General features: G+C 51.8%; 9 protein-coding genes across 33 annotated transcripts; 4 read left to right on the top strand and 5 right to left on the bottom strand.

Annotated features, from left to right (window-relative positions):
* Positions 1-8,691: 8,691 nt before the first annotated feature.
* LOC141932071 (transmembrane protein 209-like) lies at positions 8,692-18,182 on the top strand. 5 transcript variants are annotated; one of them, XM_074845058.1, is made up of 11 exons: positions 8,692-9,002; positions 9,154-9,309; positions 9,738-9,893; positions 11,972-12,111; positions 12,227-12,285; positions 13,039-13,170; positions 14,150-14,387; positions 14,740-14,944; positions 15,076-15,190; positions 15,282-15,379; positions 17,498-18,182. In XM_074845058.1, the coding sequence occupies exons 4-8, from the start codon at positions 11,975-11,977 to the stop codon at positions 14,813-14,815; spliced, it is 642 nt and encodes a 213-aa protein (XP_074701159.1). In that variant the 5' UTR covers positions 8,692-9,002; positions 9,154-9,309; positions 9,738-9,893; positions 11,972-11,974; the 3' UTR covers positions 14,816-14,944; positions 15,076-15,190; positions 15,282-15,379; positions 17,498-18,182. The 5 variants fall into 5 exon arrangements, with proteins under 5 accessions (XP_074701159.1, XP_074701158.1, XP_074701155.1 ...); XM_074845057.1 differs by having other exon boundaries at positions 15,282-18,182; XM_074845054.1 differs by having other exon boundaries at positions 15,076-18,182.
* Positions 18,183-21,885: 3,703 nt separating this feature from the next.
* On the bottom strand, positions 21,886-29,072 carry LOC141932306 (uncharacterized). Its single transcript, XM_074845705.1, has 12 exons — positions 29,015-29,072; positions 28,683-28,823; positions 27,951-28,088; positions 27,374-27,671; positions 27,025-27,185; positions 26,500-26,588; positions 25,772-26,263; positions 24,922-25,074; positions 23,836-24,012; positions 23,251-23,483; positions 22,505-22,611; positions 21,886-22,045 (listed from the first exon to the last, which is right to left on the bottom strand). The coding sequence occupies exons 1-12, from the start codon at positions 29,070-29,072 to the stop codon at positions 21,909-21,911; spliced, it is 2,184 nt and encodes a 727-aa protein (XP_074701806.1). The 3' UTR covers positions 21,886-21,908.
* On the bottom strand, positions 27,053-32,927 carry LOC141932329 (peptidyl-prolyl cis-trans isomerase H-like). 3 transcript variants are annotated; one of them, XM_074845743.1, is made up of 7 exons: positions 32,657-32,927; positions 32,061-32,125; positions 31,408-31,431; positions 30,858-30,902; positions 30,393-30,435; positions 29,717-29,805; positions 27,053-27,185 (listed from the first exon to the last, which is right to left on the bottom strand). In XM_074845743.1, exons 1-6 carry the CDS (start codon positions 32,888-32,890, stop codon positions 29,794-29,796), a joined length of 423 nt encoding a protein of 140 aa, XP_074701844.1. In that variant the 5' UTR covers positions 32,891-32,927; the 3' UTR covers positions 27,053-27,185; positions 29,717-29,793. The 3 variants fall into 3 exon arrangements, with proteins under 3 accessions (XP_074701844.1, XP_074701843.1, XP_074701841.1); XM_074845742.1 differs by having other exon boundaries at positions 29,717-29,808; XM_074845740.1 differs by lacking the exons at positions 27,053-27,185; positions 29,717-29,805 and having other exon boundaries at positions 29,907-30,435.
* A 6,439-nt stretch (positions 32,928-39,366) lies between these two features.
* Positions 39,367-47,095, top strand: LOC141932328 (transmembrane protein 209-like). 4 transcript variants are annotated; one of them, XM_074845738.1, is made up of 9 exons: positions 39,367-40,068; positions 40,907-41,046; positions 41,162-41,220; positions 41,974-42,105; positions 43,085-43,322; positions 43,675-43,879; positions 44,011-44,125; positions 44,217-44,314; positions 46,433-47,095. In XM_074845738.1, the coding sequence occupies exons 1-6, from the start codon at positions 39,877-39,879 to the stop codon at positions 43,748-43,750; spliced, it is 837 nt and encodes a 278-aa protein (XP_074701839.1). In that variant the 5' UTR covers positions 39,367-39,876; the 3' UTR covers positions 43,751-43,879; positions 44,011-44,125; positions 44,217-44,314; positions 46,433-47,095. The 4 variants fall into 4 exon arrangements, with proteins under 4 accessions (XP_074701839.1, XP_074701838.1, XP_074701837.1 ...); XM_074845737.1 differs by lacking the exon at positions 46,433-47,095 and having other exon boundaries at positions 44,217-45,535; XM_074845736.1 differs by lacking the exon at positions 46,433-47,095 and having other exon boundaries at positions 44,011-45,535.
* Positions 47,096-50,705: 3,610 nt separating this feature from the next.
* On the bottom strand, positions 50,706-57,892 carry LOC141932307 (uncharacterized). Its single transcript, XM_074845706.1, has 12 exons — positions 57,835-57,892; positions 57,503-57,643; positions 56,771-56,908; positions 56,194-56,491; positions 55,845-56,005; positions 55,320-55,408; positions 54,592-55,083; positions 53,742-53,894; positions 52,656-52,832; positions 52,071-52,303; positions 51,325-51,431; positions 50,706-50,865 (listed from the first exon to the last, which is right to left on the bottom strand). Exons 1-12 carry the CDS (start codon positions 57,890-57,892, stop codon positions 50,729-50,731), a joined length of 2,184 nt encoding a protein of 727 aa, XP_074701807.1. The 3' UTR covers positions 50,706-50,728.
* On the bottom strand, positions 55,873-62,055 carry LOC141931983 (peptidyl-prolyl cis-trans isomerase H-like). 3 transcript variants are annotated; one of them, XM_074844862.1, is made up of 7 exons: positions 61,477-62,055; positions 60,881-60,945; positions 60,228-60,251; positions 59,678-59,722; positions 59,213-59,255; positions 58,537-58,625; positions 55,873-56,005 (listed from the first exon to the last, which is right to left on the bottom strand). In XM_074844862.1, exons 1-6 carry the CDS (start codon positions 61,708-61,710, stop codon positions 58,614-58,616), a joined length of 423 nt encoding a protein of 140 aa, XP_074700963.1. In that variant the 5' UTR covers positions 61,711-62,055; the 3' UTR covers positions 55,873-56,005; positions 58,537-58,613. The 3 variants fall into 3 exon arrangements, with proteins under 3 accessions (XP_074700963.1, XP_074700962.1, XP_074700961.1); XM_074844861.1 differs by having other exon boundaries at positions 58,537-58,628; XM_074844860.1 differs by lacking the exons at positions 55,873-56,005; positions 58,537-58,625 and having other exon boundaries at positions 58,784-59,255; positions 61,477-62,051.
* Positions 62,056-83,984: 21,929 nt separating this feature from the next.
* LOC141932107 (ankyrin repeat domain-containing protein 62-like) lies at positions 83,985-91,888 on the top strand. Of its 2 annotated transcripts, XM_074845161.1 has the most exons (9): positions 83,985-84,057; positions 86,589-86,749; positions 87,186-87,274; positions 87,511-88,002; positions 88,700-88,852; positions 89,762-89,938; positions 90,291-90,523; positions 91,163-91,269; positions 91,729-91,888. In XM_074845161.1, exons 4-9 carry the CDS (start codon positions 87,679-87,681, stop codon positions 91,863-91,865), a joined length of 1,131 nt encoding a protein of 376 aa, XP_074701262.1. In that variant the 5' UTR covers positions 83,985-84,057; positions 86,589-86,749; positions 87,186-87,274; positions 87,511-87,678; the 3' UTR covers positions 91,866-91,888. The 2 variants fall into 2 exon arrangements, with proteins under 2 accessions (XP_074701262.1, XP_074701260.1); XM_074845159.1 differs by lacking the exon at positions 83,985-84,057 and having other exon boundaries at positions 85,465-86,749.
* A 3,687-nt stretch (positions 91,889-95,575) lies between these two features.
* Positions 95,576-105,069, bottom strand: LOC141932073 (transmembrane protein 209-like). 5 transcript variants are annotated; one of them, XM_074845064.1, is made up of 11 exons: positions 104,758-105,069; positions 104,451-104,606; positions 103,867-104,022; positions 101,648-101,787; positions 101,474-101,532; positions 100,588-100,719; positions 99,371-99,608; positions 98,814-99,018; positions 98,568-98,682; positions 98,379-98,476; positions 95,576-96,260 (listed from the first exon to the last, which is right to left on the bottom strand). In XM_074845064.1, the coding sequence occupies exons 4-8, from the start codon at positions 101,782-101,784 to the stop codon at positions 98,943-98,945; spliced, it is 642 nt and encodes a 213-aa protein (XP_074701165.1). In that variant the 5' UTR covers positions 101,785-101,787; positions 103,867-104,022; positions 104,451-104,606; positions 104,758-105,069; the 3' UTR covers positions 95,576-96,260; positions 98,379-98,476; positions 98,568-98,682; positions 98,814-98,942. The 5 variants fall into 5 exon arrangements, with proteins under 5 accessions (XP_074701165.1, XP_074701164.1, XP_074701163.1 ...); XM_074845063.1 differs by having other exon boundaries at positions 95,576-98,476; XM_074845062.1 differs by having other exon boundaries at positions 95,576-98,682.
* A 729-nt stretch (positions 105,070-105,798) lies between these two features.
* Positions 105,799-120,283, top strand: LOC141932270 (centrosome-associated protein CEP250-like). Of its 9 annotated transcripts, XM_074845562.1 has the most exons (17): positions 105,799-105,927; positions 107,115-107,194; positions 108,425-108,652; positions 108,759-108,899; positions 109,232-109,328; positions 109,768-109,866; positions 110,874-111,023; positions 111,124-111,228; positions 111,327-111,502; positions 113,070-113,214; positions 113,499-113,645; positions 113,819-114,049; positions 116,230-116,422; positions 118,492-118,608; positions 118,679-118,742; positions 119,789-119,907; positions 120,156-120,283. In XM_074845562.1, exons 1-13 carry the CDS (start codon positions 105,868-105,870, stop codon positions 116,356-116,358), a joined length of 1,788 nt encoding a protein of 595 aa, XP_074701663.1. In that variant the 5' UTR covers positions 105,799-105,867; the 3' UTR covers positions 116,359-116,422; positions 118,492-118,608; positions 118,679-118,742; positions 119,789-119,907; positions 120,156-120,283. The 9 variants fall into 9 exon arrangements, with proteins under 9 accessions (XP_074701663.1, XP_074701671.1, XP_074701672.1 ...); XM_074845570.1 differs by lacking the exons at positions 119,789-119,907; positions 120,156-120,283 and adding an exon at positions 107,465-108,289 and having other exon boundaries at positions 105,841-105,927; positions 107,066-107,194; positions 118,492-118,742; XM_074845571.1 differs by lacking the exons at positions 119,789-119,907; positions 120,156-120,283 and adding an exon at positions 107,465-107,765 and having other exon boundaries at positions 105,841-105,927; positions 107,066-107,194; positions 118,492-118,742.
* Positions 120,284-131,934: the final 11,651 nt, after the last annotated feature.

A 131,934-nucleotide genomic window follows, 5' to 3' on the forward strand; every position in this document is an offset into this window, starting at 1 on the left:
TTGGCTTCGACAGAAGAAGGAACATTTCCATATTCAGGCAGTCTGAAGGCAAGAAGTCTGAAAAGCAGCAGCAGCTACAGACGAACACTTGCCAAGATCTTTGGCAACTGCTCACCTGCGACACAAGTTTGTTCAGTCGCACTTTATCCAGTGCAAGAGCTTCACTGACACTGCTCATCTTTGCTGCTGCAACGTGTAGATCAGCTACTTCAGCACTCGGCTTATTCTGAGCCCCTCTCAACTCTGCCACTGACTGCTCTCCCTGAAGAGACAAAAGAACAACATGAAAGCAGAGACAAGAAAATCCCTGACTTTAAGCAGCGACTCCAGATCCCCTTTGGTGTCTCTGACACACCCCCAGCCCAGCGCTCCCAATAACCACGTGGGGACTGACTGCACCAAGGAGCCTGTGTGGTCTGATCACCCTTTTCCAAGAAGGAGAACAACCCTGTCACTGTCTTCTGCTGACAGAAACGGCACCTGTGCTGGTCTTGCTATCACAACTCCCTCTCCCACGGGTGCTGCCTAGGAATAAGGTGACCACACCTTCTCCAGGGCCATGGTAAGCTCACGTTTCTCTTGCTTCAGCAGATCCCTCTGAAGGTGCGATTCCTCCAGTGTCTCTCTTGCAACTACCAGCTCACTCTCTAATAAAGAATGTTTTTCTTCAAGTGCAGCTAAGTCCTTCAGCCTATGAGAAGGGGAAAGACAAACAAGTTTTTAATGTAAAAACAGTTTCATTTCCAAAACCAAGATTACACACTATTTCCGAGATATGGCAGTTTGAACGATTTGCAACAGCTTTCTATTTACCCCTAAAGAATGCTGTAATTTCCTGCCTAGCCCTGCATCAGTCTTTGTCATTGACCCAGGTGAAACATTCATCATTGAGAAAGTAAAACAAGCTTCCAGAAATCACAGGTTTCCAAAAAGTTCAGGTGCTCTCAACAGCTTCCTGCCTGTTAGCTCGCTCTCTCCTTTTGATACATTAGATCAGACTTTCCAAAGATCTTCTTTGCATAAGACAGACTTTTAAAGTCCAGATTAACATTCTCTCCATTATTCTTGCCTGTGGTAACAAAACAATGAAAGAGCCTGCAATCTATGTGGGGAGATCTGTATGAATTTCCAATCCAATAACCATAAGATCACAGGATGATTCAGGCTGGCAGGGACCCCAGGAGGCCTCTAGCCCAATCTTCAGCTCAAAGCACCTGGGGTCAGCTATGGGATCAGTCCAGGTTGCTCAAGGCTCGATGCACCTGGGGCTTCCAAATTCCCAGGGATAGAATCTGCACAATCTTTCGAGCAACCTGTTCTGCTGCAGGATTGCCCTCATGGTTCCATTTTTTGTTCTCCTTAAATCCAGCCTGAACCTCTCTTGTTTCACCTTAGGCCTGTCATCAACTACTCTGGTCAGCTTTGGAATGATTTTTTTCAAGGGCCATAAAGATAAAGTACAAACAGGCAGCTCTGCTGTGTGTCAGCAGGGAGCCAGACCTGCCCATGGGCTCCCTTCACCAGTCTGTGCTACACATGCTGAGCAGACAAAATCCATTCTTTTACGGGGGCCTCCCACCATCTGGCAGCACCCACCCCTGCCCAGAGGAAGCTTTAATGCTCACAGGAGCTCCTGGTCACAACGCGCTCTCTCCATCCTCTGCTGCTGCTCCACCCTCTCCCCCAGGCTGCATCTTCCCTCAGCTGCAGCTCAGTGTTACTCTGACACAGACACGAGGCTTCTTGCTCTGTCTCTTCAAGCTGTTGCTGTAGCTCTGCCCTGGTTTTCTCGAGGTTTGCACAGTCACTGCAGAGACAAGGCTCAGTCAGAAGAATGAACAGGCCTGAAGAGTCACGGATCCCATTTCAGTCACTCCAGGCTGGCGCTGTGGGCAGCACGGTAAGGAAGAACTTGCCCTTCCCCTCACAAGGTCACTGGAGAGGGACAGAGGAAGGCAGGCAGGCTTTTGCCTTCATTCACTGAGAAGCCGTGGCTAAGAAAGGGCCCCCAGAGAACAGAATTCAGAGAAGCAGCATGTCGAGAGGGAGGTGTCTTGTATTCCAACGTCGCTCTGAGTCTCCAAGACAGCCTTAGGATTCACAGTAGAGCAGGAAAAGCAGTGACAGGAGGATGCTGAAGTGCCAAACAGGGGCATACATGGGGAGGGCAGGCGAGTTCTTTGCCCGTAACACCTCTGAACTGCCAGAACTGGAAGCAGATTGCCTCCAGACCGCAGGAGGAGGAGGGAACACTCACCTTCTGAGTGCTTCTACCAGAGACTGCAGGTGCTGCTGGTGGCTGCTGGCTGTCTGGCATTCCTGCTCCAGTTGCTCGAGGCTTTGCTGCAGCTTCCGGCACTTCTCTTCCTGCTGCCTGTGCTGGTGCAGCAGGAAACTGATAGAGTCCTGCCTGGCAGAGAGCTCTTTTAGGGCCTGCAAGGAATGGGCAGGGAAAAGCACAAACAAGCAATAAGGAGCAGGGAAGATGGCTCCTGATAGCTGTGAGAGAAGCAAGCAGCGAGACAGCTCACCTGAAGGCAAAAGTTGTGATGAGGGGTGGAGATCAAAGAGAGAAAAGCAGCAGAACACAGAGCTGGTGAGACTGGTGAGGTGATATAGTACCAAGAGTGGGATGGCTAGAAAGAAACTGGCTAAGTGAAGGGAAAGGTTTCAAGATAAGCAAGGCATCAGCAGCTGAGCCTGTGGCCAGTGGTGAAGACAAGGAGAAATTCTCACCTGTGTTGCTCCTCTCCTCCTTGCCAGTGCTTCCTGAACCAACACAAAGGCACGCTCTGCATCAACGGAGCTCAGACAAGAGAGGACGTTGATAGACTCTGCCTGCTGGGAGCTGTCAGTGACCACGCTGGCACATTCATCTAACACCACCTGAAAGCCCACATCAAGCTGTTACTCTCTGCTCATTCTACTGGATTTTCTTTGTCTATTTCTCCTTTTCCCCCCACTTCACCCTAGAGTCATTAAAAACTCAATTCTCTCATTTCTTCAGTCAACAAAGAAGTTTTGTCCCTGCGGTCACAAGTGCTCCAGGGGTTTCTGAATACAGCTACTACAAACAAGAAGAAACAAGTGTGAAGTGGCTGGAGGCTGCCTGAACGCTCAGTTTCTTGAAGCTCTTGTGAATGATTTTAGTCTCCTTCAGCTTCATAGAGCCACGGAGACGAGGAGCACCAGGTCAACACTGGAAATAGCAATGAAAGGAAATATTAATGCTACCCAGGGAAGAAGGAAGCTGATGAATACTGGAAAACAGCAATGAAAAAGCTAATGTTTATAATTATTCTGAGCAGTAGCACAAGAGGATAAAAATGACTACATAAGGGGAAAGAACTGACTTTGAGAGAAGCTGTGTAAAACATCTGATGATTATATCCCCCTCCCTACAATGAGGTTTAGGACTAAGCTAAAGTTAGCCCTAAACAGTTAGATCAGTTGCAATTCTGGGGAGATAATAATGGTCAGTGAATGTAGAGTGAAGGAGCAGAGTTGGCAAGTGCATTGATTCAGTCAGTGACCTTTTATAAAAATCTAAAGAACAACAGAGTTGTCCTCTGTCTCAAGGAGGTGGGAGAAGCCTCCAGGCAACACTAGAACACAAACGTCAAGTAGCCAACTCAGAAAGCATAGTCAAATAGAGACCTCACGGGAAAGGCAAAGGTATGGAAACTTCTAGTGACTTAGCTCAAGTGTCACAGGACAGGCAACTCAGCAGTTATAGCAGGTTTTATGTCAGAAAAGTGGTATAATAATTAAACAGCCAGTAGCAGTTAACACAGACAATATAAAACATCTATCTATTCCCTGGGCCAGTTGTTTGCCTTCCTCAAGTACTTTTAAATCAAATTACAGGGATGTGGTCCCAACTCCGTACTCACCTCTGTTATATCTTTTATCAGCTTTTGGACGGAAAGATTCTCTTCTTTGACACTTTTAGTCAATGAAGCTTCATATTCTTTCTCTAACAGACTTGCTTCCTGAGAATAGAATAAGCAAAGGGTGGGCAGGGAAGAGCTGCTCCCCTCTGCACATTCCCAGCCTCAGCAGCATTGTCGTGCTGATAAGCCTCAGCCCTAGTGATTCCAGTGTATCCCTTCCCACATCTATTGAATTCCTTCTTTGCTAAAACTAACAAGAGAAAGACCAACAGCTGGTTTTCACAGGCTGCTATGAAGCTTCAATTCCAAGGAACTTTGATCCCTAGAGATTTAGTCACAGGCAGAATAGCACTGGTGCAACCCCCGGAACTGTCTGCAGCTCCCTCGCCACGGCCTGCCCCTGGGCTGACTCACACGTGCCTGATGCTCCCACACAGTCAGCGTCCTCACTGCTCTTTCTCTTGAGGAAACCACACCCCTTTGTGCTAAAGCTGGAGAACAACCATTGGGCCATCTCCCAAATAAAGGTAAAACATACTAGAATCTCCACAGGGTTGTTAAGTGTTTTCACAGTCTTCTCCTTCTCCTCGTTCTGCTTCTGAGACTATACGAGCAAGGCTGAGAGCTCCATCACCCTGGGAAGAGAAGGTCCACGTGCCATTCCAAAAGCATCGCGCACCGTCACCCGCTGAAGAGCTACGCAGCTCCCAGAAGCACAGCAGAGAAAGTTCAGCCCAGAAAATACAGCAAAGGCAGCATTCATCTCTACAGGTTAATATGCCTGATGTTGCAAAATGGCCCTTCCTGCCCCAAAGGACTTCTGCACTCAGTCTGGTAAGGAACTGTCAGTACAGAGGGGCTTAGGATGGCCCTGGGCAAATCCCTCCCAACTCCTCTGCACAGCCCTGGGGGTACCAAGGGCTGTACAAGAGACACAGCTCTCTTCATGCTGGTCTCAGCTTCTCACCAAGAATCAGGTAACAGCAAAAACACTGTAATACACTGTGATCTCTTTTCCAGTCTTGTCTTACAAAAGCTTCTGTCGGTCAGACGTGTTTTTCCATCCGTGCTGTTGAAGGCCATAGCTTGGCTAGGGACAGAAACAAGGCTGTGAAGAACGGGTGGGTTTGAAACGTGAACACAGCCCGTCTATGAATCCAAGAAGCAGCCACAAAAGGTAATGTTGGTAAAAGCAAAGTTTAAAACACATTTACCTGTCCTGAAGCTCCTTCTTCTCCAGGTCCCCCTTGACTTGTAAGTGCATCACTTCCCAAGTCTTCTGGCTTGTTTCCTGTCCCGCTTGCTGCTGTGCCTGACCCTTTAGGACAGGTCTGCCCAGACTGACGGGCTCCCAGAGCTGCACGCCAGAGTTCAGGCGGGAGCAGTTTACAAGTACAGAGCCAGAAAGCCTCATCTGCTCTGCCTTCAGCCCGGACAAATCTCTGCAGAGGGATCAAGAAAGAGATCATACTCACACCACCATCTTTATCAGCTGACTCACTTCTGAAGCACGTTCATGGTGCAGCAGTAAAAGCTGGCAGGAAAGATGACATCTTTGCTGGGGACAAATCATTCACCTGACACTTTGGGATCGGGACACATCTTGATAGTTGAGCAATGGGTCCAATTGGCGGTTTGAGGAGTGAGGCTATTTTCTCCTCAGAGATAAGAAGAAACGTATGGAACAGCCAAAAGGCTTCAAGAATTAACTAGTAGGTCAGGGCACACCCTGCACATTGAGGGAAGCTTACAGCCAGGTAAGGTAAATGGCTGACAGTAACTCACAGTTTGAAACTGCATGACAGGAGAAACCTCCTGGGGTGAGTCCCAGTTCAGCTCTAGTGGGACTGAAAGGAGAAATCCCCCGTGCTCAGCGGTGCCCTGGCTGCTCCCTGACAGAACGGGGAAGGAAACCCAGAGAAACTCTGCAGCAGAGATCACGATGGGCAGAGGCAGCGCTGGCTGTGAAGGCGATGGCGAGGGCTGGCAGCTGGGCTGGCACTGGACAGTAACTGGGCTGCCTGCTGACAGAAGGGCAGCAGGATGCGAGCTCAAAGCTTTATACAAAAAGCTATTTAGTGACTGTTTCCTCAGTAGGTACCATTAAAGCATCTTGGCAGGACCCTGCCCTGCAGGTCCAAACAGGGCTTCTCTCTCCTGGCCAGCTTTGCCTTGAAGAAACCTGCAGTAACGACATCCCCAGAGCTCTCGGGGCCTGAGAAGATTCACTCTGCCAAGGGCAGCTCTGAGTAGCCCCCGAGATCCAGAGCAGAGGGAAGAACAGTCCCAGGGTGCAGGGCTGAGGCAGACGGGGGCTTCTCTTCAGGGCAGCTCCTCTTCACCCAACAGACTGTCACCCTCCTCCTGCAGGTCAAAGCTCCGGGAAGGAGCAGGACAAAGAGCTGATGAGAAGTACAAAAGCAACAGCTGCACTCTGCTGTGGGTCTGTCAGATTGGGTCTGGGGCAGCGTGGGCTCTTCAGAGGGTCCCCACCTCAGCCCTTCCACCCCAGACACCAGCAGCACACAAACCCCGTGGGTCACCAGCACAAGGCCAAGCTTCCCACGCCTCCAGACTTTTACCCTCTGCCCCAGGCTCTGCTTTCCCCGAGGGAAAAAAGAGCAGAGCTGCGAATGACTCCGGAGCAGCGCAGGAAGTGGAGCCTTTCTTACCTCCAGTTCTCCTGTGACCTCGCCCAGGAAATCTGAATTCTGTTGGTGAGCAGCTGCTGGTTCGATGCGTCACTGAAGAGCTGATGGGAAGGAGAACGCTTGTCACTCTAAGCAGGGGGCACTGGGTGTCTGTAACACACGGAAACTGTTCCCACACCCCAACAAAAAAACGCCAAACCTCTGCAACTCCCTGCAGCGACTGCCCCTCCCACGCAGCCCAAGAGCTGCCCCAGCCCATCTCCTGCTCTGTGCCTGCAGCAGCCTCCGTGTCCCTGGGCTGCACAGGGCTCTCAGGGGTGGTGACCCCAAGAGCTGGGTTCTCCCTTCACTGCACTGGTGCCACCTGCATTTCTGTAGGTCCTACCCAAACCCCTCTGTGTGCCCCAACCCCACACAGTTCTGTAGGTCCTACCAAAACTCCCCTATATTCCCCGTATAACTCCCCTTCTTCTCCCCCTCCCAGGCGGCCTCCCCACCCCCCACAGCCACCATGGGGTAAACAGAGCCTGCTGTGGGTCTGAACCCGCTGCTGTGGGTTCCGTTCCCCCCCTCGCCCCCGCCGTGGGTGTGGAGGGGGAGGAGCGGCTGGAGGATTTGGGGCTGGGGGCCTACACCCCCGTGGGGCTGGTGCAAAACTTCCTCCAGTTCCTGCACCTCCACGTGGGGCTGCCCTGGTGGGGGCCATGGCCGTCAGTAAGCAGGGGGGGAGGGTTCTCTGTGGGACTGAGGGGGGATCTATGGGGTCGGGGGGTGTCTCTATGGTTTGGGGGGTCTCTGTGGGTCCGTGAAACGCCCCTGTGGGGGTTTGTGTGGTGGGGATTTGTGGGGGCTGCCTGGGGGCAGGTGTGGGGGGGCTCCCTGGGGGCTGCCCCTGACCCCCCCGTCGCCCCCCAGGGACGCTGGGCCCCGCCTGGCCCCGCTGCCGCTGCTGGTGCGTGGACAGCGCGCAAGGCCGCCCGCCTGCCCGCACCCCCCCGCCTCCAGCGGCTCCGCCAGCGCCCGGCCAAGGCCCGCGGGGGCAGCGACCAGCTGCGGGGGGGCTGAATCCGCGCGACCCGCAGTCGGGGCACTCGCCGGGACGTCCCGGCCCCCGGTGTCCCCCGGGAAGGACGGGGAAGGGAAAGGCGAGGAGGGGGAAGGGGAAGAGAGGAGGGAGGACCCCAACCACCCCCAGAGCCGCCGGGCTCACACCCCCCGGGCGGGGTGAGGCCCCGACGCGGGCGTGACGCCACCCCCGAGGTCCCCCCCACCCGCCTTCCCGCCTCACCTGAACCCGCAGGGCCCGGAGGAGCGGCGGGAGCCGAGGGGCCGCCGCCGCCGCCATCATGGTGGCCCTGAGGGAAGCGGGGAGAAGGGGCGGGGCTGAGGGGAGGCGGCTCCGCGCAGGCACGAAGGGGCGGGGCTGGCGACACCGCAGCCTCCATGGCGAGTGTGGGCATTGCCAGGGCGGGAGGGGGTGCGGGTCGACGCTGCGGCCGCCATGTCGGGTGAGGGCAGCCCGTTCGGGGGCGGGGCCGGCGCGGCGTGACGGCCGCGGAGCGGGAAGCTCTTTCCTCCCCTCAGCCGCCGCCATTTTGGAGGCGGTGCCGGTCGGGGCGGGCGCTGCCGCCGCTGCCTCCTCCTCTCCTCCCTCCTCTCCCCTCTCTTGTCCCCGCTGGCCCCTGAGGTAGGGAGGGGCTCCCCGCTGGGCGTCCCCTCCCCGCGGCACCCACCGCGCTAGGGACGGGGGTCCCCGAGTTCTCCCTGGTACTCCCGGACCCTCATGCACCCCCGTTCCCCCTCCCACCCCGTGGACCCGCCTGACAGGGCACTTGGTAGCGGGGGACGGGACCCCCCTGACAGTATGGGGAGAGGGACCCCCCCGCCCACTGGGATCCCCCCCCAGGGGGGTTTGGGGGGCAGGACTCCTCGGGGACCCCAGGTGAGGGGTGCGCCCCATTACTGCCACCGCTGCCCCGTTAACTCGTTATTTTCTCTATCACCCCCCCTCCAAATTTCCCTTTTTCTCCCCGTTTCTCACCCCCTCAGGTGATGGCAGAAGAGGTCGAGCCCAGTGCCCTCGTCCCGGCGGAGGGGGCTCCCCCCACACCCCGGGGGGGTACCCCCCCATCCCGGAGGCCTCTGAGGGCCCCCCCCCCGAGATCCTGAGGGCTCCCCCCACACCGCGGGGTCCTCCCAGGGGTGCCCGCCCATCGTGGACCGCTCCGAGGGGGCACCCCGCGACCCAGGGGGGTCCCCCCCGAACCCCGGGGGGCAGCGAGGGGCCCCCCCGCCCGATCCCGGGGCGTTGCGTGCGGCACTGGAGGCGGCTCTGACCCGGGACCCCCAGGGAGGTGACGCCGGCCGAGCTGAGCCCGATTTTGGGGGTCCCCTGGCCCCCCAAGACAAGTGTCAGCACCTGGACGGGGCCCTGCTGCTGCATAACAACCTCTGCCTGGTACGCGGGGGGGAGGGGGGGCACCAAAATGCGGGGGGGCACCCAAAATAGAGGGGAAGGGGGTATGGGGGGTGGTGGGAGGGGGAGTGGGGGGATGTGGGGGTGCGGTGGGCGTTTGGGGGCTCCTCCTGACCCTCCCTGTCCCCCTCAGGTGCCGGGGGGCAGCCGCAGGGTTTGGGGGGCTGCGGACGGCGCTCAGCACCCTGGAGAAGTACGGCCGGAACCTGCTGCAGCCTGGCCCCCCCGGCACTGCCGCGCCATCCGCTTCGGGAACCCCGTCTGCCACGGCACCGTCGACGCCGTGCAGGTACCCCAAAACCCGCACTGGCACCCCAAAACCTCAAGGACCCCAATCCCCCCGTATCACCCCAATATCCCCCATAGAACCCCAATATCACCCCAATATCTCCCGCAAGCACCCCAATATTTTGCTATAGGACCCAAATATCTCCTGTATCACGCCAGTATCCCCCACAGAACCCCAATATCCCTCTCTGGCATCCCAGTATTTTGCTATAGGACCCCAATCCCCCCGTATCACACCAATATCCCCTATAGCACCCCAGTATTCCCCCATACAACCGCCGTACTCCCAGTATCCCTCATATCACCCCAGTATCCCATTACAGCACCCCAATATTCTGCTGTAGGACCCCAATTCCCCACAGGACACCCCAATTCCCCCCCCTCCCCGTAGCCCAAATCCCCCCCAGTGACGGTGCGCCTCCCCCGCAGGGGGGCCGGGGGGTGCTGTGGCTGTTGGGGTACACGGAGGAGACAGGGAAGGGGCTGAGCTTCCCCCCCGGGGTGGGGAGTCCCCAAATCCCCCGTGTGGCCACCGTCACCGCCGACGTCCTGCTGCTGTGCGCCGAGCTGAACCTGTTGCTGGCCGTGAGTGCTGGGGGGCACTGGGAAGGTTGTTAGGACCGACTGGGGGGGCACTGGGACATACTGGGGGGCAGTGGGACATACTAGAATATATTGGGGAGCATTAGTAAGGTCACTGGTACATAGTGTGGGGCATTGAGAGGGTTACTGGGACGTACTGCAGGACACTGGAACATACTGGGATATATTGGGGAGTGCTAAGAGGGTCACTGGGACATACTGGGGGCATTGGGAGGGTTACTGGGATGTATTGTAGGACACTAGGACATACTGGGATATATTAGGGAGCGCTAAGAGGATCATTGGGACATACTGGGGGGCACTGGGACATACTGGGATATATTGGGGAGCAGTAGGAAGGTCACTGGTACATAGTGGGGGGGCACAGAGAGGGTTACTGGGATGTATTGCAGGGCACTGGGATGTACTGGGATATATTGGTGAGCGCTAGGAGAGTCACTGGCACATACTGGGGGGCACTGGGGGGATCGCTGAGATGTACTGGGGGGCACTGGGACATACTGGGGCACACGGGGGATTACTGGGACCGCGCCGCCCGCCGCTCCCCCCCACGCCTCCCCCGGGCGCTGCCGGGGGACCGCCGGGACCCTCCTGTGCCGCCGGGCACGGAGCCGGCGGGGACGCCGCTGGGTCCTAAAGGCTCCCGCCTGCCTTCCGCGGGCGGCAAAGCTGCTGCTGGAGGAAAGCGGGGGCGGGGGGGGGGGGCGGCCGGTGTCATAGTGAACCTGGTGGCGGGCGAGGGGTTAAGGGGGGCGGCCGGGCTGCCGGAGGACGCCAACCCGCGCCCGGGGTGGGGGGGCCGCCGCCGCCTCTGGGGGATGTGGGGGCACCAGTGTGTGACAGGGGTCGGGATGGGGGGAGGTGTGGGGTCTCTTCTGTGTGAGGGGGGTGTGAGCTGTGGGGCTGCCGGTGTGTAACGGTGAGGTCTGGTTGAGGGGAACCATGAGGCAGCTCCTCTGACAGTGGGGGGCCGTGGGGGGAGCTGTGGAGACCCCCCGGGGTGGTGTGGGGGGTGGCGGCTGGGGGCAGCTGTGGAGGCTGCCTGCGTGTGACAGTGGGGTCTGTGCAGGGGGAACTCCGAGGGTCCCTGTGCGTGGCAGGGGAAGCTGTGGCAGTTGTTTGTGTGTGACAGGGCTGGGGGGAGGGTGCCGTGGGGAGCTGGGGCTGTGTGTGGCAGAGGGGATGGCGTGGGGGAAGCTGGGGGATCTGGGGCAAGGGGAGGTGTGGGGGACCTCCCTGTGTGGCCCTGGGGTCAGCGCCTGCTGGGGTGTCAGGGTGAGGCCTCCCCTCATGCCTGTGCCTTAGCAGAAGAGGGCAGGGGACATGGCAGGACATAGTTCAGTCTGGAGGTGAACACCCCACACCCAGCCCCCCTCAGCGAGTAGAAAAGAATCCAATGTCCCTTTGATTTCAGTGTCCTAACAGTGCAGCTTCTGCTTCTGCAGGAGGACGTGGTTCAGGGAGAGAGGTTGGGAGTGTGAGGATGGGGGTGAGGATCTCAGCTCGGGGTCGCTACATTTGTCAGTGTGGGAAGGGAAGTCTTGGGGCTGAAAGTGTATGAAACCCTGTCAAAAAAACTACCAGGCAATGTGCTCTTGTAGAATTCTCCCAGTAATCCTGATGTTCACTATTTCACCGTTGAATCGCTGTACCAGTAAGAAGGCAGTAATGTATACGTGAAGTATTTGTCCCAGAAAGCAAATTATTTATGTTCCCATCTAGTGACGAATGATGTGACAAGTTTTTAAGTGAGTGGCAGGAAGGAAGAGTAGCATATTTTGGTGACGGGACTAGAAGAAAACGTCAGGTGATGAGGTGACAGTGCTGACAGTAGAGTTCATTGAAGAAATATTACCTATTTTTCCTGGTAAAAAGAATCTGTTTGTTTGGTTTTTTTTTTTTTTAATAAATATGCTAAACATGAATCTGCCTAAAGGAAAAGTCCATTTACATAGTCTGTTTTAGACTACTGCTTTTTTTTCTTTACTCATGTGCTGACTGAGGGTCTTACTGTGCAAAAGTCGTCAAATTCTGTCATTTCTCTGTGTTTGTGGTTACAGATCATGGCAGCAGAACAGAGTCCAGCAACTTCCGTCATCGACAGGGCCGTCAAGATGAGGAAGGAGATTGAAGCCCGGAAAGTGGTCTTGGCCTGGGGGCTCCTTAATGTGTCTCTCGCAGGCATGATCTATACTGAAATGTGCGTTAATTGTTACATCTGAGTCAAACAAGCAAAGCCTCCTCCTTTGTATCTCCCTGAATCTTTCCTGGGACTGAGTGGTTGCAAAATGAGAACTTCTTTTTTTTCTTTTCAGGTCTGGAAAACTCATAAGCTCCTATTACAACATCACATACTGGCCACTCTGGTATATTGGTGAGTTGCTGCAGCATTTAAATTAGTTTTCAGGGTTCTTTTCTTTTATTCACTTGTTCAGTTTTATTGCTGGAGAGGTGGTCCTTAAACCAGCTTTTTTTTTTTTAATTGGGTTTTTTTGTTAGTTTTAAATTTAAACCAAAACTTTGGTTTGCTTTCTGCTATCTCCCTTGAAACTTGGAATTTCTTCCGTTTTAGTGACAGGTAAGGAGTGTTAACAGCTTTCTTAGGTAGGAAGAACTTATTTGGTGCATTAAATCTGTTTAATGTGTGGAGTAAGGCTTTGGGGAACACGGCAGATTTTACTGCTGTGTCGTACCGTGGGCGTGGATGGCATTTCACAAGAATTCGAGTTTGTTTGGGAGGAGCAGACTCTAAGCCAGCTGTATCAAATATGATTAGAGGATGAAGCAAGAGGAGGAGAAAAATCATGAGATGAGTGACAGATGATTTGACAGAAGACGGTTTTTGAGAAAGACTGTGAAACTTAATTGTAGTCGATTTGGAAAATGACTGTCTGTCTTTAAATATTCAATTGTAGCAGTATAAATTGATCTCAATATAGAAAGGAAAATTATCTCCAATGGTTCTTACATAAAAAGGTGAAGAAATCTTAGGTATTGCCCAAATTGGTACTTATTGACAGCACTAACAATGACCTGTTTTTAATAGGCATATGCCCATGTTTGCAAACAATCCACTTTTGTTATTCCCATGCTCAAGCTGCAGTAAAAACTTCTCTGTTTCTTCTAGAACGTGCACTTGCATCTCTGTTCAGCCTGAATGCCTTATTTGATTTCTGGGTGGACTTCAAATACACGGTGGCACCGACCAGCTTGGTCGTGAGTCCTCGCCAGCAGACCCTGCTGGGGTTGCAGAATGCAGGTGGGTGCAATAAATATCTCCGGCAATCTTTTTTAATTCTTTTTTTTTTGTTTCAAGATGGTGTCTCTCTCAGCGGTGGGATTCTTTAGTGGAGTGAGTTCTGAATGGCCTCATCTGACAGGAGCGGTGAACTGAATTACCCGCAGCCTATTAAAACTCACAACGTCAAGTGATAATTTGATGAGTGTTTGTGGGGAGAACTGGAGGGGAAACAAACACACAGACGGTGAAAAAGGGCAGGATGAGAGCGGCTGCTGAAGGACAGAGAGAGACTTGAACACTGTGAGGTGTGACAAGGAATCTGTGACTTATCCATGGAACTAGGAGCAAGGCAGAGAGCGCAGGTTTATATTTTGTTTTGATGTCCTACTGCTGTCACGCTGGGTAACGAGAACCAAATGAGAGGGACAGACAGACCTTCGTGTGAAGACGGAAAATGAGCCTAGAGAGTGGACGCTCAGAAAGCTTTTGAAGATCAAAGCAAAGTTCTGAAAAGAGCCTGACAAGGTAAATAGACCAAAAGCAAAATGCTAGCACGGTAGTATTGCACTCTGCTAGTCTGCCCCCAGGAAATGGGCAGCAGATGGTTGTAATGCTGCAACAACAAGGTTCAAGCATCTCCTGTGTTTATTTGCAGAGATAAATTAAGACATTCAATGCCTAAAGATGCCCAGAGTAGGCAGGTGGAGGAGCTGATGGAATAGAGAACCCCCCTGGGTTACGCAAGGTGCCTGGTAACACTGAACTGAAATCTGAAGCTGCAGGATTCGTGCTGAGCTGTGGTCCTGTGTCTCAGTCTTCTCTTTTTTTCTGTCAGTGGCTTGACTGCTGAGTTCTGTAGGGACACTAGTTTTTCTAGCGTCCCTTCTAGCATCTTCTTTAAATTGCCTTAAGATAGCGTTGTGTCTGCGTTTAAAGGGGGGAGGAGAGTTTGGGGCTGCTGCATCCACAATGCTGATTCTGTTTTTCCTCCTTGCAGCGGTACAAACAACTCCAGCGCGTGAGCTGGCGGCAAAGAAAGCCCCGTCTTGGGCACCTTCTCCTCCGATCCAGGGCCAGAGTGTGCTGAGTTCCAGCCCGTCCCGCTGCCCTAGCGCCAGTCCAAAGTTTACTACCGGTTGTACCCCAGGGTACAGCCCTCAACGACGGGCTCTGTCAAGCACCAGCGCTGCTTACGGCAGTGCTGGAACCTATTCCCCAGGCAGCAGCTCAGTCGGGTAAGGACCAGGCCAGCTCCCGAGGGGACAGTTGGGGTCTTTGTTTGGTGCCCTGTGCTGCTGAAGGGGAGCAGCAGCCAGCGGAGAGTTGTCTGTGTGTGTCTTTGCTCCTTTGGCAAAGCAGATCTCAGTTTGTCGTATCGGGATTTGTCCTTTTTCCCTCATTGGGTTGGAGCAGCTGGTTTGTTTTGGAACAAAGCAAAAACAAGAAATCAAACTGTAAGCGCAAAGGAGACCAAAAGAAACCAACCCAAACCCCAAACAAGAGTCTTTTATATTCATGTCGTGTACAAATCAAGGTGGAATTCTGTCTTCTTTATATGATACAAGCGTTTTTTTTAATTTGCCCAAGGTTTCCAGCTGCAGCTCCTCTCCTAGCGGGTCACTGTCCCCCACTAGCGTTGGGCCAGTGGAAAGCAGCAGCTTAAGGTCTCGTTACCGCTCTTCCCCCGGTCTGTGTAATTCTCCTACGGGCGAAGAAGATTATATGACAGACCTCAAGGCACTGCACACCTTCCTTCGGAACGAAGAACAGAAGCAGCAGAGAGTTCAACTAGGTAAAGAAACCAAACTGATTCGATCGGAAAGGCTTGGTCGGGAGAAGGGGTTGGGTTTATCAGAGACTGGCTTTTATGGGTGAGACAAGTCGCAAAGGATTCCAAGTGAGATTTGTTTTAATTTTTTCCAGATCCTCGTGCACGTGTTCTGCACTTACCTCGACTCCAGGCTGCCGCCTCACCCCAGATATCCCGAGGGCAAAACCTTCACTTCCCAACACTTCATTCAGACACCGGATAAACCAGGTACCGGCGCTCACATTGAGCTGCCCTTGGCCTCTGGGATCACGTCAGCACCCTTGAAATCCCCGACACCTTTGGAACTTTTCATGTGCAGACACTTCGAATGAAAACGGATTTTGCATCTACCAGAGCAGCATCAATCCGCCCCACTACGAGCTGATCTACCAGCGCCACGTCTACAACCTGCCCAAGGTACGGTGGTGGTAGCGGTGTCCTCCGGCTGTCAGGAAATCTGATTTGGGTCTGATTTGTTGTTTTGGTTTTTTTTTTTTTTTTTCAATTCTAGCCACATTTATTGACTGTTGACACTCAGGCTGGCTCAGTGCAGGCAGTAAACCTTAGCTTGGCCTTTGACCATGATGTTGTACTTAGTCTGCTCCTAGACAGTACTTTTAGTATCTGTTTAAGATCCATACGTACCTAGGCAGTAGCTTCCTCTTTATTTTCTAACAATTTATTTTAAAATACCACATCAGGTAATCCTCGATGTGTGTTGTCACCCGGGGCTTGTCCCTAAGAATCCTGGGGAGAAGCTTCTGTCCTGGTTTAGGCCCAGAGGGTAACTAAGCCCCACGCAGCCCTTCACTCGCTCCTTCCCCCTCAGCGCTGGGAAGGAACAAAATTTAAACAAAAAGTCTCAGGAATTGAGATGAGGACAGGGAGGGGTTTCCTCACCCATTAAAACAGGCAAAACCCAGACTCGTTAGGGGAAGGAAAGCAAGAACATCGCTTTGATTCAAACACTCACAAAACCAACACTTAACAGGCAGACTGGGACAGAGAGAAGCGTTAAAAAACACCTCCCCTCACCCCTCCCTTCTTCCCGGGCTCAGTTTTGTTTGAGGGTCCTGCTTTTATACAGTTTAACAAACAAATCATATTAAAATAAAAAAAAAAAGGGGCGTGGAAACATCTGGTAGATCGGCTTCACTCGGGCACATCCCGGGTCTGGCCAGGATCCGGGGCGCATCCGAGGAGTTCCTGTCTTGTAGGAAACAGCTGCCTTAGGGTCCAAAAATAGAGATTCTTTATCTAGTTTTCAGAGGGAATCTGGTCGTATTTCATGCGGATAGGGTGCTGGTCGGGAGGTTCACTCAGAAGTCAACTCTGGTGCGAGGCCTGTGGGTCAGGCTCTGGTGGTTTAGGCTTTGGTTCGAGGCCTGTGGGTCAGGCTTTGGTCTGAGGCCTTTTTACGTTCCCCAAACAATCACCAAAACCCCAAAAAACCCCAACATCCAAAAATCCCCAAAACCGCCAAAAGATCCTGAAACACCCCCCCTCCAAAAAAACCAAAACTCAAAAACCAAAATAAGCCCAAAACCCCCAAAACGCTAAAACCCCAAAAACCAAAAGAAAACCAAACCCTCCAAAAAATCCTAAAAACTCCAAAAACCCCCAAACCCCCCCAAAACCCCCCCAAACCACCCAAAACCCCCCAAACCCACCAAAACCCCCCAAAAACCAAACCACCAAAACCTCAAAAATACAAAAAGCCCAAAACCCCAAGAACACCAAAGCCCAAAACCCACCAAAACCCCAAAACCCCCAAACCCCACCACACGCACAGCCCCAGCGCAGCTTCCGCCCTCAAACTGGCAAAATTCTCCAGTGAATTTTAATTTTCGACCGATCCTGCTCTGCTTTCCAAAACCTGCAGCACGTCAAGTGTTTAGAGATGGTAACCCAGCCAAAACCCACGTTTGGTCTTTTTTCTGGTATTTCTCTCTCTGCAAAAAGCCAAGGATGAGGCAAAAACGCCGCCAGCCCCCCCGTGAGGCCATTTTGCGGTGGCTTTCCCAACGGCCGCTTCCTCCGCCTGAAAATCCCGTTTTTTGCCGAGGTTGGAGGATTTTTTGCAGGTTTTTTTGCAGGTGTTTGGGAGGGTTTTTGCGGGCTTTTTGCATTTTTTGCAGGTTTTTGCAGTTTTTTGGCAGGGGGTTTTGCGGATTTTTTTGCGGTTTTTTTTTTCTTTTGTTTTTGCGGGTTTTTTTCGCGGGTTTTTTCGCCTTTTTTTGCGTTTTTTTGCGGTTCTTTTTGTGGTTCTTTTTGCGGTTTAGGGGGTTGGGGGGGTTGGGAGTTTTTGGAGGGTTTGGGGGTGTTTGGGGGGTTTTGGGGTTTTGGGGTGTTTTGATTTTGGGGGGATTTGGGGGTTTTTTTGATTTTTTTGGTGTTTCTGAGTTTTTTGGGTGTTTTTTGGTGTTTTGGAGGCATTTTTGCGTTTTTTTGGGTTTGGAGGTTTGGGGATTTTGAGATTTTTGGGGTTTTTTGGGGTTTTATTTTATTTTGGTTTTTATTTTTTTTATTTTTCAGGGGTCTTTAAATTTTTTAAATTTTTTGTTCAAAAGAAGCCCACCATCCACCTCTGGCAGCCTTGCGAGCTCTGCCCTGGCCCGTGCCTCCAGCACAACCACAGCTCTGCCCTTCCTTTACCTTTCCAGTGATTTTTTTCACTGTTTTTTTGGCTCATAACCTCTGATTTTGGGAGCCTCACGGACTGACACGCAGCTGCAGCACCTCGGCAGGAGCCCGGGCTCCATAAACCCGCAGGCTTTTTGGGGCAAAAAACCCACTGGAGTTTGTTTCAAAGAAGAATTGTTCAATATTTGCCCAAAAAATATTTTTCTATTTTATGTATGGGAGAGGAGAATCTCTTGTAAATTCTGGCAAATGAAGGCTTTAGAATTGTATGGTTTAAAAAAAAAAAATATTAAGGGAAGTAAAAATCCATAAGCCCCCCCCTCCCCTATGCTGAGGGTCTCTGAGTCGTAAACTGCCAAAAACCCCCCATTTGTACATAAAAGCTGTGAGAACTCCAGCGGGGGCGGGGAACCCCACGTGTTTTGGGATGAGAAAATATATTTTTTGTACTGTATTTTATCTCTGTGGGGCCGGGGGAGCTGCTGGTTCTTGGTGTGAACCGGCCGTTACTGGTGATTCTTGTCTCCCCCGGCAGCCGCAGGGCTATTCCTGTATTAAAGGAGTTTGTTTTAGCAAACGCTCGTTTGGGTTTTTCTTGGGGTTCAGCACCCCTAAATCCGTCACCGTACCGAGGGGGGACTTAGAAGAACCGGGTTTAGCTGGGCTTGACCCCCCGCCTCCTGCCTTCGCCCCCACCCCAGCCCCGTTACTCACCTGCGAAAGGCTCTTGATGGGCAGAAATTCTCTTTTTTTGGCCCTAAATCTGGGTGTTTCTCTAGAAGCAGCCCCGGGGCCCAGGTCCCTGCGCACCCCCATAACTCTGCACCCCGATAATACCCTGCGCCTGGTCCCCAGGCACCCCCGTAAACCACACACCCCGCGTACCTCAATGTACGGGGTACCCCAATACACTGTGTACCCCAATATACTGTGTATCCCTCTCCCTGTGTACCCCAATATAATGGGTACCCCAATATACCGTGTACCCAACTCCCTGGGTACCCCAGTATACAATATACCCTGCTCCCTGGGTACCCCAACACACTGTGTACCCCAATATACTGTGTATCCCTCTCCCTGTGTACCCCAATATACCATGTACCTCACTCCCAGGGTACCCCAATACACTGGGTACCCCAATATACCACGCACTCTGCTCACTGGGTACCCCAACACACTGTGTACCCCAATATACCGTCTACCCCGCTCCCTGAATGCCCCAATACACCGTGTACCCCAATACACTGTGTACCCCAATATACCGCGTATCCCACTCCATGGATACCCCAATACACTCTGTACCCCAATATACTGTGCACCCCACTCCCTGGGCACCCCAATAGACCGTGCACCCCAGTCCCTGTACCCCAATACACCCCGCTCGTTGTGTACCCCCATACACTACACACTCCACTCCCCGTGTACCCCAATATACCATGTACCCCAACATATTGTGCACCCCACTCCCTGTGCACCCCAATACACTCTGCACCCCAGTCCCTGTGTACCTCAACACACCATGTACCCCCATACATTGTGCACCCCAGTCCCTCTATACCCCAACACACCGTTCACCCCAGTCTGTGTACCCCAATACAATGTGCACCCCACTCCCCGTGTACCCCAACATACTGTGCACCCGAGTCCCCGTGTACCCCAATACATTGTGCACCCCCATACACTGTGCACCCCAGGCCCTCTGCACCCCAACACACCGTTCACTCCAGTCCCTGTACCCCAATACACCGTGCACCCCACTCCCTGTGAACCCCAACACACCCCACTCCCCGTGTACCCCAACATACTGTGCACCCCACTCCCCGTGCGCTACGGTGCACTGTGCACCCGGGTAAACCCTGCACCCCGCTCCCTGTGCACCCCAGATGCTTCTACACCCCAGCCCCGCACACCCCAATACACCACGCACCCCAGTTCCCATGCACCCCGATACACCGCACCCCCCGCTTCCCGCGTGACGCAGCCCTGCGCACCCCGATTCCCGTGCATCCCCGACCCTGTGCACCCCCACACAGCGTGCACCTCGGTTCCCCTGCACCCCGATATACCACGCCCGCTGTCCAAGCGCAGCCCACATCCTTGCGCACCCCGATACACCGCGGCCCCCCCCGCCCGGATCCCCGCGCACCCCCGTCCCTGTGTACCCGGTTCCCGTACACCCCAGCCCCCCTCACCCCGATACACCGCGCACCCCGTTATTAGGTGCACCCCAGGCCCCAGCGGAGGCGGGTCAGCTCCAGCCCCTCCCGGTGGGAAGGGGGGGCAGTTTTGGGGGGTCGCGCCCCGCGCATGCCCCGCACCTCCCGGGAACGGACCCAGGGACCGACGGACGCACAGACCCCGCCATGGCCAGCGAGGGGGAGTCCAGCCTCCCCCGCCGCCGCTGCTGCACGCAGGATGCACCCGGTGAGGTGGGGGGACACACCTGGGGGGTTCCCCCGTTCCTGACAATTATACCGGGCATTGAGGGGGTCCTCCCCATCCTGAGTACCAGCGGCGTTCCACCTCCTGAGCATCACATTGGGCACTGGGGGGATTCCCCTCCCCTTCCTCATCCTGGGGGCTGGTGGGTTCCCCCCTCCTGAGCACCACCCGGGGGGCTCTGTGTGTCCCCTGTGGGGTTTGGGGACCAGGGTGACATCCCAGCACAGCAGCCCCTGGGTGTCCTGTGGTGCTGAGCCCGGGCAGGATATGGCCCCAGTGTGACTCCAGCCCCCACCCCCACCCCCCCCGCAGATGCCCCCGAGGCCACCGAGCCCCAGGGTGACAGCGATGGCCCCCGCCGGGGCTCCCTCTGTGACCGGCACTGCGCCGCCATCAACAACGTGCAGGGTGACCTGGGTGACCTGGGCTGTCACCTGCACCGTCCCCGTGTCCCCCCAGGGAAGGTCAACCGTGGGCTGTGCTGGGCACGGGGTGCTGGGGGGAAGGGTCCTACACCCTCGTCACCCTCTGTCTCGCCTGCAGCTGTGTCCCCCCTGTCCTGCTGCCTGCAGCACCCTGACGGCCGAAAACGCCGTGGAGGCCAACAAGCTCTCCAACAACTATAATGTGGGTGGCTGTGGCATGGGTGGGGGCACCCACAGGTGCTCCTGGATGGCTGTAATACGTTTTCTTTTTCTTCCCGCCACCCTCTAAAAAAAAAATATTTTAAAAATCTCTGCAGTTTGGCTTCAAGAAATGGAAGAGCCACGTGACAGCGCGGCCCGGGGAGGACCGATCAGAGATCGTCAAGGAGCTCTACTCTGACCTCAATGTCATCCAGGGCTCCGGAGGTGGCTGGCCTTGGGGACAACCCTGTGCGGTGACGGCATGGATTTGGGCCGTTGCAGGTGACAAGGGTCCCATCCGGTGCTTCCCCTCCCCCAGGGTCCACGGTGACGTGTGGGAATGTCCTCTACCTGCTGCTCTTCGGCTGGTGGCTCTCGCTCCTCTATGTCCTCGTGGCTGCCGTGGTGTTTGTCACCGTTGTGGGGGCTCCTTATGGTGAGTCCTGCATTTGGCACCCCCACGAAGGGCTGGCTGAGCCCAAAACGATTGCTCTGATGGGTGCTGGGGTCTCCCGGGTCTCTGCAGGGTGGCCCTGGAGGGGACATGTGTGTCCCCAACAGAGCTGATGCTCGTGTCCCCGCAGGGCGGCTCTGCTGGGACCTGGCCGGGTATTTCCTCTGGCCCTTTGGCAAAGCGATCCAGAAAGTGGAGGGAACGGCACGCTCCGAATCGGGACCCCACTGGGGGATAAATTGAGGTGTCCCATGCCGCACCCTGACACCCCCCCACATCTCCTCCAGGTCCCCAAATCCCGCCGGGTGCTGGGTGCATGCGAGGCCGGCGCGGGGGAGAGCTCAGCCCTGCTCGGTGGCCCCGTGCCACGCCGCTGGCGCCCATGGTGCTGGGCGGACGCCGGACACTGGGTGAGCCCATCTTGGACACGGTGACACCCTTTTCCCAGGCGTTGGCACCCCGGGAGCCCCCCATTATGGTGGGGATGGCACCCATGGGTGCCTCCGCTCCCCTGGGGCGGGTGTTTTGGGGTGGGCAAACCCTAAAGGTGACTATCCGTTCGCAGCAGCGTGCCGGTGCCATGGCGGGGCTGTGCCTGGGCTACCCGGCGCTGGCACTGGCCCACGGGCTGGTGTGTGTACTACCCTCTCCTGGTTTTTCAAGTAGGTAGTGACGACATTACTAGGAGAAGTCCTAAAGCAATGAAGAGAGATTTCAGGTCCTCTCCAGAACGGGGTAGACAAAGAATTTTCACCAACTTTCCTGAGTGTTTTCTACCACTTTAATAACTCTCCTTCAACATGTCGCTATCGGGCGGTGCTGCCCCAGAAGGGATATCCCAGGCTTCGCCGACATTTGGCGGAAGAGCAGATGTCGGGGGACAATCCCCACCAGATCTGGTTTGACGTTCACTGGTGGCTGGGAGAGAAAAAGCAAGATCCAATGTTAGTTCTACAGCAGGGCGAGCCCACAAAGTCAATGGACAACTATCAACTGCGACAGGACGCTGTGAAGGTCTGGAGAGATTTAAGGCCACCAGAGGAAACCAGAAAGAATGAAAGGGACACACGCAACAGAAGAAATAAGATTTTCCATGTCTGACCATCAGGCAACTAGCTTTCTAAAGCCCGCAAAAGAATCTCCAGAGGAACCATTGTTATGAAATTCTTCTCTGGAGAGCCCGCTCCCTGTTTTGGGTTTCCACCTAACAAGACCTGCTTCATGCTCTGCGGGATAAGCAAGCAACTTCTCTCTCCTGGTTCCACGTGACCAGGAATTACATGGAAAAGGCTTCCGCTCTTTCAGTATCCCAGGCAAAACCCAACCGTAATCCCTAACCCACCTGAGCACTGAAGAATCACATCTGGAGCCGCTTACCTGAGCCCGATGGGTTTACGCTCGGTCCCCTGGTCTTGCTCACACTCCGCTTTCTGACTGCAGTGTCGCCGTTGCTCCTCCTGGCTTCTGCTAGCCTCTCATTAGCCCTGTGAGAAATGCAGGAGCGTGCAAGAACGGCTGTTGCTCATAGTGGCACCAAGTGGTTCCCCAGGTGTGACACTGCACTGTTGGGCTGAGGAACACAGGCTTCCGAGCCACCCACACGTGCTGCTGCTCGGGCTTCCAAGCAGTCTGTGTTAGGTCTTTGTCAGAGCTTTCCCAGAAGGTAGTAAGGACTCCGGGCTCTTTCCCTCCTCCCACGGTAAACACACACTGAAGGTGCACCGTTATAACGGACAGCAAATAGATTATTTTTGCCTCACAGGCTCCTCTTCTGTCCCCTCTGCCTTTTCCCATGTGTCTCTCCTCAGCTGGAGGGTAACACCAGAAGGGAAAGGGAGCTCCTCTTTTGCACCGCACGTGCAGGGAGAGGAGGTGGCTACAGAAAACTGTTGAAAGAAAACTAACTAGAACACCCTCCAGACAGGCCTGGTCAGCTTGGTTACTTCAGGGTCCGTCAAGAGCAACAAAACCAGGCCTCTGCCATGGGAGAGCCCACGGCGGGCTCTGGAGAAGTGCGCACATCATGCTGACCAGATCCAAGAAAGGGACGTGGGTTGGGAAAGCCGCGATGAAAAGGGTCCTATTGTGTTACGTGGGGAAAAAAAGAAAACGTTGGGACTTACTTATTTAATTTGTTTCTGAGAACTCTTGCAATGTCCTCCATCACCAAGAAACGCTTGTCGGAGCTCTTTAATTCTGCCTGTGCGCAGGCCAGGAGCAGGGCGGTCGACTCCTGCTTGTCCTTTGCTCTCTCCAGCTCGAGAGCCTGAGCTCTAATGATCTGCTCCAGCTCGTTCCTCCAAGAGGCGACAGCGGTGTTGATCTCTTCTACTCTGGCTTCAGCGGCTGCCTGTACCTACAAGAGAAGATGCAACTTCAAGAAACAGGAAGACAAAGACAATGCCCACCCCTCTCAACAAACCTGCTCTTTCCGCCACTTTTACAGAAAAGCTCTTAAACAGCCTAAACGCTGCCTGGACGAGGAGCAGCAAAACGGCTGCGTGTTTTTCACGCGCACTGGTCCCACGACACACGACACACAGACTCTGGCGCAGCCTTTTGCAGCTCCCCGGCTTCCCTACGGGAAAGCCAAACCCACAGCACTAACAAAGAGAACCACGTGCCCAAGACAAAACACCTAAAAGTCGTGACCGCAACCACAGATGGACGCAACGCCGACGACAGATACAAATGGAACATGAACTGACCTCCAAGAGTAGACTCAGATATTGCTTCTCTTCCGGCGCTGTTGTGGTGTGACCCGCGCCAGGAGTCGCCAAGCGAGCTGACAGACTTGTCACCATCTGTCCCATCTCCTTATTTAGAGCTTCGAGCTGCAGAGATATTTGGGACTGCAGCTCCAGCTGTGCGGAGAGTTCGCACGCCTGTATGTGGGGAAAAACAATCTGCCTTGAGCAGAGGGGTCTCAAATCTCGGTGAAACTCCATCCAACGGATGCATCGAGATCATGGCTGTCAGTGCCCTGAGTTTGTATTTCAACCCAGGGAAAAGGCGCTTGGATTTCTGAAAGTAAGTGTGCCTTTCAAGCCCTTGCCAACAAGACTGCTCCAGCTTCCACCCATCCCTCCTTTCCAGAAAGGCTCCGTGGCAAAGGCGCTCCACTCCTCCTGCAGCATCATAGCACGTCCGTGCCTCTGGAGATGCTCTTTTGCATTTCACCGCGGTCGCTGCCTTTCATTTTGCTTCCACCACGGTGCCCCGTTCCTTCTCCCACGCACACCCCTGTGCTAATGGCTGGGGAGGACAGTGCGGGGGGAGGGACAAGAGCTTCAAGGCCTTACTTAGAGGCAGGGCGAAGCCTGGCTTATGAGACAACGGCAAACCAAGGTCACTTTCCTTGCCCCCAACCACCACTGCCAGGGAACTAGACACCATCTTTGTGCAGAGATCGACAGAGGGGAAACCTTGCAGGGAAAACAACCAAGGCCAGAGACATTCGGGGGCACGTGGCTTGTGGTTTCATCTCACGGCCACAACTTTTGGACAGTGTGGGAACAGAAGCGAGACTCGGAAGAGCACAGCTGCTTTGTTCTTCCCCACCCGGATGCTGCCCCCAAGCCACTGCTTTGCCCCTCAGCCTCGAAACAAGCCCCCTGAAGAGGCGGATCAGCTTTGCAAGGCGAGAGGGCAGGAGGAAGGAGCTAAAAGCACCCTCTAGTCTGACGCTCGTGACGTGCGCAGACAAATCTCTCCTGTATTTGTTCCCAGAATATTGTCTGCTGAAGGAAAAGAACAGCTTCAAAGACACGAACATGTTGACAGCCTTTGCATACCTTGGCCTTAGCCTTGTCCAGGTCCTCCTGCAAGCGGGAGTTCTCTGCCTTCAGGCGATTGCACTGGTGCGTCGAAGCGTTCAGTGCAGTTTCTGCTGTGTGCTGCTTTCTGACAGCATCAGCGAGCTCTCCTTGCAGCCGTGCCTCTGTTCTCTAGGGAAACAACGGCACAGGAGTACAAATTAAAAGAAGCCCAAGTCCGTATGTTGACTTTCAGTTACTAGTTCACAGGCCGAGATCACTTTTCTAAGTGCATCGCAAAGCAAAGCCATCGCATCCACGGGCAGAAGAGGGCATCTGCACAGCTGATGGTCTCCAGCCCCCCCTGGCTAGTGAAGACAACTACAGAAATGTCATCTCCTGGGGAAGATTTCTGTCTCCCAGCACATTCTCCTCGGAAGATGCCGACACTGTGCCTTTGTGGGGTTTGGCTTGTTCCTTAAGTTAATGCTAAAATCTAACGGGATGCCAACGCGGGAGCTGTCGTTGGACTGCAGCCCTTTCTCCAGCGACCCGAGCCAAGGCTTCCTAGAGCCAGCTCTGTGTATCATCCTTCCCGCCATTGTTCTGCTCCACAAACGAAACCCAACGCGGGCCTCAGCGTTTCTACGTACGTGTGTGTCTATAAACATCTCAAGGCTTGTCAGAACCTTCCGCGATTCCAACAAACCCAGCGCAAAACAGAACCAAGCTGAGCGAAGGACTCCCGCACACGGACCGTACACCTGCTGACTTTTAGAAGCGCCAGACAGCCTTGGGAACTGCTCTCCTTTAAGTCAGTCTTGGTCAGCGCTCACCTCACCTCTTTTTCTACCTTGTCGGCCTCGCACGTAGAGGCACCACCACTCACCATTTGTTCCAGGCAGTTGTTGTTCTGCACGTCTCCCAGCTGCTGACGCAGCAAAAAGTTTTCACTTTGGAGCTGGGCCAGTTGTTGCTGCAGCTCTTCTGCCTTCTTGGTGGCATCTGCTCTCTTCTGATCTTTAAGAAGGCATACACCACACCAGTCCAGTGTCTGCCTCTTGGCCTTCTGTAATTCTCTTTCCGTCCAGTCTAAAGCCGATGTCTTTTCCAAGAGGGCACTTTTCAGTTGCTCCACTTCCTTTTCCAGCCCATCAGCTTTTCTTTCGGCTTTGCTCAGCTGCTGAGACAAGCTCTTGTTTCCTTCTCGCATCTCAGCGATGTTCTCATGGAGCTTTTCTTGCACTCGAAGGCATTGGTGACCTTCTCTCTGAAACACCTGCCCATCGACCCTTTCAGATGGCTCATGTCTCCCAGGGCTCAGGTGGGAAGGGGATGAATCTGACCCCACCGTCGGTATTTGGGCTCTGACATCTTCTGCCTGTTCAAAGTTGAAGAACACAAATGCACAGCACTTAGGAAATCAGCTCAAACCAGGAGGTAGCAGCAGCATTTCATACAACCAGGCGAGGACTGCCAGCAGCTTGACAGCAGATTATCAAAGAGTTTTCAATAACTCTGCCTTAGACATTTTTCATGGAAAAGTCTTGCTTTGCATTAGCATGGAACGTAATCCTAAAAGGAGGACTCGAATTGAAAATCTTTGGTTTGGCATACCTCCTGCCCAAAGCTCTTGCTCTCCTTGACGCCTTCTTCCTCTGATGGCGACGTACGGACGGCCGACTCCAAGTTGGCGGCAGGCTCATCTACATTAAAAACACATGTTTTTGAAACCAGAGTGAGCTAACGCAGCTCCTTGATGCCTACAGTGCTTTCCCAATCATCGTGCTTGCAGAGACAATCCTAGCACAGCCACACACCCCAAACCCAGGGGGACTTGTCAAAATGCAGATTCCAGACACGTCTCTTCTCCTGCGGGGGAATTCGTCTCCTCTAGCGCACACGCCTTTTCCGTGTGCCAGGGGGATGACGGGATGGCTCAAGGTGATCAGAAACGAGCCCCGAAGGAATGAGCGTCTCAGGAATTCTGCTTTCCAGGGACAAGGCCTGGCAGTGCATTTTTTCCTGGATCATCAGCCACACCACATCATCCTTTCCAAACGGCCCGTCTCCACGGCAAGCCGCCAGAAGGGCAGGCGACAGGCCTTCTCCCCATCCCTCCTCCACACCGGAGAGTCCTACCTGCTCTCCGCAGGGCGGGTGCACGCTGCCTCGCTGCAGCAGCTGCTGCCCCACGGGGAGCGCTGGATGCTGACACCCCTTTGCCTTGGCCTGGAGCAGCTTGTCCCTTGTTTTCCCGCTTGCTGGGGTCCACAGGCCGCGCGCTGCCACTGCGCCTGCGCCTGGAGAGACAAAGAGCAGAGCCAGTCGTAGGCACAGCTCACGGCAAGGAGAAGGGCCTGTTGTTGCCCGCCCTTTCCGTAGTGACCTCCCTCGAGGACGAACACCCACAGGCACAAAGCTAAGCCCCAGGGGAGGAAAAGAGCCCCGGAGCTTCCCAGGCAGCGCCCGCCTGCCTGCGCCCCGTTACCTGTCGGCCTTGTCCCGGCAGTGGGTGTCGCGCTCCTCCACCAGCGGCCGCGCTGGGGCCAAGTTGCCGGTGGTGGCTGCACGGTGCAGCTCGTCCCGGCCCTCCGGCTGGAGCTCATGGCCACCGCTGCTCCTGCAGGACTCGGGACCCTCCCCTGCCCCCCTGCTCCTGGCCCTCCTGCACAGCCACCGCCAGATCCTCTTCATGGCCCGGCGGGGATGGGCACTGAACCGCCTCCCCTTGCCTCTCCCTGGGGAGCGCTGCCAGGCAGGACTTAGTGGGCACTGCCGGGTGCCGGCTGCCAACAGAGGAGCCAACCCCAAGGAGTGGCAGGGCACGGGCAGCTGCCTGCGGGCTGAGCCACCACCAGCAGCGATGGCAGCACCGGCACCACCAGCACCAGCTCCACCAGTGCCACCAGCACCAGCCCACTGGCACAGCACTGGCAGCACCACCAGGTACTGTGTGTGCAGGGCCTGGGACAGAACCCCTTGTACTGGGGGCCGTGCGCTGACATCATAAATGGCTCATTGGGGGCTGGGAGGGGCCTGGGTGCTCAGAACCTCTCTGTGGGTACACAGGCCACGTTGCCAAGGGAACAGCCCCTGGGGCATTGTGTCCAGGGGCACAGGGTTGCCCAAGGCCACCTCTCCAAGGCTCCCACCTCCCTGCACACTCTGTGGACCCCTCTCCTCCTCTTGCCTGCAAGGCTTGCCTGCGTGGGAGACAGACGGGCTGGGCAGAGCAGGCTCTTGCCAGCAGGGCTCCCAGCAGAGAGAACAGTGTGTGGATGTGTGTTTGCACACGTGTCGGTGTGTCTTCCTTCTAACAGGCTGGAGGCACTCAGAGCAAATCCAGCACAGGGATTGGCTGACGTGGCTGTGGCCTATGGTCATCCCTGCTCTGGAAGGATGAGGAGTGATGCATAGGTGTCTCAGAAATCCTGGCTCTCTGCCCCATATAATAAAATATATTGATTTATATTACTGTATATATGGTTTGTTATCTAAATATATTTATATTATTACATGTATAATATTGACTTTTATACATGAATATTATTACATGTACAATATCAACTAGTCTATATAATTATTATATCTTTTTATACATATAAGATATCTATTTGCACTGTTACATGTGCTGGATTTTGTGATTTCTTGCTCAAAGTTCTCCTTATGGCTAGCTAAAACTAGTCCCCTCCTTTTATTTAACTTATGAGAGAGTTTTTATATTGTGTTCAAGTATTTGAATATATGTCTATCTGAGATTCTGCTAGGGAAACCAAGTAATTTGCACTGGGAGTTACAGTCCCTGTGCTGCAGGTTGCTGTTTTCCTGTCCAAGTTGGGTGGCTGTGGTGGTCCAAGACATGACATGGTCCCCTTCCCATGCGGGGGCCAGAAGAGCACTGGAGGAGCTCTGGGGTGGTGGGTCCCAGAGGACCTGCTCTGCAATCCACACAAGCCACCACACACTCGTCTGAGTAATAATGTATGTGCTCCTGGCAGAAAATTAGTTGGCGTTTCTGATGTAATAGTAACGTCGTCTGCTAGAGGTGGCTGGTCATTTGAAAAATCCAGTTCTGTTGAAAACATAAATTTTCCTTCAAAACGTAGTTTTGACTGGTCCTACACCCTACTAAGGGCGAATTCCATTTTTGGGACCAAGGGCAGCACAACTGCTATACCTAATTGCATCCTATTTAAGGCTGAGCCTCTCTAGGGTGGGATAGATTTCCTCCCTTGGAGGAATGGAATTGCCTCATCAAACAGACTTGTTCTGTGAAATCCTTTGGTGCTGGAGAAGCACAGGGAGGAACTGTGCTATGAACTATACCTGGGTTTCTATGCCCGATGTCCTGGAAGGGTCTGAAACTAAGAAATTGTCAGGCAAAGGAAATAAAAATATTATAAGCCACTTCGTATTGCCTCATTCACTGCAGAGTCAACATGGCCATCAGTCTAAGCTAGAACATCACTAGGACTTGACTGCAAGGGGAGAAGGGCTTGAACCATGAAGATCCTCCTAGCAGGGAAACCCCAAACCAGAGCTCTGAGATATTCACGTCACTGCGGATCTGCACGAGCAATCAGGCTTGCAAAAAAGGTCAACGTATCAGTGAGAGTCTCAGGCAAGTCCTGCAGCTACAGGCGGTGGGCTGAAACCCCCGCCCCATGAAGGTGGAATGAAGACAGTATGAAATAACACCAGTGGGGCTGTGCACTCACTTCTGCATGAGACCAGGGTAAGAAATAACCCTGGCCTGTTTTTAAGAGGAATTTCTCCCCTCACCCACATGAATCGCAGTGAGAGCTACACACTACGTAAGTCCAACAGTTACCTCTACTTAAAGACCATGTCATGACATCTGTCCTCCGTTGTGGCCACAACAGCTTATCAAAACTCCCTTCCAGTGTTTCATTGAAGAATCTGCTACAAGGGCAGGAGAATAAGAAGCCACCTGTGTTCAGAGGCTAATGCTTGCCACCCCTTCTTCCACCCAACCACACCAGTGCTGCTGCAGAATACAATACGGTTTGTCATTTCTTTAATCTTAACAAAAGGATGAGTACAGCTTTTCATTAAAGTATTGTCATCAGCAAATGAGGCAGAGCAGGCTCTCGCCAGCAGGGCGCCCTGCAAGCACAAGAGGTGGGGACTGGACACCCCCATGTCCCTTTTTGTGCTTCCTGGGTTCTCAGCCTGAGTTTTGGGACACCCTGGACCCCTTGGTGTGCCTCTCTCTGCATCCCTGGACCCCTGGCTGTCGCTTTAAGGGCACCCCAAGTCCCCGGGCTCCATTTTGGGAAGAAGAAGCTATGCTCACCCAAGATTTGGTTTCAAGTACGTTATAGTCTGTGGCAGTAAGACAGCAGCTATGCTAGGAGGAATCCTGCAGTGACTACTGAGGACCTCAAAAGAGAGCCAACAGATCCCACAGAGCAGCATGGACCCTTGGAAACAGCTGCTTAATGTACCACGTAGGAAAAGCACAAAAGGAATAGACCAGTACTTACGTTTACAAAGTCACCTCCTTGGATCATGAAATCCTTTATTACCCTAAAGAAGTAGAACAATACTCAGTTCTCAGTAGACAAATGTCTCCAGAAGCTTAGCATGGGGCAAACAGGAGTTCTGCCTCGCTGCACAACGAGAGTTATCAGCGTCTGTGAATGCTACAGTCTAAAATCTACAACAAAGCTTAACTACTCGTTGCTATTGGGTAATTTGGGACCCATTGCTGCTCGAGCAGGGATAGTGATTAGAGGACAGATGCCAGAACGTGGTCTCTGACCTGACACACCAGGCACGGGGGATCCCTCCCAGGGACCCCAGACCCCCAAATGCCCCAGATCTACAGAAGGACAGTATCAGCCAAGACCTACAGATGCCTCCCAGACCAATAATGCCTGAGGCAGCTCTCCAAACCACATCTAGCTCAAACTGCTACTTCAGTGCCTAAACAAAAGCAGAGGAATTACCTGGGCAAAGTGCTTCCTTTATAACCTATAGGGACACCATCCTTCCTGCAAGGAAACGAAAAGGAAAATCATTGCAACTTACTGCACATCCCAACACAAAACCCTCCCAGGAATTCAGAGTCACAAAGGCTTGTCCTACACGTTACTACTGCCTTGATACACCACCCAGTGCTGCAGCCTGGCTCCCCGCTGGTGCTACCAGAGGCAAAGGCAAACCTCGAGTGGGCTCTGCCCGCTAAATGACACGGTTCCCTACAACACCCAAACCAGCACCTTTAGGGGATCCCACTGCCATCTGCAGCACGAGCAGGCGGGATTTGCAGACAGGGCTTTTCAGAGCACCCTGAGCACGAACAAAGTCATGCCCAAAGGGAACGTCTGCCACCCCTGCGACGCACCGAGCTCAGCACAACTTCATCACAGCGGTTTTCTGCAACTCTTTCATGTTGTACTGGCAGAGTAAGAAACACTTCCAAGTGAGCCTTCTTCCTGCTCACCCAGCCCTGTTTCTCTGAGCAGGCTACTTTAAAGGACCCCGTAACCCGCTTACCTGAATTCACCCGTACAAAACTGCCTGCAAGACAAAAAAGAGAGCAGAGCGTGAGGCACATCTGCCCCCGGAGGACACAGAGGGCTGCATTCAGCCAACATGCACTGACTGGTGCGCAGGAGTGCCCTTGCTGCACCGGGGATGACCCCAGTGCCACGGAACCGGCAGGAACTCCTCCCCACTGCCATTTTAAAACAGACTGCTCTGCTGCCTGCAGTTGAGGAGCGCAGATATTTAACAGCGAGGCTGTAAGGGGCAGTGAACGTGGAGCAGACCCCGTGTTTCACAGAGAACAGGGTACATCCATCTCTGCCGTGGCAGCGGGACGCCCGAGCGGTGCATCCTTCAGTCAGCGCCAAGAGACCTGCGTGGCCCTGCCGTTAAGGTGCGGCCTTTTCCAAGGGCACCGAGCGCACGAGAAGCTCCGCAGAGGGAGCAGAGCGGGACCGCAGCCCTTCCCCTTCCAGCCAGGTGCCCTTCCCCAGGGGATCGGGGTGCTCACGGCCGCATCTCTCTGGGAACGCAGAGAGGAGCAAAGCAGTGCGGCGGCTCTGGGGGGCACTGGCCACTCTGCCACCTGAGCCATTCCTGCGCCCAAAAGTCTTCACAGCCCCCACCCGGGCTGAGCTGCACAAACGTCGCCTGCTCCTCACCTGAAGTTCTCTGCTGGCTTGGGTACAACGTCGGCGAACAGCTCGATCTTCATGCGGCCGACCTCCTGGGGAGACGGGGCCGCATGAGCCCCCTGGGCCCCTCACACAAACACACACACACACACCCCCCAGCCTCCCCCCGCCGCGCCCGGGGAACCCCCACAAACTCAACCTCCCGCCGCACCCCCCACCCCCGAAAGCCCCCTCCCGCCGCACCCCTGCCCCCCTGCCCTGCAGCCCTGCTGCCAGCCCTTCCCCCCGCGCCCCTGCAGCCCCACAGCCCCCGACTGCCCCGCACCTCCCTCCCGCTGCTCCCCTCCGAGCGCTTTCGGTCGCCCCCCGCCAACCCCACGACCAGCACTCGACCCCCCCCGCACCCCCCCACGTCGCTCCTACACCCCCAGGGAACCCCGGCACGTCCCCCCGCCCTGCACCCCGCCACCCCCCTCCCGGAGCCCCCCCGCGAGCCCCCCCGCTCCGGGCCCCCCCGGCTGCCCCCCGGCCCCTGCGAGCCCCGCACCCCCGCCCCCCCCAGCTCACCCCCGCAGCCCCTCCCGCTGCCGCCCCCGGCCCCGCCGCGCAGCGCCCGAGCCCACCTGCCCGCCGATGGTGACATCGAAGAAGACCACGGGGTTGGTGGGGTTGGACGCCAGCACCGCCATGGCACGCGCCGCTCCCGGAAGCGGAAGTGCCGCCGGAAGCGGCGGCGGCTCCGGCCCCGGAAGTGCCGGCGGGGCCGGGCGGGGCTGAGGCCTCCCCTGGGCGCGGAGCCCGGCGCTGCCGCGGAGGGCGGGCGGCGGCAGCGGGCAGCGCGGCCCCTCGGCCGGCATCGCAGGGGGCTGGGGGCCCAGCAGCGCGTTCCCTGCGGGCCCAGGCGGCCCCGGAGCCGGCCCTGCGGCCGTTCCTGCCCCGAGGCGCCGGAGGCCGCCGGGAGGGTGTCGGGAGACGTGGCGGAGGGCTTGGAGCAGCGGGGTCCGCGGGCTGGGCCGGGCTGTCCTTCAGCCCTCGCGGGCAGCTCGAAGCTTCCCAGAAGCAAAGCCCTTCTTGGCAGGGCCCCCTCCGTCCCTTGGTGCCCGCCCCGCCGGGGAGAGCCCTGCCTGCGCCCGCCGGGACGGGTCCTGCCGCGGGGACTTGCCCGGGACGCTCGGCAGGGCCGGGCCTCAGCAGGGCCTGGTTCTCCAGCCCCGTGCTGGGCTGGGGCGGCCGCGGGGCGGTGCACAGAGGGCAGAGAGGGGTGTCCAGTGCCCAGCGGGAGATGGCCGTGGGCTCTGGCAAGCGGCACCTGAGGAGGAGGTGTTGGCGTGCATCAGGGGGATGAGACAAGGAGACGAACGGGCAGAGTCCAACAGAACTGCTCAGCAGGAATTCTTGGATGAGCAGCGCTGGGGCGCCCTGGGGATTCTCCGCCATAGGGGCTCCCAGGAATTAGCGAGGGACAGCAGTTTACATACATGCAAAAAAGCCGCTTTTTGCCACGGAAGTAGTCCTCATGTACACCCACAAATGTTCGCACGTGCTTATTTGTATCTTCCCTGGCCAGGCGCAGAGTCACTTTGAAAACTGAGCCCACCTAATGAGAGGAGGAAAACAGGAGCTGGTGCTGATCAGAAAACGCGCAGCTGCTCTACTGTATCTTTCTTCTACAGGTTTCTCCACGTACTTGACAAATTTTAAGATCAACAGTAAGAAACGCTAAGGGGCAGGTAATTGTTGTTAACCATTTGCCCTGAAAGGCAAAAATTACTTAAGGCACTTGGCTGATGATCAGAGGGTACAAATCAGAAGCCTTAAATACCCAGCCCGTGCAAAGCAGCTCTTCCAGCTGGTTATTCCTGACATGTCAGCGACACGTTTGACCGCACCCGTGTCTCTATTTATTTGCTCATTTTCTGCAACCTCAGCCTGCCAAACCGTGCATCTGTTTGGGCTGCTGTCAATCACACGTCAGTCTTTATTTTACTTGGCTCCAATCAAAGCTGGTGTTTTGACGAAAGGTGGGGGGGAGAGCACCTGTCAAAGCACTGAAGGCGAGAGAGAAAGGCAGAGACCTAAGAGGTGGGGGAGAAATGGGTTATTTATTATCCATGAAAATGATGCAATAGTGTGCGGGGATGCAAAGAGCAGAGAATTGCAGCGAGAGCGGCGCTGTACTTTTGGGGTGACTTGCTTGTGCCGTTTTAGGAGGTGCAGAAGAGGTGGGGGGGGCTGAGCTTCAGACTGCAGCAGTGCAAGGAGGTCTAAGCAGAAGGTCAAGGAATAACAATGTAGAAAGGCCAAGGAAAATCCCCCATCTCATTCCCCTTGACAAGCCACTGCTTCGCAGGTGTGGGAGACTGAAATGTCCTATGAGTGTGTCAAAGCTTGCTTGTGTCTGTGCAAACCTCCAAGAGAAGCTGCTGCGGCCTGTGAATCGGTCTGGGGGATGTCGCCCACAGAAGCTGGGGTTTACTGAAGGCTGCACCCCCCTATTCTTGCGGTTGCATTGTCCGGACTCTTTAGACAAGCCTCAAAGGGGCAGAGGTGTGCTGAGCTGGCCCCATCCTGTAGCCCTTTGTGGCTCTATTGTGTAGGCCAGACCCCGTGCCTGCATGGCTAATGAACTGACAAGAGGCAAACGTTCCTGCCCTGAAGCCAGGTGCAACAAAACCTGTGGGACCAGAGAAAAAAAAACTAAAGGTGAGCAGATGTGCTAATCAGTGGATACGATGGACTTAAAAAGGCAGCAGAAAATTTTCTCAGTGTGCATCTACCATCGAAGCCAGATCCGTGTGCGCCCACCACCGAAGAACTGACGACTGAGGACCAACGGGACGTCGCTGGATCCATGGGGGTGACTATTCTTGCAGCCCTATCCCGCATCCTTGCTTTATTTCTGCCTTTTCCTTCCATCCTGTCCTATCGTACCCCTGTTCACTTCTTTAATAATAAAAACCTGGTTTGGGTATACGGCATTTGGCCTCGTTTGTGTCTTAATCTCGCTCTTGGGCTCGTATGGAAACCTCCCCCGACATTGGATCGGGACAGCAGGTTGAATTCAGGGGACGTGAGGATGGTTGTGCTCCCGTGCCCAGAGCTGCTGTGCACTGGTCCCCTCTGGCTGGTGCAGTGAATAAAAAAGCTAAAATGAAAATTCACTTCAAATGGAAAATCAAAACAGTTTCACTCTGTGTTTTTTTTCAGATAAAGTGTGATTGAAGTCAACGTGTTCTGAGCAACATCTCACTCATCATGAAATGGCATCTTCTGACAGGACATTTTGCATAAAATGAGCACTCAGTCTGGGATTCCTGTATAAAGATATTAAATGTGAATATCTGGTGGATCTGAACGTAGAGAGGAGACACAAATTATAGCTAGCGTGGACCAATGATTATTCTTCTTTCCTATGTTAAAACAAAATAACTTATAATCACCCAGAGTAGCCGGAGTCTTCTGCTCAGTATCTTCCTGAACACAACAGATACAGTTAGAAAGCTGTAGCTGTCTCTTGAAAATAGGGGCAATGAACCGAAACAGTTGAACAAAAATAGGGGCCAGTACAAGCTAGGAGACTACACATTTTTTGCTTCAATGGCCAAATGGAAAAAAAAATACGTTTTAAGTTAACCTGAATTGAAAATTTTTCAATTTTTCCAGTGAAGCAAAAAGTTGAAAAAATTAATAGCATATTGCTTTTCCTTTTAAGCTTTTTTAATTTTCTGTTCCATTTCTTTTTCAATGACTTTTAGGGGAAGTTTCAGAGCCTATTTGATCAACCTACAGTCTTGTAGTGGAAAAAACAAGTTTTGCCCCAAAGTATTTTGTCCATTGCCAAGTGGTATGAGGAAAATTAAGTTAGACCTTCCAGAGGTGTGAATTGCATGAGCTGTGTTCAGAAAATAGTGTTGATTCATTTCAACTGAGAATCAGCCTCCCTATCCTTGAGGGGACCATGTTATTTTCTGCTCTGACACTCTCTGGCGATCGATCACCAGCGCTGCTCTTCCCAGGGTGTCCTTGCAGACAATTAGTTTGAGGCCAAGACTCTTCATTCTGGTTATTGGAGTTCCCAATGAGGTGGCTGTTTTGGGAAACAACTCACAATGGAAATAAACCCGACCAGATGCCAGACCAGACACCAGGGAATTCTTTAACACTCCTTTGTTTGTTGTTGGTTTTTGGGTTTTTGTTTTGTTTTGTTTTGTTTTTTTCCTGCAAAAGAAGCAGATTTAGTTACACCAAAATGTTTGGTGAGTCCATATTTATGTTACTGAATCTCCCACTTTAAAATATTCTGAAGCGTTTAGAAAGCATAGCTTTGATGTCCGCAGAGCTTTGCTTCTTCAAGTTTCCTCTCAGAAATTGTTTCACATTTACCTAATCTGTCATCAGCGGACTAGGAAGCAAACCAAAACATTGCTTTTCTAGATCACCATAAACCACATTTAATTCAGAATTTCGAGTGCACCAAACATGCAAAACTTTTGATCAAACCTTTAAGTAGATTATGAATCAGCTCTTTCTGAAGTTATGGAATACCTGACCAGCCAAAAGCAAACCCTGTTTTCCACCCAGCTCTGGCCATGGGAACCAGCAGGGTGAATAGAATTTTGTTTGCTCACTCTAATCCCGGTGCCTAAATCTGCCTGCAGCCCAAACCCAGCTGCCAGGGGGAGAGGGCAAGAAGCCCTGGGGAGTTAATGTCCTCCAAATCTGCCTTCAAAGCCTTGCAGTTTTCCACCACTACCACACTGTTATCCCTTAGCGTAGGCTAGATTTTCTTGCTATCCAAAGAAGCACTCGAGCTTTCTGCAAATCCTGCCTGGCTTTGGTCTTCAGCGGCTCCAGCTCTCTGTGAGGGCCAGGATGGCTTCATGGGCCCCGGGAGATGGTGTGTCCTTCACGGCCCTTGACGGGGCTGAGGCACGAGGAGCTGCAGCTCAGCAGGGATATTTCGCAGTGGAGCCCCGTGACGCAGAGGCACGCGGCGGCGTGACTTCACGGCAGCCCTTGCTCCTGTAATAGGCAGTTCTGTGGCTGCAGGCATGCCCAGATGCCACTAGAAGGATGACCAGTGCTGATTTTCACATAAAAATGTGTTTCCCCAGCAGACTTACTGAATGGCATTTGCCCAAATCCTCCCCCTCCCCCTGATCTCTTCTCCACCCCGACCTGCTCCACTCCCCCAGAGCAACACATGGTTTCCTAGCAGATGACTCTCTAACGATGACAATTCACCTGGCACACAACTTATGGCTGAGTTTTATATTAAATGTTCTGTGTGGCCCGGAACATAATAGACTTTGTGAGGCTGACTCTGCAGGCTGACTTTGTTGTGAAAAAAAACCAACAACCAACCCAAAGTCACCACCTTGAATTGCATGTGATGTGAGTGCTTTCTTTTCAGTACATCAAGCTGTTATCTTTCCAAACTCCTTCTCTGCACCCTCCCTTCTTAAATGCTCCAGGCTGTCATCTTTTTGAATATGATATTCCTTCGGGTACATAATTATCAGGAAGTTGCATACAGAATTTAAAGAGAGACCTTCTGATTCTGTGCCTCGATGGGCTAGTGACATTTCCAAGGGAAACTTAGCTGAACACCAGGGTAAAGCTCCCGCTGTTCTTTGACAAGTTTAATAAGATCTTTATTGTTTGTAAAATAGCCTGACCTTAGCTTTACCCTCACCACCAAGGGGAAGGGGAAGAGATAGCTGGATTATAACGACTCCATGAAATAAAAGTTATACTGTAAGGGAACCTGTGGGATAGAGAAGCCAAGGACTTGGGTGGTGGCTTCCTCCAATGCACTAGGGAGTAGGGCAGGTTAGGAGTTTGGGTCTGGCCTGGCAGATGGTTCTGGGTTCCTCTGCCAGGCTGGGAATCATCTGCCCTAATTTAGGTGTCCAAAAATAAAGGATAAACTCTTAGCTAGTCACTCCAACCTTTCTTTACACTGAGTGGAGAGGAACTGAGACCTTCAAGGATTCATTCACCTCCCCTAATATTAGTCAAAACGCTTTCCAGAGTACCTGGGACTGTGATGAAATGATGATAAATACCATGTATAGTTGTAATCCAGTGTTTCCTCAGGAAGGTGGGCTCAAGCTAGTTTGAGAAATGAGGTCCAGCACTCCTTAGAGATGAAGGCCCAGGTTTCCTTTGGGATGAGAGATAGGCTTTCTTAATAACCAGAGTCTGGATGAGGACTGGAGTCCAAAGACAGGGACATGAGACCAAATAGTCAAGGCAAGGAAGTCCAGACTTGCTTGAAAACTGGACCAACTAAAACTTGAGTCACTTGGCTGATACGTAATCAGGAACTGGGATTGAAGTGAGAAACCTTAACGAAATAGATGCAGGCCTCTCAGCAGGGTGGGCTCTCAGCAGGATGGGCTCTTGAGATAAGGGAGGAGCTGCAACTACTGAGTCCCAAGATAAGGAAGGGGAATTCAAAGAATGCTAAATTGACATGCTGAAGAGACCTAATTGGGTGAAAAGTCATAAGAGGAAGAAGAGGAATCTTCAATCTTCATCCTGAAGACCCCTGCCCAAGACCATCAGGAGACATTGCGCAGGCGCAACGGGGAGGGACTTGGGGCGGGATTTGTGATAATGATTTCTCAAAACTAATTGTAATATCTCTCCCTATTCTCGGGATTATCATGAATATGTAAACACTTACACTATAGAAAGGAGCTGCTTTTCGCTCCAAAATGTACACGTTTGTGGAGGAGCGATCCCCCGTGCACCCAGCGCTGAATAAACATACCTTCTTTATAACCTTACTGGTTGTAAAGTCGTGACTCCGCACGTCAGGATCCAGCTTATCTTGAAACTTATTCCAGAATTGCAACTTGAGCTCTGAAGCCTAATGTGTCTGGGAGTCCAAAGGACTTCGGAGTTTTTTAGGTTTTTGAGTAGTTCACCCGATTTCAGGCTTTACAGCCCAGTTTTGCACTTAATGCTCTCCTGAGGTGGCTTCTTCAGACACAGCTGACTTTTGGAAGGATTTTAACTTGCTGCTTTGCAGACTGTTTTTGTTTTGGTTTTGGAGAGGTTTCCTCTTTATAGTATTTAGCATTTAAATGGAAAATGGAAGGGGGAGAAAAAGCAGCATTTTGGATTCTCACAAACCAGATGCCTGAAACAAATCATTGCTTCATGGCCAGCTATTAGTGAGCAGGGCTGGATACAGAGACAGTGCAAAACTTCTAAGTCCCTTTGCTGCTCAGAACATGTTTCTGAGGAGCTTTGCAGCTTTTGTTGAGACCCACAGGGATGGGATAAAGTAGCAACAAGGAAGTCGTTGCCCAGCAGGAATCCCGAGAGCAGCAGGAGGCAGAGAAATGAAGAGGAACGGAAGATGTAGGCTCACAGCTCCACCAGAACAGGCAGTTTTGACCGAGGTACTTGCAGAGAAGCAGAGAGGTGCCAGTCACCAGCATTTGCCATATCAGCTAAAGAGATATATGTCAAAACCGAAGGGGTGGGTGAGTCGCATCTGCCTTGGGACCTGCTCTGTATCTGCTGCCATCAGATGTGTTCTTTAATGACAGGGATAGCAGAGTAGAGATTAGGTTTGTGGAGACTGTGATATAGGTATATTAAGAAAGTTAAGCATAACTGTAAAATAGTTAGCTATAGTAAACTTAAATTGTACTTCAAACTAAAATTCCTTTAAGCTGTAAAAGCAAGGCATCTCTGAGCTGTAAAAGCAAGGCATTTCTGAAATGTAAAACAAGGACAAAGGACTGGGGCCTCTGACACCTGGAGATGGAGGACATCTGCACCCCCCCCTGCAGACGAGGGGCACCTGTGATTTGCAACCCAAAGGATGACTCCCCATTCAAGGATATGCATCACACATCAAACCGAGAGCCAAGGAAGATGGCACCGATCAAGGATGCGCATCATATCACGTTTCGATAAGATGGAGGAAAGCATGACAATGTTGATACATTTATGGCCTACGGAAGAGACTGTTGATACAGAAATTCCAGGACTAATTACACATCATTATGAATATGTATGTTTGTATTGTAAGACCTTGTGAATATGTGTGAGATACCTGCATTTAGGTCGGGGTTTCACTGGCTTAAGGTGTGCATGCTTGGTGGAGAGATGCCCCACGCACCCAGCGCTGAAATAAAGAATGCCTGCTTTCTAACACTCTGACTTCTGAGTTTTAGAGAGTTCTTCTCCGACCGACTTTTACGGTATCACTAACAGTGCAGCTTCTGCTTCTGCAGGAGGACGTGGTTCAGGGAGAGAGGTTGGGAGTGTGAGGATGGGGGTGAGGATCTCAGCTCGGGGTCGCTACATTTGTCAGTGTGGGAAGGGAAGTCTTGGGGCTGAAAGTGTATGAAACCCTGTCAAAAAAACTACCAGGCAATGTGCTCTTGTAGAATTCTCCCAGTAATCCTGATGTTCACTATTTCACCGTTGAATCGCTGTACCAGTAAGAAGGCAGTAATGTATACGTGAAGTATTTGTCCCAGAAAGCAAATTATTTATGTTCCCATCTAGTGACGAATGATGTGACAAGTTTTTAAGTGAGTGGCAGGAAGGAAGAGTAGCATATTTTGGTGACGGGACTAGAAGAAAACGTCAGGTGATGAGGTGACAGTGCTGACAGTAGAGTTCATTGAAGAAATATTACCTATTTTTCCTGGTAAAAAGAATCTGTTTGTTTGTTTTTTTTTTTTTTTAATAAATATGCTAAACATGAATCTGCCTAAAGGAAAAGTCCATTTACATAGTCTGTTTTAGACTACTGCTTTTTTTTCTTTACTCATGTGCTGACTGAGGGTCTTACTGTGCAAAAGTCGTCAAATTCTGTCATTTCTCTGTGTTTGTGGTTACAGATCATGGCAGCAGAACAGAGTCCAGCAACTTCCGTCATCGACAGGGCCGTCAAGATGAGGAAGGAGATTGAAGCCCGGAAAGTGGTCTTGGCCTGGGGGCTCCTTAATGTGTCTCTCGAAGGCATGATCTATACTGAAATGTGCGTTAATTGTTACATCTGAGTCAAACAAGCAAAGCCTCCTCCTTTGTATCTCCCTGAATCTTTCCTGGGACTGAGTGGTTGCAAAATGAGAACTTCTTTTTTTTCTTTTCAGGTCTGGAAAACTCATAAGCTCCTATTACAACATCACATACTGGCCACTCTGGTATATTGGTGAGTTGCTGCAGCATTTAAATTAGTTTTCAGGGTTCTTTTCTTTTATTCACTTGTTCAGTTTTATTGCTGGAGAGGTGGTCCTTAAACCAGCTTTTTTTTTTTTAATTGGGTTTTTTTGTTAGTTTTAAATTTAAACCAAAACTTTGGTTTGCTTTCTGCTATCTCCCTTGAAACTTGGAATTTCTTCCGTTTTAGTGACAGGTAAGGAGTGTTAACAGCTTTCTTAGGTAGGAAGAACTTATTTGGTGCATTAAATCTGTTTAATGTGTGGAGTAAGGCTTTGGGGAACACGGCAGATTTTACTGCTGTGTCGTACCGTGGGCGTGGATGGCATTTCACAAGAATTCGAGTTTGTTTGGGAGGAGCAGACTCTAAGCCAGCTGTATCAAATATGATTAGAGGATGAAGCAAGAGGAGGAGAAAAATCATGAGATGAGTGACAGATGATTTGACAGAAGACGGTTTTTGAGAAAGACTGTGAAACTTAATTGTAGTCGATTTGGAAAATGACTGTCTGTCTTTAAATATTCAATTGTAGCAGTATAAATTGATCTCAATATAGAAAGGAAAATTATCTCCAATGGTTCTTACATAAAAAGGTGAAGAAATCTTAGGTATTGCCCAAATTGGTACTTATTGACAGCACTAACAATGACCTGTTTTTAATAGGCATATGCCCATGTTTGCAAACAATCCACTTTTGTTATTCCCATGCTCAAGCTGCAGTAAAAACTTCTCTGTTTCTTCTAGAACGTGCACTTGCATCTCTGTTCAGCCTGAATGCCTTATTTGATTTCTGGGTGGACTTCAAATACACGGTGGCACCGACCAGCTTGGTCGTGAGTCCTCGCCAGCAGACCCTGCTGGGGTTGCAGAATGCAGGTGGGTGCAATAAATATCTCCGGCAATCTTTTTTAATTCTTTTTTTTTTGTTTCAAGATGGTGTCTCTCTCAGCGGTGGGATTCTTTAGTGGAGTGAGTTCTGAATGGCCTCATCTGACAGGAGCGGTGAACTGAATTACCCGCAGCCTATTAAAACTCACAACGTCAAGTGATAATTTGATGAGTGTTTGTGGGGAGAACTGGAGGGGAAACAAACACACAGACGGTGAAAAAGGGCAGGATGAGAGCGGCTGCTGAAGGACAGAGAGAGACTTGAACACTGTGAGGTGTGACAAGGAATCTGTGACTTATCCATGGAACTAGGAGCAAGGCAGAGAGCGCAGGTTTATATTTTGTTTTGATGTCCTACTGCTGTCACGCTGGGTAACGAGAACCAAATGAGAGGGACAGACAGACCTTCGTGTGAAGACGGAAAATGAGCCTAGAGAGTGGACGCTCAGAAAGCTTTTGAAGATCAAAGCAAAGTTCTGAAAAGAGCCTGACAAGGTAAATAGACCAAAAGCAAAATGCTAGCACGGTAGTATTGCACTCTGCTAGTCTGCCCCCAGGAAATGGGCAGCAGATGGTTGTAATGCTGCAACAACAAGGTTCAAGCATCTCCTGTGTTTATTTGCAGAGATAAATTAAGACATTCAATGCCTAAAGATGCCCAGAGTAGGCAGGTGGAGGAGCTGATGGAATAGAGAACCCCCCTGGGTTACGCAAGGTGCCTGGTAACACTGAACTGAAATCTGAAGCTGCAGGATTCGTGCTGAGCTGTGGTCCTGTGTCTCAGTCTTCTCTTTTTTTCTGTCAGTGGCTTGACTGCTGAGTTCTGTAGGGACACTAGTTTTTCTAGCGTCCCTTCTAGCATCTTCTTTAAATTGCCTTAAGATAGCGTTGTGTCTGCGTTTAAAGGGGGGAGGAGAGTTTGGGGCTGCTGCATCCACAATGCTGATTCTGTTTTTCCTCCTTGCAGCGGTACAAACAACTCCAGCGCGTGAGCTGGCGGCAAAGAAAGCCCCGTCTTGGGCACCTTCTCCTCCGATCCAGGGCCAGAGTGTGCTGAGTTCCAGCCCGTCCCGCTGCCCTAGCGCCAGTCCAAAGTTTACTACCGGTTGTACCCCAGGGTACAGCCCTCAACGACGGGCTCTGTCAAGCACCAGCGCTGCTTACGGCAGTGCTGGAACCTATTCCCCAGGCAGCAGCTCAGTCGGGTAAGGACCAGGCCAGCTCCCGAGGGGACAGTTGGGGTCTTTGTTTGGTGCCCTGTGCTGCTGAAGGGGAGCAGCAGCCAGCGGAGAGTTGTCTGTGTGTGTCTTTGCTCCTTTGGCAAAGCAGATCTCAGTTTGTCGTATCGGGATTTGTCCTTTTTCCCTCATTGGGTTGGAGCAGCTGGTTTGTTTTGGAACAAAGCAAAAACAAGAAATCAAACTGTAAGCGCAAAGGAGACCAAAAGAAACCAACCCAAACCCCAAACAAGAGTCTTTTATATTCATGTCGTGTACAAATCAAGGTGGAATTCTGTCTTCTTTATATGATACAAGCGTTTTTTTTAATTTGCCCAAGGTTTCCAGCTGCAGCTCCTCTCCTAGCGGGTCACTGTCCCCCACTAGCGTTGGGCCAGTGGAAAGCAGCAGCTTAAGGTCTCGTTACCGCTCTTCCCCCGGTCTGTGTAATTCTCCTACGGGCGAAGAAGATTATATGACAGACCTCAAGGCACTGCACACCTTCCTTCGGAACGAAGAACAGAAGCAGCAGAGAGTTCAACTAGGTAAAGAAACCAAACTGATTCGATCGGAAAGGCTTGGTCGGGAGAAGGGGTTGGGTTTATCAGAGACTGGCTTTTATGGGTGAGACAAGTCGCAAAGGATTCCAAGTGAGATTTGTTTTAATTTTTTCCAGATCCTCGTGCACGTGTTCTGCACTTACCTCGACTCCAGGCTGCCGCCTCACCCCAGATATCCCGAGGGCAAAACCTTCACTTCCCAACACTTCATTCAGACACCGGATAAACCAGGTACCGGCGCTCACATTGAGCTGCCCTTGGCCTCTGGGATCACGTCAGCACCCTTGAAATCCCCGACACCTTTGGAACTTTTCATGTGCAGACACTTCGAATGAAAACGGATTTTGCATCTACCAGAGCAGCATCAATCCGCCCCACTACGAGCTGATCTACCAGCGCCACGTCTACAACCTGCCCAAGGTACGGTGGTGGTAGCGGTGTCCTCCGGCTGTCAGGAAATCTGATTTGGGTCTGATTTGTTGTTTTGGTTTTTTTTTTTTTTTTTCAATTCTAGCCACATTTATTGACTGTTGACACTCAGGCTGGCTCAGTGCAGGCAGTAAACCTTAGCTTGGCCTTTGACCATGATGTTGTACTTAGTCTGCTCCTAGACAGTACTTTTAGTATCTGTTTAAGATCCATACGTACCTAGGCAGTAGCTTCCTCTTTATTTTCTAACAATTTATTTTAAAATACCACATCAGGTAATCCTCGATGTGTGTTGTCACCCGGGGCTTGTCCCTAAGAATCCTGGGGAGAAGCTTCTGTCCTGGTTTAGGCCCAGAGGGTAACTAAGCCCCACGCAGCCCTTCACTCGCTCCTTCCCCCTCAGCGCTGGGAAGGAACAAAATTTAAACAAAAAGTCTCAGGAATTGAGATGAGGACAGGGAGGGGTTTCCTCACCCATTAAAACAGGCAAAACCCAGACTCGTTAGGGGAAGGAAAGCAAGAACATCGCTTTGATTCAAACACTCACAAAACCAACACTTAACAGGCAGACTGGGACAGAGAGAAGCGTTAAAAAACACCTCCCCTCACCCCTCCCTTCTTCCCGGGCTCAGTTTTGTTTGAGGGTCCTGCTTTTATACAGTTTAACAAACAAATCATATTAAAATAAAAAAAAAAAGGGGCGTGGAAACATCTGGTAGATCGGCTTCACTCGGGCACATCCCGGGTCTGGCCAGGATCCGGGGCGCATCCGAGGAGTTCCTGTCTTGTAGGAAACAGCTGCCTTAGGGTCCAAAAATAGAGATTCTTTATCTAGTTTTCAGAGGGAATCTGGTCGTATTTCATGCGGATAGGGTGCTGGTCGGGAGGTTCACTCAAAAGTCAACTCTGGTGCGAGGCCTGTGGGTCAGGCTCTGGTGGTTTAGGCTTTGGTTCGAGGCCTGTGGGTCAGGCTTTGGTCTGAGGCCTTTTTACGTTCCCCAAACAATCACCAAAACCCCAAAAAACCCCAACATCCAAAAATCCCCAAAACCGCCAAAAGATCCTGAAACACCCCCCCTCCAAAAAAACCAAAACTCAAAAACCAAAATAAGCCCAAAACCCCCAAAACGCTAAAACCCCAAAAACCAAAAGAAAACCAAACCCTCCAAAAAATCCTAAAAACTCCAAAAACCCCCAAACCCCCCCAAAACCCCCCCAAACCACCCAAAACCCCCCAAACCCACCAAAACCCCCCAAAAACCAAACCACCAAAACCTCAAAAATACAAAAAGCCCAAAACCCCAAGAACACCAAAGCCCAAAACCCACCAAAACCCCAAAACCCCCAAACCCCACCACACGCACAGCCCCAGCGCAGCTTCCGCCCTCAAACTGGCAAAATTCTCCAGTGAATTTTAATTTTCGACCGATCCTGCTCTGCTTTCCAAAACCTGCAGCACGTCAAGTGTTTAGAGATGGTAACCCAGCCAAAACCCACGTTTGGTCTTTTTTCTGGTATTTCTCTCTCTGCAAAAAGCCAAGGATGAGGCAAAAACGCCGCCAGCCCCCCCGTGAGGCCATTTTGCGGTGGCTTTCCCAACGGCCGCTTCCTCCGCCTGAAAATCCCGTTTTTTGCCGAGGTTGGAGGATTTTTTGCAGGTTTTTTTGCAGGTGTTTGGGAGGGTTTTTGCGGGCTTTTTGCATTTTTTGCAGGTTTTTGCAGTTTTTTGGCAGGGGGTTTTGCGGATTTTTTTGCGGTTTTTTTTTTCTTTTGTTTTTGCGGGTTTTTTTCGCGGGTTTTTTCGCCTTTTTTTGCGTTTTTTTGCGGTTCTTTTTGTGGTTCTTTTTGCGGTTTAGGGGGTTGGGGGGGTTGGGAGTTTTTGGAGGGTTTGGGGGTGTTTGGGGGGTTTTGGGGTTTTGGGGTGTTTTGATTTTGGGGGGATTTGGGGGTTTTTTTGATTTTTTTGGTGTTTCTGAGTTTTTTGGGTGTTTTTTGGTGTTTTGGAGGCATTTTTGCGTTTTTTTGGGTTTGGAGGTTTGGGGATTTTGAGATTTTGGGGGTTTTTTGGGGTTTTATTTTATTTTGGTTTTTATTTTTTTTATTTTTCAGGGGTCTTTAAATTTTTTAAATTTTTTGTTCAAAAGAAGCCCACCATCCACCTCTGGCAGCCTTGCGAGCTCTGCCCTGGCCCGTGCCTCCAGCACAACCACAGCTCTGCCCTTCCTTTACCTTTCCAGTGATTTTTTTCACTGTTTTTTTGGCTCATAACCTCTGATTTTGGGAGCCTCACGGACTGACACGCAGCTGCAGCACCTCGGCAGGAGCCCGGGCTCCATAAACCCGCAGGCTTTTTGGGGCAAAAAACCCACTGGAGTTTGTTTCAAAGAAGAATTGTTCAATATTTGCCCAAAAAATATTTTTCTATTTTATGTATGGGAGAGGAGAATCTCTTGTAAATTCTGGCAAATGAAGGCTTTAGAATTGTATGGTTTAAAAAAAAAAAATATTAAGGGAAGTAAAAATCCATAAGCCCCCCCCTCCCCTATGCTGAGGGTCTCTGAGTCGTAAACTGCCAAAAACCCCCCATTTGTACATAAAAGCTGTGAGAACTCCAGCGGGGGCGGGGAACCCCACGTGTTTTGGGATGAGAAAATATATTTTTTGTACTGTATTTTATCTCTATGGGGCCGGGGGAGCTGCTGGTTCTTGGTGTGAACCGGCCGTTACTGGTGATTCTTGTCTCCCCCGGCAGCCGCAGGGCTATTCCTGTATTAAAGGAGTTTGTTTTAGCAAACGCTCGTTTGGGTTTTTCTTGGGGTTCAGCACCCCTAAATCCGTCACTGTACCGAGGGGGGACTTGGAAGAACCGGGTTTAGCTGGGCTTGACCCCCCGCCTCCTGCCTTCGCCCCCACCCCAGCCCCGTTACTTGCCTGCGAAAGGCTCTTGATGGGCAGAAATTCTCTTTTTTTGGCCCTAAATCTGGGTGTTTCTCTAGAAGCAGCCCCGGGGCCCAGGTCCCTGCGCACCCCCATAACTCTGCACCCCGATAATACCCTGCGCCTGGTCCCCAGGCACCCCCGTAAACCACACACCCCGCGTACCTCAATGTACGGGGTACCCCAATACACTGTGTACCCCAATATACTGTGTATCCCTCTCCCTGTGTACCCCAATATAATGGGTACCCCAATATACCGTGTACCTCACTCCCAGGGTACCCCAATACACTGGGTACCCCAATATACCATGCACTCTGCTCACTGGGTACCCCAACACACTGTGTACCCCAATATACCGTCTACCCCGCTCCCTGAATGCCCCAATACACCGTGTACCCCAATACACTGTGTACCCCAATATACCGCGTATCCCACTCCATGGATACCCCAATACACTCTGTACCCCAATATACTGTGCACCCCACTCCCTGGGCACCCCAATAGACCGTGCACCCCAGTCCCTGTACCCCAATACACCCCGCTCGTTGTGTACCCCCATACACTACACACTCCACTCCCCGTGTACCCCAATATACCATGTACCCCAACATATTGTGCACCCCACTCCCTGTGCACCCCAATACACTCTGCACCCCAGTCCCTGTGTACCTCAACACACCATGTACCCCCATACATTGTGCACCCCAGTCCCTCTATACCCCAACACACCGTTCACCCCAGTCTGTGTACCCCAATACAATGTGCACCCCACTCCCCGTGTACCCCAACATACTGTGCACCCGAGTCCCCGTGTACCCCAATACATTGTGCACCCCCATACACTGTGCACCCCAGGCCCTCTGCACCCCAACACACCGTTCACTCCAGTCCCTGTACCCCAATACACCGTGCACCCCACTCCCTGTGAACCCCAACACACCCCACTCCCCGTGTACCCCAACATACTGTGCACCCCACTCCCCGTGCGCTACGGTGCACTGTGCACCCGGGTAAACCCTGCACCCCGCTCCCTGTGCACCCCAGATGCTTCTACACCCCAGCCCCGCACACCCCAATACACCACGCACCCCAGTTCCCATGCACCCCGATACACCGCACCCCCCGCTTCCCGCGTGACGCAGCCCTGCGCACCCCGATTCCCGTGCATCCCCGACCCTGTGCACCCCCACACAGCGTGCACCTCGGTTCCCCTGCACCCCGATATACCACGCCCGCTGTCCAAGCGCAGCCCACATCCTTGCGCACCCCGATACACCGCGGCCCCCCCCGCCCGGATCCCCGCGCACCCCCGTCCCTGTGTACCCGGTTCCCGTACACCCCAGCCCCCCTCACCCCGATACACCGCGCACCCCGTTATTAGGTGCACCCCAGGCCCCAGCGGAGGCGGGTCAGCTCCAGCCCCTCCCGGTGGGAAGGGGGGGCGGTTTTGGGGGGTCGCGCCCCGCGCATGCCCCGCACCTCCCGGGAACGGACCCAGGGACCAACGGACGCACAGACCCCGCCATGGCCAGCGAGGGGGAGTCCAGCCTCCCCCGCCGCCGCTGCTGCACGCAGGATGCACCCGGTGAGGTGGGGGGACACACCTGGGGGGTTCCCCCGTTCCTGACAATTATACCGGGCATTGAGGGGGTCCTCCCCATCCTGAGTACCAGCGGCGTTCCACCTCCTGAGCATCACATTGGGCACTGGGGGGATTCCCCTCCCCTTCCTCATCCTGGGGGCTGGTGGGTTCCCCCCTCCTGAGCACCACCCGGGGGGCTCTGTGTGTCCCCTGTGGGGTTTGGGGACCAGGGTGACATCCCAGCACAGCAGCCCCTGGGTGTCCTGTGGTGCTGAGCCCGGGCAGGATATGGCCCCAGTGTGACTCCAGCCCCCACCCCCACCCCCCCCCGCAGATGCCCCCGAGGCCACCGAGCCCCAGGGTGACAGCGATGGCCCCCGCCGGGGCTCCCTCTGTGACCGGCACTGCGCCGCCATCAACAACGTGCAGGGTGACCTGGGTGACCTGGGCTGTCACCTGCACCGTCCCCGTGTCCCCCCAGGGAAGGTCAACCGTGGGCTGTGCTGGGCACGGGGTGCTGGGGGGAAGGGTCCTACACCCTCGTCACCCTCTGTCTCGCCTGCAGCTGTGTCCCCCCTGTCCTGCTGCCTGCAGCACCCTGACGGCCGAAAACGCCGTGGAGGCCAACAAGCTCTCCAACAACTATAATGTGGGTGGCTGTGGCATGGGTGGGGGCACCCACAGGTGCTCCTGGATGGCTGTAATACGTTTTCTTTTTCTTCCCGCCACCCTCTAAAAAAAAAATATTTTAAAAATCTCTGCAGTTTGGCTTCAAGAAATGGAAGAGCCACGTGACAGCGCGGCCCGGGGAGGACCGATCAGAGATCGTCAAGGAGCTCTACTCTGACCTCAATGTCATCCAGGGCTCCGGAGGTGGCTGGCCTTGGGGACAACCCTGTGCGGTGACGGCATGGATTTGGGCCGTTGCAGGTGACAAGGGTCCCATCCGGTGCTTCCCCTCCCCCAGGGTCCACGGTGACGTGTGGGAATGTCCTCTACCTGCTGCTCTTCGGCTGGTGGCTCTCGCTCCTCTATGTCCTCGTGGCTGCCGTGGTGTTTGTCACCGTTGTGGGGGCTCCTTATGGTGAGTCCTGCATTTGGCACCCCCACGAAGGGCTGGCTGAGCCCAAAACGATTGCTCTGATGGGTGCTGGGGTCTCCCGGGTCTCTGCAGGGTGGCCCTGGAGGGGACATGTGTGTCCCCAACAGAGCTGATGCTCGTGTCCCCGCAGGGCGGCTCTGCTGGGACCTGGCCGGGTATTTCCTCTGGCCCTTCGGCAAAGCGATCCAGGAAGTGGAGGGAACGGCACGCTCCGAATCGGGACCCCACTGGGGGATAAATTGAGGTGTCCCATGCCGCACCCTGACACCCCCCCACATCTCCTCCAGGTCCCCAAATCCCGCCGGGTGCTGGGTGCATGCGAGGCCGGCGCGGGGGAGAGCTCAGCCCTGCTCGGTGGCCCCGTGCCACGCCGCTGGCGCCCATGGTGCTGGGCGGACGCCGGACACTGGGTGAGCCCATCTTGGACACGGTGACACCCTTTTCCCAGGCGTTGGCACCCCGGGAGCCCCCCATTATGGTGGGGATGGCACCCATGGGTGCCTCCGCTCCCCTGGGGCGGGTGTTTTGGGGTGGGCAAACCCTAAAGGTGACTATCCGTTCGCAGCAGCGTGCCGGTGCCATGGCGGGGCTGTGCCTGGGCTACCCGGCGCTGGCACTGGCCCACGGGCTGGTGTGTGTACTACCCTCTCCTGGTTTTTCAAGTAGGTAGTGACGACATTACTAGGAGAAGTCCTAAAGCAATGAAGAGAGATTTCAGGTCCTCTCCAGAACGGGGTAGACAAAGAATTTTCACCAACTTTCCTGAGTGTTTTCTACCACTTTAATAACTCTCCTTCAACATGTCGCTATCGGGCGGTGCTGCCCCAGAAGGGATATCCCAGGCTTCGCCGACATTTGGCGGAAGAGCAGATGTCGGGGGACAATCCCCACCAGATCTGGTTTGACGTTCACTGGTGGCTGGGAGAGAAAAAGCAAGATCCAATGTTAGTTCTACAGCAGGGCGAGCCCACAAAGTCAATGGACAACTATCAACTGCGACAGGACGCTGTGAAGGTCTGGAGAGATTTAAGGCCACCAGAGGAAACCAGAAAGAATGAAAGGGACACACGCAACAGAAGAAATAAGATTTTCCATGTCTGACCATCAGGCAACTAGCTTTCTAAAGCCCGCAAAAGAATCTCCAGAGGAACCATTGTTATGAAATTCTTCTCTGGAGAGCCCGCTCCCTGTTTTGGGTTTCCACCTAACAAGACCTGCTTCATGCTCTGCGGGATAAGCAAGCAACTTCTCTCTCCTGGTTCCACGTGACCAGGAATTACATGGAAAAGGCTTCCGCTCTTTCAGTATCCCAGGCAAAACCCAACCGTAATCCCTAACCCACCTGAGCACTGAAGAATCACATCTGGAGCCGCTTACCTGAGCCCGATGGGTTTACGCTCGGTCCCCTGGTCTTGCTCACACTCCGCTTTCTGACTGCAGTGTCGCCGTTGCTCCTCCTGGCTTCTGCTAGCCTCTCATTAGCCCTGTGAGAAATGCAGGAGCGTGCAAGAATGGCTGTTGCTCATAGTGGCACCAAGTGGTTCCCCAGGTGTGACACTGCACTGTTGGGCTGAGGAACACAGGCTTCCGAGCCACCCACACGTGCTGCTGCTCGGGCTTCCAAGCAGTCTGTGTTAGGTCTTTGTCAGAGCTTTCCCAGAAGGTAGTAAGGACTCCGGGCTCTTTCCCTCCTCCCACGGTAAACACACACTGAAGGTGCACCGTTATAACGGACAGCAAATAGATTATTTTTGCCTCACAGGCTCCTCTTCTGTCCCCTCTGCCTTTTCCCATGTGTCTCTCCTCAGCTGGAGGGTAACACCAGAAGGGAAAGGGAGCTCCTCTTTTGCACCGCACGTGCAGGGAGAGGAGGTGGCTACAGAAAACTGTTGAAAGAAAACTAACTAGAACACCCTCCAGACAGGCCTGGTCAGCTTGGTTACTTCAGGGTCCGTCAAGAGCAACAAAACCAGGCCTCTGCCATGGGAGAGCCCACGGCGGGCTCTGGAGAAGTGCGCACATCATGCTGACCAGATCCAAGAAAGGGACGTGGGTTGGGAAAGCCGCGATGAAAAGGGTCCTATTGTGTTACGTGGGGAAAAAAAGAAAACGTTGGGACTTACTTATTTAATTTGTTTCTGAGAACTCTTGCAATGTCCTCCATCACCAAGAAACGCTTGTCGGAGCTCTTTAATTCTGCCTGTGCGCAGGCCAGGAGCAGGGCGGTCGACTCCTGCTTGTCCTTTGCTCTCTCCAGCTCGAGAGCCTGAGCTCTAATGATCTGCTCCAGCTCGTTCCTCCAAGAGGCGACAGCGGTGTTGATCTCTTCTACTCTGGCTTCAGCGGCTGCCTGTACCTACAAGAGAAGATGCAACTTCAAGAAACAGGAAGACAAAGACAATGCCCACCCCTCTCAACAAACCTGCTCTTTCCGCCACTTTTACAGAAAAGCTCTTAAACAGCCTAAACGCTGCCTGGACGAGGAGCAGCAAAACGGCTGCGTGTTTTTCACACGCACTGGTCCCACGACACACGACACACAGACTCTGGCGCAGCCTTTTGCAGCTCCCCGGCTTCCCTACGGGAAAGCCAAACCCACAGCACTAACAAAGAGAACCACGTGCCCAAGACAAAACACCTAAAAGTCGTGACCGCAACCACAGATGGACGCAACGCCGACCACAGATACAAATGGAACATGAACTGACCTCCAAGAGTAGACTCAGATATTGCTTCTCTTCCGGCGCTGTTGTGGTGTGACCCGCGCCAGGAGTCGCCAAGCGAGCTGACAGACTTGTCACCATCTGTCCCATCTCCTTATTTAGAGCTTCGAGCTTCAGAGATATTTGGGACTGCAGCTCCAGCTGTGCGGAGAGTTCGCACGCCTGTATGTGGGGAAAAACAATCTGCCTTGAGCAGAGGGGTCTCAAATCTCGGTGAAACTCCATCCAACGGATGCATCGAGATCATGGCTGTCAGTGCCCTGAGTTTGTATTTCAACCCAGGGAAAAGGCGCTTGGATTTCTGAAAGTAAGTGTGCCTTTCAAGCCCTTGCCAACAAGACTGCTCCAGCTTCCACCCATCCCTCCTTTCCAGAAAGGCTCCGTGGCAAAGGCGCTCCACTCCTCCTGCAGCATCATAGCACGTCCGTGCCTCTGGAGATGCTCTTTTGCATTTCACCGCGGTCGCTGCCTTTCATTTTGCTTCCACCACGGTGCCCCGTTCCTTCTCCCACGCACACCCCTGTGCTAATGGCTGGGGAGGACAGTGCGGGGGGAGGGACAAGAGCTTCAAGGCCTTACTTAGAGGCAGGGCGAAGCCTGGCTTATGAGACAACGGCAAACCAAGGTCACTTTCCTTGCCCCCAACCACCACTGCCAGGGAACTAGACACCATCTTTGTGCAGAGATCGACAGAGGGGAAACCTTGCAGGGAAAACAACCAAGGCCAGAGACATTCGGGGGCACGTGGCTTGTGGTTTCATCTCACGGCCACAACTTTTGGACAGTGTGGGAACAGAAGCGAGACTCGGAAGAGCACAGCTGCTTTGTTCTTCCCCACCCGGATGCTGCCCCCAAGCCACTGCTTTGCCCCTCAGCCTCGAAACAAGCCCCCTGAAGAGGCGGATCAGCTTTGCAAGGCGAGAGGGCAGGAGGAAGGAGCTAAAAGCACCCTCTAGTCTGACGCTCGTGACGTGCGCAGACAAATCTCTCCTGTATTTGTTCCCAGAATATTGTCTGCTGAAGGAAAAGAACAGCTTCAAAGACACGAACATGTTGACAGCCTTTGCATACCTTGGCCTTAGCCTTGTCCAGGTCCTCCTGCAAGCGGGAGTTCTCTGCCTTCAGGCGATTGCACTGGTGCGTCGAAGCGTTCAGTGCAGTTTCTGCTGTGTGCTGCTTTCTGACAGCATCAGCGAGCTCTCCTTGCAGCCGTGCCTCTGTTCTCTAGGGAAACAACGGCACAGGAGTACAAATTAAAAGAAGCCCAAGTCCGTATGTTGACTTTCAGTTACTAGTTCACAGGCCGAGATCACTTTTCTAAGTGCATCGCAAAGCAAAGCCATCGCATCCACGGGCAGAAGAGGGCATCTGCACAGCTGATGGTCTCCAGCCCCCCCTGGCTAGTGAAGACAACTACAGAAATGTCATCTCCTGGGGAAGATTTCTGTCTCCCAGCACATTCTCCTCGGAAGATGCCGACACTGTGCCTTTGTGGGGTTTGGCTTGTTCCTTAAGTTAATGCTAAAATCTAACGGGATGCCAACGCGGGAGCTGTCGTTGGACTGCAGCCCTTTCTCCAGCGACCCGAGCCAAGGCTTCCTAGAGCCAGCTCTGTGTATCATCCTTCCCGCCATTGTTCTGCTCCACAAACGAAACCCAACGCGGGCCTCAGCGTTTCTACGTACGTGTGTGTCTATAAACATCTCAAGGCTTGTCAGAACCTTCCGCGATTCCAACAAACCCAGCGCAAAACAGAACCAAGCTGAGCGAAGGACTCCCGCGCACGGACCGTACACCTGCTGACTTTTAGAAGCGCCAGACAGCCTTGGGAACTGCTCTCCTTTAAGTCAGTCTTGGTCAGCGCTCACCTCACCTCTTTTTCTACCTTGTCGGCCTCGCACGTAGAGGCACCACCACTCACCATTTGTTCCAGGCAGTTGTTGTTCTGCACGTCTCCCAGCTGCTGACGCAGCAAAAAGTTTTCACTTTGGAGCTGGGCCAGTTGTTGCTGCAGCTCTTCTGCCTTCTTGGTGGCATCTGCTCTCTTCTGATCTTTAAGAAGGCATACACCACACCAGTCCAGTGTCTGCCTCTTGGCCTTCTGTAATTCTCTTTCCGTCCAGTCTAAAGCCGATGTCTTTTCCAAGAGGGCACTTTTCAGTTGCTCCACTTCCTTTTCCAGCCCATCAGCTTTTCTTTCGGCTTTGCTCAGCTGCTGAGACAAGCTCTTGTTTCCTTCTCGCATCTCAGCGATGTTCTCATGGAGCTTTTCTTGCACTCGAAGGCATTGGTGACCTTCTCTCTGAAACACCTGCCCATCGACCCTTTCAGATGGCTCATGTCTCCCAGGGCTCAGGTGGGAAGGGGATGAATCTGACCCCACCGTCGGTATTTGGGCTCTGACATCTTCTGCCTGTTCAAAGTTGAAGAACACAAATGCACAGCACTTAGGAAATCAGCTCAAACCAGGAGGTAGCAGCAGCATTTCATACAACCAGGCGAGGACTGCCAGCAGCTTGACAGCAGATTATCAAAGAGTTTTCAATAACTCTGCCTTAGACATTTTTCATGGAAAAGTCTTGCTTTGCATTAGCATGGAACGTAATCCTAAAAGGAGGACTCGAATTGAAAATCTTTGGTTTGGCATACCTCCTGCCCAAAGCTCTTGCTCTCCTTGACGCCTTCTTCCTCTGATGGCGACGTACGGACGGCCGACTCCAAGTTGGCGGCAGGCTCATCTACATTAAAAACACATGTTTTTGAAACCAGAGTGAGCTAACGCAGCTCCTTGATGCCTACAGTGCTTTCCCAATCATCGTGCTTGCAGAGACAATCCTAGCACAGCCACACACCCCAAACCCAGGGGGACTTGTCAAAATGCAGATTCCAGACACGTCTCTTCTCCTGCGGGGGAATTCGTCTCCTCTAGCGCACACGCCTTTTCCGTGTGCCAGGGGGATGACGGGATGGCTCAAGGTGATCAGAAACGAGCCCCGAAGGAATGAGCGTCTCGGGAATTCTGCTTTCCAGGGACAAGGCCTGGCAGTGCATTTTTTCCTGGATCATCAGCCACACCACATCATCCTTTCCAAACGGCCCGTCTCCACGGCAAGCCGCCAGAAGGGCAGGCGACAGGCCTTCTCCCCATCCCTCCTCCACACCGGAGAGTCCTACCTGCTCTCCGCAGGGCGGGTGCACGCTGCCTCGCTGCAGCAGCTGCTGCCCCACGGGGAGCGCTGGATGCTGACACCCCTTTGCCTTGGCCTGGAGCAGCTTGTCCCTTGTTTTCCCGCTTGCTGGGGTCCACAGGCCGCGCGCTGCCACTGCGCCTGCGCCTGGAGAGACAAAGAGCAGAGCCAGTCGTAGGCACAGCTCACGGCAAGGAGAAGGGCCTGTTGTTGCCCGCCCTTTCCGTAGTGACCTCCCTCGAGGACGAACACCCACAGGCACAAAGCTAAGCCCCAGGGGAGGAAAAGAGCCCCGGAGCTTCCCAGGCAGCGCCCGCCTGCCTGCGCCCCGTTACCTGTCGGCCTTGTCCCGGCAGTGGGTGTCGCGCTCCTCCACCAGCGGCCGCGCTGGGGCCAAGTTGCCGGTGGTGGCTGCACGGTGCAGCTCGTCCCGGCCCTCCGGCTGGAGCTCATGGCCACCGCTGCTCCTGCAGGACTCGGGACCCTCCCCTGCCCCCCTGCTCCTGGCCCTCCTGCACAGCCACCGCCAGATCCTCTTCATGGCCCGGCGGGGATGGGCACTGAACCGCCTCCCCTTGCCTCTCCCTGGGGAGCGCTGCCAGGCAGGACTTAGTGGGCACTGCCGGGTGCCGGCTGCCAACAGAGGAGCCAACCCCAAGGAGTGGCAGGGCACGGGCAGCTGCCTGCGGGCTGAGCCACCACCAGCAGCGATGGCAGCACCGGCACCACCAGCACCAGCTCCACCAGTGCCACCAGCACCAGCCCACTGGCACAGCACTGGCAGCACCACCAGGTACTGTGTGTGCAGGGCCTGGGACAGAACCCCTTGTACTGGGGGCCGTGCGCTGACATCATAAATGGCTCATTGGGGGCTGGGAGGGGCCTGGGTGCTCAGAACCTCTCTGTGGGTACACAGGCCACGTTGCCAAGGGAACAGCCCCTGGGGCATTGTGTCCAGGGGCACAGGGTTGCCCAAGGCCACCTCTCCAAGGCTCCCACCTCCCTGCACACTCTGTGGACCCCTCTCCTCCTCTTGCCTGCAAGGCTTGCCTGCGTGGGAGACAGACGGGCTGGGCAGAGCAGGCTCTTGCCAGCAGGGCTCCCAGCAGAGAGAACAGTGTGTGGATGTGTGTTTGCACACGTGTCGGTGTGTCTTCCTTCTAACAGGCTGGAGGCACTCAGAGCAAATCCAGCACAGGGATTGGCTGACGTGGCTGTGGCCTATGGTCATCCCTGCTCTGGAAGGATGAGGAGTGATGCATAGGTGTCTCAGAAATCCTGGCTCTCTGCCCCATATAATAAAATATATTGATTTATATTACTGTATATATGGTTTGTTATCTAAATATATTTATATTATTACATGTATAATATTGACTTTTATACATGAATATTATTACATGTACAATATCAACTAGTCTATATAATTATTATATCTTTTTATACATATAAGATATCTATTTGCACTGTTACATGTGCTGGATTTTGTGATTTCTTGCTCAAAGTTCTCCTTATGGCTAGCTAAAACTAGTCCCCTCCTTTTATTTAACTTATGAGAGAGTTTTTATATTGTGTTCAAGTATTTGAATATATGTCTATCTGAGATTCTGCTAGGGAAACCAAGTAATTTGCACTGGGAGTTACAGTCCCTGTGCTGCAGGTTGCTGTTTTCCTGTCCAAGTTGGGTGGCTGTGGTGGTCCAAGACATGACATGGTCCCCTTCCCATGCGGGGGCCAGAAGAGCACTGGAGGAGCTCTGGGGTGGTGGGTCCCAGAGGACCTGCTCTGCAATCCACACAAGCCACCACACACTCGTCTGAGTAATAATGTATGTGCTCCTGGCAGAAAATTAGTTGGCGTTTCTGATGTAATAGTAACGTCGTCTGCTAGAGGTGGCTGGTCATTTGAAAAATCCAGTTCTGTTGAAAACATAAATTTTCCTTCAAAACGTAGTTTTGACTGGTCCTACACCCTACTAAGGGCGAATTCCATTTTTGGGACCAAGGGCAGCACAACTGCTATACCTAATTGCATCCTATTTAAGGCTGAGCCTCTCTAGGGTGGGATAGATTTCCTCCCTTGGAGGAATGGAATTGCCTCATCAAACAGACTTGTTCTGTGAAATCCTTTGGTGCTGGAGAAGCACAGGGAGGAACTGTGCTATGAACTATACCTGGGTTTCTATGCCCGATGTCCTGGAAGGGTCTGAAACTAAGAAATTGTCAGGCAAAGGAAATAAAAATATTATAAGCCACTTCGTATTGCCTCATTCACTGCAGAGTCAACATGGCCATCAGTCTAAGCTAGAACATCACTAGGACTTGACTGCAAGGGGAGAAGGGCTTGAACCATGAAGATCCTCCTAGCAGGGAAACCCCAAACCAGAGCTCTGAGATATTCACGTCACTGCGGATCTGCACGAGCAATCAGGCTTGCAAAAAAGGTCAACGTATCAGTGAGAGTCTCAGGCAAGTCCTGCAGCTACAGGCGGTGGGCTGAAACCCCCGCCCCATGAAGGTGGAATGAAGACAGTATGAAATAACACCAGTGGGGCTGTGCACTCACTTCTGCATGAGACCAGGGTAAGAAATAACCCTGGCCTGTTTTTAAGAGGAATTTCTCCCCTCACCCACATGAATCGCAGTGAGAGCTACACACTACGTAAGTCCAACAGTTACCTCTACTTAAAGACCATGTCATGACATCTGTCCTCCGTTGTGGCCACAACAGCTTATCAAAACTCCCTTCCAGTGTTTCATTGAAGAATCTGCTACAAGGGCAGGAGAATAAGAAGCCACCTGTGTTCAGAGGCTAATGCTTGCCACCCCTTCTTCCACCCGACCACACCAGTGCTGCTGCAGAATACAATACGGTTTGTCATTTCTTTAATCTTAACAAAAGGATGAGTACAGCTTTTCATTAAAGTATTGTCATCAGCAAATGAGGCAGAGCAGGCTCTCGCCAGCAGGGCGCCCTGCAAGCACAAGAGGTGGGGACTGGACACCCCCATGTCCCTTTTTGTGCTTCCTGGGTTCTCAGCCTGAGTTTTGGGACACCCTGGACCCCTTGGTGTGCCTCTCTCTGCATCCCTGGACCCCTGGCTGTCGCTTTAAGGGCACCCCAAGTCCCCGGGCTCCATTTTGGGAAGAAGAAGCTATGCTCACCCAAGATTTGGTTTCAAGTACGTTATAGTCTGTGGCAGTAAGACAGCAGCTATGCTAGGAGGAATCCTGCAGTGACTACTGAGGACCTCAAAAGAGAGCCAACAGATCCCACAGAGCAGCATGGACCCTTGGAAACAGCTGCTTAATGTACCACGTAGGAAAAGCACAAAAGGAATAGACCAGTACTTACGTTTACAAAGTCACCTCCTTGGATCATGAAATCCTTTATTACCCTAAAGAAGTAGAACAATACTCAGTTCTCAGTAGACAAATGTCTCCAGAAGCTTAGCATGGGGCAAACAGGAGTTCTGCCTCGCTGCACAACGAGAGTTATCAGCGTCTGTGAATGCTACAGTCTAAAATCTACAACAAAGCTTAACTACTCGTTGCTATTGGGTAATTTGGGACCCATTGCTGCTCGAGCAGGGATAGTGATTAGAGGACAGATGCCAGAACGTGGTCTCTGACCTGACACACCAGGCACGGGGGATCCCTCCCAGGGACCCCAGACCCCCAAATGCCCCAGATCTACAGAAGGACAGTATCAGCCAAGACCTACAGATGCCTCCCAGACCAATAATGCCTGAGGCAGCTCTCCAAACCACATCTAGCTCAAACTGCTACTTCAGTGCCTAAACAAAAGCAGAGGAATTACCTGGGCAAAGTGCTTCCTTTATAACCTATAGGGACACCATCCTTCCTGCAAGGAAACGAAAAGGAAAATCATTGCAACTTACTGCACATCCCAACACAAAACCCTCCCAGGAATTCAGAGTCACAAAGGCTTGTCCTACACGTTACTACTGCCTTGATACACCACCCAGTGCTGCAGCCTGGCTCCCCGCTGGTGCTACCAGAGGCAAAGGCAAACCTCGAGTGGGCTCTGCCCGCTAAATGACACGGTTCCCTACAACACCCAAACCAGCACCTTTAGGGGATCCCACTGCCATCTGCAGCACGAGCAGGCGGGATTTGCAGACAGGGCTTTTCAGAGCACCCTGAGCACGAACAAAGTCATGCCCAAAGGGAACGTCTGCCACCCCTGCGACGCACCGAGCTCAGCACAACTTCATCACAGCGGTTTTCTGCAACTCTTTCATGTTGTACTGGCAGAGTAAGAAACACTTCCAAGTGAGCCTTCTTCCTGCTCACCCAGCCCTGTTTCTCTGAGCAGGCTACTTTAAAGGACCCCGTAACCCGCTTACCTGAATTCACCCGTACAAAACTGCCTGCAAGACAAAAAAGAGAGCAGAGCGTGAGGCACATCTGCCCCCGGAGGACACAGAGGGCTGCATTCAGCCAACATGCACTGACTGGTGCGCAGGAGTGCCCTTGCTGCACCGGGGATGACCCCAGTGCCACGGAACCGGCAGGAACTCCTCCCCACTGCCATTTTAAAACAGACTGCTCTGCTGCCTGCAGTTGAGGAGCGCAGATATTTAACAGCGAGGCTGTAAGGGGCAGTGAACGTGGAGCAGACCCCGTGTTTCACAGAGAACAGGGTACATCCATCTCTGCCGTGGCAGCGGGACGCCCGAGCGGTGCATCCTTCAGTCAGCGCCAAGAGACCTGCGTGGCCCTGCCGTTAAGGTGCGGCCTTTTCCAAGGGCACCGAGCGCACGAGAAGCTCCGCAGAGGGAGCAGAGCGGGACCGCAGCCCTTCCCCTTCCAGCCAGGTGCCCTTCCCCAGGGGATCGGGGTGCTCACGGCCGCATCTCTCTGGGAACGCAGAGAGGAGCAAAGCAGTGCGGCGGCTCTGGGGGGCACTGGCCACTCTGCCACCTGAGCCATTCCTGCGCCCAAAAGTCTTCACAGCCCCCACCCGGGCTGAGCTGCACAAACGTCGCCTGCTCCTCACCTGAAGTTCTCTGCTGGCTTGGGTACAACGTCGGCGAACAGCTCGATCTTCATGCGGCCGACCTCCTGGGGAGACGGGGCCGCATGAGCCCCCTGGGCCCCTCACACAAACACACACACACACACCCCCCAGCCTCCCCCCGCCGCGCCCGGGGAACCCCCACAAACTCAACCTCCCGCCGCACCCCCCACCCCCGAAAGCCCCCTCCCGCCGCACCCCTGCCCCCCTGCCCTGCAGCCCTGCTGCCAGCCCTTCCCCCCGCGCCCCTGCAGCCCCACAGCCCCCGACTGCCCCGCACCTCCCTCCCGCTGCTCCCCTCCGAGCGCTTTCGGTCGCCCCCCGCCAACCCCACGACCAGCACTCGACCCCCCCCGCACCCCCCCACGTCGCTCCTACACCCCCAGGGAACCCCGGCACGTCCCCCCGCCCTGCACCCCGCCACCCCCCTCCCGGAGCCCCCCCGCGAGCCCCCCCGCTCCGGGCCCCCCCGGCTGCCCCCCGGCCCCTGCGAGCCCCGCACCCCCGCCCCCCCCAGCTCACCCCCGCAGCCCCTCCCGCTGCCGCCCCCGGCCCCGCCGCGCAGCGCCCGAGCCCACCTGCCCGCCGATGGTGACATCGAAGAAGACCACGGGGTTGGTGGGGTTGGACGCCAGCACCGCCATGGCACGCGCCGCTCCCGGAAGCGGAAGTGCCGCCGGAAGCGGCGGCGGCTCCGGCCCCGGAAGTGCCGGCGGGGCCGGGCGGGGCTGAGGCCTCCCCTGGGCGCGGAGCCCGGCGCTGCCGCGGAGGGCGGGCGGCGGCAGCGGGCAGCGCGGCCCCTCGGCCGGCATCGCAGGGGGCTGGGGGCCCAGCAGCGCGTTCCCTGCGGGCCCAGGCGGCCCCGGAGCCGGCCCTGCGGCCGTTCCTGCCCCGAGGCGCCGGAGGCCGCCGGGAGGGTGTCGGGAGACGTGGCGGAGGGCTTGGAGCAGCGGGGTCCGCGGGCTGGGCCGGGCTGTCCTTCAGCCCTCGCGGGCAGCTCGAAGCTTCCCAGAAGCAAAGCCCTTCTTGGCAGGGCCCCCTCCGTCCCTTGGTGCCCGCCCCGCCGGGGAGAGCCCTGCCTGCGCCCGCCGGGACGGGTCCTGCCGCGGGGACTTGCCCGGGACGCTCGGCAGGGCCGGGCCTCAGCAGGGCCTGGTTCTCCAGCCCCGTGCTGGGCTGGGGCGGCCGCGGGGCGGTGCACAGAGGGCAGAGAGGGGTGTCCAGTGCCCAGCGGGAGATGGCCGTGGGCTCTGGCAAGCGGCACCTGAGGAGGAGGTGTTGGCGTGCATCAGGGGGATGAGACAAGGAGACGAACGGGCAGAGTCCAACAGAACTGCTCAGCAGGAATTCTTGGATGAGCAGCGCTGGGGCGCCCTGGGGATTCTCCGCCATAGGGGCTCCCAGGAATTAGCGAGGGACAGCAGTTTACATACATGCAAAAAAGCCGCTTTTTGCCACGGAAGTAGTCCTCATGTACACCCACAAATGTTCGCACGTGCTTATTTGTATCTTCCCTGGCCAGGCGCAGAGTCACTTTGAAAACTGAGCCCACCTAATGAGAGGAGGAAAACAGGAGCTGGTGCTGATCAGAAAACGCGCAGCTGCTCTACTGTATCTTTCTTCTACAGGTTTCTCCACGTACTTGACAAATTTTAAGATCAACAGTAAGAAACGCTAAGGGGCAGGTAATTGTTGTTAACCATTTGCCCTGAAAGGCAAAAATTACTTAAGGCACTTGGCTGATGATCAGAGGGTACAAATCAGAAGCCTTAAATACCCAGCCCGTGCAAAGCAGCTCTTCCAGCTGGTTATTCCTGACATGTCAGCGACACGTTTGACCGCACCCGTGTCTCTATTTATTTGCTCATTTTCTGCAACCTCAGCCTGCCAAACCGTGCATCTGTTTGGGCTGCTGTCAATCACACGTCAGTCTTTATTTTACTTGGCTCCAATCAAAGCTGGTGTTTTGACGAAAGGTGGGGGGGAGAGCACCTGTCAAAGCACTGAAGGCGAGAGAGAAAGGCAGAGACCTAAGAGGTGGGGGAGAAATGGGTTATTTATTATCCATGAAAATGATGCAATAGTGTGCGGGGATGCAAAGAGCAGAGAATTGCAGCGAGAGCGGCGCTGTACTTTTGGGGTGACTTGCTTGTGCCGTTTTAGGAGGTGCAGAAGAGGTGGGGGGGGCTGAGCTTCAGACTGCAGCAGTGCAAGGAGGTCTAAGCAGAAGGTCAAGGAATAACAATGTAGAAAGGCCAAGGAAAATCCCCCATCTCATTCCCCTTGACAAGCCACTGCTTCGCAGGTGTGGGAGACTGAAATGTCCTATGAGTGTGTCAAAGCTTGCTTGTGTCTGTGCAAACCTCCAAGAGAAGCTGCTGCGGCCTGTGAATCGGTCTGGGGGATGTCGCCCACAGAAGCTGGGGTTTACTGAAGGCTGCACCCCCCTATTCTTGCGGTTGCATTGTCCGGACTCTTTAGACAAGCCTCAAAGGGGCAGAGGTGTGCTGAGCTGGCCCCATCCTGTAGCCCTTTGTGGCTCTATTGTGTAGGCCAGACCCCGTGCCTGCATGGCTAATGAACTGACAAGAGGCAAACGTTCCTGCCCTGAAGCCAGGTGCAACAAAACCTGTGGGACCAGAGAAAAAAAAACTAAAGGTGAGCAGATGTGCTAATCAGTGGATACGATGGACTTAAAAAGGCAGCAGAAAATTTTCTCAGTGTGCATCTACCATCGAAGCCAGATCCGTGTGCGCCCACCACCGAAGAACTGACGACTGAGGACCAACGGGACGTCGCTGGATCCATGGGGGTGACTATTCTTGCAGCCCTATCCCGCATCCTTGCTTTATTTCTGCCTTTTCCTTCCATCCTGTCCTATCGTACCCCTGTTCACTTCTTTAATAATAAAAACCTGGTTTGGGTATACGGCATTTGGCCTCGTTTGTGTCTTAATCTCGCTCTTGGGCTCGTATGGAAACCTCCCCCGACATTGGATCGGGACAGCAGGTTGAATTCAGGGGACGTGAGGATGGTTGTGCTCCCGTGCCCAGAGCTGCTGTGCACTGGTCCCCTCTGGCTGGTGCAGTGAATAAAAAAGCTAAAATGAAAATTCACTTCAAATGGAAAATCAAAACAGTTTCACTCTGTGTTTTTTTTCAGATAAAGTGTGATTGAAGTCAACGTGTTCTGAGCAACATCTCACTCATCATGAAATGGCATCTTCTGACAGGACATTTTGCATAAAATGAGCACTCAGTCTGGGATTCCTGTATAAAGATATTAAATGTGAATATCTGGTGGATCTGAACGTAGAGAGGAGACACAAATTATAGCTAGCGTGGACCAATGATTATTCTTCTTTCCTATGTTAAAACAAAATAACTTATAATCACCCAGAGTAGCCGGAGTCTTCTGCTCAGTATCTTCCTGAACACAACAGATACAGTTAGAAAGCTGTAGCTGTCTCTTGAAAATAGGGGCAATGAACCGAAACAGTTGAACAAAAATAGGGGCCAGTACAAGCTAGGAGACTACACATTTTTTGCTTCAATGGCCAAATGGAAAAAAAAATACGTTTTAAGTTAACCTGAATTGAAAATTTTTCAATTTTTCCAGTGAAGCAAAAAGTTGAAAAAATTAATAGCATATTGCTTTTCCTTTTAAGCTTTTTTAATTTTCTGTTCCATTTCTTTTTCAATGACTTTTAGGGGAAGTTTCAGAGCCTATTTGATCAACCTACAGTCTTGTAGTGGAAAAAACAAGTTTTGCCCCAAAGTATTTTGTCCATTGCCAAGTGGTATGAGGAAAATTAAGTTAGACCTTCCAGAGGTGTGAATTGCATGAGCTGTGTTCAGAAAATAGTGTTGATTCATTTCAACTGAGAATCAGCCTCCCTATCCTTGAGGGGACCATGTTATTTTCTGCTCTGACACTCTCTGGCGATCGATCACCAGCGCTGCTCTTCCCAGGGTGTCCTTGCAGACAATTAGTTTGAGGCCAAGACTCTTCATTCTGGTTATTGGAGTTCCCAATGAGGTGGCTGTTTTGGGAAACAACTCACAATGGAAATAAACCCGACCAGATGCCAGACCAGACACCGGGGAATTCTTTAACACTCCTTTGTTTGTTGTTGGTTTTTGGGTTTTTGTTTTGTTTTGTTTTGTTTTTTTCCTGCAAAAGAAGCAGATTTAGTTACACCAAAATGTTTGGTGAGTCCATATTTATGTTACTGAATCTCCCACTTTAAAATATTCTGAAGCGTTTAGAAAGCATAGCTTTGATGTCCGCAGAGCTTTGCTTCTTCAAGTTTCCTCTCAGAAATTGTTTCACATTTACCTAATCTGTCATCAGCGGACTAGGAAGCAAACCAAAACATTGCTTTTCTAGATCACCATAAACCACATTTAATTCAGAATTTCGAGTGCACCAAACATGCAAAACTTTTGATCAAACCTTTAAGTAGATTATGAATCAGCTCTTTCTGAAGTTATGGAATACCTGACCAGCCAAAAGCAAACCCTGTTTTCCACCCAGCTCTGGCCATGGGAACCAGCAGGGTGAATAGAATTTTGTTTGCTCACTCTAATCCCGGTGCCTAAATCTGCCTGCAGCCCAAACCCAGCTGCCAGGGGGAGAGGGCAAGAAGCCCTGGGGAGTTAATGTCCTCCAAATCTGCCTTCAAAGCCTTGCAGTTTTCCACCACTACCACACTGTTATCCCTTAGCGTAGGCTAGATTTTCTTGCTATCCAAAGAAGCACTCGAGCTTTCTGCAAATCCTGCCTGGCTTTGGTCTTCAGCGGCTCCAGCTCTCTGTGAGGGCCAGGATGGCTTCATGGGCCCCGGGAGATGGTGTGTCCTTCACGGCCCTTGACGGGGCTGAGGCACGAGGAGCTGCAGCTCAGCAGGGATATTTCGCAGTGGAGCCCCGTGACGCAGAGGCACGCGGCGGCGTGACTTCACGGCAGCCCTTGCTCCTGTAATAGGCAGTTCTGTGGCTGCAGGCATGCCCAGATGCCACTAGAAGGATGACCAGTGCTGATTTTCACATAAAAATGTGTTTCCCCAGCAGACTTACTGAATGGCATTTGCCCAAATCCTCCCCCTCCCCCTGATCTCTTCTCCACCCCGACCTGCTCCACTCCCCCAGAGCAACACATGGTTTCCTAGCAGATGACTCTCTAACGATGACAATTCACCTGGCACACAACTTATGGCTGAGTTTTATATTAAATGTTCTGTGTGGCCCGGAACATAATAGACTTTGTGAGGCTGACTCTGCAGGCTGACTTTGTTGTGAAAAAAAACCAACAACCAACCCAAAGTCACCACCTTGAATTGCATGTGATGTGAGTGCTTTCTTTTCAGTACATCAAGCTGTTATCTTTCCAAACTCCTTCTCTGCACCCTCCCTTCTTAAATGCTCCAGGCTGTCATCTTTTTGAATATGATATTCCTTCGGGTACATAATTATCAGGAAGTTGCATACAGAATTTAAAGAGAGACCTTCTGATTCTGTGCCTCGATGGGCTAGTGACATTTCCAAGGGAAACTTAGCTGAACACCAGGGTAAAGCTCCCGCTGTTCTTTGACAAGTTTAATAAGATCTTTATTGTTTGTAAAATAGCCTGACCTTAGCTTTACCCTCACCACCAAGGGGAAGGGGAAGAGATAGCTGGATTATAACGACTCCATGAAATAAAAGTTATACTGTAAGGGAACCTGTGGGATAGAGAAGCCAAGGACTTGGGTGGTGGCTTCCTCCAATGCACTAGGGAGTAGGGCAGGTTAGGAGTTTGGGTCTGGCCTGGCAGATGGTTCTGGGTTCCTCTGCCAGGCTGGGAATCATCTGCCCTAATTTAGGTGTCCAAAAATAAAGGATAAACTCTTAGCTAGTCACTCCAACCTTTCTTTACACTGAGTGGAGAGGAACTGAGACCTTCAAGGATTCATTCACCTCCCCTAATATTAGTCAAAACGCTTTCCAGAGTACCTGGGACTGTGATGAAATGATGATAAATACCATGTATAGTTGTAATCCAGTGTTTCCTCAGGAAGGTGGGCTCAAGCTAGTTTGAGAAATGAGGTCCAGCACTCCTTAGAGATGAAGGCCCAGGTTTCCTTTGGGATGAGAGATAGGCTTTCTTAATAACCAGAGTCTGGATGAGGACTGGAGTCCAAAGACAGGGACATGAGACCAAATAGTCAAGGCAAGGAAGTCCAGACTTGCTTGAAAACTGGACCAACTAAAACTTGAGTCACTTGGCTGATACGTAATCAGGAACTGGGATTGAAGTGAGAAACCTTAACGAAATAGATGCAGGCCTCTCAGCAGGGTGGGCTCTCAGCAGGATGGGCTCTTGAGATAAGGGAGGAGCTGCAACTACTGAGTCCCAAGATAAGGAAGGGGAATTCAAAGAATGCTAAATTGACATGCTGAAGAGACCTAATTGGGTGAAAAGTCATAAGAGGAAGAAGAGGAATCTTCAATCTTCATCCTGAAGACCCCTGCCCAAGACCATCAGGAGACATTGCGCAGGCGCAACGGGGAGGGACTTGGGGCGGGATTTGTGATAATGATTTCTCAAAACTAATTGTAATATCTCTCCCTATTCTCGGGATTATCATGAATATGTAAACACTTACACTATAGAAAGGAGCTGCTTTTCGCTCCAAAATGTACACGTTTGTGGAGGAGCGATCCCCCGTGCACCCAGCGCTGAATAAACATACCTTCTTTATAACCTTACTGGTTGTAAAGTCGTGACTCCGCACGTCAGGATCCAGCTTATCTTGAAACTTATTCCAGAATTGCAACTTGAGCTCTGAAGCCTAATGTGTCTGGGAGTCCAAAGGACTTCGGAGTTTTTTAGGTTTTTGAGTAGTTCACCCGATTTCAGGCTTTACAGCCCAGTTTTGCACTTAATGCTCTCCTGAGGTGGCTTCTTCAGACACAGCTGACTTTTGGAAGGATTTTAACTTGCTGCTTTGCAGACTGTTTTTGTTTTGGTTTTGGAGAGGTTTCCTCTTTATAGTATTTAGCATTTAAATGGAAAATGGAAGGGGGAGAAAAAGCAGCATTTTGGATTCTCACAAACCAGATGCCTGAAACAAATCATTGCTTCATGGCCAGCTATTAGTGAGCAGGGCTGGATACAGAGACAGTGCAAAACTTCTAAGTCCCTTTGCTGCTCAGAACATGTTTCTGAGGAGCTTTGCAGCTTTTGTTGAGACCCACAGGGATGGGATAAAGTAGCAACAAGGAAGTCGTTGCCCAGCAGGAATCCCGAGAGCAGCAGGAGGCAGAGAAATGAAGAGGAACGGAAGATGTAGGCTCACAGCTCCACCAGAACAGGCAGTTTTGACCGAGGTACTTGCAGAGAAGCAGAGAGGTGCCAGTCACCAGCATTTGCCATATCAGCTAAAGAGATATATGTCAAAACCGAAGGGGTGGGTGAGTCGCATCTGCCTTGGGACCTGCTCTGTATCTGCTGCCATCAGATGTGTTCTTTAATGACAGGGATAGCAGAGTAGAGATTAGGTTTATGGAGACTGTGCACTATATAATGATGGGAAGAGATCCAGATATTCTGGAGAACATAGTCTGTGTGCAACGCCAACATTACGAACTGGAGAATCAAGCTGAAAAGCCTAGGATGTGATTGAATAAGGACAAGCATCAAGCCTGCACCTAGGAAGGGTAATCTGTTACTGTGGGATGGAGAACAGCTGGCCTGGCAGATGTTGCACAGGCTGAAGGTCAGAATCAGAGAGCTACAGCAAACAGCAGCGTCAGGGTCAGTGCTTTTGTGAGAATAGGGAGGCAGGCTGGAAACCGCATGAATGAGCTATTTGACCAGTTCTTCAGAAAACACCACCTATGCCCGGAACAAGCAGGCGGGAACATCAGAGGCCAACCCACATTACAGCCAGGGCCACCAGAAGCTTATTGGCAAGTCTCCAATCTTCATGGGAGAGATGCAGTTCCTAGCAGCTCTCCTAAGGAGCTGTGGAAGATGCAGTTTCATTGTATCAGCACATTTAAAAATGTCAGTGCCAATTGGAATAAAATGCTACAGTGCTGTAACAGGCACAGTAGTTGTATAATAATAACAGTAATATTATTATGGAGTTAAGTGCCTACATTAAGACACTGCACTCACAGGTCACAGCTGCTTGAGAAGCTTGTTTCTGCTGGTTGAGTGCCTTTCTTTGAGACGTTAATGCGGATGTGCTGTGCATGGCCCTCAGGGAGGTGTGGACAGTGCTCTGGAAGTGTTAAGTATCATTCTGTTTGTTTTCTGCCACCATCCAGCCCAAGGAATTTGTCTTCTCTAGCCTAACCTTTCCTTCCCTGCCTCCACCAGCTTTTCAGGGAGTCTATTTTTCAGCCTCTGTGAACATAATCCCTGCCCCAGAGAGATGGTTCCCCATAGCTCTGGGAAAAGTAGCTTGTCTGTTCTGCATCATTGTCCACAGTCCTCTGAAATTCACTGGAATAGCATGTCTGTGGCTAAAATGCATCCCCCTTTCTCCCTCTATGTACCCACTTCCAGGAAAGGAGCAGCAGATGTCCCACAGGCAGCGCTTTCTAGTCACAGCCCAGCTCAGTCCGTGGGCGGTGAGAGGTAGAAAAGAAAAACCGTTAGACTTTGTTTGTAAAGCTGGTTGGGGTCATCTCATTTATGGAAAATGCTTGGGGAGATGGACACAAACAGTATTTCTGTTTTGACATTCCCAATCGCTCCCAGGTGTTTTGGCAAAGCAATAGAGGTAGAGCTAAAGAAACAAAGGCAGCAAAATCTAAACCGAAAAAAGTGACTAGCAGAAGGTGCAAAGAGATCGTAGCAGTTCTCCCATGTCCTGCTGTGGGAGAAACAGGACAACCACCGTCCATCCTGCAGTCTCTACCTGTCAGACCAGCTCTTCTCTCTTCCACAGTTGTAGGTGGAACAAGAAAGGAAGGGGTTGGATGTTGGAGGAGCAGCAGCAGAGGCACCTTAGCACTGCCAGTGTTTGGCATTGAAGCGGAGGCATTTGCTGGGTTTAGGGGGGTGGCCTCTATTCAGTACACAACACTTTCTCACCCAGCAAACTCACAATTTATTTGAGAGGATGCCTAGGGAACAAAAAATATTCTTTGGTGTGGATATAATGCTAACAGGGCAGACAGCTTTGAAGGGAACGTACAGGAGAAACGCGTGTGAAACGCTTAACACAGGGTTAAGCTGCAAACCCACACACTTCACCAGACAGATAGAAAAAGCACACGGGCTTTGTAGTGAAAAGGGAGATGGAGCATCCTGCTGACCCATGATGGAAAGACCATATCAACTGTTAACAAGGGGGCTGACTTCTCTGCTATTAGCCGGCACTTAAGGGCAGGATGCATCTATTCTGCATCCCTTCTCCAGGTCATCGACCTGCTGTTACATGCAAATGTGCCGAGGAAGAGGTCAGCAAAGGAGTAAGTACCAAAGGGCTGCAAGAGAAGGGAGGAGCAATCCAGCTGAATGTCAGGAGCCAAAATGAACCTCAAGTTTTCCAGGCAGAAGAGCTGGCAGCCTGAGAAATGATTCTTAGTTACACCTACAAGAACTGGTGCCAGACACGCAGATGATGGGATGGCTGGGCACAAAGGAGTGAAATATCGACCGGTGGATTCTTCAAAGACGGGAATAGCAGAGGCGCATCAATCCAAGTCACCAAGGGCAGGAGAGTTATTGTCTTGCACACACTCTCGCTCACACACATACAGAGACTTGCAGTTGCTTTGCCAGTTTGGCTCTAGTCTTCCACTGACTCATAATCCAGCTACTCAATCATTTCTAAGTGAAGGGCTGTCAATGCATCCCACCAGCTTGATCAAAGAAATGCTTCAGTTCCAGATAATCCCACCAAACCTTTCTGTTCATGCAATGCTAAGATCAGGCTGGCTGTGCTCCCTCTGTAGGCAGTGGAGCAAGAGATGAGTTTCCCCAGGGGCCAACTGATCCTTTCCTAACAAAAGCGCTTCGGACAGTGTGCTGAGCTGCCCTTGGCATGTCTGGATTTCCCTAGAGAGCCTAGCTGGCCAGCTGAGATGTGGACTTGAGTTGCAGCAGTTGATATTGCTCTCCAAGTGATGGCAGCGGTCCTCATTCAAGAAAATCTCTTTTTCCTGCTCTTTGCCTTTCAAAGTAGCTGCAGGAAAGAGAAATGTTGCTTTGGGGCTACTGCAGTGGCTGTCTCAGAAACCACGGATTCTCTTGGTAGAGCTTCCACTGTCTTCTTTTCCTCTGTGTCTCTAGACCCTGCCATAACACAGCATGATGGATGTTCCCTTTTTGCCACCCTTCTTTTGTTTCCTCCATTTGGATGACATTAATGTAAGGCTTCCTCAACGTAACTGCAAAGTTAGAGGCTCTTTTCTAACATTTTGGATGTCACAGCTTTGCTTTGCTAGGATCTGTGATTTTCACAGAAGGTAGCTGTACACTGTCCAAGCACAACAGTCTCTAGTTACCTGCACCACCATCACTGCTCCAGGCTGGGTGTCCTTCTGGGCAAGAAGTCCCACTGTGCAGCAATTTTCCCGTGTTCTAAACACAAGTGTTATTCTAGTGGGATCAGCATACACATATCCTGAAGGGATGTTATCCTCATAAAACAGCTTTTTGATATAAAGTCATGGGAGCAGAATGCCCAAAGTCACCTGGCCAATGTGGAGAACTCCACTGACACCAGCCAAATCCACAAGCCACCTTATTTCATTGATCTACAACACTTTCACTGCCAGAGACCTGCAAACGCTACCAAAATGGCAAGATCTGAGCTAAGAAAGACCCAAAGTGCTACTGTCCACCTGACGCCTCCATTGCCTTCTGCTCAGTGAAGGTATTCTGTACTTATTCAAGCCTACAGAAGCAACAATCGTCCCTAACCTCATGTCCTCGGACAAAATCTCCATCAGCTCAGCAGTTCAGCAAGGTCGCCACATTCCACTGCCTGGGGAACACGCTGCCGTTTAAGACTTGCTGAGCAAGCCCTATAAAAATTAACACATTTCTGATGGGGAGACAGTAGGGGATGATTAATGAACACAGGCAGGGAAAGGGGGGAGGGGGGAATCAGGGGAATAGATTTGCTAAATTGACAGCATATAAAATGTTTGTTCCTGCCTGAAACAGCAAGATTGGCAAACCCTATCACGGGCCAGTAACTTGGGTTCAGTGAGAAGGCCACGGACCCGTAAATTGTACATCATCTATATTCAGATGTACAGGCTTGTAGCCTCTCTGGTGCAGTGAGCCCGGTAATGAAAGACTTTAGAGCTGCCGGAGATACAAGATCGAGTGCCCTGGTTGTTGTAGCTCTGATAAGATTTTAGATGAGAATTTATTTTGTTAATGACATTTTCAGTGCGTAGCTCTCCTGCTCATTCAAGGGTTACCGTGTATGCTTTCTGCAGAAGTGAGAACTTCGAGGGATGTTCAGGAGAGACTTTTATCCCATGAGCAAAACCAGAATAACTGAACAAAGCAAGGGAGTATTTGTTATCAAATCATTTGGCCCAAAGAAAGATACAGCATCATGCAAAGCTTGCCCAAAACATTTCTAGTGCTTTCTTTATCACATTATTTTTTTGCTCAGAAAAAAGGAATCTGCTGAGGCACATATTTTTCCCTCTGCTGTATATTGCTCAAGTGGCTGAAAACTTTCTATCAAATCTTTTTCTCCCCATTTTAGGAACAGACATCTCTTTGGCGGTGAGTGTGTGCAGACCTGTGTTGTCGTTAAGCAGGGGAGCTCAGCTGCTAATTTGTTACTGCAGAGTGTTTCACAATCATGAGGAAAACCTTGTCAACACAAGTCCTCACCACTGCTCACATCCCTTCCCCTTCCTCCCTCCATCGGAGGAGGTCCTTGTGTGATGAAGCACAGCCTGGGCCGTGCTGGTGATGGTCCTGGCCATGATGAAGGCTGTGTGCTGCCTCCTCCCATCCCCATGCTGCATGTTAGTGCTGCTGTCTAATGTGTTTCTGTGTGTTCTCCACGGTTCAGAGGCCTGATAATGGTGCTGCTTGCTCACTCCTGAAAGCAGAACCGATTCCCCCAGGGATGAAAAATTCAGAAAGTAAAACCCACCAGGTATTCAAATGTCTTCCACCAAGCAGATCCTTTCTTGACTCCTGGAGGATGGGAATCACTGTCATTTCCCCTGGTCCCATCTCTCGAAGACACCTACCCTCACCTACTGATCATGGGTTGGGCAGACATTCACATCCACAGGAAGACACCTCTGGGAGGTCGACACTCAGGGGCTGGAGGACTACCCCCTTGCATCTCTTCTTGGCAATGGCTTTCCTCATTCATTAGGTCTGACATCTGCTATTGATAGCAATTATGATAATTAATGAAACATTTCACTGGCTGTGGCTGGTGTTCTGTCAGCAGTTTCCCACTGAAGTCTGGTTGATGGTATTAGTGGTAGCACAGAGGAGTTATTTAGGAAGCTGTACTGGATTAGGGGAGCAGTGGCATCAACAGATCTCATTGCCATTTGTGTTAGGACCTGCTGTGAAAATGCAGATGGGGAGGAGAAGGAACCTGTAGAGACATGATGGATGGGGAAGCTGCACTAAAGGGATGAGCTCTAAGGAAACAGTTTAAGGTCTTCCCCCTCCCTGTTCTACCTGTTTATGAAGTGTCTTACAAAAATTTCACAGCCTTAAGTCCTAGGATTTTCAAACAAGGCCAAGTTCTGGATTTTGATTTGTCTCATCATTGGGCACCTGGATTGCTCAGGCACCAAACTTTCCCTAAGGTGTCTGCCTACATCTTGCCTGCACAGAAGCACCCTGGTGACCTAGCCTTGCAAAATCAAGATGCCCAGCTCTTCCTGCAGAGCGATAGACACTGGATGTGCACAGGAGGCATTCAAGGCTGTCCTATTTTAGGAGGTGTCTAATCATTAGGCTAAGGACAGAGAATTGCATTCCTGCAGCAGAGTATACTTTGAAGTCCCTGGGGTGCTTTTGAGAATGCTACACACCATTCCCTGCAGGTCTGTCAAATCTCCCAACCCGTTTTTCTGCAGAGGAGCTTCCAGAGGAGACACTGCCCCTTGCCAGCACCACAGTTATTTGTTCCAGGAGCTCAGCCAGGCCCTGAGCTGTCCTACTGCTCTTTATATGACAAACACAAAGGGCTGGTTTTATGGTCCTTGCAGAGGAGTAACGCACAGTGCAGGACTCCCCTGCATCTCTGAAGAGCTCCCTTGTAAGGAAAGGTTTCAGAAGTGTGCACCGTTCATCTGGACTCCTCCTGGTTAATCTCACTCTCCTATGAAGACAGCCTGCTAAACTGGGTTTGGGGATGTACCTGCCTCTCTGCACTGGGACAGCAGCCCAGAGTGACCACCTCAGATGGAGACATTTGTGCTGTTGACAATGGGGGTGAAACAAACCCCACGCCTGATGAGGGGTTGTCCTGTGGGACCTGGGTGCAGAGCACTGGGAGCAGTAAGGCACTGCAAGGCTGTGCATGAGCACTGGGAGGACGAGGTTCATTTATTATTGCTCAGATTATCTGTACAGACTTAGGTTTGGTGCTTTGGTTCCTCTAAAGATGCTCATCAGTTTGCTACTGTATATAAATGAAGAGATTAGGAAGGGGGTCCCCAGACATCGAGGGGTTATGAAGCTCCTTCCATGTCCAGTCAAGGCACTTGTGGGGTTCTCAGTTACAGTCTCCTTCTCACCATATGAATGTTTGACATTTCATAAGCTGCTTTCTCCTGACAGGCTAAGAGAGATAATTCTGAGTCATTTCCCATGAGAAGTGAGGGAGAGTAGGGAGTCACAGGGGCTTCTGGTTTTTATGGAAATATCTTGGAACATGCTAAAAAAAAAATTGTCTAAAATTTCAAGTTTGTAACTTCCTTTAAAACTCTCCTGTCCTCAAGACTTTGCTGAAGAAATGTAGCCCAAAATCATGGGACTTTGCAAAGCTTTGCTTAGCCTCTGTCCGTCAATGCACAGGCATACAGCCATGGTGTATAAATAAGCACAAACATCTACATCCTCCAGACACCTGGAAATTCTTCAGAGGTCTTCTCTTAACTGTTCCCTTCTTATGACATATTTCTTTGATTTCTGCATCATTTGTCCAAATAGAGATGATCCTTTTGATCCTTGAACAAGTAATTCTGCTCTACACTACACTACATGCTCCGTTTTTCAGAAGGAAAGAGAAATATTAGACCAGGACCGCTACCCATTGAGGTTAGTACCTTGTGCCGCTGTCGTGGTTTAACCCCAGCCAGCAACTAAGCCCCACACAGCCGCTTGCTCACTCCCCTCCAGTGGGATGGGAGAGAGAACGGGAAGAGTGAAAGTGAGAAAACTCATGGGTTTATATAAAGACAGTTTAATAGGTAAAGCAAAAGCCACGTGCAAGCAAAGCAAAAGAGGGAATTTGATCATTACTTCCCATTGCAGGCAGGTGCTCAGCCATCTCCAGGACAGCCGGGCTCCATCACACGTAACAGTGACTTGGGAAGACAAACGCCATCGTTCCGAACATCTCCCCCTTCTTTCTTCGTCCCCCAGCTTTATGTGCTGAGCATGAGGCCATGTGGGCTGGGACATCCCTGGGGTCAGTCAGGGTCAGCTGTCCCGGCTGTGTCCCCTCCCGACTCCTTGTGCACCCCCAGCCCCTCGCTGGTGGGGTGGGGTGAGAGGCAGGAAAGGCCTTGGCTCTGTGTAAGCCCTGCTAAGGGATAACGAAAACATCCCTGTGCTATCAACACCGTTCTCAGCACACATCCAAAACTCAGCCCCATACTAGCTACGATGGAGATTAACGCTATCCCAGCCAAAAAGAGCACAGTGCACAGCCAGAATCCCCAGAAACTCCAGATGAAGACATTCAGGAAAACAAATCTACGTTATATGCCAAATACACGAGTTAAACAGTTTTAAACTCTTTTAAACTCTTCTGTATCAACCCTTTTATTCCGAGCTGAAGTGGAATAAATCGCTGCAGCACACTCCAGTTCCAGAGGTTTTCTCTTCCCAGTGAAATTGCAGCAAACAGCATGAATTTCTAGGACACTAGCTGCTCTGTAGGGACTCTCCACAGTAAGGCCAAATTTTGTGCTTTCACAGTAGAGTAAGCAGCAGAAAGTTACTCTAAAACACATCAGAAATAGCCACATGGAAAAGAAATGTATTACTTGTTCACCCCTTCCCATTCTCTGCATATCAGCCAGCCCAAGGACAAGCGAGCTAAATTTGGGCTGCTCTGCTCCTAAATATGAGTGTTTACACAATGATTTAATGCAGTTCAGCTAATCCACTTGAAATCCCCAACCTTAATTAGTTGCAATTATTAAATAGTGGATTAAATTTCTCAGCACCCCCTGTGGAGATGAACCTTACATGAAAAATCTTTCAGCTGCATCATGTTTGTTCTGCAAATGGCAAACATGAATTTGGGGAGGGAATTGACCAAAAGAAGTCACAGAATCATAGACCGGTTTGGGGACCTTAAAGATCTTCCAGTCCCAATGCACCAGCCATGGGCAGGGACACCTTCCACTAGCCCAGGTTGCTCAAAGTCCTCCCAAACCTACTTCAGATGTTGGTAAGTAGCGCATAGTTCGAGGTCCAGACGGCTTCTCAGGCTGGCTCCTACAATTTGTTCATATTCTGCTCACTGGGACTGATCCTTTTTTATTACACATTAGTAGTTATTACCTGCCCCACACTCCTTGAACGGGGTTTCCTACTGCTGGTGACAACACACTGACTTTTTCATTCTCCGTATATGCATCTTCGGATTTAATAAGACCTCACATCTCACTCCTGGTTACGATGTGTCATTAGCTGTAATTAGAAGTTAAAAATTAATCAGTATTTTTCTCAGAAATGTAGATGTGAACAATATAGTTATAATTTCATTCTCATTTTTCCTTTTTATACCACTCAAGGCTTAAGCATTTGAATTAAAAAAATTACTTTTTGCTTCACTTCTCATTTAGTCCAATACTCTACTGGTAAAGAGAAAGGAAAAATAGAGAAAGGAAATAAAAACTTCAAAAAATCTTTGTTTTATTTCAATGCAAATCCCGTTCAATCTAAATCTGTTTTTTTTTTGTTTGTACTGAAACTGAAACTAACCCAGATGCTTTTAGGAAATATTGAAACACATGGATTACTACAAATAGTTTTTCTTCTAAAAATGCATATACTGTTTGTAATTCCATTTTTCACTGGTTAATCTTTCAAATCAAAGAAACTTGCCAGCTCCAGAGAGGCACGTGCACGGTAGTTACATATTCATTTATCGTTTCATGCTGTTCGAGCATGTGCTAAATACTTTATAGAACAAATAAAAGATAGGCAGAAATGTTTGCCCCAGAGAAAACAGGAAAAACCCAGGGATTTAAACCAGAATTCCATTCTGTCCCTGTTACAAAGTATTTCCAAACCAAGGCTCCTATCAGTGTGCACACGTTGAATATGAGGCAATTCCCATCAAAGAGAATAAGATCAAATTGCAACACTGGGGCCCATGTACTTGACAGTTATTAGTTCTTAGTCTGAAACATAAAGTATTTTCTATCCTTGCTAATACTGATAAAGTTGGTAATAGATTTGCTTAAATATTCTTCACTGAAAAAAAAATAAATATGGAGGTTGACTGGAGTGACTTCCTAAATCAAGTAGAACTAATTGAATTGTTTTGCCTGGGAAATGTGAAAGCATTTTTGAAAAAATAAAAACAAAAAATGATTTGTTTGTTTTGAATGAATTAAATGTTCCAGGAATTAATTTATTTTCAATTTCATTAAAAAAAAAAAAAAAAAAGACGAAAAAAACGAAAAGAAGATGAAGCAAGGCTGTCTTCTTGTGTTCTTCCGTAGTCTTTGAGGATCATTGCTGGAGAGTGTTGCTGGTACGGTCACAGCAGGGCTGAAGATGCTCCATTGTGGTTGCACTTCAGGTTGGTGATTGCATAAGAGAGCAGCTTTCTTCTCGCCCACACAAGGATACAGCATCTGTCATTACGGTTTTTTAAATATATATTATTCTTCCACACTCGTCCTTTTTGTTTCAGTTTCTGCATGAAAAAATGTAAACCATTTGAAAATGTTGTTAAGGGAGGAAAAGAAATCAATGTATATGACCTTCACTTGGCAGCCTTCAAAAGTGGTAAAAAGCATCAGAACCGGGAGGCCTTTGGTGTGTTTAGCTGTGATTTGTAGCTGAGCTCCTCAACTCAACTACTCCATGAGTTTCATGCATAATGCAGCAGCAGTTTTGACTGAAGTCAAACAATCTGCTGACAGAATGTAGTGTCAGGCATCTGGGGAGATGTCTAATTAATTATTATAATTGACATCCACACCAGATGTCTGATATATGACGGTCTCTTTGTTGATAAAAGGTTTTGGTAATTCTGTTTGAACAGCATTTTCAGAACAATATGTTTTCCATTTAGGTCACAAGGAAAAAAGTATGATTTATTTTTTTCAGGAAATTGAATTCTGTCGGATAGCAGCATTCTGTCGTCTTGCCTTCCAACTTCTAACCAGCCTTGAAAACGCATGGGATGAGGGATGCAATGGAAACGCATTCATCACCACAGTGTTGACCACTGATCACAAGCACTTAGCTGGGAAGTGCAGGATCTGCCATCATCCTTTATTCGCTACAGTCACAAAGAAGAGTAGCTGACCTGACATCTGTAAAAAAATAATAATAATAAAAAAGTGAAAACCTCAATCGAAGAGCCACTCTCAAATGGAAAGCTGGTATGTTAGGTTATCAAAGAAGGTCAACAGCTCTTGAGTTCTTTCAAGTCATTATAATACTTCCAGAGCACCTCATATTGAGAAGGGACAAAGCACACTGTAACCTGAACCTTTTGGCCCCAAATTCAAACCAACTTTCAGCCCAGAAACTTTTAGTAGTAAGAAATAGCTTGCCTAGCTTTCTGCCTTGGTAACCCACATTCTTCTGCATATCTTTAATTTTCTTTTTGGCTTGGACCTGCTGAGAAAAGGTCTTCTTATGGCAAGGACACTCTGGATAGAAGCAGAAAGTACAAATCCCTCAGAAAATCCAGTTTTATGAGCTTTCCAGAGTATTTGATGGATCTCAGAAGCTCCATTTCAGAAAATTAGCACCTTGCCTTAGGACATGGTTATGCCAACCAGATCTCTGAACTGTTTGAGGTTCATCCACTGCTAATTAACATACTTCAGTAACAGAAACTTATCTTTTGCACATGATTTCTTCTACCATACCAGACAATCGGTGATGCTCAGATGTTCCTCATGCTTCATGAGTTGGTAGGACCACCTCCAGCCATCCCCAGAAGCTGTCTTGGGCTCAGACAAGAGGTGACCTTAAAGAAAGCAGAGAGAGCCCCTACTTCTTCCCATCACTTTAAACTGCTTCGTTTTCTTACAGCCTTATAATAGGTCTATGTGATTGGGGGGGGGGGGGGGGGGGGAGTTAAAAAAGTTCTGCCTGTGCTTATTCCAGGTGTGAGTCAGCTCTGATGCAGAAGTTGCAGGTTCTCAGGCTAACATGGACCTGCACTTGGGCCAATAAGCACTACTCAGTTTTTAATCCATACTAACTAAAGTTTGGTGATCTGGTTGCCTACTTCAATGTAAAGCTTCTTTAAAAAATAAGGCTGTTCACACCCGCACCGATTATTGCTTGCCCAATTCTGGGCACACCAATTATTGACAAAATTTTTGAATCCATCTGGTGGATTTGACCTAAGCTTGGTGTGAGAGCAAGGCATAGTCCGATGAGTGCTTGCAATACATTTGGAGCCATTTAAGAAGTTACCTGCTCTCAGCTCCAAATTGCAGCTGCCTAAGCTGGGACATTGTCTCTGACTCATCCCTTTGGTGCAAAGTATGACAGATTGACTTAAATTGCCTGTTAAAGTTCCCTGTCTAGAAGTAACCAAATATGCTGCAGATATTTCAAGGTATTTTGATGCTCAAAGAAGCAGATGGGCTCTAGTCATCATCTCAAAGTCTGCAAGTGCTAATCTGCATCCTAGAGTCCCAATTTCCTTTCCAGATGTGGCTGGCAGATGCAGGGGTATGCAGGCATCTGACCTCACATAGACAACTAAACAAGAAACGATTTAGTCAGAATTCAGGCACTTGGTATGGGGCTTCATTTTACCTTATTTCAATCATCTGGAATTTAAATGTCTTTTCTTAGCGATTTGTGGAGGGTCCCTTTACAGCTACTGAAGAGAGATTTATAGTTATTACGCTGTACAGTTATATATGTTGTCCCCTATTCTGCATAAGAGTTAAGTGCCTTGATATTTTTGCATGTCTGTCCCTAAGGGTTTGCGTCTCTTCTGGAAATAGCACACAGGCATCTATGTTATCTAGACTTGTGTATGTATTTTCTGAGGGGGCCACACTAGACCAAAGCTTAACATGAGAACAAAGCCCTAACATCAAACCAAAGCAAGAATTCATATTCTCCCCCCCAGCATGAAGATGCTGAATTTCGAGTTGAAACAGCACCGTTATGCTGAGTTACTGGCATTGCCTTTGTTGTTTTACGGATACCCTTACTTCCTTAACAGAATAAAGGAAGGTGAAGTGCTTGCATGGAGATGTATTCACTTCTGTTCTGTTAGTAGTGACTTGAAACCTTTCACTCCTGTGATGTTAATGTCACTTTTAATATTGCAAATTTGCTAAGATGCCAAGCAAACAGCATTTAAATAATGTCTTTACAGGACCAGTGTGTGCATGAGTTTTTGGGCGAGGATGGCTGTGGCTTTTTTACCAGCATCCTTGCAAAGCATGTAGTCTGCAGCCTCTTGCTTTAATTTCTGATATAAATGTAAATGGTAATTTTAACATTTAGATACTAACTTGATTTCATCTGATTTTGGCAAGACACGTGCCATGTATTCTACAATTTAAAAATCAGGTTTGAAAATGTCAGCTTTCATGATCAGGCGGGCTGTGTCATTTACAGCACACTGAAGGCATGCAGCAGATAAGGCAAAGCGGGGCTAAGGAGGCATTTAGAGATTATTTGCATCAGAGAAGGCTGCTGAGAGGGTGTCCCGATCCAATGTCGGGGGAGGTTTCCATACGAGCCCAAGAGCGAGATTAAGACACAAACGAGGCCAAATGCCGTATACCCAAAACAGGTTTTTATTATTAAAGAAGTGAACAGGGGTACGATAGGACAGGATGGAAGGAAAAGGCAGAAATAAAGCAAGGATGCGGGATAGGGCTGCAAGAATAGTCACCCCCATGGATCCAGCGACGTCCCGTTGGTCCTCAGTCGTCAGTTCTTCGGTGGTGGGCGCACACGGATCTGGCTTCGATGGTAGATGCACACTGAGAAAATTTTCTGCTGCCTTTTTAAGTCCATCGTATCCACTGATTAGCACATCTGCTCACCTTTAGTTTTTTTTTTCTCTGGTCCCACAGGTTTTGTTGCACCTGGCTTCAGGGCAGGAACGTTTGCCTCTTGTCAGTTCATTAGCCATGCAGGCACGGGGTCTGGCCTACACAATAGAGCCACAAAGGGCTACAGGATGGGGCCAGCTCAGCACACCTCTGCCCCTTTGAGGCTTGTCTAAAGAGTCCGGACAATGCAACCGCAAGAATAGGGGGGTGCAGCCTTCAGTAAACCCCAGCTTCTGTGGGCGACATCCCCCAGACCGATTCACAGGCCGCAGCAGCTTCTCTTGGAGGTTTGCACAGACACAAGCAAGCTTTGACACACTCATAGGACATTTCAGTCTCTCACAGAGGGAACGGCTAAACTATAGGGAAACTAACTGCTTTAATATGAATATCTAAATTAAATGCTGTTAAACGGCTTCCGACACCACAACTGAACTGCACCTTGGCTGGGTCCCGGGCAGCAGGGATGATGGAGAGCCGGTAGCAGCAGCAGGTCAGTGAAGCAAACCAAATTGGAGAGAAAGGGTTCACTCTGGAGAGGCTGAGAGAAAACAGCAATCATGGCAGTTAGCAAAATCATAAATAAGGCCTCCAATTTTTGTGAGAGAAATGGTCACAGCTGAGCAAATGCCTAGCAATGGGCTGTCTGGTGTGAATGATGGGTAGAGAGAAGAACAAGGCTAGAGGAGGTTTCATGAGCAAAGTAAATACATAAAAGCAACCACTTGGCAGGAGAGCTGCGATGAGTGGGATATTTGGAGGCGGTTCTAGGAACACATGCCCCTTGGCAGGGAAAGGCTTTCTCTGCTTGTAACAAGCCCATGGAATTACACAGATTCAGGGAGGATAAAACCTTCTGGGTCAACTTTTGTAAGTGATTTTGGCCAAAAAATAGGAATAAATTTTAAAAAACAGAGCTTTTACCCTGACATTTTCAAACTGGAACATTTTGACTGCTTAAAAAACCAGTGTTTTCATTTCAAAATGGACTTAGATGTTTGAAGAGTAAAAATAATCGCACAATTTAATCTGAAATGAAGAGGGTTTTTTGCACCAGGCAAATGCTGACAGTCAGCTTTAACGTTTGTGAAGCTTGGAGAGTGGCTGAGGGCTGGAGGAGGTGCTGATTCATACACAGGAAATGGCTATTTATAATAAGACCGAGAATTAACTGGTTTTGCCCCCTGAAATTTTGCCACAGAATATTGTGGGTTTCGAAGGCAAGTGGGCAGATGAATGGGGAATGAATCCATGAAGGGCTATTAAGTACAAAAACATCAGTAGGCAACTGCAAGCTGGAAATGCTTGGGGAAATAACAAAGTACTCACCCTGTTCTTATACACGTCTCTTGGTGTCCGCATTAACCGCTTTGCAGATAGAAACCTGGGTTACCTATACCTTTGGTCCTACCCATAATGGCTGCTCTTGTGTGTCATAAACTAAACCCAAAAATGCTCTTGTTTTATTCTTTTATTTCCAAGCCCAAATTGAGTCATGAACTGAGTCATTTCTGCTGCAATTCCAGCTCCTGCCACGATCAGACTTAGTTCCCACAGACCTCGCTCCTTAGCCTCACTGCTCCTTCAAAGTTTCATCTCTTACAGTAAAATTTATACAAGTAATTGAGTTTTTCTTCCTCTCACACCACTGCTGCTATGATGAGTTATGGGCCATTGCTGGTAGGTGCAGGTGCCACCCGTGACAGACCCATGGCTCAGCAGCCTTTGGGGAGCAGCACCACACTACAGCTACTGGTGGAGGTGAAATCTTCAAACAAGGGGCTCATATTTCAGAACTGCTGATTTTTGATCCAGCCAGGCTAATTTCCAAGTCCCACTGTTAACTTTTTCCCCAAACTCTCCCTAATCTGTCATCTTCATCTTGTAATGAAATGGTGAATTCATTAGTTCGGCAGCCGAATAAGGCACGCAGGAGAACAAATACATTTCAGAGGAAATTAAATATATTTTCTAGGGTTATTGACAAGATACACAAAAACCTCTTTTACAACAAGATAAACTTGCTGTTTGACCTAAAACATCATGCTCTGATCTGCAGATAGTTCCCCTAGCCCTTTCGCTTAAACTCTCTTTTTTCACTCACAATGTACGACGTTCTTTCAGCAAATACTGTCTTTTACCTAAAAGATCAAAGGACCCCACTTTGAAAAATCTGGAATAAATCATCCTCTCATGCAGTGACAGGCAGGCTGAAGAGCTACTCCCCAGAGCCCTGGAGTTGCACTGAGCCTCCCTGTGATCAAACCAGAGCGCCGTGGCTCTGCCTGCTCTGCCTGCACCTCCTCTGCCTGCACTTCACCTCCCAGCACATTGCTCTGCTCATCGGGGCATGCAAATAGATAAACCGCCAGCTGAGATTCAGCATGTTGTCTAAAATTGTTATCTCTCTGTCCTCCTAGTCCCCAGGACCTCATTTGCTGATGACAATACTTTAATGAAAAGCTGTACTCATCCTTTTGTTAAGATTAAAGAAATGACAAACCGTATTGTATTCTGCAGCAGCACTGGTGTGGTCGGGTGGAAGAAGGGGTGGCAAGCATTAGCCTCTGAACACAGGTGGCTTCTTATTCTCCTGCCCTTGTAGCAGATTCTTCAATGAAACACTGGAAGGGAGTTTTGATAAGCTGTTGTGGCCACAACGGAGGACAGATGTCATGACATGGTCTTTAAGTAGAGGTAACTGTTGGACTTACGTAGTGTGTAGCTCTCACTGCGATTCATGTGGGTGAGGGGAGAAATTCCTCTTAAAAACAGGCCAGGGTTATTTCTTACCCTGGTCTCATGCAGAAGTGAGTGCACAGCCCCACTGGTGTTATTTCATACTGTCTTCATTCCACCTTCATGGGGCGGGGGTTTCAGCCCACCGCCTGTAGCTGCAGGACTTGCCTGAGACTCTCACTGATACGTTGACCTTTTTTGCAAGCCTGATTGCTCGTGCAGATCCGCAGTGACGTGAATATCTCAGAGCTCTGGTTTGGGGTTTCCCTGCTAGGAGGATCTTCATGGTTCAAGCCCTTCTCCCCTTGCAGTCAAGTCCTAGTGATGTTCTAGCTTAGACTGATGGCCATGTTGACTCTGCAGTGAATGAGGCAATACGAAGTGGCTTATAATATTTTTATTTCCTTTGCCTGACAATTTCTTAGTTTCAGACCCTTCCAGGACATCGGGCATAGAAACCCAGGTATAGTTCATAGCACAGTTCCTCCCTGTGCTTCTCCAGCACCAAAGGATTTCACAGAACAAGTCTGTTTGATGAGGCAATTCCATTCCTCCAAGGGAGGAAATCTATCCCACCCTAGAGAGGCTCAGCCTTAAATAGGATGCAATTAGGTATAGCAGTTGTGCTGCCCTTGGTCCCAAAAATGGAATTCGCCCTTAGTAGGGTGTAGGACCAGTCAAAACTACGTTTTGAAGGAAAATTTATGTTTTCAACAGAACTGGATTTTTCAAATGACCAGCCACCTCTAGCAGACGACGTTACTATTACATCAGAAACGCCAACTAATTTTCTGCCAGGAGCACATACATTATTACTCAGACGAGTGTGTGGTGGCTTGTGTGGATTGCAGAGCAGGTCCTCTGGGACCCACCACCCCAGAGCTCCTCCAGTGCTCTTCTGGCCCCCGCATGGGAAGGGGACCATGTCATGTCTTGGACCACCACAGCCACCCAACTTGGACAGGAAAACAGCAACCTGCAGCACAGGGACTGTAACTCCCAGTGCAAATTACTTGGTTTCCCTAGCAGAATCTCAGATAGACATATATTCAAATACTTGAACACAATATAAAAACTCTCTCATAAGTTAAATAAAAGGAGGGGACTAGTTTTAGCTAGCCATAAGGAGAACTTTGAGCAAGAAATCACAAAATCCAGCACATGTAACAGTGCAAATAGATATCTTATATGTATAAAAAGATATAATAATTATATAGACTAGTTGATATTGTACATGTAATAATATTCATGTATAAAAGTCAATATTATACATGTAATAATATAAATATATTTAGATAACAAACCATATATACAGTAATATAAATCAATATATTTTATTATATGGGGCAGAGAGCCAGGATTTCTGAGACACCTATGCATCACTCCTCATCCTTCCAGAGCAGGGATGACCATAGGCCACAGCCACGTCAGCCAATCCCTGTGCTGGATTTGCTCTGAGTGCCTCCAGCCTGTTAGAAGGAAGACACACCGACACGTGTGCAAACACACATCCACACACTGTTCTCTCTGCTGGGAGCCCTGCTGGCAAGAGCCTGCTCTGCCCAGCCCGTCTGTCTCCCACGCAGGCAAGCCTTGCAGGCAAGAGGAGGAGAGGGGTCCACAGAGTGTGCAGGGAGGTGGGAGCCTTGGAGAGGTGGCCTTGGGCAACCCTGTGCCCCTGGACACAATGCCCCAGGGGCTGTTCCCTTGGCAACGTGGCCTGTGTACCCACAGAGAGGTTCTGAGCACCCAGGCCCCTCCCAGCCCCCAATGAGCCATTTATGATGTCAGCGCACGGCCCCCAGTACAAGGGGTTCTGTCCCAGGCCCTGCACACACAGTACCTGGTGGTGCTGCCAGTGCTGTGCCAGTGGGCTGGTGCTGGTGGCACTGGTGGAGCTGGTGCTGGTGGTGCCGGTGCTGCCATCGCTGCTGGTGGTGGCTCAGCCCGCAGGCAGCTGCCCGTGCCCTGCCACTCCTTGGGGTTGGCTCCTCTGTTGGCAGCCGGCACCCGGCAGTGCCCACTAAGTCCTGCCTGGCAGCGCTCCCCAGGGAGAGGCAAGGGGAGGCGGTTCAGTGCCCATCCCCGCCGGGCCATGAAGAGGATCTGGCGGTGGCTGTGCAGGAGGGCCAGGAGCAGGGGGGCAGGGGAGGGTCCCGAGTCCTGCAGGAGCAGCGGTGGCCATGAGCTCCAGCCGGAGGGCCGGGACGAGCTGCACCGTGCAGCCACCACCGGCAACTTGGCCCCAGCGCGGCCGCTGGTGGAGGAGCGCGACACCCACTGCCGGGACAAGGCCGACAGGTAACGGGGCGCAGGCAGGCGGGCGCTGCCTGGGAAGCTCCGGGGCTCTTTTCCTCCCCTGGGGCTTAGCTTTGTGCCTGTGGGTGTTCGTCCTCGAGGGAGGTCACTACGGAAAGGGCGGGCAACAACAGGCCCTTCTCCTTGCCGTGAGCTGTGCCTACGACTGGCTCTGCTCTTTGTCTCTCCAGGCGCAGGCGCAGTGGCAGCGCGCGGCCTGTGGACCCCAGCAAGCGGGAAAACAAGGGACAAGCTGCTCCAGGCCAAGGCAAAGGGGTGTCAGCATCCAGCGCTCCCCGTGGGGCAGCAGCTGCTGCAGCGAGGCAGCGTGCACCCGCCCTGCGGAGAGCAGGTAGGACTCTCCGGTGTGGAGGAGGGATGGGGAGAAGGCCTGTCGCCTGCCCTTCTGGCGGCTTGCCGTGGAGACGGGCCGTTTGGAAAGGATGATGTGGTGTGGCTGATGATCCAGGAAAAAATGCACTGCCAGGCCTTGTCCCTGGAAAGCAGAATTCCCGAGACGCTCATTCCTTCGGGGCTCGTTTCTGATCACCTTGAGCCATCCCGTCATCCCCCTGGCACACGGAAAAGGCGTGTGCGCTAGAGGAGACGAATTCCCCCGCAGGAGAAGAGACGTGTCTGGAATCTGCATTTTGACAAGTCCCCCTGGGTTTGGGGTGTGTGGCTGTGCTAGGATTGTCTCTGCAAGCACGATGATTGGGAAAGCACTGTAGGCATCAAGGAGCTGCGTTAGCTCACTCTGGTTTCAAAAACATGTGTTTTTAATGTAGATGAGCCTGCCGCCAACTTGGAGTCGGCCGTCCGTACGTCGCCATCAGAGGAAGAAGGCGTCAAGGAGAGCAAGAGCTTTGGGCAGGAGGTATGCCAAACCAAAGATTTTCAATTCGAGTCCTCCTTTTAGGATTACGTTCCATGCTAATGCAAAGCAAGACTTTTCCATGAAAAATGTCTAAGGCAGAGTTATTGAAAACTCTTTGATAATCTGCTGTCAAGCTGCTGGCAGTCCTCGCCTGGTTGTATGAAATGCTGCTGCTACCTCCTGGTTTGAGCTGATTTCCTAAGTGCTGTGCATTTGTGTTCTTCAACTTTGAACAGGCAGAAGATGTCAGAGCCCAAATACCGACGGTGGGGTCAGATTCATCCCCTTCCCACCTGAGCCCTGGGAGACATGAGCCATCTGAAAGGGTCGATGGGCAGGTGTTTCAGAGAGAAGGTCACCAATGCCTTCGAGTGCAAGAAAAGCTCCATGAGAACATCGCTGAGATGCGAGAAGGAAACAAGAGCTTGTCTCAGCAGCTGAGCAAAGCCGAAAGAAAAGCTGATGGGCTGGAAAAGGAAGTGGAGCAACTGAAAAGTGCCCTCTTGGAAAAGACATCGGCTTTAGACTGGACGGAAAGAGAATTACAGAAGGCCAAGAGGCAGACACTGGACTGGTGTGGTGTATGCCTTCTTAAAGATCAGAAGAGAGCAGATGCCACCAAGAAGGCAGAAGAGCTGCAGCAACAACTGGCCCAGCTCCAAAGTGAAAACTTTTTGCTGCGTCAGCAGCTGGGAGACGTGCAGAACAACAACTGCCTGGAACAAATGGTGAGTGGTGGTGCCTCTACGTGCGAGGCCGACAAGGTAGAAAAAGAGGTGAGGTGAGCGCTGACCAAGACTGACTTAAAGGAGAGCAGTTCCCAAGGCTGTCTGGCGCTTCTAAAAGTCAGCAGGTGTACGGTCCGTGCGCGGGAGTCCTTCGCTCAGCTTGGTTCTGTTTTGCGCTGGGTTTGTTGGAATCGCGGAAGGTTCTGACAAGCCTTGAGATGTTTATAGACACACACGTACGTAGAAACGCTGAGGCCCGCGTTGGGTTTCGTTTGTGGAGCAGAACAATGGCGGGAAGGATGATACACAGAGCTGGCTCTAGGAAGCCTTGGCTCGGGTCGCTGGAGAAAGGGCTGCAGTCCAACGACAGCTCCCGCGTTGGCATCCCGTTAGATTTTAGCATTAACTTAAGGAACAAGCCAAACCCCACAAAGGCACAGTGTCGGCATCTTCCGAGGAGAATGTGCTGGGAGACAGAAATCTTCCCCAGGAGATGACATTTCTGTAGTTGTCTTCACTAGCCAGGGGGGGCTGGAGACCATCAGCTGTGCAGATGCCCTCTTCTGCCCGTGGATGCGATGGCTTTGCTTTGCGATGCACTTAGAAAAGTGATCTCGGCCTGTGAACTAGTAACTGAAAGTCAACATACGGACTTGGGCTTCTTTTAATTTGTACTCCTGTGCCGTTGTTTCCCTAGAGAACAGAGGCACGGCTGCAAGGAGAGCTCGCTGATGCTGTCAGAAAGCAGCACACAGCAGAAACTGCACTGAACGCTTCGACGCACCAGTGCAATCGCCTGAAGGCAGAGAACTCCCGCTTGCAGGAGGACCTGGACAAGGCTAAGGCCAAGGTATGCAAAGGCTGTCAACATGTTCGTGTCTTTGAAGCTGTTCTTTTCCTTCAGCAGACAATATTCTGGGAACAAATACAGGAGAGATTTGTCTGCGCACGTCACGAGCGTCAGACTAGAGGGTGCTTTTAGCTCCTTCCTCCTGCCCTCTCGCCTTGCAAAGCTGATCCGCCTCTTCAGGGGGCTTGTTTCGAGGCTGAGGGGCAAAGCAGTGGCTTGGGGGCAGCATCCGGGTGGGGAAGAACAAAGCAGCTGTGCTCTTCCGAGTCTCGCTTCTGTTCCCACACTGTCCAAAAGTTGTGGCCGTGAGATGAAACCACAAGCCACGTGCCCCCGAATGTCTCTGGCCTTGGTTGTTTTCCCTGCAAGGTTTCCCCTCTGTCGATCTCTGCACAAAGATGGTGTCTAGTTCCCTGGCAGTGGTGGTTGGGGGCAAGGAAAGTGACCTTGGTTTGCCGTTGTCTCATAAGCCAGGCTTCGCCCTGCCTCTAAGTAAGGCCTTGAAGCTCTTGTCCCTCCCCCCGCACTGTCCTCCCCAGCCATTAGCACAGGGGTGTGCGTGGGAGAAGGAACGGGGCACCGTGGTGGAAGCAAAATGAAAGGCAGCGACCGCGGTGAAATGCAAAAGAGCATCTCCAGAGGCACGGACGTGCTATGATGCTGCAGGAGGAGTGGAGCGCCTTTGCCACGGAGCCTTTCTGGAAAGGAGGGATGGGTGGAAGCTGGAGCAGTCTTGTTGGCAAGGGCTTGAAAGGCACACTTACTTTCAGAAATCCAAGCGCCTTTTCCCTGGGTTGAAATACAAACTCAGGGCACTGACAGCCATGATCTCGATGCATCCGTTGGATGGAGTTTCACCGAGATTTGAGACCCCTCTGCTCAAGGCAGATTGTTTTTCCCCACATACAGGCGTGCGAACTCTCCGCACAGCTGGAGCTGCAGTCCCAAATATCTCTGAAGCTCGAAGCTCTAAATAAGGAGATGGGACAGATGGTGACAAGTCTGTCAGCTCGCTTGGCGACTCCTGGCGCGGGTCACACCACAACAGCGCCGGAAGAGAAGCAATATCTGAGTCTACTCTTGGAGGTCAGTTCATGTTCCATTTGTATCTGTGGTCGGCGTTGCGTCCATCTGTGGTTGCGGTCACGACTTTTAGGTGTTTTGTCTTGGGCACGTGGTTCTCTTTGTTAGTGCTGTGGGTTTGGCTTTCCCGTAGGGAAGCCGGGGAGCTGCAAAAGGCTGCGCCAGAGTCTGTGTGTCGTGTGTCGTGGGACCAGTGCGTGTGAAAAACACGCAGCCGTTTTGCTGCTCCTCGTCCAGGCAGCGTTTAGGCTGTTTAAGAGCTTTTCTGTAAAAGTGGCGGAAAGAGCAGGTTTGTTGAGAGGGGTGGGCATTGTCTTTGTCTTCCTGTTTCTTGAAGTTGCATCTTCTCTTGTAGGTACAGGCAGCCGCTGAAGCCAGAGTAGAAGAGATCAACACCGCTGTCGCCTCTTGGAGGAACGAGCTGGAGCAGATCATTAGAGCTCAGGCTCTCGAGCTGGAGAGAGCAAAGGACAAGCAGGAGTCGACCGCCCTGCTCCTGGCCTGCGCACAGGCAGAATTAAAGAGCTCCGACAAGCGTTTCTTGGTGATGGAGGACATTGCAAGAGTTCTCAGAAACAAATTAAATAAGTAAGTCCCAACGTTTTCTTTTTTTCCCCACGTAACACAATAGGACCCTTTTCATCGCGGCTTTCCCAACCCACGTCCCTTTCTTGGATCTGGTCAGCATGATGTGCGCACTTCTCCAGAGCCCGCCGTGGGCTCTCCCATGGCAGAGGCCTGGTTTTGTTGCTCTTGACGGACCCTGAAGTAACCAAGCTGACCAGGCCTGTCTGGAGGGTGTTCTAGTTAGTTTTCTTTCAACAGTTTTCTGTAGCCACCTCCTCTCCCTGCACGTGCGGTGCAAAAGAGGAGCTCCCTTTCCCTTCTGGTGTTACCCTCCAGCTGAGGAGAGACACATGGGAAAAGGCAGAGGGGACAGAAGAGGAGCCTGTGAGGCAAAAATAATCTATTTGCTGTCCGTTATAACGGTGCACCTTCAGTGTGTGTTTACCGTGGGAGGAGGGAAAGAGCCCGGAGTCCTTACTACCTTCTGGGAAAGCTCTGACAAAGACCTAACACAGACTGCTTGGAAGCCCGAGCAGCAGCACGTGTGGGTGGCTCGGAAGCCTGTGTTCCTCAGCCCAACAGTGCAGTGTCACACCTGGGGAACCACTTGGTGCCACTATGAGCAACAGCCGTTCTTGCACGCTCCTGCATTTCTCACAGGGCTAATGAGAGGCTAGCAGAAGCCAGGAGGAGCAACGGCGACACTGCAGTCAGAAAGCGGAGTGTGAGCAAGACCAGGGGACCGAGCGTAAACCCATCGGGCTCAGGTAAGCGGCTCCAGATGTGATTCTTCAGTGCTCAGGTGGGTTAGGGATTACGGTTGGGTTTTGCCTGGGATACTGAAAGAGCGGAAGCCTTTTCCATGTAATTCCTGGTCACGTGGAACCAGGAGAGAGAAGTTGCTTGCTTATCCCGCAGAGCATGAAGCAGGTCTTGTTAGGTGGAAACCCAAAACAGGGAGCGGGCTCTCCAGAGAAGAATTTCATAACAATGGTTCCTCTGGAGATTCTTTTGCGGGCTTTAGAAAGCTAGTTGCCTGATGGTCAGACATGGAAAATCTTATTTCTTCTGTTGCGTGTGTCCCTTTCATTCTTTCTGGTTTCCTCTGGTGGCCTTAAATCTCTCCAGACCTTCACAGCGTCCTGTCGCAGTTGATAGTTGTCCATTGACTTTGTGGGCTCGCCCTGCTGTAGAACTAACATTGGATCTTGCTTTTTCTCTCCCAGCCACCAGTGAACGTCAAACCAGATCTGGTGGGGATTGTCCCCCGACATCTGCTCTTCCGCCAAATGTCGGCGAAGCCTGGGATATCCCTTCTGGGGCAGCACCGCCCGATAGCGACATGTTGAAGGAGAGTTATTAAAGTGGTAGAAAACACTCAGGAAAGTTGGTGAAAATTCTTTGTCTACCCCGTTCTGGAGAGGACCTGAAATCTCTCTTCATTGCTTTAGGACTTCTCCTAGTAATGTCGTCACTACCTACTTGAAAAACCAGGAGAGGGTAGTACACACACCAGCCCGTGGGCCAGTGCCAGCGCCGGGTAGCCCAGGCACAGCCCCGCCATGGCACCGGCACGCTGCTGCGAACGGATAGTCACCTTTAGGGTTTGCCCACCCCAAAACACCCGCCCCAGGGGAGCGGAGGCACCCATGGGTGCCATCCCCACCATAATGGGGGGCTCCCGGGGTGCCAACGCCTGGGAAAAGGGTGTCACCGTGTCCAAGATGGGCTCACCCAGTGTCCGGCGTCCGCCCAGCACCATGGGCGCCAGCGGCGTGGCACGGGGCCACCGAGCAGGGCTGAGCTCTCCCCCGCGCCGGCCTCGCATGCACCCAGCACCCGGCGGGATTTGGGGACCTGGAGGAGATGTGGGGGGGTGTCAGGGTGCGGCATGGGACACCTCAATTTATCCCCCAGTGGGGTCCCGATTCGGAGCGTGCCGTTCCCTCCACTTCCTGGATCGCTTTGCCGAAGGGCCAGAGGAAATACCCGGCCAGGTCCCAGCAGAGCCGCCCTGCGGGGACACGAGCATCAGCTCTGTTGGGGACACACATGTCCCCTCCAGGGCCACCCTGCAGAGACCCGGGAGACCCCAGCACCCATCAGAGCAATCGTTTTGGGCTCAGCCAGCCCTTCGTGGGGGTGCCAAATGCAGGACTCACCATAAGGAGCCCCCACAACGGTGACAAACACCACGGCAGCCACGAGGACATAGAGGAGCGAGAGCCACCAGCCGAAGAGCAGCAGGTAGAGGACATTCCCACACGTCACCGTGGACCCTGGGGGAGGGGAAACACCGGATGGGACCCTTGTCACCTGCAACGGCCCAAATCCATGCCGTCACCGCACAGGGTTGTCCCCAAGGCCAGCCACCTCCGGAGCCCTGGATGACATTGAGGTCAGAGTAGAGCTCCTTGACGATCTCTGATCGGTCCTCCCCGGGCCGCGCTGTCACGTGGCTCTTCCATTTCTTGAAGCCAAACTGCAGAGATTTTTAAAATATTTTTTTTTTAGAGGGTGGCGGGAAGAAAAAGAAAACGTATTACAGCCATCCAGGAGCACCTGTGGGTGCCCCCACCCATGCCACAGCCACCCACATTATAGTTGTTGGAGAGCTTGTTGGCCTCCACGGCGTTTTCGGCCGTCAGGGTGCTGCAGGCAGCAGGACAGGGGGGACACAGCTGCAGGCGAGACAGAGGGTGACGAGGGTGTAGGACCCTTCCCCCCAGCACCCCGTGCCCAGCACAGCCCACGGTTGACCTTCCCTGGGGGGACACGGGGACGGTGCAGGTGACAGCCCAGGTCACCCAGGTCACCCTGCACGTTGTTGATGGCGGCGCAGTGCCGGTCACAGAGGGAGCCCCGGCGGGGGCCATCGCTGTCACCCTGGGGCTCGGTGGCCTCGGGGGCATCTGCGGGGGGGGGTGGGGGTGGGGGCTGGAGTCACACTGGGGCCATATCCTGCCCGGGCTCAGCACCACAGGACACCCAGGGGCTGCTGTGCTGGGATGTCACCCTGGTCCCCAAACCCCACAGGGGACACACAGAGCCCCCCGGGTGGTGCTCAGGAGGGGGGAACCCACCAGCCCCCAGGATGAGGAAGGGGAGGGGAATCCCCCCAGTGCCCAATGTGATGCTCAGGAGGTGGAACGCCGCTGGTACTCAGGATGGGGAGGACCCCCTCAATGCCCGGTATAATTGTCAGGAACGGGGGAACCCCCCAGGTGTGTCCCCCCACCTCACCGGGTGCATCCTGCGTGCAGCAGCGGCGGCGGGGGAGGCTGGACTCCCCCTCGCTGGCCATGGCGGGGTCTGTGCGTCCGTCGGTCCCTGGGTCCGTTCCCGGGAGGTGCGGGGCATGCGCGGGGCGCGACCCCCCAAAACCGCCCCCCCTTCCCACCGGGAGGGGCTGGAGCTGACCCGCCTCCGCTGGGGCCTGGGGTGCACCTAATAACGGGGTGCGCGGTGTATCGGGGTGAGGGGGGCTGGGGTGTACGGGAACCGGGTACACAGGGACGGGGGTGCGCGGGGATCCGGGCGGGGGGGGCCGCGGTGTATCGGGGTGCGCAAGGATGTGGGCTGCGCTTGGACAGCGGGCGTGGTATATCGGGGTGCAGGGGAACCGAGGTGCACGCTGTGTGGGGGTGCACAGGGTCGGGGATGCACGGGAATCGGGGTGCGCAGGGCTGCGTCACGCGGGAAGTGGGGGGTGCGGTGTATCGGGGTGCATGGGAACTGGGGTGCGTGGTGTATTGGGGTGTGCGGGGCTGGGGTGTAGAAGCATCTGGGGTGCACAGGGAGCGGGGTGCAGGGTTTACCCGGGTGCACAGTGCACCGTAGCGCACGGGGAGTGGGGTGCACAGTATGTTGGGGTACACGGGGAGTGGGGTGTGTTGGGGTTCACAGGGAGTGGGGTGCACGGTGTATTGGGGTACAGGGACTGGAGTGAACGGTGTGTTGGGGTGCAGAGGGCCTGGGGTGCACAGTGTATTGGGGTACACGGGGACTCGGGTGCACAGTATGTTGGGGTACACGGGGAGTGGGGTGCACATTGTATTGGGGTACACAGACTGGGGTGAACGGTGTGTTGGGGTATAGAGGGACTGGGGTGCACAATGTATGGGGGTACATGGTGTGTTGAGGTACACAGGGACTGGGGTGCAGAGTGTATTGGGGTGCACAGGGAGTGGGGTGCACAATATGTTGGGGTACATGGTATATTGGGGTACACGGGGAGTGGAGTGTGTAGTGTATGGGGGTACACAACGAGCGGGGTGTATTGGGGTACAGGGACTGGGGTGCACGGTCTATTGGGGTGCCCAGGGAGTGGGGTGCACAGTATATTGGGGTACAGAGTGTATTGGGGTATCCATGGAGTGGGATACGCGGTATATTGGGGTACACAGTGTATTGGGGTACACGGTGTATTGGGGCATTCAGGGAGCGGGGTAGACGGTATATTGGGGTACACAGTGTGTTGGGGTACCCAGTGAGCAGAGTGCGTGGTATATTGGGGTACCCAGTGTATTGGGGTACCCTGGGAGTGAGGTACACGGTATATTGGGGTACACAGGGAGAGGGATACACAGTATATTGGGGTACACAGTGTGTTGGGGTACCCAGGGAGCAGGGTATATTGTATACTGGGGTACCCAGGGAGTTGGGTACACGGTATATTGGGGTACCCATTATATTGGGGTACACAGGGAGAGGGATACACAGTATATTGGGGTACACAGTGTATTGGGGTACCCCGTACATTGAGGTACGCGGGGTGTGTGGTTTACGGGGGTGCCTGGGGACCAGGCGCAGGGTATTATCGGGGTGCAGAGTTATGGGGGTGCGCAGGGACCTGGGCCCCGGGGCTGCTTCTAGAGAAACACCCAGATTTAGGGCCAAAAAAAGAGAATTTCTGCCCATCAAGAGCCTTTCGCAGGCAAGTAACGGGGCTGGGGTGGGGGCGAAGGCAGGAGGCGGGGGGTCAAGCCCAGCTAAACCCGGTTCTTCCAAGTCCCCCCTCGGTACAGTGACGGATTTAGGGGTGCTGAACCCCAAGAAAAACCCAAACGAGCGTTTGCTAAAACAAACTCCTTTAATACAGGAATAGCCCTGCGGCTGCCGGGGGAGACAAGAATCACCAGTAACGGCCGGTTCACACCAAGAACCAGCAGCTCCCCCGGCCCCACAGAGATAAAATACAGTACAAAAAATATATTTTCTCATCCCAAAACACGTGGGGTTCCCCGCCCCCGCTGGAGTTCTCACAGCTTTTATGTACAAATGGGGGGTTTTTGGCAGTTTACGACTCAGAGACCCTCAGCATAGGGGAGGGGGGGGCTTATGGATTTTTACTTCCCTTAATATTTTTTTTTTTTAAACCATACAATTCTAAAGCCTTCATTTGCCAGAATTTACAAGAGATTCTCCTCTCCCATACATAAAATAGAAAAATATTTTTTGGGCAAATATTGAACAATTCTTCTTTGAAACAAACTCCAGTGGGTTTTTTGCCCCAAAAAGCCTGCGGGTTTATGGAGCCCGGGCTCCTGCCGAGGTGCTGCAGCTGCGTGTCAGTCCGTGAGGCTCCCAAAATCAGAGGTTATGAGCCAAAAAAACAGTGAAAAAAATCACTGGAAAGGTAAAGGAAGGGCAGAGCTGTGGTTGTGCTGGAGGCACGGGCCAGGGCAGAGCTCGCAAGGCTGCCAGAGGTGGATGGTGGGCTTCTTTTGAACAAAAAATTTAAAAAATTTAAAGACCCCTGAAAAATAAAAAAAATAAAAACCAAAATAAAATAAAACCCCAAAAAACCCCCAAAATCTCAAAATCCCCAAACCTCCAAACCCAAAAAAACGCAAAAATGCCTCCAAAACACCAAAAAACACCCAAAAAACTCAGAAACACCAAAAAAATCAAAAAAACCCCCAAATCCCCCCAAAATCAAAACACCCCAAAACCCCAAAACCCCCCAAACACCCCCAAACCCTCCAAAAACTCCCAACCCCCCCAACCCCCTAAACCGCAAAAAGAACCACAAAAAGAACCGCAAAAAAACGCAAAAAAAGGCGAAAAAACCCGCGAAAAAAACCCGCAAAAACAAAAGAAAAAAAAAACCGCAAAAAAATCCGCAAAACCCCCTGCCAAAAAACTGCAAAAACCTGCAAAAAATGCAAAAAGCCCGCAAAAACCCTCCCAAACACCTGCAAAAAAACCTGCAAAAAATCCTCCAACCTCGGCAAAAAACGGGATTTTCAGGCGGAGGAAGCGGCCGTTGGGAAAGCCACCGCAAAATGGCCTCACGGGGGGGCTGGCGGCGTTTTTGCCTCATCCTTGGCTTTTTGCAGAGAGAGAAATACCAGAAAAAAGACCAAACGTGGGTTTTGGCTGGGTTACCATCTCTAAACACTTGACGTGCTGCAGGTTTTGGAAAGCAGAGCAGGATCGGTCGAAAATTAAAATTCACTGGAGAATTTTGCCAGTTTGAGGGCGGAAGCTGCGCTGGGGCTGTGCGTGTGGTGGGGTTTGGGGGTTTTGGGGTTTTGGTGGGTTTTGGGCTTTGGTGTTCTTGGGGTTTTGGGCTTTTTGTATTTTTGAGGTTTTGGTGGTTTGGTTTTTGGGGGGTTTTGGTGGGTTTGGGGGGTTTTGGGTGGTTTGGGGGGGTTTTGGGGGGGTTTGGGGGTTTTTGGAGTTTTTAGGATTTTTTGGAGGGTTTGGTTTTCTTTTGGTTTTTGGGGTTTTAGCGTTTTGGGGGTTTTGGGCTTATTTTGGTTTTTGAGTTTTGGTTTTTTTGGAGGGGGGGTGTTTCAGGATCTTTTGGCGGTTTTGGGGATTTTTGGATGTTGGGGTTTTTTGGGGTTTTGGTGATTGTTTGGGGAACGTAAAAAGGCCTCAGACCAAAGCCTGACCCACAGGCCTCGAACCAAAGCCTAAACCACCAGAGCCTGACCCACAGGCCTCGCACCAGAGTTGACTTTTGAGTGAACCTCCCGACCAGCACCCTATCCGCATGAAATACGACCAGATTCCCTCTGAAAACTAGATAAAGAATCTCTATTTTTGGACCCTAAGGCAGCTGTTTCCTACAAGACAGGAACTCCTCGGATGCGCCCCGGATCCTGGCCAGACCCGGGATGTGCCCGAGTGAAGCCGATCTACCAGATGTTTCCACGCCCCTTTTTTTTTTTATTTTAATATGATTTGTTTGTTAAACTGTATAAAAGCAGGACCCTCAAACAAAACTGAGCCCGGGAAGAAGGGAGGGGTGAGGGGAGGTGTTTTTTAACGCTTCTCTCTGTCCCAGTCTGCCTGTTAAGTGTTGGTTTTGTGAGTGTTTGAATCAAAGCGATGTTCTTGCTTTCCTTCCCCTAACGAGTCTGGGTTTTGCCTGTTTTAATGGGTGAGGAAACCCCTCCCTGTCCTCATCTCAATTCCTGAGACTTTTTGTTTAAATTTTGTTCCTTCCCAGCGCTGAGGGGGAAGGAGCGAGTGAAGGGCTGCGTGGGGCTTAGTTACCCTCTGGGCCTAAACCAGGACAGAAGCTTCTCCCCAGGATTCTTAGGGACAAGCCCCGGGTGACAACACACATCGAGGATTACCTGATGTGGTATTTTAAAATAAATTGTTAGAAAATAAAGAGGAAGCTACTGCCTAGGTACGTATGGATCTTAAACAGATACTAAAAGTACTGTCTAGGAGCAGACTAAGTACAACATCATGGTCAAAGGCCAAGCTAAGGTTTACTGCCTGCACTGAGCCAGCCTGAGTGTCAACAGTCAATAAATGTGGCTAGAATTGAAAAAAAAAAAAAAAAACCAAAACAACAAATCAGACCCAAATCAGATTTCCTGACAGCCGGAGGACACCGCTACCACCACCGTACCTTGGGCAGGTTGTAGACGTGGCGCTGGTAGATCAGCTCGTAGTGGGGCGGATTGATGCTGCTCTGGTAGATGCAAAATCCGTTTTCATTCGAAGTGTCTGCACATGAAAAGTTCCAAAGGTGTCGGGGATTTCAAGGGTGCTGACGTGATCCCAGAGGCCAAGGGCAGCTCAATGTGAGCGCCGGTACCTGGTTTATCCGGTGTCTGAATGAAGTGTTGGGAAGTGAAGGTTTTGCCCTCGGGATATCTGGGGTGAGGCGGCAGCCTGGAGTCGAGGTAAGTGCAGAACACGTGCACGAGGATCTGGAAAAAATTAAAACAAATCTCACTTGGAATCCTTTGCGACTTGTCTCACCCATAAAAGCCAGTCTCTGATAAACCCAACCCCTTCTCCCGACCAAGCCTTTCCGATCGAATCAGTTTGGTTTCTTTACCTAGTTGAACTCTCTGCTGCTTCTGTTCTTCGTTCCGAAGGAAGGTGTGCAGTGCCTTGAGGTCTGTCATATAATCTTCTTCGCCCGTAGGAGAATTACACAGACCGGGGGAAGAGCGGTAACGAGACCTTAAGCTGCTGCTTTCCACTGGCCCAACGCTAGTGGGGGACAGTGACCCGCTAGGAGAGGAGCTGCAGCTGGAAACCTTGGGCAAATTAAAAAAAACGCTTGTATCATATAAAGAAGACAGAATTCCACCTTGATTTGTACACGACATGAATATAAAAGACTCTTGTTTGGGGTTTGGGTTGGTTTCTTTTGGTCTCCTTTGCGCTTACAGTTTGATTTCTTGTTTTTGCTTTGTTCCAAAACAAACCAGCTGCTCCAACCCAATGAGGGAAAAAGGACAAATCCCGATACGACAAACTGAGATCTGCTTTGCCAAAGGAGCAAAGACACACACAGACAACTCTCCGCTGGCTGCTGCTCCCCTTCAGCAGCACAGGGCACCAAACAAAGACCCCAACTGTCCCCTCGGGAGCTGGCCTGGTCCTTACCCGACTGAGCTGCTGCCTGGGGAATAGGTTCCAGCACTGCCGTAAGCAGCGCTGGTGCTTGACAGAGCCCGTCGTTGAGGGCTGTACCCTGGGGTACAACCGGTAGTAAACTTTGGACTGGCGCTAGGGCAGCGGGACGGGCTGGAACTCAGCACACTCTGGCCCTGGATCGGAGGAGAAGGTGCCCAAGACGGGGCTTTCTTTGCCGCCAGCTCACGCGCTGGAGTTGTTTGTACCGCTGCAAGGAGGAAAAACAGAATCAGCATTGTGGATGCAGCAGCCCCAAACTCTCCTCCCCCCTTTAAACGCAGACACAACGCTATCTTAAGGCAATTTAAAGAAGATGCTAGAAGGGACGCTAGAAAAACTAGTGTCCCTACAGAACTCAGCAGTCAAGCCACTGACAGAAAAAAAGAGAAGACTGAGACACAGGACCACAGCTCAGCACGAATCCTGCAGCTTCAGATTTCAGTTCAGTGTTACCAGGCACCTTGCGTAACCCAGGGGGGTTCTCTATTCCATCAGCTCCTCCACCTGCCTACTCTGGGCATCTTTAGGCATTGAATGTCTTAATTTATCTCTGCAAATAAACACAGGAGATGCTTGAACCTTGTTGTTGCAGCATTACAACCATCTGCTGCCCATTTCCTGGGGGCAGACTAGCAGAGTGCAATACTACCGTGCTAGCATTTTGCTTTTGGTCTATTTACCTTGTCAGGCTCTTTTCAGAACTTTGCTTTGATCTTCAAAAGCTTTCTGAGCGTCCACTCTCTAGGCTCATTTTCCGTCTTCACACGAAGGTCTGTCTGTCCCTCTCATTTGGTTCTCGTTACCCAGCGTGACAGCAGTAGGACATCAAAACAAAATATAAACCTGCGCTCTCTGCCTTGCTCCTAGTTCCATGGATAAGTCACAGATTCCTTGTCACACCTCACAGTGTTCAAGTCTCTCTCTGTCCTTCAGCAGCCGCTCTCATCCTGCCCTTTTTCACCGTCTGTGTGTTTGTTTCCCCTCCAGTTCTCCCCACAAACACTCATCAAATTATCACTTGACGTTGTGAGTTTTAATAGGCTGCGGGTAATTCAGTTCACCGCTCCTGTCAGATGAGGCCATTCAGAACTCACTCCACTAAAGAATCCCACCGCTGAGAGAGACACCATCTTGAAACAAAAAAAAAAGAATTAAAAAAGATTGCCGGAGATATTTATTGCACCCACCTGCATTCTGCAACCCCAGCAGGGTCTGCTGGCGAGGACTCACGACCAAGCTGGTCGGTGCCACCGTGTATTTGAAGTCCACCCAGAAATCAAATAAGGCATTCAGGCTGAACAGAGATGCAAGTGCACGTTCTAGAAGAAACAGAGAAGTTTTTACTGCAGCTTGAGCATGGGAATAACAAAAGTGGATTGTTTGCAAACATGGGCATATGCCTATTAAAAACAGGTCATTGTTAGTGCTGTCAATAAGTACCAATTTGGGCAATACCTAAGATTTCTTCACCTTTTTATGTAAGAACCATTGGAGATAATTTTCCTTTCTATATTGAGATCAATTTATACTGCTACAATTGAATATTTAAAGACAGACAGTCATTTTCCAAATCGACTACAATTAAGTTTCACAGTCTTTCTCAAAAACCGTCTTCTGTCAAATCATCTGTCACTCATCTCATGATTTTTCTCCTCCTCTTGCTTCATCCTCTAATCATATTTGATACAGCTGGCTTAGAGTCTGCTCCTCCCAAACAAACTCGAATTCTTGTGAAATGCCATCCACGCCCACGGTACGACACAGCAGTAAAATCTGCCGTGTTCCCCAAAGCCTTACTCCACACATTAAACAGATTTAATGCACCAAATAAGTTCTTCCTACCTAAGAAAGCTGTTAACACTCCTTACCTGTCACTAAAACGGAAGAAATTCCAAGTTTCAAGGGAGATAGCAGAAAGCAAACCAAAGTTTTGGTTTAAATTTAAAACTAACAAAAAAACCCAATTAAAAAAAAAAAAAGCTGGTTTAAGGACCACCTCTCCAGCAATAAAACTGAACAAGTGAATAAAAGAAAAGAACCCTGAAAACTAATTTAAATGCTGCAGCAACTCACCAATATACCAGAGTGGCCAGTATGTGATGTTGTAATAGGAGCTTATGAGTTTTCCAGACCTGAAAAGAAAAAAAAGAAGTTCTCATTTTGCAACCACTCAGTCCCAGGAAAGATTCAGGGAGATACAAAGGAGGAGGCTTTGCTTGTTTGACTCAGATGTAACAATTAACGCACATTTCAGTATAGATCATGCCTGCGAGAGACACATTAAGGAGCCCCCAGGCCAAGACCACTTTCCGGGCTTCAATCTCCTTCCTCATCTTGACGGCCCTGTCGATGACGGAAGTTGCTGGACTCTGTTCTGCTGCCATGATCTGTAACCACAAACACAGAGAAATGACAGAATTTGACGACTTTTGCACAGTAAGACCCTCAGTCAGCACATGAGTAAAGAAAAAAAAGCAGTAGTCTAAAACAGACTATGTAAATGGACTTTTCCTTTAGGCAGATTCATGTTTAGCATATTTATTAAAAAAAAAAAAAACCAAACAAACAGATTCTTTTTACCAGGAAAAATAGGTAATATTTCTTCAATGAACTCTACTGTCAGCACTGTCACCTCATCACCTGACGTTTTCTTCTAGTCCCGTCACCAAAATATGCTACTCTTCCTTCCTGCCACTCACTTAAAAACTTGTCACATCATTCGTCACTAGATGGGAACATAAATAATTTGCTTTCTGGGACAAATACTTCACGTATACATTACTGCCTTCTTACTGGTACAGCGATTCAACGGTGAAATAGTGAACATCAGGATTACTGGGAGAATTCTACAAGAGCACATTGCCTGGTAGTTTTTTTGACAGGGTTTCATACGCTTTCAGCCCCAAGACTTCCCTTCCCACACTGACAAATGTAGCGACCCCGAGCTGAGATCCTCACCCCCATCCTCACACTCCCAACCTCTCTCCCTGAACCACGTCCTCCTGCAGAAGCAGAAGCTGCACTGTTAGGACACTGAAATCAAAGGGACATTGGATTCTTTTCTACTCGCTGAGGGGGGCTGGGTGTGGGGTGTTCACCTCCAGACTGAACTATGTCCTGCCATGTCCCCTGCCCTCTTCTGCTAAGGCACAGGCATGAGGGGAGGCCTCACCCTGACACCCCAGCAGGCGCTGACCCCAGGGCCACACAGGGAGGTCCCCCACACCTCCCCTTGCCCCAGATCCCCCAGCTTCCCCCACGCCATCCCCTCTGCCACACACAGCCCCAGCTCCCCACGGCACCCTCCCCCCAGCCCTGTCACACACAAACAACTGCCACAGCTTCCCCTGCCACGCACAGGGACCCTCGGAGTTCCCCCTGCACAGACCCCACTGTCACACGCAGGCAGCCTCCACAGCTGCCCCCAGCCGCCACCCCCCACACCACCCCGGGGGGTCTCCACAGCTCCCCCCACGGCCCCCCACTGTCAGAGGAGCTGCCTCATGGTTCCCCTCAACCAGACCTCACCGTTACACACCGGCAGCCCCACAGCTCACACCCCCCTCACACAGAAGAGACCCCACACCTCCCCCCATCCCGACCCCTGTCACACACTGGTGCCCCCACATCCCCCAGAGGCGGCGGCGGCCCCCCCACCCCGGGCGCGGGTTGGCGTCCTCCGGCAGCCCGGCCGCCCCCCTTAACCCCTCGCCCGCCACCAGGTTCACTATGACACCGGCCGCCCCCCCCCCCCCGCCCCCGCTTTCCTCCAGCAGCAGCTTTGCCGCCCGCGGAAGGCAGGCGGGAGCCTTTAGGACCCAGCGGCGTCCCCGCCGGCTCCGTGCCCGGCGGCACAGGAGGGTCCCGGCGGTCCCCCGGCAGCGCCCGGGGGAGGCGTGGGGGGGAGCGGCGGGCGGCGCGGTCCCAGTAATCCCCCGTGTGCCCCAGTATGTCCCAGTGCCCCCCAGTACATCTCAGCGATCCCCCCAGTGCCCCCCAGTATGTGCCAGTGACTCTCCTAGCGCTCACCAATATATCCCAGTACATCCCAGTGCCCTGCAATACATCCCAGTAACCCTCTCTGTGCCCCCCCACTATGTACCAGTGACCTTCCTACTGCTCCCCAATATATCCCAGTATGTCCCAGTGCCCCCCAGTATGTCCCAATGATCCTCTTAGCGCTCCCTAATATATCCCAGTATGTCCTAGTGTCCTACAATACATCCCAGTAACCCTCCCAATGCCCCCAGTATGTCCCAGTGACCCTCTTAGCACTCCCCAATATATCCCAGTATGTTCCAGTGTCCTGCAGTACGTCCCAGTAACCCTCTCAATGCCCCACACTATGTACCAGTGACCTTACTAATGCTCCCCAATATATTCTAGTATGTCCCACTGCCCCCCAGTATGTCCCAGTGCCCCCCCAGTCGGTCCTAACAACCTTCCCAGTGCCCCCCAGCACTCACGGCCAGCAACAGGTTCAGCTCGGCGCACAGCAGCAGGACGTCGGCGGTGACGGTGGCCACACGGGGGATTTGGGGACTCCCCACCCCGGGGGGGAAGCTCAGCCCCTTCCCTGTCTCCTCCGTGTACCCCAACAGCCACAGCACCCCCCGGCCCCCCTGCGGGGGAGGCGCACCGTCACTGGGGGGGATTTGGGCTACGGGGAGGGGGGGGAATTGGGGTGTCCTGTGGGGAATTGGGGTCCTACAGCAGAATATTGGGGTGCTGTAATGGGATACTGGGGTGATATGAGGGATACTGGGAGTACGGCGGTTGTATGGGGGAATACTGGGGTGCTATAGGGGATATTGGTGTGATACGGGGGGATTGGGGTCCTATAGCAAAATACTGGGATGCCAGAGAGGGATATTGGGGTTCTGTGGGGGATACTGGCGTGATACAGGAGATATTTGGGTCCTATAGCAAAATATTGGGGTGCTTGCGGGAGATATTGGGGTGATATTGGGGTTCTATGGGGGATATTGGGGTGATACGGGGGGATTGGGGTCCTTGAGGTTTTGGGGTGCCAGTGCGGGTTTTGGGGTACCTGCACGGCGTCGACGGTGCCGTGGCAGACGGGGTTCCCGAAGCGGATGGCGCGGCAGTGCCGGGGGGGCCAGGCTGCAGCAGGTTCCGGCCGTACTTCTCCAGGGTGCTGAGCGCCGTCCGCAGCCCCCCAAACCCTGCGGCTGCCCCCCGGCACCTGAGGGGGACAGGGAGGGTCAGGAGGAGCCCCCAAACGCCCACCGCACCCCCACATCCCCCCACTCCCCCTCCCACCACCCCCCATACCCCCTTCCCCTCTATTTTGGGTGCCCCCCCGCATTTTGGTGCCCCCCCTCCCCCCCGCGTACCAGGCAGAGGTTGTTATGCAGCAGCAGGGCCCCGTCCAGGTGCTGACACTTGTCTTGGGGGGCCAGGGGACCCCCAAAATCGGGCTCAGCTCGGCCGGCGTCACCTCCCTGGGGGTCCCGGGTCAGAGCCGCCTCCAGTGCCGCACGCAACGCCCCGGGATCGGGCGGGGGGGCCCCTCGCTGCCCCCCGGGGTTCGGGGGGGACCCCCCTGGGTCGCGGGGTGCCCCCTCGGAGCGGTCCACGATGGGCGGGCACCCCTGGGAGGACCCCGCGGTGTGGGGGGAGCCCTCAGGATCTCGGGGGGGGGGCCCTCAGAGGCCTCCGGGATGGGGGGGTACCCCCCCGGGGTGTGGGGGGAGCCCCCTCCGCCGGGACGAGGGCACTGGGCTCGACCTCTTCTGCCATCACCTGAGGGGGTGAGAAACGGGGAGAAAAAGGGAAATTTGGAGGGGGGGTGATAGAGAAAATAACGAGTTAACGGGGCAGCGGTGGCAGTAATGGGGCGCACCCCTCACCTGGGGTCCCCGAGGAGTCCTGCCCCCCAAACCCCCCTGGGGGGGGATCCCAGTGGGCGGGGGGGTCCCTCTCCCCATACTGTCAGGGGGGTCCCGTCCCCCGCTACCAAGTGCCCTGTCAGGCGGGTCCACGGGGTGGGAGGGGGAACGGGGGTGCATGAGGGTCCGGGAGTACCAGGGAGAACTCGGGGACCCCCGTCCCTAGCGCGGTGGGTGCCGCGGGGAGGGGACGCCCAGCGGGGAGCCCCTCCCTACCTCAGGGGCCAGCGGGGACAAGAGAGGGGAGAGGAGGGAGGAGAGGAGGAGGCAGCGGCGGCAGCGCCCGCCCCGACCGGCACCGCCTCCAAAATGGCGGCGGCTGAGGGGAGGAAAGAGCTTCCCGCTCCGCGGCCGTCACGCCGCGCCGGCCCCGCCCCCGAACGGGCTGCCCTCACCCGACATGGCGGCCGCAGCGTCGACCCGCACCCCCTCCCGCCCTGGCAATGCCCACACTCGCCATGGAGGCTGCGGTGTCGCCAGCCCCGCCCCTTCGTGCCTGCGCGGAGCCGCCTCCCCTCAGCCCCGCCCCTTCTCCCCGCTTCCCTCAGGGCCACCATGATGGCGGCGGCGGCGGCCCCTCGGCTCCCGCCGCTCCTCCGGGCCCTGCGGGTTCAGGTGAGGCGGGAAGGCGGGTGGGGGGGACCTCGGGGGTGGCGTCACGCCCGCGTCGGGGCCTCACCCCGCCCGGGGGGTGTGAGCCCGGCGGCTCTGGGGGTGGTTGGGGTCCTCCCTCCTCTCTTCCCCTTCCCCCTCCTCGCCTTTCCCTTCCCCGTCCTTCCCGGGGGACACCGGGGGCCGGGACGTCCCGGCGAGTGCCCCGACTGCGGGTCGCGCGGATTCAGCCCCCCCGCAGCTGGTCGCTGCCCCCGCGGGCCTTGGCCGGGCGCTGGCGGAGCCGCTGGAGGCGGGGGGGTGCGGGCAGGCGGGCGGCCTTGCGCGCTGTCCACGCACCAGCAGCGGCAGCGGGGCCAGGCGGGGCCCAGCGTCCCTGGGGGGCGACGGGGGGGTCAGGGGCAGCCCCCAGGGAGCCCCCCCACACCTGCCCCCAGGCAGCCCCCACAAATCCCCACCACACAAACCCCCACAGGGGCGTTTCACGGACCCACAGAGACCCCCCAAACCATAGAGACACCCCCCGACCCCATAGATCCCCCCTCAGTCCCACAGAGAACCCTCCCCCCCTGCTTACTGACGGCCATGGCCCCCACCAGGGCAGCCCCACGTGGAGGTGCAGGAACTGGAGGAAGTTTTGCACCAGCCCCACGGGGGTGTAGGCCCCCAGCCCCAAATCCTCCAGCCGCTCCTCCCCCTCCACACCCACGGCGGGGGCGAGGGGGGGAACGGAACCCACAGCAGCGGGTTCAGACCCACAGCAGGCTCTGTTTACCCCATGGTGGCTGTGGGGGGTGGGGAGGCCGCCTGGGAGGGGGAGAAGAAGGGGAGTTATACGGGGAATATAGGGGAGTTTTGGTAGGACCTACAGAACTGTGTGGGGTTGGGGCACACAGAGGGGTTTGGGTAGGACCTACAGAAATGCAGGTGGCACCAGTGCAGTGAAGGGAGAACCCAGCTCTTGGGGTCACCACCCCTGAGAGCCCTGTGCAGCCCAGGGACACGGAGGCTGCTGCAGGCACAGAGCAGGAGATGGGCTGGGGCAGCTCTTGGGCTGCGTGGGAGGGGCAGTCGCTGCAGGGAGTTGCAGAGGTTTGGCGTTTTTTTGTTGGGGTGTGGGAACAGTTTCCGTGTGTTACAGACACCCAGTGCCCCCTGCTTAGAGTGACAAGCGTTCTCCTTCCCATCAGCTCTTCAGTGACGCATCGAACCAGCAGCTGCTCACCAACAGAATTCAGATTTCCTGGGCGAGGTCACAGGAGAACTGGAGGTAAGAAAGGCTCCACTTCCTGCGCTGCTCCGGAGTCATTCGCAGCTCTGCTCTTTTTTCCCTCGGGGAAAGCAGAGCCTGGGGCAGAGGGTAAAAGTCTGGAGGCGTGGGAAGCTTGGCCTTGTGCTGGTGACCCACGGGGTTTGTGTGCTGCTGGTGTCTGGGGTGGAAGGGCTGAGGTGGGGACCCTCTGAAGAGCCCACGCTGCCCCAGACCCAATCTGACAGACCCACAGCAGAGTGCAGCTGTTGCTTTTGTACTTCTCATCAGCTCTTTGTCCTGCTCCTTCCCGGAGCTTTGACCTGCAGGAGGAGGGTGACAGTCTGTTGGGTGAAGAGGAGCTGCCCTGAAGAGAAGCCCCCGTCTGCCTCAGCCCTGCACCCTGGGACTGTTCTTCCCTCTGCTCTGGATCTCGGGGGCTACTCAGAGCTGCCCTTGGCAGAGTGAATCTTCTCAGGCCCCGAGAGCTCTGGGGATGTCGTTACTGCAGGTTTCTTCAAGGCAAAGCTGGCCAGGAGAGAGAAGCCCTGTTTGGACCTGCAGGGCAGGGTCCTGCCAAGATGCTTTAATGGTACCTACTGAGGAAACAGTCACTAAATAGCTTTTTGTATAAAGCTTTGAGCTCGCATCCTGCTGCCCTTCTGTCAGCAGGCAGCCCAGTTACTGTCCAGTGCCAGCCCAGCTGCCAGCCCTCGCCATCGCCTTCACAGCCAGCGCTGCCTCTGCCCATCGTGATCTCTGCTGCAGAGTTTCTCTGGGTTTCCTTCCCCGTTCTGTCAGGGAGCAGCCAGGGCACCGCTGAGCACGGGGGATTTCTCCTTTCAGTCCCACTAGAGCTGAACTGGGACTCACCCCAGGAGGTTTCTCCTGTCATGCAGTTTCAAACTGTGAGTTACTGTCAGCCATTTACCTTACCTGGCTGTAAGCTTCCCTCAATGTGCAGGGTGTGCCCTGACCTACTAGTTAATTCTTGAAGCCTTTTGGCTGTTCCATACGTTTCTTCTTATCTCTGAGGAGAAAATAGCCTCACTCCTCAAACCGCCAATTGGACCCATTGCTCAACTATCAAGATGTGTCCCGATCCCAAAGTGTCAGGTGAATGATTTGTCCCCAGCAAAGATGTCATCTTTCCTGCCAGCTTTTACTGCTGCACCATGAACGTGCTTCAGAAGTGAGTCAGCTGATAAAGATGGTGGTGTGAGTATGATCTCTTTCTTGATCCCTCTGCAGAGATTTGTCCGGGCTGAAGGCAGAGCAGATGAGGCTTTCTGGCTCTGTACTTGTAAACTGCTCCCGCCTGAACTCTGGCGTGCAGCTCTGGGAGCCCGTCAGTCTGGGCAGACCTGTCCTAAAGGGTCAGGCACAGCAGCAAGCGGGACAGGAAACAAGCCAGAAGACTTGGGAAGTGATGCACTTACAAGTCAAGGGGGACCTGGAGAAGAAGGAGCTTCAGGACAGGTAAATGTGTTTTAAACTTTGCTTTTACCAACATTACCTTTTGTGGCTGCTTCTTGGATTCATAGACGGGCTGTGTTCACGTTTCAAACCCACCCGTTCTTCACAGCCTTGTTTCTGTCCCTAGCCAAGCTATGGCCTTCAACAGCACGGATGGAAAAACACGTCTGACCGACAGAAGCTTTTGTAAGACAAGACTGGAAAAGAGATCACAGTGTATTACAGTGTTTTTGCTGTTACCTGATTCTTGGTGAGAAGCTGAGACCAGCATGAAGAGAGCTGTGTCTCTTGTACAGCCCTTGGTACCCCCAGGGCTGTGCAGAGGAGTTGGGAGGGATTTGCCCAGGGCCATCCTAAGCCCCTCTGTACTGACAGTTCCTTACCAGACTGAGTGCAGAAGTCCTTTGGGGCAGGAAGGGCCATTTTGCAACATCAGGCATATTAACCTGTAGAGATGAATGCTGCCTTTGCTGTATTTTCTGGGCTGAACTTTCTCTGCTGTGCTTCTGGGAGCTGCGTAGCTCTTCAGCGGGTGACGGTGCGCGATGCTTTTGGAATGGCACGTGGACCTTCTCTTCCCAGGGTGATGGAGCTCTCAGCCTTGCTCGTACAGTCTCAGAAGCAGAACGAGGAGAAGGAGAAGACTGTGAAAACACTTAACAACCCTGTGGAGATTCTAGTATGTTTTACCTTTATTTGGGAGATGGCCCAATGGTTGTTCTCCAGCTTTAGCACAAAGGGGTGTGGTTTCCTCAAGAGAAAGAGCAGTGAGGACGCTGACTGTGTGGGAGCATCAGGCACGTGTGAGTCAGCCCAGGGGCAGGCCGTGGCGAGGGAGCTGCAGACAGTTCCGGGGGTTGCACCAGTGCTATTCTGCCTGTGACTAAATCTCTAGGGATCAAAGTTCCTTGGAATTGAAGCTTCATAGCAGCCTGTGAAAACCAGCTGTTGGTCTTTCTCTTGTTAGTTTTAGCAAAGAAGGAATTCAATAGATGTGGGAAGGGATACACTGGAATCACTAGGGCTGAGGCTTATCAGCACGACAATGCTGCTGAGGCTGGGAATGTGCAGAGGGGAGCAGCTCTTCCCTGCCCACCCTTTGCTTATTCTATTCTCAGGAAGCAAGTCTGTTAGAGAAAGAATATGAAGCTTCATTGACTAAAAGTGTCAAAGAAGAGAATCTTTCCGTCCAAAAGCTGATAAAAGATATAACAGAGGTGAGTACGGAGTTGGGACCACATCCCTGTAATTTGATTTAAAAGTACTTGAGGAAGGCAAACAACTGGCCCAGGGAATAGATAGATGTTTTATATTGTCTGTGTTAACTGCTACTGGCTGTTTAATTATTATACCACTTTTCTGACATAAAACCTGCTATAACTGCTGAGTTGCCTGTCCTGTGACACTTGAGCTAAGTCACTAGAAGTTTCCATACCTTTGCCTTTCCCGTGAGGTCTCTATTTGACTATGCTTTCTGAGTTGGCTACTTGACGTTTGTGTTCTAGTGTTGCCTGGAGGCTTCTCCCACCTCCTTGAGACAGAGGACAACTCTGTTGTTCTTTAGATTTTTATAAAAGGTCACTGACTGAATCAATGCACTTGCCAACTCTGCTCCTTCACTCTACATTCACTGACCATTATTATCTCCCCAGAATTGCAACTGATCTAACTGTTTAGGGCTAACTTTAGCTTAGTCCTAAACCTCATTGTAGGGAGGGGGATATAATCATCAGATGTTTTACACAGCTTCTCTCAAAGTCAGTTCTTTCCCCTTATGTAGTCATTTTTATCCTCTTGTGCTACTGCTCAGAATAATTATAAACATTAGCTTTTTCATTGCTGTTTTCCAGTATTCATCAGCTTCCTTCTTCCCTGGGTAGCATTAATATTTCCTTTCATTGCTATTTCCAGTGTTGACCTGGTGCTCCTCGTCTCCGTGGCTCTATGAAGCTGAAGGAGACTAAAATCATTCACAAGAGCTTCAAGAAACTGAGCGTTCAGGCAGCCTCCAGCCACTTCACACTTGTTTCTTCTTGTTTGTAGTAGCTGTATTCAGAAACCCCTGGAGCACTTGTGACCGCAGGGACAAAACTTCTTTGTTGACTGAAGAAATGAGAGAATTGAGTTTTTAATGACTCTAGGGTGAAGTGGGGGGAAAAGGAGAAATAGACAAAGAAAATCCAGTAGAATGAGCAGAGAGTAACAGCTTGATGTGGGCTTTCAGGTGGTGTTAGATGAATGTGCCAGCGTGGTCACTGACAGCTCCCAGCAGGCAGAGTCTATCAACGTCCTCTCTTGTCAGAGCTCCGTTGATGCAGAGCGTGCCTTTGTGTTGGTTCAGGAAGCACTGGCAAGGAGGAGAGGAGCAGCACAGGTGAGAATTTCTCCTTGTCTTCACCACTGGCCACAGGCTCAGCTGCTGATGCCTTGCTTATCTTGAAACCTTTCCCTTCACTTAGCCAGTTTCTTTCTAGCCATCCCACTCTTGGTACTATATCACCTCACCAGTCTCACCAGCTCTGTGTTCTGCTGCTTTTCTCTCTTTGATCTCCACCCCTCATCACAACTTTTGCCTTCAGGTGAGCTGTCTCGCTGCTTGCTTCTCTCACAGCTGTCAGGAGCCATCTTCCCTGCTCCTTATTGCTTGTTTGTGCTTTTCCCTGCCCATTCCTTGCAGGCCCTAAAAGAGCTCTCTGCCAGGCAGGACTCTATCAGTTTCCTGCTGCACCAGCACAGGCAGCAGGAAGAGAAGTGCCGGAAGCTGCAGCAAAGCCTCGAGCAACTGGAGCAGGAATGCCAGATGGCCAGCAGCCACCAGCAGCACCTGCAGTCTCTGGTAGAAGCACTCAGAAGGTGAGTGTTCCCTCCTCCTTCCTGCGGTCTGGAGGCAATCTGCTTCCAGTTCTGGCAGTTCAGAGGTGTTACGGGCAAAGAACTCGCCTGCCCTCCCCATGTATGCCCCTGTTTGGCACTTCAGCATCCTCCTGTCACTGCTTTTCCTGCTCTACTGTGAATCCTAAGGCTGTCTTGGAGACTCAGAGCGACGTTGGAATACAAGACACCTCCCTCTCGACATGCTGCTTCTCTGAATTCTGTTCTCTGGGGGCCCTTTCTTAGCCACGGCTTCTCAGTGAATGAAGGCAAAAGCCTGCCTGCCTTCCTCTGTCCCTCTCCAGTGACCTTGTGAGGGGAAGGGCAAGTTCTTCCTTACCGTGCTGCCCACAGCGCCAGCCTGGAGTGACTGAAATGGGATCCGTGACTCTTCAGGCCTGTTCATTCTTCTGACTGAGCCTTGTCTCTGCAGTGACTGTGCAAACCTCGAGAAAACCAGGGCAGAGCTACAGCAACAGCTTGAAGAGACAGAGCAAGAAGCCTCGTGTCTGTGTCAGAGTAACACTGAGCTGCAGCTGAGGGAAGATGCAGCCTGGGGGAGAGGGTGGAGCAGCAGCAGAGGATGGAGAGAGCGCGTTGTGACCAGGAGCTCCTGTGAGCATTAAAGCTTCCTCTGGGCAGGGGTGGGTGCTGCCAGATGGTGGGAGGCCCCCGTAAAAGAATGGATTTTGTCTGCTCAGCATGTGTAGCACAGACTGGTGAAGGGAGCCCATGGGCAGGTCTGGCTCCCTGCTGACACACAGCAGAGCTGCCTGTTTGTACTTTATCTTTATGGCCCTTGAAAAAAATCATTCCAAAGCTGACCAGAGTAGTTGATGACAGGCCTAAGGTGAAACAAGAGAGGTTCAGGCTGGATTTAAGGAGAACAAAAAATGGAACCATGAGGGCAATCCTGCAGCAGAACAGGTTGCTCGAAAGATTGTGCAGATTCTATCCCTGGGAATTTGGAAGCCCCAGGTGCATCGAGCCTTGAGCAACCTGGACTGATCCCATAGCTGACCCCAGGTGCTTTGAGCTGAAGATTGGGCTAGAGGCCTCCTGGGGTCCCTGCCAGCCTGAATCATCCTGTGATCTTATGGTTATTGGATTGGAAATTCATACAGATCTCCCCACATAGATTGCAGGCTCTTTCATAGTTTTGTTACCACAGGCAAGAATAATGGAGAGAATGTTAATCTGGACTTTAAAAGTCTGTCTTATGCAAAGAAGATCTTTGGAAAGTCTGATCTAATGTATCAAAAGGAGAGAGCGAGCTAACAGGCAGGAAGCTGTTGAGAGCACCTGAACTTTTTGGAAACCTGTGATTTCTGGAAGCTTGTTTTACTTTCTCAATGATGAATGTTTCACCTGGGTCAATGACAAAGACTGATGCAGGGCTAGGCAGGAAATTACAGCATTCTTTAGGGGTAAATAGAAAGCTGTTGCAAATCGTTCAAACTGCCATATCTCGGAAATAGTGTGTAATCTTGGTTTTGGAAATGAAACTGCTTTTACATTAAAAACTTTTTTGTCTTTCCCCTTCTCATAGGCTGAAGGACTTAGCTGCACTTGAAGAAAAACATTCTTTATTAGAGAGTGAGCTGGTAGTTGCAAGAGAGACACTGGAGGAATCGCACCTTCAGAGGGATCTGCTGAAGCAAGAGAAACGTGAGCTTACCATGGCCCTGGAGAAGGTGTGGTCACCTTATTCCTAGGCAGCACCCGTGGGAGAGGGAGTTGTGATAGCAAGACCAGCACAGGTGCCGTTTCTGTCAGCAGAAGACAGTGACAGGGTTGTTCTCCTTCTTGGAAAAGGGTGATCAGACCACACAGGCTCCTTGGTGCAGTCAGTCCCCACGTGGTTATTGGGAGCGCTGGGCTGGGGGTGTGTCAGAGACACCAAAGGGGATCTGGAGTCGCTGCTTAAAGTCAGGGATTTTCTTGTCTCTGCTTTCATGTTGTTCTTTTGTCTCTTCAGGGAGAGCAGTCAGTGGCAGAGTTGAGAGGGGCTCAGAATAAGCCGAGTGCTGAAGTAGCTGATCTACACGTTGCAGCAGCAAAGATGAGCAGTGTCAGTGAAGCTCTTGCACTGGATAAAGTGCGACTGAACAAACTTGTGTCGCAGGTGAGCAGTTGCCAAAGATCTTGGCAAGTGTTCGTCTGTAGCTGCTGCTGCTTTTCAGACTTCTTGCCTTCAGACTGCCTGAATATGGAAATGTTCCTTCTTCTGTCGAAGCCAAACCTTCTCCATGGTAAATCTTACTGTATTTCATTTCCTCTGTGCTTCTGTGACTGCAGCTGGAGCAAGAGAATGAAGTTCTGTCGGGTAAAGTGGCTGAGATGGAGAGAGTAAGGAGCTCTGACCAGGAGAAGCTGAGCTTGTGTGAAGGAACAAATGAAGAGCTCAGTGCAGAGAAAGCCCACCTGGAGCAGCTGCTGAAGAAAGTGGAGGAGCAACGGGAGGGGCTGCAGGAAGAGCTGAGGATACTGGCAGAGGAGAAGGCAGAAACCCAAGAGCAGCTCAGTCAGGTGAGACCAAACACCTGGTGCTTTCCGGGTGGGCTTTTGGCTGCTCGGCTCAGTGAAGCTCCGTCTGTTGGATTCTGCGGTGGTTTTGTCAAGGAGACACTTGGTAGTGCTGGAGGTCAGAAGCTTTGTTTACTGCCTTTTGGAAATGTGTTGGTGGCTGGCAGAGCTGTTCTGCAATTCTCTCAGTTGTCCTCTGCTGCTACAGATGACGTCAACCCACCTGCCTGTGGTGGCCTCTCTTTTGGCTTTTGATAAGCTGCAGAGAGATGATTTGTCTTGCCCATGAATCTGAGTGAGGCTGTTACTCCCCCATGTGGCAAAAGAAGCAAACAGCGTAGCTCTTCACCCTTTTTCTGAGTCAAAAAACCCCGGGGTTGCATGTTTCTATTTATGCTTTTTGTTGTGAAGTCTGCAACTTTCAAAACTCCATTTGTTCAAGCCTGGAGAGCGGGACAAAGCTGCAGGTCAGTGTCTGCTGTCTTGTACTGCTAAGAACGGGCATGAGATCTTGAAATTGTTGAAATTGTATCTTAAGACATACATGCAACTTTGTGGCTGGAAATATGCCTGGGGGAAAAGGACCTGGGGGTGCTGGTCAGCAGCTGGCTGATTATGAGCTGGCAGTGTGCCCAGGTGGCCAAGAAGGCCAATGGCATCCTGGCTTGTGTCCGAACTAGTGTGGCCAGCAGGGACAGGGAAGGGGTTGTCCCTCTGTGCTCAGCACTGGTGAGGCCACACCTTGAGTACTGTGTTCAGTTTTGGGCCCCTCACTACAAGAAAGAGTTTGAGATGCTGGAGCGTGTCCGGAGAAGGGCAACAAAGCTGGTGAATGGTTTAGAGCACAAGTTTTATGAGGAGCAGCTGAGGGAACTGAGGGTGTTTAGTCTGAAGAAGAGGCTGAGGGGAGACCTCATTGCCCTCTACAACTACCCGAGAGGTTGTAGCAAGGTGGGTGTCGGTCTCTTTTCCCAAGTAACAAGTGATAGGACAAGAGGAAAAGGACTCAAGTTGCACCAGCGGAGGTTTAGGTTGGATGTTAGGAAAAACTTCTTCATGGAAAGAGTTGTCAGGCCTTGGAACAGGCTGCCCAGGGAAGTGGTTGAGTCACCATCCCTGGAGATACTTAAAAGCCATGTCGATGTGGTGCTTAGGGACATGGTTAGTGGTGGGCTTGGCAGTGTTGGGTTAAGAGTTGGACTTGATGATTTTAGAGGTCTTTTCCAGCCTAAATGGTTCTGATTCTGTGAGCTGTTAGAGCCTCTTCAGGTTGTGAGGAAGATGAGAAAGAGGTGATCACACAAGACTCTTCACTCGGGACTAACTGATTTTGATACCCTGGAAAAAGAGCTTGGGAGAATCATGTCACTGAAGGAGACCAGGGAGTTTGTCATCATTTAAATGTCAGTTTCATGATGTACAATCTTGGATATTATGGGATAACTTTGAGAGAATTGTTTGTTTCTGATGGTCTGTTCTCTGTTAGATAGTCAGTCTTGGAGTCCACGGTATGTTTGGCAAATACCCAGCAGAGGTGTTATATTGAAGAAAAAAGCTAAAAAATCATGGTTAATCTTCAAGTTTGAATACCAGCAAGGTATATTAGACAACTTCTTTGTGTGAAACAAGCAGACAGTGTTGTTGACATGAACTACTGTACGAATAGAGTCTACCATCTCTCTGGCCGCATCAGCCAGACTTTCATAACTCACCCCAAGGGCTGTTTCCCTGCCCAGCATCACCTCATTGCAGCCAATACACTTGGAGAGGAGAAACCATGTGTATTTTCACTTTCTTCAGCGAGCAAAGTTGGTTTTGCTCAAACTTTTCTGAAAATTTCCAGCACTAGGCTAGATTCTGATAGAATTCCAGTTTGCAAGTGGCAGTTCTGGAAGATGCCGTATTTTTGCGTGCGAACACGTAGTCTGGTGTATTTATGTTTGCTGTGAAGGGGCTGTGTGGTCCCAGGCAGCCCAGCGTGGCCTTACTCATCACTTTCAAGTTAACAGTCCCAGTGCCTTTCGGCAGCCCAGGGTATTAGCGTGGTATGGAGCAGATGCTCTTAAACTTCCAGCCCGCAGTACAGGAGCTCTTTCTCCTCCAGCTGATGCAGAAGTGGCACTGGCTGGCTCTGCACAGAACTCCAGAGAAAGGGCTCTAACTGCCTTTTGTCCTGCTTTCAGGTTTACCGCCAGCAAGAGTCAGCTCGCAGCGGTCTGAGCAGCTGCGCCAGGAGTCCTCTCACCAGGGGCATGCACTGGCCATGGTGTCCAAAGAGAAGGAGTTCCTGGTGCACGAGAAGGCTGCCCTAGAGGTGCGACTGGCAGCCCTGCAGCGGGACAGACAAGGCCTGTCAGAGCAGCTGGCAGAGGCCAGGTAAGGGCGGGGAGGAAACCCTAGGCAGGACATTAGATAATGGCTGTAATTATAAAGGTGGTAATCATTCCATGAAGATTTACTGCATCCTGTGTGCTTTTCAAATGTTTTCACCTTCCACGGGCAGAAAATGAAAGAATCTTGAGCAAAATGAAAAAAAGAATACTATGATTTTAATGTTGTTTTCCTGACAGCTAAAACTAGCAAACATCTCCTGGGCCTCGGGCTCAGGTTTATGCCCCCTTGCACATTCCTGTGTAAAGTCCAAAGCAAGGCAGCTTGGCTCTGAGTTGAGTAATAATTAAACCCTGCAGGTGTTTACTGAAACTGAAGTTTCTCTCTGGTTTTGGTTTCTTGTTCTATGCATTTGAACATAGATCTTTCCTTATCAAGTAGTTTGGCTGTCGATGGCTGTTCCATGCAGACGTTGTGAGTAGGACACTGCCATCTAGGGTGGAGCCAGAGGCTGGTGCTGCAGATCTCGAGGGCCTTCTGGTTGGAAGCTAACTCTTGTTACCTGTGGTGCAGGACCCAGGGCTGGTTACACCAGCAGCTGGGAAACCTCTTTTGAATCCTCACGTCTTTGAGGATTCTTGCCCATCACTGATGTCTGTGCCCTGTACTCCTTACCACCTGCTGTTTAGAGACAGATGTCGTGGAGAAGTTACACAGGGAAGGAGCAAGATTCTGTCCTTCTGCCTTTCTAAGATCATATGTGACAAGTTCTGCTCAGAAAAAAAAAAAAAAAAGTTGTTTGTCCTCCTTGTAGGTGTTTTTTAGAAGACTCCTGAACTTGCAGAGCTGTACAAATGATGTTTTAGACATTGTTTTTCATGTTTATTGACTTTTACACTGCGTTACTCCAAAGTACATCGTTAGGGTGGCTGATAAACACCCATTTTGACTCAGTGTGTTTCTTGAGAGCTGCTGCTTCTTCTGGGCTCCAGCTTCTCTTATTTGATCCAGCTGAGTTACATTTGGTCAATTATTGGGCTGTTACTAAACTCTTAAATGTTCAGCTCCTTTTTAAAATTTTTTTTGAAAAGGGATGCATTATTTTTTTTAAAAAGATACATTAGTTATGAAGAACCTTTGACAATAGATAAAAATCCAGCAACTGTTCTTGCCAGATGTTGTTCTCAAGAGCCTTTTGTTGTCATAGTTTTGGACTCTATCTTTTCTGTTTGGTTTTAGGTTTTTATGGCACTCCCGTCCTAGCGAGGCAGTGCTGTGTGTTATGGGAACCTGGCACACAGGGCGCTGTGTTAGATCAGGGAGGTCACTTCAGCTCCTGGTTCCAGAACCCTGCGTGTCATACGCAGCAGTTGGTTGAAGTCTGTGGCTGTAAGAATTTGGCTCTGCAGTACTACAGCTTCCATTTTAAAGAGCAACAAGTAACTTGGGCTACTGCCTCCTTAGTTAGCAACACTTAGAGAAAAGCAGCAAGTTTTTCTCTTGAACTTTCAACAGTTGAAACTGAAGGCTGCCCGTCTCTCCTTTCAGTGGTCCTTGTTCAGATAAAATCTAGTTCAGGTTTCTTACGAGTGCTGCTCCAGGCGAGAGGTCTTACTATATCATCTGATGTATTTCTTGAGTCCCTTTTAAATACAAGGAGTCTGGAAAGTTACTTACCTATAGCTACACTGTGAACAGCATTCAAAAAGTCACGGGTCATCCAGGGAAATACTCTTGTTCTGTCCCCCTGCAGAGCAGCTTGGAAGCGCTGATGAGCTGAGGGCTGTGAGCAGAGACCGGGCTTTTGCTTGTTGGCCCAGACTTTGGGCACAGCTACCTGCGTGTCAGCCAACAGCAATTCCAGATTTGGCCGTTGAGATCAAATTCGGCTGGGCTTTCTGTGTTGTGCTGGGTCATAAGCAAAGCCTGGGCATCCCCCGGAGGGGCCTGCATTGCTATTTTAAGTGGCAGAAATAGGCTTTCTGTATACAAGTTTCCTTGCAACCCATTTTCCGTACTCAGGGGTAGGGATCTTGAATGACTTCTTACTGGAATAACTCTTAGTGGGTGTCAGGAGCAGCAAACTCATTTCTCTCTGTATTCACAACTCACAGGTCAGTGAAGGAGATGCCGGAATCCAGCCTGTTTGAAGCTCAGCGGCACTTCTCTCAGCTGGAGTCAGCTTGAAATCCACCTTCACACAGTCACGCAGGCCGAGGAGGTGATACAAGGTGAGAGCCTCCTGTCTCTGGTGATCCCCCTGCTAGGGAAGATGGTATAAAAATAGCTCTGTGTCCGCAGTGCTTCTGAGGAGTGAAGGAGATGGAGGCAGATCTCTCCTGCACTGAAGTGCAGATGGCTTAAGGTCAGTGAAGTCAGAACCATTGTGTAGACTCTGAATCTTGCCGTTTGTCCTGTCCAGAGGAAGTGAAGTGCCTTCAGTGTGAGCTGGAAGCAGAGCGATTTCTAATGAGGCAGGAACGGGAAAACATGGCACAACAGCTCCTGCAGACAGAACAGCAGTATAACAATACCCTCAAACTGCAGCAAACTGATCATGAAGTAGAAATAAACCAGCTCCCGCAAGAGCTGGTAGGAAACAACGTGCTTCTGAATTCTTCAAGCAAGCTTTGTGGGCTGGCTTTAGAAGAGTAATAGCCTGAGTGTGTGAAATGGGAGAAACCATCTGTCATAGGTCACACCTTGCTGGGCCAGACAGATAATCCTAACCCTTAACCCCTAACCCGTAACACTAACCCCTATCCCCTGACCATAACGCCTAACCCCCAACTCCTAACCCCTACCCCCCAACCTCTGACGCTCTACCCCCAGCCACTAACTCCTACCCCTAACCCCTAACCCTGACCCCTAACCCCTACCCCCGGCCCCTAACCTGTAAACCCTAACCCCTAATCCCCACCCCTAACTCCCAACCCCTAAACCCTAACCCCTACCCTTAACCCCCACCCTCAGCCTCTTACCTCCTAACCCTAACCCCCAACTCCTAAACCCAACCCCTAACCCCCACCCATCACACCTAACCCTGAACCCCAACCCCTAACCCCCATAAATAAACCCTAACCCTTACCCTTAACCCCAAACCTCAGCCCCTAACCCCAACCCATAACCCCTATCTCTAACCCCAATCCCCAACCCCTAACCCCCACCCCCCACCTAACCCCAAGCCCTTAAGCCCCTAACCCCCAACCCCTACTCCCCCATCCCCCAACCCCCCCCTGCCAACTGCAGTCACGGGAACTTTCTCCCTTTCTTTCTGTCCTGTCACCGTCGTCAGAGGTGTTATCTCTGGGCTTGAAGCATGTGGAACAGGCCCCTTGTTCCTGGTACTTCCGTTCGTGGCCTGTCTTGTGACTGGGGCATCAGGGTACCGGTCTCTTTCTCACCCTGCAGTCCATCTACATCTTTTCACTGATGGAAAGGGATGTGAACTTTGAAAATAGACTCTAAGAATAGAGAGAAATCCTGAGGAGACAGGTGCTAGGAAACAGGCAGCCATCGGAGAGAGGAAGGTAACATCTCCTTTTCATAATGGTTGGACTCAATGCTCTTAAAGGTCTTTTCCAACCTAAATGATTCTATGATTCTTCCACCTGCTGACCCACCTTTTAAGTTCCTTGACAGGACGTGATTTATGGAGAGCACAAAGCCATTGTTGTGCACTGTTGAGGTGGGGGGTTGCGGGAGGGATGAAGCTTCACATTTGTTTTGAGGAGCGTGGCTGGGACTTCACCTTGAAGTCTTTCCCTCCACTCCTCAGGCAAGCGAGCAGGAGGGGCATCAGTCAGAGCTGCAGAAGATACTGGAGCAACGGGAAAAAGAGAAGGCGGAGACAGAAGGGGAGCACGAGGAGAAGCTGTTTGATATGAAGCAGAAAGCTGCTCCCATGCGAGCTCAACAAGAGGAACGAACCAGAGTCGAAAATGCCAAGCAAGAGGTAAAGACTGAAAGGAGAATTTGTGTAGCTTTTTTGCAAGACTAGAGCCGTGGGAGATGTCTGGATGTTGGGCTGTGTGGAGCATGCCCTACATGCTTTCTACATTGAATTTGGTGAGGTGAAAGGCAAGCAGGGTTCTCTTTGGGACTAGGAGTGAGACCTGTCAGAGGAAGCCGGGCAGAAGCATCCCCTTTCAGTTGAGATTTTTGTGCTGCTGTTGTGCTGGGTTTTTTAAGACTTACCTCAGAGTATCTTCACAGTTCTCTTAACAGTTCTCTTTTGATCTTTACTGATACATGCTTATAACCTTAACTCCATTAAAGACCAAACTGAATTTGTAGGACTGAATCCCCATGAGGATGGGGTTTTTGTCTGGGGGGGACAGGGGGACATGGCAAGATTGTTGACAAAAGAAAAAAAAAATTTAAAGACTCCTCTGAAATATTTCTGAGCAGTAAAACAGGGGTGTCTTCTGGGCTGTTTTAAGTCACTTGCTGGTAAGCTCTTTTGTGCCCAGATCTCCTGTGCAACCCTGTCACACAGTGAGAGTCCTCCTTGTGTCCCACCCAAAGTCCTCTTCACGGAGTCTGCCTGGGGACAGCAGTACCCCCAACTGTGTCTACAGGCATTGAAATGCCAGGGCAGTGCTCAGAGATGACAGTGTGTCCCTGTGATGTCAGTACTTTACCAAAGTCTAATGAATACCTTAAAAATGAAGTAATTTTCACCGAACCCCACTTGAAATACATGAGTTTTCTGAAGGAGCTGCTCGCTTCAGCCCTCTGGCAGCCCTGCATTTTCTCTGCTGCTAACTAGGTGCAAAAGTTGCTATTGAAAGACAAACAGGACACAGCAGAAGATGAGGGACACCCTCACCAGCAAGGCGAGACATTTGAGAAGTGCCACACGTTTTCCTGTTAGGTGTTGGATGTTTGTAGGAGGTTCAGTCACAGGGGGACTGTGGCTGGACCACGTTCATACGGCCAGTCTCACTTAGGAAGCTGTGTCTGCAAGTGGGCAGAGTCTGCTGCCTGGGAGAGCAGCAACACAGCGCTTTGAGAACGCGTCAGCCCGTCGGTGTTGGAGCCTTGCCACACAAATTCTGTGTGGGAAGTTTAAACCTGTCTTCTCTTTGTTTCTGTGCAGGTCCTGCAAGAAGAGGAGCGTGAGAAGAGTGCTTTGTTAGAGACACTACTTCAGCCTCAGGGAGAGCTAAGAGAAGCCAACCAGCAGCTGGAGCAGCTCAGGCAGGAGGTGAAAGAGCAGCGCGAGGATGGGCAGGTAAGTCTGACTAGTAGGGTGGGTTGAAGGAAGAGGCCGTTGGCAACTGGACGTAAGCTGAGAGAGGCCGAGAGACCCAGGTAACAGAGTGAAGGGCAGTAACAAGGAAATAAAGCCTAAGTGCTGTGACTGAGGAGGCAGGGACTGGTGCAGGCACTGAAAGCCCAGAGCCTGATGAGCTCCAGAGATCAGCAACAGGAAGGAAGTGTTACAGTGGAAGCAGAGCTGGGTAGAAAAGCAGAAGTGGCTGAATGAATGTGATTTTGAGACAGAAAGAAGAGAAAGCTGAACCTGATGGCAGGTCCCAGCAGCTTGCTCTCCATTTGTGTTTGCAGAACATCCAGAAAAACTGCAAGCAGAGCTGCAGGAAACTCAGAGTAAGATCAAGGCAGTGGAGAAGAGGCACAAGGAAGAAATCAAAACCATGAAAGAAGAAACTAATGTTCTCCTTCAGCAGAGGGATGTTCTACAAAACCAGGTGAGTGAAACAGCAATAGCCACTGCAGTCATCAGCCAGGTGGTCTCTCCCCATGGCAGAGCAGCAGGGGATGGGGTGAGTCCCTCTGGCTGCCATCACACTGTGGTCTCCATCTCAGCTGGGCTGAAGGAGACTGACCGGCCAGCAGCTGCCCTGGACAGATGGGCTGCTCTTTGTGCCTGTTTGCCAGCACTCATCAGAATGGATTTCTGCTGGCCTGTTACTGCCAGCCTTGTTTTTTAAGGTGCTTTTTCAGATGAACATGGTGACCCACTTGGATTTTTAAACAAGCCAGGTGTATCCATTGTGAATCTGGTACTTTCATGAAAGGGTGAAATTTAAAGTTGTTCTTTCCCTTTCCTCACAGTATATGATATGGCTGAAATGGCTGACAGTGGCAAGCTGTAGCCTTTGACTGCTTTGTTGTGTTTTACTTGAGGTGGAAGAGTTGACATCTCAACTAGCAGCCTCCAAAGAGTCCCAGCAAGTGATTGGCCGCAAAGCTCGGCAAGATCTGAGTGAGGCACAGGAACTGTCAAGGCAGAAGGTGCTGGAGGTTGTGCAGCTCCAGAAGATCCTGGAGGAGAAGAGGAGTCAATGGGAGAAGGTAGAACATCAGAACAAAATGCTGCAAGTGTGTTTGCAGTCTTTGGAGGGGGAGAGGAGTCGATGAGGAGAAGTGGAGCGTCACAACACAGAATTTCAGGCTTTGATGAAGGTCCTAGAGAATGAAAAAGCCAGGTAAATGAAAGTCTGTGAAACTCTCTGTTCTGTTTAATGGATTCCCTCTTTCAGATCTTCACATATGCAAGTGGCTCTGGCAGCATTTCCTAAAAAACAGAGTTCTGAACTATCCATGCAGATATGTTTCATTCTCTTGATGTGGTGTTTCATTTTCTTTTCTTTTAATCCTTCAGTTACAGTGTTTCTGAAGACAGTGGCTTTTGGAGTAGTCCTTTCCTTAAAATGAGGTGTTGTTTTGTGAGGTCGGCATGTTAATGCTGTTAAATGAAACTTTCAGGGGTTTCAAACCTGAAACACACCAAAGGAGGCAGAACGAGCTGCAGTGTAATGAGCTGGATACATCCATCAGCTCTGTCTTGGGTCTAGTAAATTTTAAACATTTGGGATCTGTATCAGTTACCTTTGGTTAAAACCATGATTTTGAACTAAGCCAGATTCCCCTCTGAGGCACCCAAGAAATAAGCATGTTTCTTATTGCCATCTGTTTCCTCATTCCTCAGAAAATCCCAACGGGTGTCTGGAAGGGTGTAGGGAGTGGCGCTCGGAAGATCTCGCGATGTACGGAAGGAATAGCTGTAGCCCCCCTTGTTATGAGGTAAGGTGATGGATAGGCTTGTAACACTAAGGGCACGCCCACGAAGGAGGTGCTTGGCGAAGGTATATAGGTAAGATACAAAATGTCCGTTTATTAAACTGTGTATCCACCACATTGGCGTTTGTACTGATGTCCCCGAGAAGGTTTTAACCTCCTGCAGTATTAGTCTCTGCGATCTGAGCGCCACTGACACGTGGAGAGGCAGGTTTAAAGAGGCAGAGCTAACTGCGACAAATGGCGACCCCGACATGGTTTATGATGTGATTTGAGGAGAAACGAACTGTGGCAGTTGGCGGTGCAGAGCAGGAGGTGAAGGAGCTCCACGCAGGACGGGAGACTCCACGACGCGCCATAGATGTCACAGTTAAGGTACTGAAAAGATGGGGTAAACAAGATAAGACTTCTATGAAGTCGAGAACATTAAAAGCAATGCTGCGAAGATTGATAAGGCTCGGCGTTTTAGCAGAGCTGATAGACTGTATGAAGCCAGAGCTCTGGCCGCGAATAGAGGCGGAATTAGCAGAACAAGCGAAATTAGGAAAGCCAGAGCGTTTAATGGCTTGGGGGGAGATACAGGGGGTGGAGACTGAGGTGCGTAGGGGAGAACTAGCAGAAAAATGGAAGGCGTACATGCAGCGTTGGGGGGCGGAGATGTGGGAGGCATTGGCCTGTCAGCCTTGCACAGCCTGTGAGAAAGTGCTGGGCTTTGATGAAAAACAGGCCTTGGATGAAAGATAAGAGGCTGCTGAGTTATGCCAAGGTGGCAGGGAAAAACAACGGACAGCTGCAACACTGAACTGTGGAAAAGTACTGAACCGCGAGAAGATGCTACCGCGAGAACAGCGCATGAATGAGAGGGTGATTGGCCTGCAAGTGCAGAGTTGGCGGTGGCGGCCCCGGGCCTTCCCGAGCCCCCCCCCACCGCCAGAAGTGGCAGTTTTTACGGAAGGTGCTGACACTGGGATGCGGCGTCCCTTGTGTGCCAAGACCACATAATCATTAAGCAATGGCTTTATATATTCTTAACAGCGTTTTGATGTTTGCAGCGTTTATCATTTTATGTTGTGTAAGTAATAAGTGTAAGAGGCCTCTTTGTGTGATTGTTTTGCATGTGCAAGACGCGGCAGCTGCGGACTGCGGACTTCTTTGACAGAATGCCATAGTACCCGCTGGGTCATCAGTGCTGCCTGTTTGTTTGGGCTAAGTGTTTTAAGTGTCATTAGGTGAAATATCTCCTCTAGCAGGAGGCAGTAATTCTGTATTAATTGTTGTCTTGAATTTAGGTGCATGCTCTGTGGGGAGAGTGCACCCTTGTACCATCTATCTGAGAAGGGTATTGTCACAAAAATCATCTACAACCTTACAGGGGTTGTTTGTTTTACCAGAGGTCAAACTTATTCAGCTGCTTTATTTTACTACAGCTGGGGTGACTCAGGATTTGGATCAGCACGTACTCCTCAAACATTTTGAGCTCAGACAGGGAGACAAAGTCGACCTCTGATAAAATGTAACCTCACTAAAGCAGAAGAATCTGTTGAACTGACAGGCATTTTACATACTGGTGCGGATGTGACTGTAATATCTGCGAGCTTCGGTAACTCGAGTGCTTTTCAGGGTTGGTGGTCATGCTGTAACATTTCAAAGCAAAGATCTCATTCATGTAAGGGGCCCAGAAAACTGGGTAGCAAATATTCATGCATTTATATTGGAAACCCCTATTACATTATGGGGTCGTGACTGTATGGCTCAATGGGGAACTCAAATTGGATCAAATTTGTCTTAATTGCCAGCACAGCCCACCCTGAAACCCACCCTGAAACTAACCTGGAAAACAGAATCACCTGTGTGGGTGGGTCAGTGGCCCTCGCCAATGGAAAAGTTGTGAGGATACGGGTACGTTACAGCCAGGAATGCCCTCCCCAACAATGATTCCCTGAAACTGGCATCTTGCAATAATTGATCTAAAGGATTGGTATTTACCATTCTCTTGCATCCAGATGATGCACCGAAATTTGCCTTTTCTGTTCCCAGTATTAATGTTAGTGAACCTGCAAGACGATACCACTGGGTTGTTTTGCCACAAGGCATGAAAAACAGCCCCACGATGTGTCAGTGGTTTGTTGCAAAGGCTTTGAGCCCTGTTAGAACGCAGGTCCCCCAGGCTGTTATATATCATTATATGGCTGACATCCTCATGGAAAAGGCTCTTGCTTTGACCAAAGACTCAGTATCTCAAATGGGGTTGCAAATAGCACCTGAAAAGGTACAGAGATCATCACCGTGGCAGTACCTGGGGTGGAGAATTTGTGAACAGACCATTGTCCCACAACAGGTTGAACTTAAAACTGATGTTAAGACTTTAAATGATTTACAGAAACTGTTTGGAACTATAAATTGGATACAGCCGTTGTTGGGCCTAACTAATGATGATGATCTGCATAGCTTGTTTGATATTTTGTGAGGAGATTCTTCACTGACATCACCCAGAGTACTTACAGAGAAAGCAAAACAAGATCTCCACCAGATAGCTAACGCCATCTCAGAAACACAGGCATCGCGGTGAGTGCCCGGCCATCCATATCAACTGATGTTATTTAATCCTCCAGGGCAGCCCTATGCTCTGCTGTTTCACTGGGATGAAACACTTAGTGACCCTCTTGTTATTATTGAATGGATTTTTTTGTCACACCAAATGGACAAGACGGTCACTACTCGTCCAGAAATGTTTGCCAAACTGATCATGAAAGGTGCCACCAATATTGCATCACTTCTCATCGCAGATACCAGATCAACAAGAAGTCCAGGGCAAGGTTCAAGTCCTGGAAGGTGTTAACTGGGAAGGACCACATCTTTTAATAACCTGGGGAAGAGGTTATGCTTGTGTCTCCACAGGCCACAGTCCCGGTGGTTACCAGCAAGCTGTGTGCGACCACACCCGAGGCGTGAGAGGCAGCTTTTGGTGGACACCCAGGAGCTGGCTGTGGGTGCTGTGGGTGCCCCTGTGCCGACAGTTTGCAGTCACTTCGACTGATCATTTAAGCAGAATGAATGGGTAATGCTTGCTGCTGCAATGGGACAAAACACACTACCGTTGCCAATTCTTTTCAGAGAAAATGCTAACAGTAATTGCAACTTCTTAATGAAATATATAAGCCTATTAATCACCAGTGAAAGATGTAGCTTAGACAAAATGTAGGATGAAATGCTGTAAGAATGTGTGTATTCAACTTTCCTTGTTTAGCAATATTAAGAATTAAGAACTCAAGTGTTTAACCTTATTAGAAACTCCCTTGGTTTTCCCCCTTGAGTGGAGGCCAGGCTCTGGGTGGAACCCAACAGGAGGATGAGATCAGATGTTTCCGCTCAAAGAAAATTGCCAGTTATTTTTGCCTGTTGATTTAGAGGCTGGACCTGCTTGCAGCGATGTTGGATGCCTCACCTACGGATGGACACATCGCGTAGGATTTCCGCTTTGCGAGGAAGGGCACTCTAAATTCTCGCTGCATCCAGGGTTCCCCAGCAATTGCGGATCTGAATGTTAGTACCCCATTAAGTAAGTGTGCTATTCTGTATTTTCCTTACTGTTTATTTTTGTAGTATTTAGTCATATCCCTTAGTTATGGGTAGCGAAATTAGCCTACTCCTTTTAACTAGTAACTGTAACTGCTGTATTGTTTCTAGCCTTCTGTGGAACTATTTTGAGTATGCTGTGTTTTTTCAAGTTTGCTTAACCCTTAATTGATAAAGTCTTGAAATAAGTCTTGCAGGTGCAGCTGCAAAACAAAGCAAAAGCCCACTGTGGGAGGCAGGTGTCAATCCACAGGGTCTCTCTTCCAATCAGATATGGCAAACTGATGTAACAGTATGTGAATTGTTAAAACCAAATAAGTATCTCATAGTAACCATTGACACCTTTAGCTCTACAATATTAGCCACAATGGCTCGTAAGCAAACAGCCAGACACATTCTTGTTCATTGGGAGGGTGTTATCGCCTTGTTAGGGAAGCCACAAGAGATCAAACAGATAACGGCCCTTGTTTTGTTGCTAGGCGCACAAAAGAATGGTGTGCATTGTGGGACATCAAATTAGTACAGGGCCTTCCTTATAACAGTCAAGGACAAGCAATGGTGGAACGTGCACATCGCACCCTGAAAGCAAAGCTCCAACAGCTTGGGGAGGGGGAAGGTCATAGAGGGACAATACCCATAGACCGCCAACAGGCTCTTTTGTCACACGCTTTGTATACCTTAAATCATTTTGTTCGAGGCGATGAGTCTACACCTCCCCTGTGGAAACACTTTATACCAGCCCAGGCGACGAAAAACTATCCTTTGGTCCAGATCAGGGAACCGGGCGCGATAGCTGGGGAGTCAGGGTGGTCACTGAGGGTGTTTGGGCGTGGGTACGCAGCAGTGGAAAAGGACGGCCTACTCAAATGGATACCTGCATGGTGTGTAAAACCTGATCTAACATAAGATGGAGTTTTGTGTTACAGTGTTGGTGGTGGATCACCCTCCTTGGTTGCGTGTTGCCAACTCACGCAGGATATTGGAGAGAGCGGGCACGAGCACATCACCGCGAAGACGTCTGTTTTCCTCTGGATACAGGGGCAGAATCTTGCTATGTCTTCATCACAGCCACCTTTGTAAAACCAGAATGGTTTGGGTGGCTTGACAACGTGTGGGCTTGGATTACTAGTTGGCTTAGTTGGGATTGGCTCATTTGGGGAATTATTAGAATATGTGGTGTGCTTCTTGCTACTTGTATCGCCTTTACATGTATTAGTGCCGTAATTCGTAGATTGTTTAAGAAGGTTAATGTTTTGTTTTTAGACCGACATATGGGTCTTGCTCATCACCGCTTGGAACAGCGCAATAATGACAATCAACCAAGAATAATGATGTTATAAAGCATGGGGAGGGGGAAGTGTAGGGAGTGGCGCTCGGAAGATCTCGCGATGTACGGAAGGAATAGCTGTAGCCCTCCCTTGTTACGAGGTAAGGTGATGGATAGGCTTGTAACACTAAGGGCACACCCACGAAGGAGGTGCTTGGCGAAGGTATATAGGTAAGATACACAGTTTAATAAACGGACATTTTGTATCCACCACATTGGCGTTTGTACTGATGTCCCTGAGAAGGTTTTAACCTCCTGCAGTATTAGTCTCTGCGATCTGAGCGCCACTGACACGTGGAGAGGCAGGTTTAAAGAGGCAGAGCTAACTGCAACACTGGGATATATTGGGGAGTGCTAGGAAGCTCATTGGGACATAGTAGGGGGCACTGGGGAGGGTCTCTGATATGTACTGGGGGCACTGGGACATAGTGGGGCAGTTACTGGGATGTACTGCAGAGCACTGGGACATACTGGGATATATTGGGGAGTGCTAGGAGAGTTATTGGCATATACTGGGTGGCACTGGGACATACTGGGGCCACTGGGATGTTTACTGGGACATCCCAGTATGTCCCAGTGCCCTACAATATATGTTAGGGAGCACTAAGAGGGTCATTGGGACATACTGGGGGCACTGGGTGTCGCAGTTGATGGTATTGACGCGGTGATGGTTTAGCAGGAAATCTGGATTTATTAATAACTAACAGCAATTTATCATTACAAAATAATTCAGAGATGCTGAAAGAAAGAAAAGCGACTGATTCACAGACTCTGAACTGCCCAGATTCACACTCCCTCCCTCACCGGTGCCTTCACTGACCCATCGATCCCTGCGCAACCACCAACAGACAGACACCCAGAAACGAGGGTCCGTCCCCCCCGTGAGCAGAGACCGAGCGGGTGACAGAGCAGCGAGCTCAGAGAACATCTCCCTCCTCTCGAGGGCAGAGCCAATCCTCCTGAGGCCTCGGCATTCCCCGACGGGCCATCCCTGAGCCTCGAGCGGGGGGACCTCGCCCCGGCCTGCCCTCAGCTCTGGCAGCAGACGACACCTCCAGGGTCTGGTCCCTGCGAGGCTCCAGCTCAGGGGAGATGCTGGTCACAGGCCGCTGGGATCCAGGGGAGCTCCAAGGGTCTCCCTGGGGGGCGCAGTTTAGAGGGTCCAAGATCATTGACTTTTGCCAGGTCCCTTCTGGTGCCATCCAGCAGCTGCACAAGAACTTGATGAGGGTGCAGCTCTGTTCTTGTTCCCATCTGGCCCCATCCCAGGCCCAGGTGTGCCCGGCCCTGAGGAGATGAGGGGCCATTAGAGCCGATCCCCAGCAGGGGGGAGGGCAGGAGCCAGGCTCGGTGACGTTCTCAGTCCTTATCTCCACAGACCGGGCACAGCTGGGGGAGGTGGGGGGAATCACACCCAGCACCAAGCACCCAACCAGGAGGGGCAGGGAGGGGTGAGAATTGCACCCCCACACCCAGTTATCCCAGTTGTTGAGACAGGAGACAGCAACAATCAGTCACAAACGAGCTGCCGGAGCATCACAGGAGCTCATGGCACTGACACCAAGTCCAAGTGCGCTCTCTGCCAGCCCCGTGCCCTGTCCCTGCGCCAGCCCCCCGCTGCAGAGGATTCCCCAGAACCAACAGGATCGAGCAGCTCCCCACCCCTGCCCCTTCCCTGCTCCCAATGAACACCGCCCCAGCACACCCGCTCCTCTGAGCTCCTCACCCAGCGCAGAGCCCAGCCAGTGCCCCAGGAACAGCACTGCGATGGTTCCAGCAGCGTCACCGCCGTCCCTCTGCAGGACGGGCCGTGGCCTTGGGTGAGCCGCGGCTGATGGCACCGAGGGACTCCTGGTGTGGGGCTCTGCCTGGCTTTTGGAAGGACAGAGGGCAAGAGGCTGATCCAGGGTAATTCAGGTGGTGCAACAGAAGGAAAATAGCCCCCTTCGAACCACATTAACGCTTCATATTTACAGTCACATGGCTTGTTTGGTTTTTAATTATCCTACTCAGGTCTGAACGCTCAGGCCAGCAAAACCCCTCTGCACCCCACAGCTTGTTCCCTTCAGACAGCACCACAGCACCTTTCACAGCAATAACTGATTGCCGCGGTTCTCCAGAAGCACTTTTGCTTTGGGGCTCACGACATCACCCTGGAGACTCATTGTAGCTGATAACAAAGGGGTCCCACCGCCGCGCGTACCCGGGGGGGCGGGCAGGGCCGGGCAGCGATCCCTGCTCCAACCATCCGCTGCCCTCCCCGCTCTCTCCTGCAGCGGGGTAAGAAAACCCAACCCCAGCCCGGGAAAGCGCTGCCCGGAGCGGGAGCAGCAGTTCAGTTCCCCCCAGGCCCCGAACTCACAGACACGCCCGCAACGAACTTCGTACTTCTACCCGCCCCCCCGCGGCACCTCCACTCGCGGCCGGCACCGAGGGCACGGACGGGGCGTGCGGCGGCACCGGCACCGGCTGCCCGAGCGACGGCGCGGGGGGAGGGCCCGGCCGGGGAACAAGCTTCCCCGAGCCCGCTGAGCCCGGCTCCGAGAGCCTCGGCCGGCGCCTCGACGGCCCCAGCCGTCCCGGTGGGCTCCCTCCGCCCTCCCCGTGCCGGCAGGGCCGCGACACCGGGGACCGGTCCCGGGGCCGGCAGCGCCGTCGGGGTCCCGTCCCGAGGTGGGCAGTGCGGCACCGGGATCCGGTCCTGAGGCGGGCAGCGCGGTACCGGGGTTCGGTTCCGGGGCGGGGAGCGCGGAACGCGGGGACGTCCCGCTGCCGGCTTCAGTACCGGCCCCCGGTTCCGCCGACGCCTCCTGCTGTGTCGTTCAGAGAGGAAAGGCGCGGGCGTGCAGAAAGGGAGCGATTTGACAGAAACCGAACCCGCAGCCTCCGCGAAGCGCGCACGAACGCCCCGAACGGACTCGTTGACAGCGCGGAAAAGGACGGGCGAGCCAGAAACTCCGCGCAGCTGCCGCCCGTCGCAGCGCGGCCTCCCCCACCTACCGAGGTCTGGCCCCCGGCCCCCGCCGCGCTTCCCCCCGCACCCCCCGGGGCTCGTCTTCCGCGCTGCCGCCGGGGACCGACGACCGCTCCGGCGCCGCAGCTCCGCCGGCGCCCGCAGACCCTCCGCCGCTGCCGCCTCCGGGCCGGCGGCGGGGGCGTGGGGCGGGCCGGGGTGTCCGGCGGTGTCCCCGGCCCCCCCGCTCTGCCCGCCGGGCCGGGCCGGGCCGTGCCGCGGCTGGGCTGGCGGTCGCGCCGTGCCTGGTCGCGGCCAGAAACCCCCCCAAGCCCCGCTTGCCTCGCCGTGGCAGCGGCTGTGGGGGCGTCAGGACTGAACTCCAGCGAGGTGCCGTCCGGGCTTAGGTCGGGTTTAGCGCGGGACAAACGGATTATCCCGGGGCTCGGCCCCGCCCCTCGCTCAGTGACGGTCCTGCAGAATCGGCTCCGAGGATTTGAAACAAGGATCAGGGCTTTTAGGGGGAGAAGAACACGGGGCTTGTCCTTCCCTGCAGCTGCTCGAGAGCAGAATTCCCTTTTCCCAAACGGACCGTGTTTAGGCACGGACGGACCAGTCTCCGTTTGCTTTCCTGGGACTCCGCGACGCGTCTCG

The sequence above is a fragment of the Strix aluco genome, chromosome 19, assembly GCF_031877795.1.
Source record: "Strix aluco isolate bStrAlu1 chromosome 19, bStrAlu1.hap1, whole genome shotgun sequence".
In the NCBI taxonomy this organism is placed as follows: Eukaryota; Metazoa; Chordata; class Aves; order Strigiformes; family Strigidae; genus Strix; species Strix aluco.

Bases quoted from the DNA above. Each gene is read 5' to 3' on its own strand.
- LOC141932073 (XM_074845064.1), bottom strand. From the start codon at position 101,784: ATGGCAGCAGAACAGAGTCCAGCAACTTCCGTCATCGACAGGGCCGTC. The intron at 101,533-101,647 runs GTGCGTTAATTG...TTTTCTTTTCAG, and splicing joins GGCATGATCTATACTGAAAT to GTCTGGAAAACTCATAAGCT. The intron at 99,609-100,587 runs GTGGGTGCAATA...TCCTCCTTGCAG, and splicing joins GCTGGGGTTGCAGAATGCAG to CGGTACAAACAACTCCAGCG.
- LOC141932329 (XM_074845740.1), bottom strand. From the start codon at position 32,890: ATGCCGGCCGAGGGGCCGCGCTGCCCGCTGCCGCCGCCCGCCCTCCGC. The intron at 32,126-32,656 runs GTGGGCTCGGGC...CCGTCTCCCCAG, and splicing joins ATGTCACCATCGGCGGGCAG to GAGGTCGGCCGCATGAAGAT. The intron at 30,436-30,857 runs GTAATTCCTCTG...CTACTTCTTTAG, and splicing joins AAAGGAAGCACTTTGCCCAG to GGTAATAAAGGATTTCATGA.
- LOC141932306 (XM_074845705.1), bottom strand. From the start codon at position 29,072: ATGCAATTAGGTATAGCAGTTGTGCTGCCCTTGGTCCCAAAAATGGAA. The intron at 26,264-26,499 runs GTATGCCAAACC...AACTTTGAACAG, and splicing joins GCAAGAGCTTTGGGCAGGAG to GCAGAAGATGTCAGAGCCCA. The intron at 22,612-23,250 runs GTAAGTCCCAAC...CATTTCTCACAG, and splicing joins CTCAGAAACAAATTAAATAA to GGCTAATGAGAGGCTAGCAG.
- LOC141932107 (XM_074845161.1), top strand. From the start codon at position 87,679: ATGCGAGAAGGAAACAAGAGCTTGTCTCAGCAGCTGAGCAAAGCCGAA. The intron at 88,853-89,761 runs GTATGCAAAGGC...CCCCACATACAG, and splicing joins TGGACAAGGCTAAGGCCAAG to GCGTGCGAACTCTCCGCACA. The intron at 91,270-91,728 runs GTAAGCGGCTCC...TTTCTCTCCCAG, and splicing joins CGTAAACCCATCGGGCTCAG to CCACCAGTGAACGTCAAACC.
- LOC141932071 (XM_074845054.1), top strand. From the start codon at position 11,975: ATGGCAGCAGAACAGAGTCCAGCAACTTCCGTCATCGACAGGGCCGTC. The intron at 13,171-14,149 runs GTGGGTGCAATA...TCCTCCTTGCAG, and splicing joins GCTGGGGTTGCAGAATGCAG to CGGTACAAACAACTCCAGCG. The intron at 14,388-14,739 runs GTAAGGACCAGG...AATTTGCCCAAG, and splicing joins CCAGGCAGCAGCTCAGTCGG to GTTTCCAGCTGCAGCTCCTC.
- LOC141932307 (XM_074845706.1), bottom strand. From the start codon at position 57,892: ATGCAATTAGGTATAGCAGTTGTGCTGCCCTTGGTCCCAAAAATGGAA. The intron at 56,492-56,770 runs GTACCCACAGAG...CTCTGTTGGCAG, and splicing joins CCCTTGGCAACGTGGCCTGT to CCGGCACCCGGCAGTGCCCA. The intron at 53,895-54,591 runs GTGAGTGGTGGT...TTGTTTCCCTAG, and splicing joins ACAACTGCCTGGAACAAATG to AGAACAGAGGCACGGCTGCA.
- LOC141931983 (XM_074844860.1), bottom strand. From the start codon at position 61,710: ATGCCGGCCGAGGGGCCGCGCTGCCCGCTGCCGCCGCCCGCCCTCCGC. The intron at 60,946-61,476 runs GTGGGCTCGGGC...CCGTCTCCCCAG, and splicing joins ATGTCACCATCGGCGGGCAG to GAGGTCGGCCGCATGAAGAT. The intron at 60,252-60,880 runs GTGAGGAGCAGG...TTTGTCTTGCAG, and splicing joins AAGCCAGCAGAGAACTTCAG to GCAGTTTTGTACGGGTGAAT.
- LOC141932270 (XM_074845562.1), top strand. From the start codon at position 105,868: ATGATGGCGGCGGCGGCGGCCCCTCGGCTCCCGCCGCTCCTCCGGGCC. The intron at 105,928-107,114 runs GTGAGGCGGGAA...CCTTCCCATCAG, and splicing joins TCCGGGCCCTGCGGGTTCAG to CTCTTCAGTGACGCATCGAA. The intron at 111,024-111,123 runs GTGAGAATTTCT...GTTTCTTTCTAG, and splicing joins GGAGGAGAGGAGCAGCACAG to CCATCCCACTCTTGGTACTA.
- LOC141932328 (XM_074845738.1), top strand. From the start codon at position 39,877: ATGACTCCCCATTCAAGGATATGCATCACACATCAAACCGAGAGCCAA. The intron at 41,221-41,973 runs GTGAGTTGCTGC...TGTTTCTTCTAG, and splicing joins CTGGCCACTCTGGTATATTG to AACGTGCACTTGCATCTCTG. The intron at 43,323-43,674 runs GTAAGGACCAGG...AATTTGCCCAAG, and splicing joins CCAGGCAGCAGCTCAGTCGG to GTTTCCAGCTGCAGCTCCTC.